At 43.8% G+C, this 144,179-nt stretch overlaps 2 protein-coding genes across 3 annotated transcripts; both read left to right on the top strand.

Annotated features, from left to right (window-relative positions):
- The first annotated feature begins 28,399 nt into the window (after positions 1 to 28,399).
- On the top strand, positions 28,400 to 64,671 carry DNAI2 (dynein axonemal intermediate chain 2). 2 transcript variants are annotated; one of them, XM_063453438.1, is made up of 14 exons: positions 28,400 to 28,468; positions 36,236 to 36,423; positions 38,005 to 38,166; positions 39,117 to 39,238; positions 40,171 to 40,313; positions 40,754 to 40,867; positions 43,220 to 43,359; positions 45,036 to 45,158; positions 47,920 to 48,143; positions 48,523 to 48,658; positions 60,410 to 60,556; positions 61,450 to 61,686; positions 63,465 to 63,502; positions 64,578 to 64,671. In XM_063453438.1, exons 2-13 carry the CDS (start codon positions 36,241 to 36,243, stop codon positions 63,492 to 63,494), a joined length of 1,761 nt encoding a protein of 586 aa, XP_063309508.1. In that variant the 5' UTR covers positions 28,400 to 28,468; positions 36,236 to 36,240; the 3' UTR covers positions 63,495 to 63,502; positions 64,578 to 64,671. The 2 variants fall into 2 exon arrangements, with proteins under 2 accessions (XP_063309508.1, XP_063309509.1); XM_063453439.1 differs by having other exon boundaries at positions 61,450 to 61,683; positions 64,578 to 64,670.
- A 19,156-nt stretch (positions 64,672 to 83,827) lies between these two features.
- On the top strand, positions 83,828 to 124,768 carry KIF19 (kinesin family member 19). Its single transcript, XM_063456334.1, has 20 exons — positions 83,828 to 84,419; positions 86,667 to 86,747; positions 98,214 to 98,324; positions 102,637 to 102,724; positions 109,710 to 109,846; positions 111,982 to 112,107; positions 112,618 to 112,812; positions 113,978 to 114,124; positions 115,464 to 115,586; positions 116,175 to 116,331; positions 117,341 to 117,515; positions 119,010 to 119,208; positions 120,127 to 120,397; positions 120,873 to 120,994; positions 121,142 to 121,305; positions 121,631 to 121,736; positions 122,055 to 122,118; positions 123,223 to 123,617; positions 123,767 to 123,917; positions 124,222 to 124,768. Exons 1-20 carry the CDS (start codon positions 84,381 to 84,383, stop codon positions 124,383 to 124,385), a joined length of 3,015 nt encoding a protein of 1,004 aa, XP_063312404.1. The 5' UTR covers positions 83,828 to 84,380; the 3' UTR covers positions 124,386 to 124,768.
- Positions 124,769 to 144,179: the final 19,411 nt, after the last annotated feature.

Raw genomic sequence — 144,179 nt, 5'->3', positions numbered from 1 at the left:
CAGCCTTGATCATAACTTGTAGAATTAACAGAGATGATGGGGGACATTTACAAAAGTGGTCAGTTTTAGGAAATGGTGCAAAAATGTAAGAGGAGAGGAGTCACCAATGGGAATGAGCCTGCTGATCCCACTGGGTCCCATGGTGATTCCCCACTTTTACTGCTTGAGACCAATTTTTAGAACCAATCACCTTGATAAATCTTCCCCAATAACCGTCATGTCTGGACGGTTACTGATATATGCTCACAATCTGCATTACTACCCTTATTAATGTTAACATTTAGTGTATTTGTATGTATACTTTGCACAAGGCAGGTGTATCCAACCTTAGCCCCAGCTATCACTGGACTACAGGTCCCAGAATTCTAAGCCAGCTGGTTCAGCTGTTAAGTCACACCTCTTACTTGTGGATTTGTTGGCAGGCCTGTGGCTTTACGCAGAACTACAACTCCCATGAGCCTCAGCTGGCTATTCTGCTGATGTGATGGACTGGCTGCACCACTTATACCATGACCTACAACTCCCAGTCTACATAGTCTGACTTAATCTTGTAGCTAATTTATTTCTTCCCTTAATGAAGTCCTTCATCCTGAGCTGTATTTCACATCATTTTCTGTGATATAACACGTTAATGAAGTAACTTGCCAACATACACCTCGAAAAAACCAAATCAGAATTTCTGTTGAATTGTCTATAATGTTCTTTCTATAATACATGCTTTAAAAGTGATTTTGTCACCTAAATGCTCTGTATTAGAGATGTTCACGTTTTTTCTATGAGGTTACAGATGTCTCAAATAATCCTGAAATGATTTGTGGCTCCTTAATCAGATGACCTATAAGTGAAAAGTGGGCTCCTATGATCAGAGTGATGCCAACACCTGCCACATGCCCACACTAGGCTGCCAACACCTGCCACATGCCCACACTAGGCTGCCAACACCTGCCACATGCCCACACTAGGCTGCCCACAGAGTGACATGCACACAAAACAATGTATTGATTATCAAAAGAACTCCAATCCTGCTTTGGAACTCGCTCTAATCGGGGCACTTAGACCTGAAATTTGGATACTACTAACTAGAGCAGTGCGCGTACTGAGTTAGTAGCTAGTTATCTTGCTAGTTATCTAGCAGTGAATGCAAGCTCCAATTATGTAATGCTGATTTTCTTCCATTCACTCATGTGTAAACTAAAGTGAAGGGACAGGACAAGAGGATGCTGGGTGTTGACGGCAGGACTAACGTGTCCATCTAGTCTATTGTGAGATCTGGGCAATCCTTCTGCACTCCCACTGCGAACCATCTGTGGCAGGCCGGACACTGGTTATTGCTCCTAAAATGCAATAATGCCAATTCAGTAGTAGTGGTGCCACGTTGACATTGGGAACAGGGAGATTTGTAATAATGCATATTTCAGAACTGTAATGAATAATGTGAAATTTGAAGAACATTGTATAATGTGATTTATAAAGGTGACCTTAAGTACCCTACAAGGTATGAAAGCACACATTATAAAAAAAATATATTCCAATTGGAAATGTAATTAATGAGCTGATCTGCAATCATTTTGGTGCCGAGCCTTTTCTGAAGGGGCTTCTTCTCCATAATTGCAGGATTATATGAGAGAGACAAGCATGGAGCCTGATTAAACCAAATGAATCCAGCTTTAATGGCACCTTGTGACAGTTAAACACGTCACACCGTTTACATCCAGAGATGTAGCACAGGGTGTGACGTTCTACAACCTGGAGGCTGAAATGCCACGTAACGTATAGATCATGGCTTAAAATGTTTACCTGGAAAAGTGCAACGGTGTGTATGCGCTACCCATGATTAAAAATCACACAGGTGTAGTGAGAGAGTATTCCCCAACACTCAAAGTATACAATAAAACACAAATACTACACCAGACAACAGAGGTAGATGTATAAAACTGGAACAATCTAAAAAAAAAAAATACAAGACATAGTGCAGACTGTATAACAGAAAAGGTTTTAAAAGTTACCCATCAGTGCAAGTCACAGATGAGGGTAAATTGCTACTCGTCTGGGATACATTTTCACTCGCCAATAACTAGTTATGAGTGGAAATTTTTAGCACTGGTGTATATATACCTGGATCTAGCCAGGCAACTGTACTTACTGTATGTGGATTTTGCATACGATGTTTTACATTCTTTATTACATTTTGTTGACATAACTGGGAACATTTATTCCCAAAATAGCAAGTCCTTTACAAATATCCTAACGCTGGGTATCGTGCAATTATTTTTGACCATTTTTACAATTTTGTCTGTTTGGCAAAAATAGATTTTATACTTCTACGCCTTTGTTTCTGAATCTGTGTGAAATTTAGCAAGATAAGGGGGGTGTAACCTCTATTCATTAAAAGCAACAGTAAAGGGGTTAGGCTTTCTATTTGTTTTTGCACATTTAATACTTGTATATGCTGAGTACCATAGAAATACAGCACTGGAATATGGATTTTTAATAAACATTCCTGATAACAATGGCGAAGAGGCATCCTAGGGGCTGGAATCAAACCATATCTTCCACTACAATGTCCATAAGCTCGCTCCCAACCATGACATGCATTGAGTACACTGTGTGTCTATAAGTAGGTAGACAATGTGTGTACTTACCTCTGCACTGGTAAAGGAGTGTGGGGGGGGGGGGGGGGGGTTATGGCTTTATATGTTTTTTTTCCTGTACAATTATGTGAATTTACAATAAATTTTGCATATAATATTTGAACGCATTTGTTATTTATTTTTTGCAGCAAGCACATCTCTTAACACATTATAAACTGAAGATACTTAAGCTTCCCATTTGCTATAGAGAGAATTTGCCAGATTTAAAAAAATAATTTAATATTTTTAAAAATAAATAAAAATAAAACACTATAGGGTCAGAAATACATGTTTGTTTTCCTGTTAAAATCACAATCTGCCCCTCCTCCCCCCCCTTGATCCTTTAAATATAGTAAAATCTTACCTTTATTCAAGTCTACTACTGCTGGCTTTGCCCCTAATCTGACTCCTTGGCTGACATAATCAGAAGTGATGATCTCAGCCAATCACAATGCTTTCCCATAGGAAAGCATTGAGTTGGCTGAGATTGCCAAAGAGGTGGGGCAGGGGGTGGAGCCAAACACAGGCTTGGCCAATCTGCATCTCCTCATAGAGGTATATTGAATGAGTGCATCTCTATGAGAAAAGTTCAGTGTCTGCATGCAGAGCGTGGAGACACTGAATTTCAGTCACACTGTGCAGCACTGCCCCAGGAAGCACCTCTAGCAGCCATCTGAGGAGTGGCCAGTGGAGGTATCCCTAGGCTGTAATATAAACACTGCATTTTATCTGAAAAGACAATAATTACAGCAAAAAGCCTAAAGGGAATGATTCTACTCACCAGAACAAATTCAATAAGCTGTATACTATATAATAAGCTGTGTACTATACATTAAGCTGTAATTGTTCCAGTGACTACAGTGTCCCTTTAAGACCAAAATAACCAAACTAGGAAAAAATATGCCAGTCAGTCATGCTTGCAGTTTGACTACTTTGGCCTTAAGTTTGAAATTTGCTTTGATTTCCTGCCAATTCTCCCTTTAGTGAATGCCCAGAAAGTGGAGTGTGGTGAAGTTGAACACACTGAATTCTGACAGCACACCTTGCAGGTTAAAAATGGGATTTGTTGATTTCTCCACATCTGTACAAACTCTTTAATGGAATCGGTAAACATATTCCCACGAGAAATGCTCCAGACACTCATAACACCGATCCTAAAAACAGAGAAAGATTCTAAATGTCAGCAACTATCAACCTATTGCCCTTAGAAATACTGACATCAAATTATTTTCTACCATTTTAGCAGAAAGAATAAAGAAGGTGATACCAAATCTGATCCACCCAGATCAATCAGGATTTGTTGTGGACAAATTCCGGAGTGCTAATGTTCGCAAACTCTTACATTTTATATAAGCAGTAACCAGTGGCTCAGATCCCACGGTATCCGTGGCCTTAGATGCAAAAAAGTACAAAAGGGAGTACAAGTGGGGCACTTCCAAAAAGTAGCGTTCAGTATGTAGAAGGGTGAAATAGGTGTTTCCCCCACACCTTAATAAAATACAACACAACACAACACCTACAACAAAGTGTAAACAATCACACCAAGTAGAGGTGAACCCTTCAGACTGAATACAGTTGTACAAAATAAATATACTTATGTATATAAATGGTGAGGAAATCTTCACAATATCTGAAAGATGATAATATAAAATATAGTGTGTACTGTTTATATAAAGAAATTGAAAAGGAGGAAATAGAAGAACAAGCCGTGCCAGGCTCTGTGTATTAAGCTCAAAGGCCTGGCCTACCTTATACAAGCTACAGAGGACGTGGCACGGCCTGGTGCAGCTGCCGGACAGGAGAAGCGGACGCTTTCCTGCCCTGCTGGATGCTGGACTATCGTCAAATCCAACTGCTTCCCCGTTTCCCCCCCTTTGGACCGGTGGGTGTGATCCCAGTCCTAATCCCAGAAGCCCACTTGCAAGCCGCTGCGGTGGTAACATTAAGCTTACTAAAATCCGGAACTCTCTGGTAATGGTGAACACCATGTGCGCTAAAGCTCCCAACCATGACCCTGCCGATACCCTCACTAAGCTGGAGCATGCTGAGCGAGCGGATACAATCATCTACACACCATGTGCTGACAAGCGGTTCCATTAGGTGTCCGCCACCCAGCGCCATGAGGAAGAGAGCAATAGTGATCCTTGCAAGAGCCAGGATCAAACGGATGAAGAATCGCTACCTGCCTGTCACGGTTCTTGCCGTGACATCCAGTCTGCCAGACGAGGTCACCCCAGGAGTGCCCAGCAGGGTATTTGAACCCTGGACTTTGGCTTTGTGAATCCTGCTCTTTTGCCACTGCGCTATCCAGCCATTCAGAATATTGCTTTAATAGGTGTTCTTGCCTTGTTTCCAGCACTGGGAGCTGAACTTACCTGTGGCTGCTCTAGCACACCTGTATCTTATATTAATTGGCTGGATATAAAAGCCTGCCTCACCCTGGGAGGGGTGTCAGTTCATTGACTCTGGTTCCCTTGTTTGGTTCCTGTCTCTCCGTAGCAGCGTTCCAGTGTTTCCTGTCTGATTCCGGCTTCTGACCTTGGCTTTCCTCCTGGACTACTCTGATCTCTGGCTTCCCTGATTTTGGCTTCCCTTGACTACGCTTCTGCTATCCCTACTGTACTGCATTTTGGAGCACTTTTCCTGGAAAGCCCTCGTGCACAGACTCACAGGTCAGGTGGTGTCTTACCTGGTCACCCTGATCTGTGTCTACTTTGCAAGGGTGAGCGTATAACTCTGCGAGCTGGACTCCCTATCAGGTAAGACTCATTACACTGCCACATGGCAAGAAAGCATCCAAACGTGCCTCAGACCTGGGCCCAAAGGCTCTACACCCGGCACTATGCGCAACAACAAGCAATCAACCACAGCTTTCAGTACCTCAAGGCTTAACCATTCTCCTCGCCGCAACAATGCCGCAGCAGCTCCTCAGGGGAAGCAGTGGACTGTGTCTCAGGTTTCAGTGAGTGCACAAACTGCCCTTGATGGGAATAGGCGGAGAGGGACTATCCTGCGTTCACTCTTCATCACGGCAAGATGACCAGTTGCAACAGCTCACTACGTTTATTTGACTTATTCTGTTATTGTTTCCCACCTTTTATTAATATGCCTCAATGATTATGTATGCATCTTTCAATAAGCTCTGTGGTAGACCGCCACTTCCCTGACACAGGGCCTCCCGGGTAGGCACAAGTACACGTATCTACACCGATATGCATGTATGTTAAAGGCTTGTGCTACTTAATCACTCATAGTCCTGGGCAACACAGCTCACTTACCAGTCTCCCCGTCTTCACACTTATCTGCCTCAGGACTTACCTTAAAAAAAAATCCAAATCAAATTGTCATATTGTATTGCAACGATCTGGGATTAAAAACAACCTCTCCCCTGCGACCCCTATAGAGTTATTGTCAGTATATCAAACTGACGTAAGCATACCTAAATGGAAAGATATTGGCATTAATTTTGTAGGAGACCTCCCTAACGAGAATAAAATATTAACGTTTCCCGAACTACAAGAAGCCGATTGCTCCACTAAAAAGGAATTTTTAACATATCTAAAAATAAAATATTTGCTCAGAAATAAAATAGTGAGTACAAGCATTCTAGATTCTATTTATACGTTTGAGGGAAATGATAATCATATCCAGTATTAATACAATTTTATACTCCTATAAATAGGAAGGGATATTGAACAGTATTATTAAATGGGAACATGAAGTGGCGGTTAAATTCTCGGAGGAGTCGGCTAGGGCATTTGCACTTATAAAAAAAAAAAAAAATCATAATAAAAATGTATGCGAAAACTATATTAAGATACTACAGAGATGGTATCTGATACCCACTTTAGCTTCCAAATTTCAGTCTAATGTGCAAAATGGTTGCTGGAAATGCACTCTAAAATTGGTGGGTCTGTCCAAAACTGTTGCCTCTGAAAACCGAACTCTGTAAAAGAAATGGGAATACCCATACATTTAACTCTACCGAGGTTTCTATTTTACCTAAATCTACCTAAATTAGATAAACCTTGTTAAATGTTAATACATATTCTGATGGCTATGAAAATTTGCATGGTTAGATTTTGGAAGAAAACGAAAACAACTTGCTGGACTGAGATTCAAGTTCAGGTTAATTTTCTTTAATGCACGGATGAACATACAGGCTTGTAGTGCCACAACAACAGAACAAGCAGTTTGTGAATTTACATGCAATTACAGTGTCATGGCATGTGCAAGATTTGCACTATTTTTATGTTAATAAACAGACTAAGTTATAGGTTGAAACCTAAGACTGGCAGGTTATAGCAAATAAAGTTAGGTTAGATTAAGAGCAGACATGTCCAACCACTATTCCAACAGGACCTTAGGCATAACATATTAATCGTCGCTGGTCGCTGGTGCCCTTTACATGAACATCACTACTGGTGAAAGAGTGAAACTGGTGAAAGAGCAATTCAGTGCGAGGCATTGAGTCTAGTGCTTAACAAAACATTAGCGTTATATAAACATTAATTTTATAGAAACAGTAGCAGTAAGGCTTAGGGGTATCCCAGTAAGATGGGTCGGTTAGAATTAGGTGCTTTAGCGTTTTGCCACATGTACTATTGATACCGGAGAAACTGACGGAAGCCAAGCACAGAGAGATGGACACAGGTTTCTTCAGGAAGGAAGAGATTCTTTATTGGATCACCGATCGGGACTCAGAGGGACTAATGTCACCAAAATACAGCAAGTTCTGAGCCCCGGACAATAGTGCAGGCTCCTTCTATAGGCACATAACTCCTCCCATATTAAGCTCCACCCGCACATTCTCTTGACCAATCAATACAAATAAGAATTAACTTCCTGCTTGACCGCATGGCCTGTCCAGCACAATGGAGGAGGGGAATACTACATCCTGTATTCTTGCACATGCTCCGTACACTACTGATCGTATCTTGCCTCGTGCAACCAACTGATCGATACGTCAGCATATGCACGTACACATGCCACGTGGTAATCTCGGCCTACTAAATTTATTTTTACCGAGATTCCACCACATTCCCCCCTTTGATGCCTCTTGATATTTCACAATTACTTGAGGCATCACTTAACCTTAGTTTGCATACACCGCAAGTTACCTTGAACCAGACCAGACTTATCTTATGATGTGAATCTTCAACACTCATCTTCCTGCATTGGTTCTCCCTGATCTAGAGCCTTATATTTATAAATTGCCATTATCTGTGCAGCAGCCTTCCTCTCTGCTATATTTTCTATCAGGCTTTGCACAGACCTAACTACTAAGGGTATAAGACACGGCAGGAGTAGACACAACATTAAAATCAATAGGACTCCACCTACCACTGCCTTAAGCCCTCCAAACCACTCATACCAGCTACCAAACCAACTGCTTTGATTATACCCTTTCCATACCTGAGTAGGCACATGCGCTAGTTTAACCATATGGCTAGTAAGCTCAGCTATTGCTTGCCCTTCGTCATCTATTTGAAGACAGCAATTGCTCAGGTTAAACTTCCCACATACACCTCCCTCTACTGCCAAAAGGCAATCCAAGGCTAATCTATTTTGGTATACTGCTGTCCTCATCCTAGTATTATGCTTCGCTAGAAGATTGAGCGCTTGTGATGTCTCGTTAGTAATGATCTCAACCACCGCCTGTAATCGTATAATACGGTTGAGCATATAAATAGGGGTTCTATAACCAAAAGTACCATCTTCTGCCCACGTGGCTGGCCCATAATAATCTATAATACGCTGGGGAGGCCATTCATTATCTTCCCAGGTGCCTATCTCTATGGGTCCCCTTTTCTTCTTATGATTCACATCATACACTTTAACACCTAAAGTCTCACCTGTTTCAATAGGTAACAAGAAGAAGGATGGTTTGAGCATACCCAACACACATGCCCCTTCCCAGTCCTGTGGCAACTCCGAATAGGCTTTCTTACCACAGATCCACTACAAATTTGCTGGGGCTCTCCAGGTAGATGTGATGGATAGATCAAACCACACATCCTTTAAATTGGCGTGTCTAGCAAACGGGTTAGATGGTTCTGAGACATTTGAAGCCGACCACCAAGTTGTATTCTTTGTATCATCATCATAAGCTTTTTGCCCTAGACAAGTTAATTCTCCTACAGAAGTATTATACATCATTCCTTTCCTTGCTATGCAAACACAACCTATGATGGAGGTCTTTAATCTCCACTCAGATTTACCTCTAACACTCATATGATAATCGGCTTGTGTAGATATTAATTGGTCAACTGCCTCAGAACCGGACATTACCTCCTTTGCTTCCCAAGGCCATTGGTCTCCCATGTTAGTACCTCCACACACATAGCAGTTGGTAACATTAAGACTACCGGCAATACTTTCAGCTAAATCAATAAACAGGTTTTTAGCATTATGGGGGATCTTATTATCTATGCTCATCTCTTCATAGAAGGAATGATATACTTGATGAGTTTGGGAGGTTACCGTATCAGTCTCTATCCCTATAAACAATATTGTCCCAGGATCTAAACCCGTCCCATATATTTGAAACCCAAATAAATTACCATATTTATCTAAGAACTTGTCGGGGTTATTTATAAGTATATGGGGGGCGTGGCCTGGAAGCCGAGGAAGATGGCGGCGTGAACCCGGAGCTCCCCGCAAGGCTCATAACAAATCCTCGCCAGTAGCACCCAATTGCCCCGAAAATGGGCAAATCACAGAAGGCAACACAAGCCTCGAAGCCCGCAGACACCCCGAGGGGAACATCGAACCCCTCCATGCGACGATTCCTGACAAATCAAGCCGATGGAGAAACACAGGCCTCCACTGACCCGTTGGTTACGGGAGAGGCCCTCCCGACACCGATATGGAGTGGGGATGACACACAAGTAGAGAAACCACTGCATCACCCCTCAGAACCGAACCCGGAATGGCTATCCATCCTCCGCAACTTACCTACCAAGGCAGACCTGACAGAGGCAAACAATAGCCTCCGGGCATCCATCACTGCGGAACTACAGGCCATGCGGGAGGAGTTTTGCGGCCTAAGTCAAAGGGTCTCCCAGATTGAAGCGGACTGCGACCACATGCAGGCGGCGCAGTCTGCCAACACGGACGCAATACAACTCTCCACCCAGCGACTCCAGCAGATGGCACATCATTTGGAGGACCTCGATAACCGAGGTAGACGACAGAACATTAGAATCAGGGGGATCCCTGAAGAAGCCGATGAAGCTGCCCCAATACAGGAAACCCTTCTGGGTCTCTTTAACGATATACTGGGCCGCGCCCAGCAGGAACCTATCCACATGGTGAGAGCACATCGGGCACTGAGACCTAAAGGCCCTCCCGGGAGCCTGCCAAGAGACGCCATCTGCTGCCTCACGGACTATCACTTAAAAGAGGAAATTTTACGCAAAGCCAGGGAATCCGACAGAATACTATTGGGCAACACAGAGGTCCAACTATACCCGGATCTCTCTCCAACCACCCTTGCCTATCGTAGAGCTTTACGTCCGTTTACTAGACAACTACAGGCCAATAGGATCAAATACCGCTGGTGCTTCCCGACCGGATTACAGGTTCACACGCATAGAGGCCCATACATGATAAAGGACTATGCCGATATAGAGGAACTGGGGAGAGAACTCCAGATCACACCAGCCCCTCTACAATGGCCAGATCCCTTAGTCCTCTATACACCCACCCAGGGCCCGAAACCACGAACGGCAAGTAACCAACCCCCAAGGATCACTCGACAACAAGCGACCGGCCCACGTGGCCTCTGAAAAGGGGTACAACCAGCCACTATCAGGACTTAAATCGACTCGACACCCCCTACTGGGAACAAACTCCACCTTGCTGAACTCCATCCCTCCCCGCCGACAGACTCGCACAGACCGAGAAGAACTTCAACATGACCCACACAGACAGGGGGTAACCCGTCACACGGGAGAGCACCTTTTACATGCTGACAAGTGGCCCACTCTCGCAAGTCACAGACCCAAGGACTATGGCGCAAAGACATTTTGCTATGGGCACCATGACTCACACCTCTAATCGCAAGTATCACACTTTATTGGCCGACAGGCCTGAGAGACTTTTACTGCTCATGTGTAACCCTGCTTACAAACTGCTAACTACCATATGAATGTCATAACGGGGGGACAGGGGAGGAGGATGGGAGGGACGGATAACAAGGGCTCGAAGATAATCAGGGGCCAGCTATAGGGGAGACGAGGAGGGAGGGAAGACCGGGATGGGCAACCGTCCCCCCCCCACGAAGGCCTTGTGATGACCTGGACAGGAGCAGGCTGGAGGGACGGGGGCCCACCTCGCTCAGACCCCTGGCACATGCACACAGTTTGAATTGGGCTCCATGCAGGGTACGATCTCTAAATAGGACACGAGTCGAGGGACTGCTTCATTGTGGTGAGAGGGGAGGGGGTGAGAGGGAAACAGCCACCCAAGGGCTCAAAGATAAGATGGTTACACGGGAGCTGGGAGGTACTTTTATATGACTGAATCTCAACAGATATAACGGGGAACTGATGGGTAGGGACGGGGGGAAATGGGAATCCCAGGGGGTGGGGGACGGGTCGACAAGCAACACATAGATGCCTCCATAAGTGATCGGAGGAATTAGAATGCAGATGACAACCTAGGAGGGCATAAGACTAATAACCGACAATGCATGCTGTTATTTACACTGTTACTGTTTTCCATTATGTTAATTGTTATGTTATATGATATACGTTGCTACTGTCACATTTGTACACTGGCGAGGACACGAGAAACATACACGATCGTACAGAGCCACAAAGGGGACACCTAGGGACTAGGTGAGGGACACTAGGTCACACCAGAGGGAGACTCGCGGAGCGAGCGACTAAGACACTTTCATACACACGTTGAGGCCTAGGCCTTCCAGCCACACCCACGAGGGACAGGCGTCACTCACAAGGGGTCGAAGTTTAACACCTAGGGGCGGCTGCGAGCCCCCACGACCACCGAGACGCTAACACCCTAACGCCGAACAGACGGCGGACACCCCACACTGTACATTCACACACATCTCAAACACTACACACACTCAATTTAGTTTCCGGCCTGAGACTGCCGGGTCCGAGGACCGGATAGACATAGCGCAAAATGTCATTGACCCCGGCTAACCTCACACTTATAACCGTAAATGCAAGAGGCCTGAATAAACCTGAAAAGAGGTCAACAGCCCTAAAAGATTTTCACGCCGCTAGGGCATCCATAGTATTTATCCAAGAGACGCACTTCAAAGAGGGGACAAGACCAAAGCTACATAATCACCATTATCCCACAGGCTACTATAGCGACTATCACGGGGGGAAGGCCAGGGGAACAGCAATCTTGATACACAGAGGCATCCCGTTTCAGGAACTGGGCCTACAGACGGACAGGGAGGGGAGATATGTTCTCCTCAAGGGAACGATAGCGGGTCAGACATATACCTTCGCCAACATATATGCCCCCAACCAGAGGCATCACAAATTCCTGGCAGGAATACTCCGCAAGATACAGGGGTTTGCGGAGGGTACACTGATCGTAGGAGGGGACTTCAACATTGCCCTAGACCCTAAATGGGACACGTCCACGGGCACATCCCACATACCCGTACAACACCTGAACACGCTCAAGCGCCTCATATCCAAATACACACTAGTAGACAGTTGGAGAGCACACCACCCAGACGAGAGGGACTATACGTTCTATTCCCACCCACACAATTCGTATACCAGAATAGATTATTTCTTTATGACCCAATACCATCTCCCACTCGCCCTACGAGTAGAACACGGCACGGCCACCTGGTCGGACCATGCCCCCGTGACACTCACGATAAAATCACCACTCTACAGACCCAAAGTCTCTAAGTGGCGACTCAACGAACACTTGCTCTCCGTACCGGAGGTAAAGGCGGAAATCGACACGGCTCTCCGTGACTATTTTGCCACAAACACCCCATCCCAAACATCCCCGACGATCATGTGGGAAGCACACAAGAGTGTGATCCGGGGCCACTTTATTCAAAAAAGCGCTAAACTAAAGAGACAAAGGGAGGCAGCCATGGCAGACACTCTGACAAAAATTAGGGAGATCGATAACCTGAACAAAGTCAACCAGACGCCCGAATCGCAAAGTCAACTACTCACACTACGCAGGGACCTGACCAAGATGATCCAGACAAAATATCACAGAGATGCGCTGCGACATACCGCCTTTTTCGCACTACATGGCAACAAAAGTGGTAGGTTACTGGCACGGATGTTAGCCAAACGCAGACAACAGACGTACATTGACCGCATACGGGATGATAAGAACACATTACACAGACTACCTTGCAAGATACAGGAAACAATCAGGGCATACTACGCTAACCTATACGCATTACACGGGCCACACACACACCAGGCAGACACAAGATTGACGGATTCCATCGATGCATACCTGACACTCCACTCGACGCCTAAGATAGACAGGGATACGGCTGACTTACTAGACAGGGAAATAACATTAGACGAACTGACCACAGCAGTGAAACAGACGAAAACGGGCAAAAGCCCGGGCCCAGATGGCTTACCTCTATGCTATTACAAGACGTACGCTGACATACTATATGCCCCACTCATATTGACGTTTAACGCCATAAAAGAGGATCACCCACTCCCCAAGCAATCCCTGGCAGCGCACATCACTATTATCCCAAAGGAAGGAAAGGATAGGGAACACTGCGGAAGCTACCGCCCTATTTCCCTAATAAACAGCGACCTCAAACTCTTGACTAAGATACTAGCGAATAGACTACAATCACACATACCCACTCTGATACACCCGGACCAGGTGGGGTTTGTACATGGGAGGGAGGCGCGAGAAAACACCATGCGCACCCTCACATTGATGCATACAGGCGCGCGCACTGCCGGTGGCCTTCTCCTGCTATCCACGGACGCGGAGAAGGCCTTCGACAGGGTGGGCTGGAAATACTTATTCCGGACCCTCGCCCACATAGGCCTGGGAACGGGCATCAGGGGCTGGATAGAAGCTCTGTATGCGCAACCATCCGCGCAAGTGATTGTAAATGGAGCCCCTTCGGAACCATTCGACATATTAAATGGTACGCGCCAGGGATGCCCCCTGTCACCGATCCTCTTCGTCCTAGCCCTGGAACCACTACTGGTGGCCATTAGAAACAATCCGGACATAACGGGGATGAGGACAGGACCGATCCACCACAAGGTTGCGGCATATGCCGACGACCTACTATTCTACGTGACTAATCCCGAAATTTCACTCCCAAATATACTCAAAACATTGCAGGAATACGGGCGACTTTCTAATCTAAAAATCAATCTGAACAAATCATTCATACTAAACGTAAGCATCCCTGACCGACGGGCGGAAGCCCTGCGCCAACACCACTCGATCCAATGGGCGACTCAGAAGCTAAAATACTTAGGAGTTTGGTTGACTAGGAAGGCAGGGGATCTATTTAAAGTAAACTTTACTGACTTACTAACGAAAATGAGCACAGAGATGCAGGAATGGGCGCACCCCCATATATCATGGTTAGGCCGCATTCAGGTGGTAAAGATGAATTTCCTACCGCGCCTGCTCTACCTGTTCCAAGCAATCCCAATACAGATCCCACGCACATACTTCGCCACACTACGCACAGCCATAATTCAATACGTGTGGAATGGGAAAAAACCTAGGGTCAACCATGCCCTCCTAACGCAGCCAAAGGACAGAGGTGGGCTGGCATTGCCGGACTTCACCCTGTACTACAGGGCTTGCCACTTTCTACGGATAGTAGAATGGACCAAGACAGGTACACAAAAATTATGGAAACAGGTGGAGGAACATGAGGCGGGAATCCCGATCGCAGTGCTGCCGTGGCTGCCACCTGACATATCGACAGGGCACACAACACACTCCCCATACACAAAAGCGACTCTATGGGAATGGAACCATGCCAAAGGGAAACACGGTCTCACTACCTATCCCACCCCCCTACTACCTCTCACTTATAACCCCGACTTCCCCCCCGGAACAGACCCAAGAGCGTTCAAGGACTTAATCCAAGATCCTCTACCCAGACTCATACACGTACTTACACCTAGAGGCCCCAAGACCATAGATGACTTACGGGGACAGTTGGAACACACCTTCTTGACACACCTCAAATACAGACAAATAAGGAGCTACATAACCTCCCTCCCTCAGGGTCCCATACTTACAAGGGCAACCACCACTTTTGAGAATCTCTGCATGGACCCCCACCCATTGACACATGGAATATCTGTCTTATACACCCTGCTACTAACACATACGCCAGTAGAACAACCACGATTTATGGGGAAATGGGAGGCAACACTAGGCCACACAATAGATAAAGATGACTGGGAAAAAATTTGCTACCTCACACACCACTGTTCAAGCTTTAGCAAAACACAGGAAACGGCGTACAAGCTATTGACCCACTGGTACTACACTCCCGCAACACTACACACACGAATCCCGACACAATCCCCACTATGCTGGAGATGCGAAAAAGAACAGGGCACCCTCCTGCATGTATGGTGGGAATGCGAAAAGATTACCTCTTACTGGAAAACCATACACCAAATCATCTGCCAATACACAGACGACCCGCCACCTTTCACCCCGGCAGCAATGCTGCTACATCACACACAGATCGCTAAGAACGCATACAAAAGATCGCTCACTATCCGCATTCTAAATGTAGCCAAGGCACTGATACCTCAGTTCTGGAAGCAACCAGTCACTCCTCCCCTCAGGATATGGTTCACACGAATGGAGGAACTCAGATCCCTTGAGGAACTCCATAACACAGCAAATGACACCTTCCAAAAATACCTCAATACATGGACACACTGGATACTAAAATCTACCACACCAGATTTCCAAGAGATGATTATATCTCTACCAGACTCTTAACATGTAACGGCCGTACGAATACTGACCGCAGGAGGGAAAGAATCCCCAACACAGGGATACCCTACCACTACCCCAAAACGCCGAGACCGGGACCCCGACCCCCGCCTAGATAGAAGGGTGAGAACCCAAATACATAATGACCCTACACATAATACCAAAGAAAGGATTAAACTTGGGACGTCCTCAAGTCAGAAGGGATACACAGTAAGGAGGGGATAGGACACACATACGGCAGGTAAATCAGACCTCTGCCATAGCAGAGAATAGGAGACACATAACTCCAACCTAGGAAGAGAAACGAAACACGTAAGAAACGAATACCAAAAATCAGGGCCTCGGAACGGAGGAAACTTGGACACCGGCAGTCTCAGGATCCGCCACACGCTACATTTCAGATAAGGACCAACCAACACAGATACACACACACACACACGGACACAACACATAGGACAGGAGATACACCGACTAATAAGGGTAAATGCGTTAATCGATTTAAGAAACGGAGACAAATCAGGGGTGAGAATTCGGAGCATACACACTCTAAAGCTCTAAAGTGAACCAAATGTTGTAAAAGTTAATATGTATTTCATAAAGGGTCCTGCGAGTCCCTATTACACAGAGGCGCATGTGCCCTTGAAATATTCTGAATTTATGCAACCGTTGATACTGCCTATTGAAAATCTTTTTGGAGACCTGCGAGTCTCGACACGCAACTTAATATATGCTGAAAAATTATTCGAAAATAATAAAAATCATATTTACAAAAAAAAAAAAATTTATAAGTATATGGACTGGATTGCATTCCATAGACTTACAATATGGGCTGGTAGGCAACTTAGTCACAATCATGTCCTTGTCTACTGTCTGTCCCCAAGTTGCCCACCCCACACAAGACCAATATGGGCAAAAGTTATAATCTCTATTTGGGCATCTAGGACTCACATATTTATTTTTACTACTGGGACAAATATATTTATCGTTAGACCCATACGTCCTCTCCCATCTAAGATCCCCACATACATTCCACGGCTTTCTACCACTTGATATCGCCTTACACGCATCAAATAGCAGAACACCTGAAGAATATACGAATTCTAATACCGTCTTATTAATTAGGGTCCCCTGAGGATCTCCATTCCTGAGAGTCAACCAAATTGTACGGGGTTGATACTCTGGACTGAAGCACTTAGGTTCTCCTACTCCTAAATGGCACACACTATATTCTATATTTAGGTATCTACATCTTGATACATCTCCTTTACACTCGTATTGTGAATGCCAAATTAGGGTTTGGGAGATATGGTTACCTGTTCTTGTAGTCTTTTTTTTTTTTTTTAAATACTTTATTTTTGCATCCTGTCGGACAAAGAGAAATGAAAACAGTGCACAGGCTTACGCAGAAGCCATAAAATATATATAGACTTGTAGGAATAACAGCCATGAATTACTGTACATAAACTTCAAATAAGAAAATGTCACTTGCGGCTTGATGTCATCACTGTCTCAGTCCACCAGGGGTTTTTTTCTTTTCCGCAAGCTATCGTGGTGATGATACCATTTGAAGACAGAAACAACCGTGTAACACAACAGATTATACATAACTTCATGCATTGTAACCAAATAGGGTTGCCTCATCCCTTAGTAGAGGGGGTTAGTCTCAAGCTATCGTGGTGATGATACCATTTGAAGACAGAAACAACCGTGTAACACAACAGATTATACATAACTTCATGCATTGTAACCAAATAGGGTTGCCTCATCCCTTAGTAGAGGGGGTTTACCCTAGTGCACCTTGCCTTGCGCCTATCTTGTAGTGCGATTTATGTTTAAAGTGCGATTAGGGTCATGTTGCGTGGTAATACATCGTTGCTGTGTATTGGAAGTATAAAAAACTAAATGAGATTAAGAGTGTAGAGAGAAGAAAAAAGGGAAAGAGAAGAAAATGAAGGAGAGGGAGGGAAGGGGGTACAGGGTAGATGGGGAAAGTCGTATGCGACGTCTCAGAGCTGCTTGGCCATGATCGTATTTTTTATCGTTATGTGGTGTTTTAGGCGGTGACCGGGAGTACATAGCCGTGCCATGGTTCCCATACTCTGTCAAATTTCGGTGTGGTGCCTTTCAATCTGGCCGTCAGACTATCCATTAGGTGTACCTCTTTTATGTTGCCTATTACTCTCTGGGTGGTTGGTAAGTCTGTTTGGAGCCACGTTTGTGCCATCGATCTCCTGGCTGCCAGTGTAATTTTATGCAGTAATGTTTGTTCAACTCTTGTCCAATTGTCTACTGGTCTGTTCAGGAGGTATGTCCAAGGATTGAGGTCTGGTGCCTTATGGAATATTCCATTGACTAAATGATGGATTTTAGTCCAGAACGTCTGAGCTTTGGGGCAATCCCACCACATGTGGAGGTATGTACCCTTGTGTCCGCAATCCCTCCAACAGTCGTCAGTGGGTGTCTGGCCCATGCGGTGTAGTGTGACTGGGGTGGTGTACCACCTGAACATTGTTTTGTAGGATTGCTCCTGCAGTGTGACACTTATAGATACTTTATGGTTGGCTTCCCATATGTCCCTCCATTCCTCTCCCTCTAGTACCTCTCCCAGGTCTCTTTCCCATGCCTCCGTATATGTCAGTGGTCCCCACTCTTTTGATTCCGAGCATATGTGTGCATACATGGTGGTAATTAAGCCTTTTCGTGTATGCTCCTTCAGACACATTCTTTCATAGAATGTTAGAGGGGTGGTCGCCGCCTGTCGAATGTCAGTCCGTTGGACGTAGTCTCTGATCTGTAAATAACGGAAGAAGTCTGCTGGGGTGAGGTGTGTTCGCTGTTGAAGTGTGTCAAAGGGGACTAGTTTCTTATGTTCATACATATGGCAGATTCTCTGTATACCTGCCGTCTCTATGTTAGCGAAATCCCTAGCCGCTATGCCTGGGGGGAAGTACCTGTTCTTGTAGTCTTAATGCATACCTCACAGCTAGGAGTGTCGGTACCTCTACCTTCCTGAATATAAAAATACACATAAATAAACATTATCATAAACACATCTTTCGTCGTCATCCTCAGTCTTCGTCCGTGCGAAGGCACCTCAGCTTCCAGGCTGTAAGGGCTGCAGGGAATGGAGTTCTGCTCGTCTTCACAGGAGTCCCTTCGAGACTTTTCCTGGCTTATATACTATACGTCGGTGAGCGGACAGGCTTTATTATGGCCGTCTAAACACTCACTTTACCAAATCTCTGAAACAATAAAATTTGTAATCCACAAGGTTCCTCGTCACTCCGACTGAGTCGTGCGCTTTAACCGGATCTTGCAGGGATTCTCTGGATCTGCTGTAACTTGCCAAGAATCGACTGCTGCTGATTTAACCCTGGAGTGATGTATCCACGGAGTCACTTCGGCTACTTTTATCGCTGTAGGGGTAGACAAAAGAACAACATAAGGACCTCTCCACTTGGGCCCTAACGGTACATTATTCCACTCTTTAATCCACACTTGGTCTCCTGGTTGGTAACTATGAACTGGGGGATAAATATTCACAGGTAATCTATCTTGTACCCATTTCTGTACCTCCTCCATAGTCTTACCCAACTCTACAACCTGCTGCCGGGTAATTCCTTCTCCCAACTGACTCAAATCCCCCCTTAAGTTACCAAGTACGGGAGGTGGTCGCCCATACATGATTTCAAAAGGAGAGAGGCCCATCCTTCTGGTAGGTGTACTGCGGATTCGCAATAGAGCTATGGGCAAGAGAACGTTCCACTTAAGTTGGGTTTCCTGACACATTTTAGCCAACTGATTCTTAATAGTTCTATTCATTCTCTCTACCTTACCAGAACTCTGGGGTCTATATGCCGTATGAAGCCTCCACTTTATACCAAGCATATGAGTCAGTTGTTGTAGGCACTGATGAACAAAAGCTGGACCATTGTCCGATCCTATAGAGCAGGGTAGTCCATATCGGGGTATTATTTCTCGTAGCAGGAATCTCACAACTTCTCCTGCTTTCTCTGTACGAGTAGGACATGCTTCTACCCAGCCTGAATAGGTGCACACAACCACCAGCAGGTAGCGATGTCCACCCGATTTAGGCATCACTGTATAGTCAATTTGTAAATCGGACATGGGGAGTCCCCCCATAAACTGGACTCCTGGTGGCTTTACTGGTCCTTGTCTTGCATTATTTTTAGCACACGTTACACATCTTCGTACAATGGCCTGAGTCAAGTTGGACAATCTTGGTATGTAGAAATGTTTTCTGAGAGATTCTTCTGTGCTGTCTCTCCCAGAATGTGTCCCGTTGTGATAGTTTTGGACAATTTCTACCGCTAGTGATGCTGGAATGACTATTCTTCCATCTTCCAACTGATCCCATTTGTTCTCCAAATACTTTCCAGGTTCAGTCTTTAACCACTCCTCTTCTTGAGCTGTATAAACTGGAGTCCATTGAGACAGTGGAGTTGGTATAAGAGCAGCTATATGCCCCACATACTCCTGTCTTCCCGATTCAGCGGCACGCTTAGCTGCACTATCTGCCATCCGATTTCCTTTGGTCACATCACCATCTCCTCTCAGATGCGCTCGACAATGAATAATACCGACTTCTTTCGGCTCCCACACTGCTTCCAATAGTTGTAGGATTTCAGCTGCATACTTGATTTCTTTGCCTTCTGAATTCAATAGTCCTCTTTCTTTATACAAAGCTCCGTGGGCATGAGTGGTTAAAAACGCATACTTGGAGTCCGTATAGATGTTCACTCTTAAACCTTCAGCCAATTGTAACGCTCGTGTCAGTGCTATCAATTCTGCCTTTTGTGCTGATGTTCCATTCGCCAGTGGCCGAGCTTCTATCACCTTGTCTATTGTTGTTACTGCATATCCTGCATAGCGGATCCCTTCTTTCACATAACTACTGCCGTCGGTGTAATATTGAACATCGGGGTTCTGGATGGGAAAATCACGAAGATCTGGTCTACTTGAAAATACTTCATCCATTACTTCCAAACAATCATGTTGACTTTCAGTAGGTTGTGGCAAAAGGGTAGCTGGATTTAAGGTATTTACAGTCTCTAAATGCACTCTTGGGTTTTCACACAACATTGCTTGATACTTGGTCATACGGCTATTACTAAACCAATGATTTCCTTTGTAATCCAACAACGTCTGTACTGCATGTGGGACTCGTACATAAAGTTCTTGACCTAGAGTGAGTTTATCGGCTTCAGCTACCAGCAGGGCGGCTGCAGCTACGGCTCTTAGACAAGGTGGAAGTCCGCTGGCCACTGCATCCAGTTGCTTAGACATGTAGGCAACAGGTCTTTGCCATGATCCCAAGTACTGTGTCAATACTCCCACAGCCATTCTTCTTTGCTCATGTACATACAGGTAGAATGGTCGTGTGTGATCAGGTAGACCTAATGCTGGGGCACTCATCAAAGCCTTTTTCACATCTTCAAATGCCGTTTGCTGTTCTTGAGTCCATAAGAAGGGGTCGTGCTCTGTACCTTTGATAGCTGCATACAGAGGTTTTGCCAGTATCGCGTAGCTGGGAATCCATATCCTACAGAAGCCTGCTGCCCCCAAGAATTCTCGCACTTGTCTTCTATTCTTGGGTATCGGTATTTGGCACACAGCTTCTTTTCTCTCTGGCCCCATAATTCTTTGACCTTCAGAGATATGGAATCCCAGATATTTGACTGTTGGCAAACACAACTGAGCCTTCTTTCTAGACACCGTGTATCCTGCCTTCCAGAGAATGTGTAGTAGATCGTGCGTTGCTTGCTGACATATTTCTTTTGTAACTGCTGCTATCAACAAGTCATCTACATATTGTAACAATACACACTCTCCTGGGATGGACTCGAAATCCAATAAATCTTGACTTAGAGCTGAACCAAATAGGGTAGGTGAATTTTTAAACCCTTGGGGCAGTCTTGTCCAAGTCATTTGGCGTTTTGAGCCCGTCACAGCGTTTTCCCATTGGAAAGCGAAGATACATTGGCTTTCTGCAGCAATTCGGAGGCAAAAGAAGGCATCTTTGAGATCTAGGACTGTAAAGTAAGTAGCCCCGCCCGGAATTAAAGCAAGCAGGTTATATGGATTGGGTACAACTGGATGTATACTAACAACCGCATCATTGACTGCTCTCAAGTCCTGTACAGGTCGATACTCATCTGTACCGGGCTTTTGAACAGGCAGCAATGGGGTGTTCCAGGGGGAAGTACAGAATTTTAGGATACCATACCGTATGAACTTATCCAGATAAGATTGGATGTTCTTCTTAGCCTTCTGCGGGATGTGATATTGTCGTAGGCTCACTGGATAAACCCCAAGTTTTAGTTCGATTTTAATAGGTGGAATATTGCGGGCCAGTCCTGGTGGGTTGTTCTCTGCCCAAACTCCTGGTATGTTGAATAAGGATTCATCACTCCTAGGGTTTTTGCTAGTCAACGCTGTATAAAGTCGCCACTCTTCTTCCTTTGGTACGGATAATGTCATAATACCTGAAGGTCCATTAAACTTTAAGGATGTTGTTCCATTTGGTAGGAACGTAATCTGCGCTTGAAACTTAGATAGCATATCACGTCCTAGCAATTGGACTGGACATTCAGGCATATAAAGGAATTGATGTTTTACTACGTGGCCTCCCAATGTACAGAGTCGACTTTTAAGAACCGGTTTTTCAGCACTTCTTCCAGTTGCTCCTATTACAGTAATAGTTCTTCCAGATGGAGGAGCAACTAGATTAGTCACCACCGAATGTTCAGCACCAGTGTCGATCATGAACGCACTCCGTTTTCCCCCTATTGATACATCGACCATAGGCTCCGCTCGACCAAGGGGGATGGAGCCCGGTCGGTATCAATAGTCATCCATGACCGTGTCAGCCAATCCTACAAAGTCCCTACCTTCTCTATCGCGGGACCTTTGCGCTGCTGGAAAATACCTATCTTCCCTAACACTTCCTCTGTTCCCATTGCTCCCTCTATTACCATTACTCCCTCCGGGGCCTCCTCTACCTCTCGCTCTGCCTCTAAAGTTTCTGTAACCTGCCCTGGGTTGGTCTCTCTCGTACTGCTCTCTTTGTGGACACTCGTTCCTCCAATGCCCTTCTTCCTTGCAATACGCGCACTGATTCCTACTCAAAGGTTCCCTATTCCATCTACTATCGCCTCTATCTGGGCCCCGTCTATCTACGCCTGCGATCGCGACCGCTAGCATATCTGCCTTTTTACGCATCTTGCGCTCTTCCTCTTTCTTACTTTCTGTTTCCCTATTCATGTATACCTTATTCGCTACCTCCATTAATTGGGTGATAGACATTCCTGCAAACCCTTCTAACTTCTGTAGCTTGCGCTTAATATCTCCGTAAGCTTGGCTGACAAAGGCGGAGTTCACCATTCGGGAATTATCTGCGTCTTCCGGATTAAAGGGGGTATACAAGCGGTATGCCTCCAATAATCGGTCATAAAAGACACTGGGCGCTTCATCACTTTTCTGAATCACCTCAACTGTCTTCGACATATTAATGGCTTTCTTCCCTCCGGCTTTCATGCCAGCAATTATAGCGTCTCTATAGGCTCTGAGTTGAACCATATCAGCACCATTTACATTCCAGTCGGGATCAGTATTAGGGTAATGTGTTGCGGCCCATGCTGCTGGATTGGCTTGATTCAAAGCACGGGCTCTATCCTCTAGCGCTTTAATGGCCGCTTGATTAATCCTTGTCCTTTCCTCATTATTGAACAAAGTCATTAATAACTGCTGGCAATCAGCCCATGTCGGGTTATGTGTCTGAACTATCAAGGTGAACAGATCGGTCATAGCTTGTGGTTTCTCAGTGTACGAGGAATTGTGGGTCTTCCAATTCAAGAGATCGGTAGTCGTGAATGGGACATATACGAAGACTGGGTCAGCATGTGCCATTTGACCTGCGGCATCGATATAGGCTGACCCGGGATTCAGACGAAGAGGCATCTGATAATGTTTTAATTGTTGGGTACCGGTCAGTTGTCGGGTTAGTATGGGGCTACGTGGAGGGGCGTCAGTTAGAGGTTCCGGTCGGGGGGTAATAAAGCATGAGGATGTGGGAGCTTGGTTTTGGGAAAAGTTAGTAAATAGAACACTTCGAGTCGAGCTAGAAGAAGCTTGACCGGAAGTCTGAAGTGGCGCCAAATCAGGATATTCAGATCTAATGGGGGTTGGTTCTGGTTCCGGAAGGGGAGATTTAGTACGAGAGGGGGTGGATTCTGTACTGGAGGAGGAAGCGGAAGTGGATGGGGGCAATGGGGGAAGGGGTGCAGGACTTCATGCATTCGCGTCACTTCCTCTTAAAGGAAAGTAAGGGGGCGGCAAAGGGATCTCGGACTCAGGGGGCGTGTCCAAAATGGGCCTAACACCAGTCCTAGTGGACAAACAAGTCCTAGCCACCATGAGGCGACATTGCTCCTCGTGGCATGTCTGAATCCATTTTGGCGAGTCATTTACGGCCTGTCTCCAACAATCAATATAAGGAAACTGCCCGTAAAGTTCAGGCCTACCCGACACAGCCACGTGTACGCGCTGTGTTGGATCCAAACTGCCACGTGGCGGCCATGCCGCAACCAAAGTAGGCCACTCCCTAGTACACAAAGTGACCAAACGTACAGGAGACATTTTAACCCCAAAATCACATGTTTTGAATCCCTTTTTAAAATTCTTCACCATACAACCTAAGGGATCCGGAATCGTTGACTCCGACGCGCCCATACTTATCAATGGAACGTCGTTGACAACGAATACTATGCACACGTACTTTTCAACAGTCACACCCGTTTCCTCTGGCAACAGCACCACGTGGTACGGTTACCAAGTGAAACGTACACAATAACACAATAAACACTCAGGGAATTCCCGTACACACACAGCTGTTCCACCAGTCACTAGATAATCAATATTATGCCCTTTGGCGAAACTATACAGTCACCCACGCTATAATTCTCTATATATGAATTACCCGTCTATAACACACCCCAGTAACATCGTCTTTTACAAATAGCGGTTACAGTACGGTTAGCATAGGTCAAAGCACAATTTAAGGTCACAATACAATTATTAGTGGTTATGGTGTTAAACATGCAATAGACGACAATGATTAGTACTTATATACAGTGTCAGTAAATATACAGGGTTATGGTACCGTGCACTATGATACAGCAACACACTATTAACACTCTCGCTAGACGGCTGAGCTCGCGCTACCTAACAAGATATACACTTTACTAAACAATCTTTAACACATTTACAATCCCAACTAAACTATTGGCCAGTACCTTGAATGGACTACCTAAAACTATATACACCCGTTTTGGTTAGCCACACTGCCCAAGCACCACATATAGCGAGCTAGAGGACCGAATTTACACAGGCGCCTCTTAGTCGATTACTATCAAAAATCTAGTGGGTTCCAAATTTACACGCCTTCCCACTTAGCCAAGATAGGTTGAGAGCTAGCGAACCGAATTTACACAGGCGCCGCTTAGTCTCCCGGTCCCTCCGACCTAGCGAACGTAATATACACCCTAGAAGGCTAGTCTAGACAAGACACCGGTGTCCGGCTAGGGCTATTTACACAGGACCCCGCCTGACTAACCAAATCAAACGGTCTGACTAAAGAGCGTTCGATTGAGCGGTGCGCCTTCGCTCCTTCCCTCCGACAGAGGGGACAGATTCCATACACAAATAACCCCTTATGGGCCTACCGCACAATCGGTATACCCCTAGTGGGTCTGCCGTCTAAAACAGCAGTTTCACACTCACACTCATCGACGGGGACACCCCAGCACTTCTTACGTAGAGGCCGATGATCTCCTGGACAAAAGACCAGTGGCGCCGAGACGAAGGGAGGTCCACGCAGAAGTTCAGGGGTGCAGCCGTAGAGAACGTGGGCAAAGATAGACCGTCTCACGCCTCTGCCTCTCAGCTACCGTTGAACGATGAGTTTCCCGGCCAATGCACCAAATGATACCGGAGAAACTGACGGAAGCCAAGCACAGAGAGATGGACACAGGTTTCTTCAGGAAGGAAGAGATTCTTTATTGGATCACCGATCGGGACTCAGAGGGACTAATGTCACCAAAATACAGCAAGTTCTGAGCCCCGGACAATAGTGCAGGCTCCTTATATAGGCACATAACTCCTCCCATATTAAGCTCCACCCGCACATTCTCTTGACCAATCAATACAAATAAGAATTAACTTCCTGCTTGACCGCATGGCCTGTCCAGCACAATGGAGGTGGGGAATACTACATCCTGTATTCTTGCACATGCTCCGTACACTACTGATCATATCTTGCCTCGTGCAACCAACTGATCGATACGTCAGCATATGCACGTACACATGCCACGTGGTAATCTCGGCCTACTAAATTTATTTTTACCGAGATTCCACCACAGTATAAATCATTGTAGGGCACTAGCAGGCTAGTCCGACACTATGACTTGCTTCATTTATACACAGAGGTAAAGGTATGCCCTCGACATGTTGGGTATTGTATGTATGGAGAAGTGTTAGACATCTCTCTAACTGGAGTCGCTTACAATGTACCCCTGGAAACATTATCAGTATGGTACTTTATCACATCAGTAGTAGGTCTTATAATGTAGAGATAGATAAAAGCAGGGAAATGGGAATCATAAGACATAAAAGAAAACTTAATGCATATTGTTTAATACACTTAAAATCAGGTGTTATCGAAGAGAGGATATACTCAGATGGCAGTCCCAAGAGCGATTTCAGCCTATTCCTCTGAGTGGCAAAGCTGCTGCTTCGCTTGGGAAAGTGTTACTCTGGAACAGGGTACCTCCTCGGCCCCAGGCCTGCATGAGGGCCGGCATCTCTTGACTTGGGTTCGTCGAGGGACCAAGTCTATCCCCTTCAGAGGGAGGGTGGAGGAGTTGAGTGGTGGTCACCGCTGATCATGGATGTTCTTCCGCCCGCGTGGGCGATGCCTGGAGGTCTTTCCTCGGGTGGCCCCCAGCCTTGGTGAGCGGTCATGTGGTTGTGTCCGCTTTGTTTGAGGACTTGCGCTCTGAGGAGACTTTACCCTGCGTGGCTGCTCCTTTCTCCGGTTTCCTTTCCGCAGCTCAAACTTTAGCGTTGTGGTGTCTGTTCTACGTGCTTGAATCGTCCGCCAGAAGTTCTGGAATATCTGATCTAGCAGCCACAGGAAGTAGGCAGTGGAGTAGCTAAATGCCCCCTTGGTGGTATTCGTGCCTTGTGAATTTGTGCACACAGTGTCCGCCATCTTGGGGCGTCATTGTGCGATTCGATGACGCCCCTGTTTTATGTGAAAAGCAGAACTGGTGTAGCCTACTGCTTTCCAGAAGGGACCGGGATATCCCCGGTCCGGTCCAGGGGGGTGGGATAGGAGAGTCTTGTCTAGAGTGGTTGGATTCAGAGGGAAGATTGCGGTTGTCTCTCCTCCACTCTGACTCCAGTAGGCCGCAACCTGCCGCCGCAGTTCTCGGAGCCTCCGGGCGTCGATTAAGGTGTCCACAGGTAGAGCAAGGTACCCCCAGCATGGGATTCACCTTGGGTAGAGGTCTCCACTTCTGTAGCTCGGATCCAAGCTTCACCCCCTGTATGCATTTTAATAACCTCGGTTTGTATTATAAGTTATGGAACCACTGGGTGATAAAAATTAGAACATCGGCGGTCTAGCTAGCTCCGCCCAAAGTTTATCCCTCCTGCAGTGGCGTCCCAAGGAATGAATGATGATTGTATAAATGATGGTGTGGCTGGGGTCCTACTCTCAATAAAGCGAAATTAGACTATAAAGCTTTGCAAGGAAACGTCTGGATAATGTGATTACAAATAATACTGTATACACAGAGCACTTTTCTCAATTTTATATTTTTTCTGAGAGAGAGATGTGAGTGCTCTATGAACGAATAGACAACAAACATCAGTAATAAAGAAGTTCGATAACAACATATGACGATCTTGGTATTGGCCTTAGAGTGCTGAATGGTTGTGACGCATTGAATGCCAACTTCTGATGTTAAAAAATAAATAAAAAGGTTAACACGTTTTGGGAGAATAGATGGTTCGATGTCCCTCAGTGAAGAATAGCCGTCTCTATTGGGATTGAAATGAGCTACTTTACCCAAAGTTGTTAATTTCACTACAGTTCACTGATATAGTGAGGAAATCCCATTGTCAGATCTCTATAGTGAAGTGTGTGTTGCCATGGTAACAGTGGATGAAACATGCCAGAAGCGTATGAATTCTGCGTACTGTTGAGCATGGCTTGCAAGTGCTCCCCTGGAGTATGTAGCATTCATGTGCTCATGGTGTGAAGTTAAAAAAAAATACCCCCAGCCAGGCTCCCACAGAAGGAGCCATAATAAAGCATTAACACATTGAAGCACATGAATGCCACATACAGCTGGTCAGCACTCTGAAACCATGCTTTCACAGAAAAACATGGCGATCTGCACACACAGGGAGAGATACTGAAAGCTGAGTTTCTCTTTATCTGAATTGTAATATTATTTTGTTATATAAATAATTTTAATATGTGTTATCACAGCAGGGAACACATGAAGCAGAGTTGATCTGTAATGATAAAGCTTGGGATATTATCTCACTGTTAGTGGTTTAATTATTAATTATTATTGATAATAACATGTTCAGAGATAAGATGCCACAAGCAAGATGGCGGCACTGGGAAGCCGGAAGCGTCCCTTCCTCGAGGTCTTCCCGGCACGCACCTCGCCCTCACTTAGTTCCGGCCTGTTGCCTGGTTACGGTAAACTAAACGTTCTGGATCCCGAGTGTGAAATCCCGGTGCCAGCTCGCTCGAGGTAACGGAGCTTCGTACATCGCTTTCAATCTCTCCCGGCCCCCCTGCGGCCCGCCTGAACCGGCATTAGGATTAATGTTATTATTATTATTACCCCCCTGCACCCCATTATTATTACCCCCCTGCACCCCATTATTATTACCCCCCTGCACCCCATTATTATTACCCCCTGCACCCCATTATTATTATTATCATTAACCCACTGCACCCCATTAATATTATTATCATTAACCCCTGCACCCCATTATTATCATTAACCCCCTGCACCCCTTTTTTATTATTATTATTATTATTAATAACCCCCTGTACCCTATTATTATTATTAAGCCTCTGCACCCCATTATTATCATTAACCTCATTATTATTATCATTAACCCCTGCACTGCCAGTATTATTAACCCCCTGCACCCCATTATTATTATTAACCCCTCCACTGCCATTATTTTTATTATTAACCCCCTGCACTTTATTATTATTATCATTAACCCCCTGCACCCCATTATTATTATCATTAACCCCTGCACTGCCAGTATTATTATTATTATTAACCCCCTGCACCCCATTATTATTAACCCCCCCACTGCCATTATTATTATCATTAACCCCCTGCACCCCATTATTATCATTAACCCCTGTACCCCATTATTATTATCATTAACCCCTGCACTGCCAGTGTTAGCATTAACCCCCTGCACCCCATTAATATTATTAACCCCCTGCACCCCATTAGTATTATTATTAACCCCACCACTGCCATTATTATTATTAACCCCCTGCGCCCCATTATTATTATTATTAACCCCTGCACCCATTAATATTTTTAACCCCTCCACTGCCATTATTATTAACCCCCTGTACCCCATTATTATTATCCCTTCCACTGCCATTATTATTATTAACCCCTGCACTGCCATTATTATTAACCCCTCCACTGCCAGTATTATTAGTATTATTAACCCCTCCACTGCCATTATTATTAGTATTAACCCCTCCACTGCCAGTATTATTAGTATTAAGCCCTGCACTGCCATTATTATTATTATTATTAATAAACATTTCACTGCCAGGGTCTCCACCGGTTAAACCCACGGTCTGTTAACCCTTGCACTGCCAGGGCCGCCAAGTCCCATAGTGAGGGCTTTCCATGATCAGGACAGCACTTTACATGCATCGCCAGACAGTGATTTATATCAGCCACTAATTAACCCTCAGTGACCGGTGTCAGAACAGCCACTATTTAACCCTTCAGTGACCGGTGTCAGAACAGCCACTATTTAACCCTTCAGTGACCGGTGTCAGAACAGCCACTATTTAACCCTTCAGTGACCGGTGTCAGAACAGCCACTATTTAACCCTTCAGTGACCGGTGTCAGAACAGCCACTATTTAACCCTTCAGTGACCGGTGTCAGAACAGCCACTATTTAACCCTTCAGTGACCGGTGTCAACAGCCACTATTTAACCCTTCAGTGATCGGTGTCAGAACAGCCACTAATTAACCCTTCAGTGAACAGTGTCAGGGAGAACTGCCACTATTTAACCCTTCAGTGACCAGTGTCAGGCAGCACAGCCACTAATTAACCCTTCAATGACCGGTGTCGGAACAGCCACTAATTAACCCTTCTGTGACCAGTGTCAGAACAGCCACTAATTAACCCTTTAGTGACCGGTGACAGAACAGCTACTAATTAACCCTTCAGTCAGGGAGCACAGCCACAAATTAACCCTTCAGTGACCGGTGTCAGGGAGCACAGCCACTAATCAACCCTTTCAGTCAGGGAGAACAGCCACTAATTAACCCTTCAGTGACTGGTGTCAGGGAGCACAGCCACAAATGAACCCTCCAGTGACCGGTGTCAGGGAGAACAGCCACTAATTAACCCTTCAGTGACCGATGTCAGAACAGCCACTAATTAACCCTTCAGTGACTGGTGTCAGGGAGACCTGCCACTATTTAACCCTTCAGTGACTGGTGTCAGGGAGACCTGCCACTATTTAACCCTTCAGTGACTGGTGTCAACAGCCACTATTTAACCCTTCAGTGGTCGGTGTCAGAACAGCCACTAATTAAACCTTCAGTCAGGGAGCACAGCCACAAATTAACCCTTCAGTGACCGGTGTCAGGGAGCACAGCCACTAATTAACCCTTCAGTCAGGGAGAAAAGCCACTAATTAACCCTTCAGTGACCGGTGTCAGGGAGCACAGCCACAAATTAACCCTTCAGTGACCGGTGTTAGCGAGAACAGCCACTAATTAACCCTTCAGTGAACAGTGTCAGAACAGCCACTAATTAACCCTTCAGTGACTGGTGTCAGGGAGACCTGCCACTAATTAACCCTTCAGTGACCGGTTTCAGGGAGACCTGCCAGTAATTAACCCTTGAGTGATGGGTGTCTGGGAGAACATGGTGGATTTATCAGCCCATAATTAAACCCTACATAAACATTGTCACCATGGATGGAATATAGGGGTGGGGAGTCTTTTTTTTTTTAAAATAATTTTTATTCACAGAATTTTCTTAAAATATGTTACATCGATAAGAGAGAAAAACAGGAAAGACACTGTTTTGTATTAACATATACATAGTTACATAGTTACATAGTTAAATAGGCTGAAAAGAGACATGTGTCCATCAAGTTCAGCCTTCCTCACATTTGTTTTTTGCTGTTGATCCAAACGAGGCAAAAACCCCAGTCTGAAGCGCTTCCAATTTTGCAACAAACTAGGAAAAAATTCCTTCTTGACCCCAAATAGCAGTCAGATGTCTCCTTGGATCAAGCAGCTATTAGCCCACTAATTAGAAATGATATCCCTGTATGTTATATTATATATATATTATACAAGGTTGGTCAAGCAGAACCCGATCACTTCTGAGACTCGCAGGTCTCCAATTTTCTAGAAGTAGGTTACGTCAACATGAAACATCAGTCAGTAAATGCAGCCAAGCAAAGATTTCGATTTCACAACTGCAACATACTTAATGCCGATGAGATTGCTGAGGTCAATGTGCAGTGGTAAGAAGAGGTGGATGGTGATTGCCCAGGAAATCCTCTATCCCAATTCTTGTCAATCTGGTTATTTTGTTTTCCTGGCACTAGAGTGCCCTGAGGGTGCCCCCACCCTCAGGGACCCCCTCCCGCCCGGCTCTGGAAAAGGGAAAGTGTTTAAAACTTACCTTTTTCCAGCGGTGGGCGGAGAGCTCTCCTCCTCCGATCCGCCTCTTCTCCTCCCCGTCGGCTGAATGCGCACACACGGCACGAGCTGCGCGCGCATTCAGCCGGTCACATAGGAAAGCATTCATAATGCTTTCCTATGGACGCTTGCGTGCTCTCACTGTGATTTTCACAGTGAGAATCACGCAAGCGCCTCTAACGGCTGTCAGTGAGACAGCCACTAGAGGAAATAGGGGAAGGCTTAACCCATTCACAAACATAGCAGTTTCTCTGAAACTGCTATGTTTATGAAAAAATGGGTTAACCCTAGCTGGACCTGGCACCCAGACCACCTCATTAAGCTGAAGTGGTCTGGGTGCCTAGAGTGGTCCTTTAACCCCTTAAGGACCAAACTTATGGAATAAAAGGGAATCATGACATGTCACACATGTCATGTGTCCTTAAGGGGTTAAGCATATAGATGTCATATTAAGAATTGCAAGATTTGTTTGCGTTTGTCTTCATATCCTGCACACTTGAAGATTGTCCTCTGAAAGTAACTAAAATCCGTTTAATATTCACTAAGGGGATTATTCACCTAACACTACATTGTAGTGAATTGTAAATTGATAGCTGAGCGGGGATTTTTTTGTAATGGAGTAATGGAGAATTGATAAAAGGATTACAAATTGAGTTATTTCATGTTATTCTCCACCAATCCCAGTTAAAGGAAAACTAAACACTCAGCCAGGGTTATTCAAACAGTGTTAATTGCTGGAATTCACAGCGGATTTCAGAGTAAAATAGCCAAACTGGCTACCGTGGTCTAAAAACGTACTTCCAGTTACTTCCGATTCACCGTGAATACCCTGCACCGCCAGAATGAGCTTACACACAGAAAGGGGGCACAATGGCACAGCCGTGTCAGATTACAGCTAGTGTGGCAATAATGGAGTTGCTGCTGTCACTAAACAGCAGACTGCAGCGGATTCAAATCCAAACGGCAAAAACAGCTGTGGCAGAATTTTTCCAGATCATCTGTTTTTGCCTAAATTTTGCCATTCCAGTTTATATCAAGCATTCCCAAGACATTTAATATGAAAATAAAATATAATAAAGTTCAATGATCTAATGTAGGGGTATACTGAGATATCCCTACACCCCCAGGTTCTGAGCCACAGGCCAGCTCGTAACCTACCATATTAACTTGTCTGAATGATCCAATGTAGGGGTATACTGAGATATCCCTACACCCCCAGGTTCTGAGCCACAGGCCAGCTCGAAACCTAATATACCAACTTGTCTGAATGATCCAGTGTAGGGGTTATATCTAGATACCACTATACCCCCAAGTTCTGAACCAAAGGCCAGCTCAAAACCAACCATGCCATCTTGTCTGAATGATCCAATGTAAGGGTATACTGAGATACCCTTACACCCCCAGATTCTGAGCCACTGGCCAGCCCAAAATCTAATATACCATCTTGTCCGAATGATCCAATGTAGGGGTATACCGAGATACCCCTACACACCCAGGTTCTGAGCCACAGGCCAGCTTGAAAACCTACCATACCAATGATCCAATGTTGGGGTATACTGAGATACCCCTACACCCGCAGATTCTGAGCCAAAAGCCAGCTTGAAACCTACCATACCAACTTTTAAAAACACATTCAATCCCTTAAGCAACCCGTTCCACCCCCCCAATTTACCTATCCAGCCCCCTGCTGCTGTCACCAGACGGAGGATAACTCCAAACCTAACACAAAATCACGGAGGGTGGGAGGGACAACAACAAGGTCAGTGAGAAAGCATTAGAATGGGAACATTTTAAGATGATTGCCCTATATATATCCGCCTGCCCATCCCAGGTAACTAGCCAATCCAAACACACTAACTCTGAAAGTCCGCCTCCTAGCTCTGTCACGGCCCATCCCAGGTAACCAGCCAATCCAAACACACCAATTCTGAATGCCCACCTCCTAGCTCTCTGAAGGCCCATCCCAGGTAACTAGCCAATCCAAACACACTAACTCTGAATGCCCGCCTCCTAGCTCTGTCACGGCTCATCCCAGATAACTAACCAATCCAAACACACTAACTCTGAAAGTCCGCCTCCTAGCTCTGTCACGGCCCATCCCAGGTAACTAGCCAATCCAAACACACCAATTCTGAATGCCCACCTCCTAGCTCTCTGAAGGCCCATCCCAGGTAACTAGCCAATCTAAACACACTAACTCTGAATGCCCGCCTCCTAGCTCTGTCACGGCCCATCCCAGGTAACTAGCCAATCCAAACACACCAACTCTGAATGCCCACCTCCTAGCTCTCTGAAGGCCCATCCCAGGTAACTAGCCAATCTAAACACACTAACTCTGAATGCCCGCCTCCTAGCTTTGTCATGGCTCATCCCAGATAACTAACCAATCCAAACACACTAGCACTGAAAGCCCACCTCCTAGCTCTGTCGGCACATCCCTGGTAACTAGCCAATCCAAAGACTCTAACTCTGAATGCTCGCCTCCTAGGTCTGTGAAGACCCTATTCCACTAAGTTATGCTGATCCATGGGCTACATTTTTTGTCATTGTTGAGCTGGACATGACTCTGAGCTCTTTTGATGAATAGATACATATAGCAATATTGCATAGCTACATACCAACATTGGCAGGTAACAATGGGAATGGGGTGGTGGGCTCTGGCATCACCCAGTGATGGTCTGCCCAGAAAAGGGTCAGTTCTGCCAAATGAAGAGTCGTGACTGCCTGTCAGGTTGGCCCTTACTGAAAAAAAAACATGCAGGGAGGCTGCTAAAGCACTCTACACATGGTCCACAAGCATGTCCAAGGATGTGCTCAGGTTGTGCTACCCGGGGACAGTTCTCTGGTTTCCCGGGTGTAACGGACCGTTTCAGCATATGAGGGGTTAAAATCCGTTTAGGCGATAATCCCCTTTCCAGATGCACAGGCAGCTACTGCAAACACCATTCTCCCGACTGGAGACACACGAACACTGGATCCGAGAAACCTTTTAAATTCTCCCAAGCATATGAATGCTGTAGACCATTGAATAGGAACCATACGAATAGGCTTGTACTCCTAGCAGTCAACTGGAACAGCATGCAATAAATCCTTCCCCCCAATAATGAGACGACACATCACTTTGAGGGTAAAACAGGAACTCTGGACTGGCTCATCCAGCCTGGCTTTTATTTCCAACTCACACATACAGGCCACACCCAGGGGGAGGCATAAAAGAACCAATGACATAGATGTTACCTCCCACACATCCCCTCCCCTTAGTGTGACACATAATCCCATTATGCATACAGTGTAAAATATACTTTTACACAACTTTCATAACTTAAAACCATACATCACATTCACATAAAAATACACATCCACAATCAATCCATTCAGGGGAACAACATATTAAAAAATGGCATGAATCCGACCAGGGGTTCAAAAGTTACTAAAAGTATCTTTTGTCCCTCCTGTCTGGCAGAAAAACATCCCCACAATGCACCCTGGTTTCCTCCCTTCTGCCCTGTAGTTAATTGGAGAAGTAATCCAATTATCCAGGACTAGAGGCAGACTCCATTAACCACATGGTTGCAAAACGACATAAAACACTTTAAAATACATAAAGTCACATTTATACATAACACACAGACATTTCACTGGGATCTGCGCGCACAAAACTACCGAATAGCGCGCAGATCCTACTCACACAGTACAATTGCCATGGAGCTAAAGTCTTTCCCATAGTCTTTCATTATATGAATAGGCTCCATGGTATGGCTATCTGGGGTATCACATGTCCATAGTCCAAAGGCAAGAGGCGGGCAATCAGCCCCCTCCAAGGACACGTGGCGAGGTCGGTTTCGCCACACCGGGATACAACAGAACTAATGTGGGATGGTGGGACAGGACCCCAAGGCATGAAATTGGAGCATTACAGAGGAAAGCTACTAATGCATCCTAATATATGGGATTTATAACTGTGGCAGTGTATAAGGGGTGTGGACCATCGTCACGTCTAATCCACATATATGGTTAAGAATAGTCATTTTCTAGCTCACACTATTCCTGGGCAGAAAAGGTTTAACGCAAACGCTTACAACCAGTAGCCTTTGGTCAGGACATATGGCCACAGCAACACCTCCTGGCACAACACACTGAGACAGGTGTCTGTCAGTGAAAAGACTATCCCACCATTTCATCCATCCTCAACGCCCCCCCAACTCTTAATGAAATCACAATGACTTCTGTCACCATTGCAAAAACAATTCCCGAGGACAGTTTAGATATGTTTCTGTAAGCACAGAATATGGCGATGGCACAGTTCATAACAGGATGATATATTTAGCGCTCAGAGTTTCATAGTGTCTCTTTAAACGTTGGCTGGTAGTAGATTGAAAACTACATTTTCAAATCAGCTATTCTTCTCTAAATTTTGCAATTCAATTTTCAGTACAATACAATTTCCACACATTTCCATCTGTGGCTCCCACATACCTATCAGATTTACGTGTGTTTGTATTCTTTGTATAAATGTAAAGGTCTCAGCCGATTGGAATGGAAGAACTAAAAATGCTTCCCATGATATTTACTTTAGACAAAATGGAGATTGTGTACGTATACACGAGGAAACGGAGCGAATTTGGGCGTCAGTGCAACTTCTCAGATCGTCCAGCGGAGCTTCACGTGGACATCTTGCCTGACCCTACCCAGGCCTTGAATTTTATAGAAAGGAATCCATGCGACACTGCCATTCAATGCGCCCACAACATGTCCGAACATGAGGTAAGTAACTATTCTACATTTACACCACACTGCACGTGGTCTGTTTGGGAAAGGCTAGAGCAATCTGCCCAGCACAATGTATAGATTAATGGGATTCCTTATAAAGTAGCATGAGGTCATGTTTTATTAAATCATCCTGTGTAGCAATAGCAAATTCATGTGTTGGATTATTCTGTATTTTAGCAAATGGCTCTTTCCTAGCAGAGAATGAATCTATATTTTAGTCGTAGTTTTTCTGTTGTGCAGATATTTACCAATCCAGTTGACTTTCCCTAATCTTAATAGCAGACAGACAGGCATTAATTAACCTTTTAATTACTGATGGGACCTGCGTTTATAATGTTGAAATACAAAAAGACAGATCTTACTCACGCCAAAACGCATGTAATAGAATGCAAATGGCAATTATAGCGAATGCTAATTAGTGTTTGTTAATCAGTAAATCATATCCCAGTCTCTGAGTGCTAACTGCTAATTATCCTAGGGAGAACTGAAGAGCCTTTGCCAGAAATCTCACAGTAATAGCTGTCACATTCATGGTGGCTGCTGAGGCTGGGCATGTGTGTGGCTGTAAATCAACACCCTGTTCCTGCAAATCTGAGCAATATGGGGTGTAAAAGGCCAGTGTTGATTTTGAATAAATTTTAAGTTATCTGCGCAGTGTTCCAAGCATAAGGGAACACTTCAATGAAAGTTAGTAAACAGACACCATGTGGAATGGGTATGTTTCAATGAAGAAAGGTCTGTGTCGACTTTCTGCTTGTATTGGAAAATCACTAGATCTCCAGATCAGAGCTGCTATGGTTGACGGTGATAAGGGAATCTTTTAAGCAAACAAAGAAGTTTGAATGACTATCTGTTCCTGTCCAAATTAGAGATGTTTAAATTGCGTATACGCAGAAGTAAATTCACACTGACACAGGGTTCAGATTAGATGAAAGAACTTCAGGAAATTTATTGGCTTCTGTTGAAAAGCGGGCTTGCAAGCCCTTTTAAAGGCGAAATTACATCATTGTAAAAATCAAGATATAAGCAAGAAAACATTGTCAATTGGCTAAATTATAAAGTGGTTAGTTAAATGCCCTCCCTGTTGGGTGTTACGTCTTTTGTCATAACTGACGTCATGACGGTCTCCTCCAGGTTTCAGCGCCATCTTGCTGGGCACGAGGGAGCTTACAGCTTACTTGATGGGAGGGGGGCTTGGCAGCTATCCATAATGAGTAGCTGGTACGTTAGTCTTTCAAGGTTAGCATCTTACGGTCTCTTTAGCGATTATACACTCTATCAAGACTATCTGCTACAGTGTTTTATTTAACCAGAAGATTCTAGCATTTTCTGCTGACATGCTGTTTCTACGAACAAAGGAATCTTGTAAAGCTTAAACTATGAGGCCTGAGAGCTGAATATGAGAATATAGTATTAAAGGGGCCCAGTAAGGATTATATAGTGTATAAGGGGCCTAATAATTCTACAACAACGGGACACAAATGGGGTTAGATGGCATAACCACCTGGGTATCATACAGGGATATTCACACTCACAATTGCTTTGACCAGTTATGTCTTTTCTAATGCTTTTTAGGTCAACACAGAAAGGTTTGAAATGGAAGTGCGTGGTATAAACCACGTGGAAGGTGGATGGCCCAAAGATATTAATCCTCAAGAGATGGAACAGACCATTCGCTACCGGAAAAAAGTAGAGAAGGATGACCACTACATAACCACAATCACACAACTGGGCAGCGTAAGTGCTGGGAAATTGTCTCGTTCAGGGTTTGTACCACTGATACCACAAAAAAAGGGGAAAATCCAGGAAGTGCACACACAATGTCCACAGCAGAAAGGAATTCCTTCCACAAGCTGCTGATTGGTGTCTTAACTGTGGGAAACACATACCACGATTAATGCCACCAAACATTGTGGAAGTGATAGATCTCAAACATGACTTTTTGGAACCTTCAAGGAGAGAGAGCTATTCATGGTTAGGCTATATAGGGCAGCGTTCTTTGGGCTTTCATTCTTTAAAACATATAACCCAACAGTAGATGGAGGCTGGTGCCGGTTACACTTAAAGATCACACTGTCTTTATTTTCTGGCCAAAGTAATTTCTTCATTCCAGAGTACTAGACACGTTCCCTTTGCGGCGAGTTAAATGAAATATCACGGGGCCTATACATATCTAACAGGTAGAGAAGCGTGTCGGGTATTTTCATTTGTACCCAACAGGTCATCTCGGGGAACAATTAAATCATATTTGGGAGTTTCAGACACTCCCGAAGTCGATGCCGAGATGCCGCCACACCGAATGTGCAAGATATTTCTTTAAAACAGGAATATATTTGACTGCATTGGCAATTCTTAGATTTACTAAAGCCTAATGCGGTCATAATTCGGTCGGTCCAACCAATTCTGTAACATTAGTTTGGATGGATTTGGAAAATCAGTTATTTTCACATCTGAACCAATTTACAGTACCGGAATCTGAGATTTATCAACACCCGAATGACTGCCAAAGATAAACTGAATACATCCGGGGGCAGGTATTGTTATTATCTGGGCCTCCACCCATACCAGCAGGTGGGAGCCCTAATATTAGTAACAAAAGAAGGGTCGACCTCTGTTATCATACTGGCTGACTGAGCTCTGTATCAGTGATATAATAACAATGTGTGACTGTCCTGTTGTTATACTAGGTGATGGAGCACTGTATCAAACAGAATAATGCTATCAATATCTACGAGGAATATTTTGAAGAGGAAGAAGAATTGGAAGGGATAGATGAAGCACCGTCAGCAAAGACGATAAATATCTTCAGGTAATACACACAGGACATTGGCTGAATTGCGTTACACGTCACCGTATTAGTGACATCTGCTGGCTTATCTCCAGTAGACATACTGGCATTATGGCGATATAGGAACATGCTTCATAGCTAGACATTTACCTGGAGCTTTCCAATTACGGACATTATTACTAATGAAGTTTATATTTTAAAAGCATCTAATCCATTTTTATGCACTGACTGTGGTTTTACATCTTTTACCCAAAGGGAGTACTTTCCCAGTTGTATATTTTATTATTTATTAATTATGTATTTCCAACATGTGTCGATTTCATATAGTTAGTCATCAGTTTTTAATGGAACAGTCTGGGCACCATAACAACTTTATTCCATAGGGGTTAAACCATTTACAAATGATTTAACCACAAAGTCTGGAATCCAGCACAGTTTAGCCCAGCCCCTGTTCTGCTTCTCTCTGATTCATGAAACAAGAAGTTTGGGACAGCCTCGGACAGGGGCTCTGCTGATTGCCCTACATATGTTTCTTAGGCCATTTTTATGAATGGAGAGATACTGACTAATCCAATCAGCAGCGCCCCTGTTTCAAGCCACGGACAGAGGCAGTAGGACGGGGCAGAGCTAAACTGCACTGGATTCCAGCCTTTGGGTAACAACCTAATTCCGATGAAGTTTGTTCGGTGCCCGAAGGTTCCCTTAATTTTTTATCATATTACTCATTTTTCAACTGCAGAGCTCACAGCTTAGCACATTAATAACTAGCCTCGGCTTCTCAGACATTTGAAAATTATTTTTCCCACGAATCTTAGTTTCTCATCAGTGCTGAGAAACATCTATGGGTAAAATATTAACCAGCCTCAGTCTTGGAGGTGGTTGTGGTCTATAAATATGAAAATAGAGGTGATAACTTTGCGTCATTCAGTCATTTTTATACTGTTTTTCCACAGAGATCCAAATGAAATTAAGCGTACCGCCACGCACCTCTCATGGCATCCAGATGGTGGCAGGAAACTAGCTGTGGCCTATTCGTCCCTCGAGTTCCAGCAAGCTTCTAAGGACATGAGCTATGACTCGTACATCTGGGACATCGGTGAGGACAATTTCTTCCTTTTTCTGTTAGCTGATCAGAAATTAGAAGCTGATTCAAGGTGTTATTGAGTCTGTACTTTTCTGGCATTTAGCAACTATACTGTGAAGTGTCCCAGTGATGAGTCCAGTGATCTGATCTTTGGATTTTAATTTAGTTTAGTGAGTAAACCAGGTAATGAGGATTCTGCAGCTTTAGTAGTAGTTCTAATTTAATGACTTCAAAGTCAAATTCCATTTATATCTAGAGTTTTCTCCAGTGTGTGCACCCCTCCTCCCTTTTAACAGGACAGTAGACAGGTAATTGGTGTTTGCTCTATAACTGTACAGGGACAAGTCATCTGGTCATTAAATAGTCTTTCCTAGATGGGGTGGCAGTGGACACAATGCTGTGTAACATGTTACAAGTCCACAATTAATACCACTATTCTCTTCCTTTCCTAGAAAGTCCAAACAAGCCAGAATTGATCTTGAAGCCTGTCTCTCCTCTCGTCAGTCTGGAATACAACCCTAAAGACTCACATATCCTGGTTGGGGGCTGCTATAATGGACAGATCAGTAAGTGGGGGCCCTCCTTCATCACGAAAAAGTTCCACCATCTAGCTACCTCTTACTCTGGTCTGTGGAGTGTGATCTTAACCATAGAACCCCAGTTACCTCTTGAACAAGGGTTTTGGGACATGTCGTTTATTTCACAGCCGTGGTTCCATTAATCACACAGGATGAGCCATATTGCTGCCTACAATCAATATATACACAGAGTCGCAGTGATTGACATTGGGGGAGAAAGAGAATGTTTTAATCGGTCTGTTTTAAATATCTTTCTCAGATTGCAGTTATTTACGTTAGAGATCAATTGACACATTTAATAACTTGACCCCTTACGAGCCGCTATGTGTTCTCAGGGATGGCAATCGGGATGAGATGTCAGTCTCATCCAGCAACATTTTTTTTTTTATTGCTCCTGATTATGGGAGCTTAACTTGTTAAAGGGCTAAAAATACCATGATCCTTTGCCAGCCCTGGGCTATAAAGTCTGGTGAAGGGCTATGGGAATTTTAATTCTTTGTGATCACTCTGCCGATATATCCAGTAGACAAATACAGCAATCAAAACTACAATGAGTTCCAGTAACATCACTAAACGGGCAGACTAAGAAATTCCTAAAAGGGAAATAATTTGCTGTAAATTGTATTTTCTTTGTCAGATAAGTTGATTCTGTTTTATGAAGTATTCCTTCCCATATTATAAACCAAGGGAGTCAAGTTACCCTCCAACACTTACATAATATCCCTTAACAATGAGCCAAGGGGTCTTGCTAATCTCTGACATGTACGTAATATCCCTGGACAATGAACCAAGGGGTCTTTCTATTCTCCGACATGTACATAATATCCCTTAACAATGAACCAACTGGTCTTGCTAATCTCTGACATGTACGTAATATCCCTGGACAATGAACCAAGGGGTCTTTCTATTCTCCGACATGTACATAATATCCCTGGACAATGAACCAAGGGGTCTTGCTATCCTCCGACATGTATGTAATATCCCTTGACAATGAACAAAGGGGTCTTGCTAATCTGACATGTACGTAATAGCCCTGGACAATGTCACAAGGGGTCTTGCTAATCTCCAACATGTATGTAAAATTCCTTGACAATGTACCAAGGGGTCTTGCTAATCTTCGACATGTACATAATATTCCTGGACAATGTACCAAGGGGTCTTGCTATTCTCCGACATGTATGTAAAATCCCTGGACAATGTACCAAGGGGCCTTGCTAATCTCTGACATGTACGTAATATCCCTGGACAATGTCCCAAGGGGTCTTGCTAATTTCCGACATGTGCTTAATATCCCTGGACAATGAACCAAGGGGTCTTGCTAATCTCCGACATGTACATAATATACCTGGACAATGTACCAAGGGGCCTTGCTAATCTCTGACATGTGCGTAATATCCCTGGACAATGTACCAAGGGGTCTTGCTAATCTCTGACATGTACATAATATACCTGGACAATGTACCAAGGGGCCTTGCTAATCTCTGACATGTGCGTAATATCCCTGGACAATGTACCAAGGGGTCTTGCTAATCTCTGACATGTACATAATATCCCTGGACAATGAACCAAGGGGCCTTGCTAATCTTCGACATGTACATAATATCCCTGGACAATGAACCAAGGGGTTTTGCTAATCTCCGACATGTACATAATATACCTGGACAATGTACCAAGGGGCCTTGCTAATCTCCGACATGTACATCATATACCTGGACAATGTACCAAGGGGCCTTGCTAATCTCTGACATGTACGTAATATCCCTGGACAATGAACCAAGGGGTCTTGCTATTCTCCGACATGTACATAAAATACCTGGACAATGTACCAAGGGGTTTTGCTATTCTCCGACATGTACATAATATACCTGGACAATGTACCAAGGGGCCTTGCTAATCTCCGACATGTACATCATATACCTGGACAATGTACCAAGGGGCCTTGCTAATCTCTGACATGTACGTAATATCCCTGGACAATGAACCAAGGGGTCTTGCTATTCTCCGACATGTACATAAAATACCTGGACAATGTACCAAGGGGTTTTGCTATTCTCCGACATGTACATAATATACCTGGACAATGTACCAAGGGGCCTTGCTAATCTCCGACATGTACATCATATACCTGGACAATGTACCAAGGGGCCTTGCTAATCTCTGACATGTACGTAATATCCCTGGACAATGAACCAAGGGGTCTTGCTATTCTCCGACATGTACATAAAATACCTGGACAATGTACCAAGGGGTTTTGCTATTCTCCGCCATGTACAAAACAGCCCTAATCCCTGCCTAAATCCTTCTGAAACACCACTTGATTTCTTCTGCTTTTTTTTTTAGCATATTGGGACACGCGGAAAGGGGGACATCCTGTGGAGCTGTCTGTCATCGAGCACAGCCACCGAGACCCGGTCTACAAAGTCATCTGGCTCCAATCAAAAACTGGCACTGAGTGTTTCTCGGCTTCAACGGATGGCCAGGTGAACCATGGGGATTCTGTATGATTTGGTGGCCTTTTCTGGTTGTGATCTCCTGGACGTCACATTCACTCTTGTAGACATTTGGTACATACAGCTTAGTTGGGTCATTAGACTTCATGTATCTTCAATGTCATTAAATTCTGCTAACCAACACAGGTAAATGGTCTGGTGACTCTCTTACAATGATGTGCCCTGTGAGTGGCCAAGTGATACCATCATATCCCTTTACTTACGGTGTAGTCCATGTTTTAGAAAGCATTATTATAAGCCAGGTAGCATAAACACAGGCAGTGCAGGATAAAGCTAAGTTAATAGCATTTTCTTAATAAGTCTCTTATTATGTTTAGTGTCTTGATGTCCACTTTACGGTTTTATACCAAATGTGTGCACTCTACATATAAACACATAAAACAAATGATTTTGCACTTCCTTGACTCCAGCACAATACAGACAGATGGACAGGTATATAATTAAAGGGACACTATAGTCACCTGAACAACTTTAGCTTAATGAAGCAGTTTTGGTGTATAGAACATGCCCCTGCAGCCTCACTGCTCAATCCTCTGCCATTTAGGAGTTAAATCCCTTTGTTTATGAACCCTAGTCACACCTCCCTGCATGTGACTTGCACAGCCTTCCATAAACACTTCCTGTAAAGAGACCCCTATTTAGGCTTTCTTTATTGCAAGTTCTGTTTAATTAAGATTTTCTTATCCCCTGCTATGTTAATAGCTTGTTAGACCCTGCAAGAGCCTCCTGTATGTGATTAAAGTTCAATTTAGAGATTGAGATACAGTTATTTAAGGTAAATTACATCTGTTTGAAAGTGCAAACAGTTTTTTTTTTTCATGCAGGCTCTGTCAATCATAGCCAGGGGAGGTGTGGCTAGGGCTGCATAAACAGAAACAAAGTGATTTAACTCCTAAATGACAGTGAATTGAGCAGTAAAATTGCAGGGGAATGATCTATACACTAAAACTGCTTTATTTAGCTAAAGTAATTTAGGTGACTATAGTGTTCCTTTAACCCCTTAAGGACACATGACATGTGTGACATGTCATGATTCCCTTTTATTCCAGAAGTTTGGTCCTTAAGGGGTTAAATATGTTTGAATTTATTTTGTACAATGAATTGTGCATGTGCTTAAAACATCTTTCTTTTTCACACTTTTACTGAATCATACAAACCATAACCTGCCACCCTTAGCATTCTGCATGACGTCAATGGCCAAAATAGTCACCGATTTTTAATACATTACATACATTAAAATGATAATTAAACAAAACAAACTTAAAAGTTACCTTCAAAAACAGTTAAGAGCATAGAGGATCTGACTGCAACCTCACACAGACTCCGCCCTTACCTGGAAGAGGCTCCACCTATAAGGATAATTCTGGTCTATTGGGTCTGATCTTATTCTATTTATATGATAGATCGTAAATACTCCGCCTGCAGTTTCAATCATTGTATAGGATGAGTGGAACTGCTTTGTAAACTGATAGCCAGTAATGCAAAGTTGTTATGGTGCTTCAACTTAAATGTAAAACCGTTAAAGGTGTGTACAGTACCAATCACTGCCCTTTGTTTGGTTATAGTTTGAATATACATGGAAATCGGGTATCCATGATCCTTGTTTTTTCAATAAATAATTCTAACCTTCGGTGGTTAATTGACAGGTCTTGTGGTGGGATATCCGAAAAATGAGTGAACCCACGGAGCGCCTAGTCCTGGACATCACAAAGAAAGGCAACCTGGACATTGCACTGGGAGCGATTTCACTGGAGTTTGAACCCACCATAGTGAGTCTTTACATCAATATTTATTGCAAATAAAGAAACCACAGCCACAACATGATGGCAAATGTATAGAATCCAGAATATAAAACACAATCGTGATAAACAAACTGTAATACACTGCAATAAAGATAATGTACAGCTTAAAGGATCGCTATAGTGTCAGGAAAACAAACCCGTTTTCTTGACACTATGTCATCCTTGGGGGACCCTCACCCTCAGGGCCCCCCTCCCTTGGCGCTGAAGAGGTTAATACCCCATTCAGCAGCTTACCTTAATTCAGCACCGGGTTCCCTCTGCGCTGGTGACCTCTCCTCTCCGTCCGACGTCAGCTCCACAGTGGAGCGGAATGCTCATGCACGGCCAGAGCCGCGCGCATTCACACAGTCCATAGGAAAGCATTGAGAAATTTCGCATCCAGCGTTGCAGAAACGCCTCTAGCGGCTGTCAGGAAGACAGCCACTAGAGGTTGAATTAACCCTGCAATGTAAACATAGCCGTTTCTCTTCCCTGCGGGAAGGGGTGCATCCACCTGTCCCTGCGGGAGGGGGTGCATCCACCTGTCCCTGCGGGAGGGGGTGCATCCACCTGTCCCTGCGGGAGGGGGTGCATCCACCTGTCCCTGCGGGAGGGGGTGCATCCACCTGTCCCTGCGGGAGGGGGTGCATCCACCTGTCCCTGCGGGAGGGGGTGCATCCACCTGTCCCTGCGGGAGGGGGTGCATCCACCTGTCCCTGCGGGAGGGGGTGCATCCACCTGTCCCTGCGGGAGGGGGTGCATCCACCTGTCCCTGCGGGAGGGGGTGCATCCACCTGTCCCTGCGGGAGGGGGTGCATCCACCTGTCCCTGCGGGAGGGGGTGCATCCACCTGTCCCTGCGGGAGGGGGTGCATCCACCTGTCCCTGCGGGAGGGGGTGCATCCACCTGTCCCTGCGGGAGGGGGTGCATCCACCTGTCCCTGCGGGAGGGGGTGCATCCACCTGTCCCTGCGGGAGGGGGTGCATCCACCTGTCCCTGCGGGAGGGGGTGCATCCACCTGTCCCTGCGGGAGGGGGTGCATCCACCTGTCCCTGCGGGAGGGGGTGCATCCACCTGTCCCTGCGGGAGGGGGTGCATCCACCTGTCCCTGCGGGAGGGGGTGCATCCACCTGTCTCTGCGGGAGGGGGTGCATCCACCTGTCTCTGCGGGAGGGGGTGCATCCACCTGTCTCTGCGGGAGGGGGTGCATCCACCTGTCCCTGCGGGAGGGGGTGCATCCACCTGTCCCTGCGGGAGGGGGTGCATCCACCTGTCCCTGCGGGAGGGGGTGCATCCACCTGCCCCTGCGGGAGGGGGTGCATCCACCTGTCCCTGCGGGAGGGGGTGCATCCACCTGTCCCTGCGGGAGGGGGTGCATCCACCTGCCCCTGCGGGAGGGGGTGCAGTCACCTGCCCCTGCGGGAGGGGGTGCATCCACCTGTCCCTGCGGGAGGGGGTGCATCCACCTGTCCCTGCGGGAGGGGGTGCATCCACCTGTCTCTGCGGGAGGGGGTGCATCCACCTGTCTCTGCGGGAGGGGGTGCATCCACCTGTCCCTGCGGGAGGGGGTGCATCCACCTGTCCCTGCGGGAGGGGGTGCATCCACCTGTCCCTGCGGGAGGGGGTGCATCCACCTGCCCCTGCGGGAGGGGGTGCATCCACCTGTCCCTGCGGGAGGGGGTGCATCCACCTGCCCCTGCGGGAGGGGGTGCAGTCACCTGCCCCTGCGGGAGGGGGTGCAGTCACCTGCCCCTGCGGGAGGGGGTGCAGTCACCTGCCCCTGCGGGAGGGGGTGCAGTCACCTGCCCCTGCGGGAGGGGGTGCAGTCACCTGCCCCTGCGGGAGGGGGTGCAGTCACCTGCCCCTGCGGGAGGGGGTGCAGTCACCTGCCCCTGCGGGAGGGGGTGCAGTCACCTGCCCCTGCGGGAGGGGGTGCAGTCACCTGCCCCTGCGGGAGGGGGTGCAGTCACCTGCCCCTGCGGGAGGGGGTGCAGTCACCTGCCCCTGCGGGAGGGGGTGCAGTCACCTGCCCCTGCGGGAGGGGGTGCAGTCACCTGCCCCTGCGGGAGGGGGTGCAGTCACCTGCCCCTGCGGGAGGGGGTGCAGTCACCTGTCCCTGCTGGGGTGTGCAGTCACCTGTCCCTGCGGGAGGGGGTGCAGTCACCTGTCCCTGCTGGGGTGTGCAGTCACCTGTCCCTGCGGGAGGTGGTGCTGCTGTTTGCTCCTGTGGGTGCTCAGGCATCCATACTTTGCATACCATATTGTAAGATAATCTTTTTAGAAAAGGTAATGCACTGTTATCAGTCTGCACACATAGAGAAACTAGTTAAAAAACAAGGTTCAGATAGTGACAAAGTTTGCTCCAGTTACGATGTAGTTTATGTCCAAGGGTCCATATCACCACCCAGTGGCCATTTCATGGAATACTCTGTAAATATACCCCCAGGTGGCATGAAGCTCCTGATATCTTTAAATTTATTAACCCCAGATGTGGTAGGTCACAGGTAAGTGAGTTTTTATTGTTATTTGTTCCCTGGTACGGTGAGGGCATGTAGCTTGGTTGGATACTTTGAGTGATACGATAGCGGCCGCAATTCATGCATTTAGACACATTGAGTTCTGTTAACTTGTTTAGCTTCCACCTTGATGGTTTAGCAAATGAAATCTAATTCAAATAATGTAATGCATAATTTGAGCTCGCCGTTACATTCACACTTTATTAAATCATTTTGTCCCTTTCCTTGTACAGCCAACAAAGTTCATGGTTGGCACAGAGCAGGGAATGGTCATTTCATGCAATCGAAAGGCCAAGACGCCAGCCGAAAAGATTGTGTGCACGTACAGCGGTCATCACGGTCCTATATACTCTGTGCAGAGAAATCCCTTCTTCCCAAAAAACTTCCTAACTGTTGGAGATTGGACAGCTCGAATCTGGTCTGAAGACTCTAGAGAATCCTCGATTATGTGGACGAAGTAAGAGACGCATCATGTGATGTAGAAATAAAAATGAGCTTACACTTTAACCCCTTAAGGACACATGACATGTGTGACATGTCATGATTCCATTTTATTCCAGAAGTTTGGTCCTTAAGGGGTTAAAGGCATTTGTAGTGATACCAAAAATCTGTTATTTCAGTGTGCATCAGGATATGGATAGTGAGCTGGTAACGGTTTTACTTTGTAAAAAAACTATTGTAGTTAAACCAAGACTTGGCCTACTTGTTGCTGGATGGTGCACATGCCTGTGTGTACACGTTCTGCACGAAAAACATTGTAGTGTAGGTTGATTCCATTTGATGTCGTATAATCCCCCCGCCCCCCTTACTACAGATCAATCTCTTTTCACCCACAGGTATCACATGAGTTATTTGACAGATGGAGCCTGGAGCCCAACGCGCCCGACCGTCTTCCTGACGACAAAAATGGATGGCACCCTGGATGTATGGGATTACCTGTTTAAACAGAACAACCCTTCTCTTAGTCTAAAGGTCAGTGAGGGACACCAACGCACCAAATCTTCTAAACCCCATCAGAACAGATGCAATGTGCCTGTATACGTGTAATATACTAGTCGCGAAAAAGGGGCGTGGTGGTGTTTGGTAGAGAATGAAACTAAATATGTGGTTTGTGGGATTGAGCCACGGGTCACGCCTAAAAGATATCTTCTGGAAACTAGTATATGATTTAACCTTCTGGAACTAGTATATGATTTAACCTCTGGAACTAGCATATGATTTAACCTTCTGGAACTAGTATATGATTTAACCTTCTGGAACTAGTATATGATTTAACCTTCTGGAACTAGTATATGATTTAACCTTCTGGAACTAGTATATGATTTAACCTTCTGGAACTAGCATATGATTTAACCTTCTGGAACTAGTATATGATTTAACCTTCTGGAACTAGTATATGATTTAACCTTCTGGAACTAGTATATGATTTAACCTTCTGGAACTAGTATATGATTTAACCTTCTGGAACTAGTATATGATTTAACCTTCTGGAACTAGCATATGATTTAACCTTCTGGGACTAGTATATGATTTAACCTTCTGGAACTAGTATATGATTTAACCTTCTGGAACTAGTATATGATTTAACCTCTGAAACTAGTATATGATTTAACCTTCTGGAACTAGTATATGATTTAACCTTCTGGAACTAGTATATGATTTAACCCTCTGGGACTAGCATATGAATTAACCTTCTGGAACTAGTATATGATTTAACCTTCTGGAACTAGTATATGATTTAACCCTCTGGGACTAGCATATGAATTAACCTTCTGGAACTAGTATATGGTTTAACCTTCTGGAACTAGTATATGATTTAACCTTCTGGAACTAGTATATGATTTAACCTTCTGGAACTAGTATATGATTTAACCTTCTGGAACTAGTATATGATTTAACCTTCTGGAACTAGCATATGATTTAACCTTCTGGAACTAGTATATGATTTAACCTTCTGGAACTAGTATATGATTTAACCTTCTGGAACTAGTATATGATTTAACCTTCTGGAACTAGTATATGATTTAACCTTCTGGAACTAGTATATGATTTAACCTTCTGGAACTAGTATATGATTTAACCTTCTGGAACTAGTATATGATTTAACCTTCTGGAACTAGCATATGATTTAACCTTCTGGAACTAGTATATGATTTAACCTTCTGGGACTAGTATATGGTTTAACCTTCTGGGACTAGTATATGATTTAACCTCTGAAACTAGCATATGATTTAACCTTCTGGAACTAGTATATGATTTAACCTTCTGGAACTAGTATATGATTTAACCTTCTGGAACTAGTATATGATTTAACCTTCTGGAACTAGCATATGATTTAACCTTCTGGAACTAGCATATGATTTAACCTTCTGGGACTAGTATATGATTTAACCTTCTGGAACTAGCATATGATTTGACCTTCTGGAACTAGTATATGATTTAACCTTCTGGAACTAGTATATGATTTAACCTTCTGGAACTAGCATATGATTTAACCTTCTGGAACTAGTATATGATTTAACCTTCTGGAACTAGCATATGATTTAACCTTCTGGAACTAGTATATGATTTAACCTTCTGGAACTAGTATATGATTTAACCTTCTGGAACTAGTATATAATTTAACCTTCTGGAACTAGTATATGATTTAACCTTCTGGGACTAGTATATAGTTTAACCTTCTGGAACTAGCATATGATTTAACCTTCTGGAACTAGCATATGATTTAACCTTCTGGAACTAGCATATGATTTAACCTTCTGGAACTAGTATATAATTTAACCTTCTGGAACTAGTATATGATTTAACCTTCTGGAACTAGTATATGATTTAACCTTCTGGAAGTCGTATATGATTTAACCTTCTGGAACTAGTATATGATTTAACCTTCTGGGACTAGCATATGATTTAACCTTCTGGAACTAGCATATGATTTAACCTTCTGGAACTAGCATATGATTTAACCTTCTGGGACTAGCATATGATTTAACCTTCTGGACCTAGCATATGATTTAACCTTCTGGAACTAGTATATGATTTAACCTTCTGGAACTAGCATATGATTTAACCTTCTGGAACTAGTATATGATTTAACCTTCTGGAACTAGTATATGATTTAACCTTCTGGAACTAGTATATGATTTAACCTTCTGGAACTAGTATATGATTTAACCTTCTGGAACTAGTATATGATTTAACCTTCTGGAACTAGCATATGATTTAACCTTCTGGAACTAGTATATGATTTAACCTTCTGGAACTAGTATATGATTTAACCTTCTGGAACTAGTATATAATTTAACCTTCTGGAACTAGTATATGATTTAACCTTCTGGGACTAGTATATAGTTTAACCTTCTGGAACTAGCATATGATTTAACCTTCTGGAACTAGTATATGATTTAACCTTCTGGAAGTCGTATATGATTTAACCTTCTGGATCTAGTATATGATTTAACCTTCTGGAAGTCGTATATGATTTAACCTTCTGGATCTAGTATATGATTTAACCTTCTGGGACTAGCATATGATTTAACCTTCTGGAACTAGCATATGATTTAACCTTCTGGGACTAGTATATGATTTAACCCTCTGGGACTAGTATATGATTTAACCTTCTGGGACTAGTATATGATTTAACCTTCTGGGACTAGCATATGATTTAACCTTCTGGAACTAGCATATGATTTAACCTTCTGGAACTAGCATATGATTTAACCCTCTGGAACTAGTATATGATTTAACCTTCTGGAACTAGTATATGATTTAACCTTCTGGGACTAGTATATAGTTTAACCTTCTGGAACTAGCATATGGTTTAACCTTCTGGAACTAGTATATAATTTAACCTTCTGGAACTAGTATATGATTTAACCTTCTGGAACTAGTATATGATTTAACCTTCTGGAAGTCGTATATGATTTAACCTTCTGGATCTAGTATATGATTTAACCTTCTGGGACTAGCATATGATTTAACCTTCTGGAACTAGCATATGATTTAACCTTCTGGGACTAGTATATGATTTAACCCTCTGGGACTAGTATATGATTTAACCTTCTGGGACTAGTATATGATTTAACCTTCTGGGACTAGCATATGATTTAACCTTCTGGAACTAGCATATGATTTAACCTTCTGGAACTAGTATATGATTTAACCCTCTGGAAATAGTATATGATTTAACCTTCTGGAACTAGCATATGATTTAACCTTCTGGGACTAGCATATGATTTAACCTTCTGGGACTAGTATATGATTTAACCCTCTGGGACTAGTATATGATTTAACCTTCTGGGACTAGTATATGATTTAACCTTCTGGGACTAGCATATGATTTAACCTTCTGGAACTAGCATATGATTTAACCTTCTGGAACTAGTATATGATTTAACCCTCTGGAACTAGTATATGATTTAACCTTCTGGAACTAGCATATGATTTAACCTTCTGGGACTAGTATATGATTTAACCTTCTGGAAGTAGTATATGATTTAACCTTCTGGAACTAGCATATGATTTAACCTTCTGGAACTAGCATATGATTTAACCTTCTGGAACTAGTATATGATTTAACCTTCTGGAACTAGCATATGATTTAACCTTCTGGGACTAGCATATGATTTAACCTTCTGGAAGTAGTATATGATTTAACCTTCTGGAACTAGCATATGATTTAACCTTCTGGAACTAGTATATGATTTAACCTTCTGGAACTAGTATATGATTTAACCTTCTGGAACTAGTATATGATTTAACCTTCTGGAACTAGTATATGATTTAACCTTCTGGAACTAGTATATGATTTAACCTTCTGGAACTAGTATATGATTTAACCTTCTGGAACTAGCATATGATTTAACCTTCTGGGACTAGTATATGATTTAACCTTCTGGAACTAGCATATGATTTAACCTTCTGGAACTAGTATATGATTTAACCTTCTGGAACTAGTATATGATTTAACCTTCTGGAACTAGTATATAATTTAACCTTCTGGAACTAGTATATGATTTAACCTTCTGGGACTAGTATATAGTTTAACCTTCTGGAACTAGCATATGATTTAACCTTCTGGAACTAGCATATGATTTAACCTTCTGGAACTAGCATATGATTTAACCTTCTGGAACTAGTATATAATTTAACCTTCTGGAACTAGTATATGATTTAACCTTCTGGAACTAGTATATGATTTAACCTTCTGGAAGTCGTATATGATTTAACCTTCTGGAACTAGTATATGATTTAACCTTCTGGGACTAGCATATGATTTAACCTTCTGGAACTAGCATATGATTTAACCTTCTGGAACTAGTATATGATTTAACCTTCTGGGACTAGCATATGATTTAACCTTCTGGACCTAGCATATGATTTAACCTTCTGGAACTAGTATATGATTTAACCTTCTGGAACTAGCATATGATTTAACCTTCTGGAACTAGTATATGATTTAACCTTCTGGAACTAGTATATGATTTAACCTTCTGGAACTAGTATATGATTTAACCTTCTGGAACTAGTATATGATTTAACCTTCTGGAACTAGTATATGATTTAACCTTCTGGAACTAGCATATGATTTAACCTTCTGGAACTAGTATATGATTTAACCTTCTGGAACTAGTATATGATTTAACCTTCTGGAACTAGTATATAATTTAACCTTCTGGAACTAGTATATGATTTAACCTTCTGGGACTAGTATATAGTTTAACCTTCTGGAACTAGCATATGATTTAACCTTCTGGAACTAGTATATAATTTAACCTTCTGGAACTAGTATATGATTTAACCTTCTGGAACTAGTATATGATTTAACCTTCTGGAAGTCGTATATGATTTAACCTTCTGGATCTAGTATATGATTTAACCTTCTGGGACTAGCATATGATTTAACCTTCTGGAACTAGCATATGATTTAACCTTCTGGGACTAGTATATGATTTAACCCTCTGGGACTAGTATATGATTTAACCTTCTGGGACTAGTATATGATTTAACCTTCTGGGACTAGCATATGATTTAACCTTCTGGAACTAGCATATGATTTAACCTTCTGGAACTAGTATATGATTTAACCCTCTGGAACTAGTATATGATTTAACCTTCTGGAACTAGCATATGATTTAACCTTCTGGGACTAGTATATGATTTAACCTTCTGGAAGTAGTATATGATTTAACCTTCTGGAACTAGCATATGATTTAACCTTCTGGAACTAGTATATGATTTAACCTTCTGGAACTAGTATATGATTTAACCTTCTGGAACTAGTATATGATTTAACCTTCTGGAACTAGTATATGATTTAACCTTCTGGAACTAGTATATGATTTAACCTTCTGGAACTAGTATATGATTTAACCTTCTGGAACTAGTATATGATTTAACCTTCTGGAACTAGCATATGATTTAACCTTCTGGAACTAGTATATGGTTTAACCTTCTGGGACTAGTATATGATTTAACCTTCTGGAACTAGCATATGATTTAACCTTCTGGGACTAGTATATGATTTAACCCTCTGGGACTAGTATATGATTTAACCTTCTGGGACTAGTATATGATTTAACCTTCTGGGACTAGCATATGATTTAACCTTCTGGAACTAGCATATGATTTAACCTTCTGGAACTAGTATATGATTTAACCCTCTGGAACTAGTATATGATTTAACCTTCTGGAACTAGCATATGATTTAACCTTCTGGGACTAGTATATGATTTAACCTTCTGGAAGTAGTATATGATTTAACCTTCTGGAACTAGCATATGATTTAACCTTCTGGAACTAGTATATGATTTAACCTTCTGGAACTAGTATATGATTTAACCTCCTGGAACTAGTATATGATTTAACCTTCTGGAACTAGTATATGATTTAACCTTCTGGAACTAGTATATAGTTTAACCTTCTGGAACTAGTATATGATTTAACCTTCTGGAACTAGTATATGATTTAACCTTCTGGAACTAGCATATGATTTAACCTTCTGGAACTAGTATATGATTTAACCTTCTGGAACTAGTATATGATTTAACCCTCTGGGACTAGCATATGAATTAACCTTCTGGAACTAGTATATGGTTTAACCTTCTGGAACTAGTATATGATTTAACCTTCTGGAACTAGTATATGATTTAACCTTCTGGAACTAGTATATGATTTAACCTTCTGGAACTAGTATATGATTTAACCTTCTGGAACTAGCATATGATTTAACCTTCTGGAACTAGTATATGATTTAACCTTCTGGAACTAGTATATGATTTAACCTTCTGGAACTAGTATATGATTTAACCTTCTGGAACTAGTATATGATTTAACCTTCTGGAACTAGTATATGATTTAACCTTCTGGAACTAGTATATGATTTAACCTTCTGGAACTAGTATATGATTTAACCTTCTGGAACTAGCATATGATTTAACCTTCTGGAACTAGTATATGATTTAACCTTCTGGGACTAGTATATGGTTTAACCTTCTGGGACTAGTATATGATTTAACCTCTGAAACTAGCATATGATTTAACCTTCTGGAACTAGTATATGATTTAACCTTCTGGAACTAGTATATGATTTAACCTTCTGGAACTAGTATATGATTTAACCTTCTGGAACTAGCATATGATTTAACCTTCTGGAACTAGCATATGATTTAACCTTCTGGGACTAGTATATGATTTAACCTTCTGGAACTAGCATATGATTTGACCTTCTGGAACTAGTATATGATTTAACCTTCTGGAACTAGTATATGATTTAACCTTCTGGAACTAGCATATGATTTAACCTTCTGGAACTAGTATATGATTTAACCTTCTGGAACTAGCATATGATTTAACCTTCTGGAACTAGTATATGATTTAACCTTCTGGAACTAGTATATGATTTAACCTTCTGGAACTAGTATATAATTTAACCTTCTGGAACTAGTATATGATTTAACCTTCTGGGACTAGTATATAGTTTAACCTTCTGGAACTAGCATATGATTTAACCTTCTGGAACTAGCATATGATTTAACCTTCTGGAACTAGTATATAATTTAACCTTCTGGAACTAGTATATGATTTAACCTTCTGGAACTAGTATATGATTTAACCTTCTGGAAGTCGTATATGATTTAACCTTCTGGAACTAGTATATGATTTAACCTTCTGGGACTAGCATATGATTTAACCTTCTGGAACTAGCATATGATTTAACCTTCTGGAACTAGTATATGATTTAACCTTCTGGGACTAGCATATGATTTAACCTTCTGGACCTAGCATATGATTTAACCTTCTGGAACTAGTATATGATTTAACCTTCTGGAACTAGCATATGATTTAACCTTCTGGAACTAGTATATGATTTAACCTTCTGGAACTAGTATATGATTTAACCTTCTGGAACTAGTATATGATTTAACCTTCTGGAACTAGTATATGATTTAACCTTCTGGAACTAGTATATGATTTAACCTTCTGGAACTAGCATATGATTTAACCTTCTGGAACTAGTATATGATTTAACCTTCTGGAACTAGTATATGATTTAACCTTCTGGAACTAGTATATAATTTAACCTTCTGGAACTAGTATATGATTTAACCTTCTGGGACTAGTATATAGTTTAACCTTCTGGAACTAGCATATGATTTAACCTTCTGGAACTAGTATATAATTTAACCTTCTGGAACTAGTATATGATTTAACCTTCTGGAACTAGTATATGATTTAACCTTCTGGAAGTCGTATATGATTTAACCTTCTGGATCTAGTATATGATTTAACCTTCTGGGACTAGCATATGATTTAACCTTCTGGAACTAGCATATGATTTAACCTTCTGGGACTAGTATATGATTTAACCCTCTGGGACTAGTATATGATTTAACCTTCTGGGACTAGTATATGATTTAACCTTCTGGGACTAGCATATGATTTAACCTTCTGGAACTAGCATATGATTTAACCTTCTGGAACTAGTATATGATTTAACCCTCTGGAACTAGTATATGATTTAACCTTCTGGAACTAGTATATGATTTAACCTTCTGGGACTAGTATATAGTTTAACCTTCTGGAACTAGCATATGGTTTAACCTTCTGGAACTAGTATATAATTTAACCTTCTGGAACTAGTATATGATTTAACCTTCTGGAACTAGTATATGATTTAACCTTCTGGAAGTCGTATATGATTTAACCTTCTGGATCTAGTATATGATTTAACCTTCTGGGACTAGCATATGATTTAACCTTCTGGAACTAGCATATGATTTAACCTTCTGGGACTAGTATATGATTTAACCCTCTGGGACTAGTATATGATTTAACCTTCTGGGACTAGTATATGATTTAACCTTCTGGGACTAGCATATGATTTAACCTTCTGGAACTAGCATATGATTTAACCTTCTGGAACTAGTATATGATTTAACCCTCTGGAACTAGTATATGATTTAACCTTCTGGAACTAGCATATGATTTAACCTTCTGGGACTAGTATATGATTTAACCTTCTGGAAGTAGTATATGATTTAACCTTCTGGAACTAGCATATGATTTAACCTTCTGGAACTAGCATATGATTTAACCTTCTGGAACTAGTATATGATTTAACCTTCTGGAACTAGCATATGATTTAACCTTCTGGGACTAGCATATGATTTAACCTTCTGGAAGTAGTATATGATTTAACCTTCTGGAACTAGCATACTATTTAACCTTCTGGAACTAGTATATGATTTAACCTTCTGGAACTAGTATATGATTTAACCTTCTGGAACTAGTATATGATTTAACCTTCTGGAACTAGTATATGATTTAACCTTCTGGAACTAGTATATGATTTAACCTTCTGGAACTAGCATATGATTTAACCTTCTGGGACTAGTATATGATTTAACCTTCTGGAACTAGCATATGATTTAACCTTCTGGAACTAGTATATGATTTAACCTTCTGGAACTAGTATATGATTTAACCTTCTGGAACTAGTATATAATTTAACCTTCTGGAACTAGTATATGATTTAACCTTCTGGGACTAGTATATAGTTTAACCTTCTGGAACTAGCATATGATTTAACCTTCTGGAACTAGCATATGATTTAACCTTCTGGAACTAGCATATGATTTAACCTTCTGGAACTAGTATATAATTTAACCTTCTGGAACTAGTATATGATTTAACCTTCTGGAACTAGTATATGATTTAACCTTCTGGAAGTCGTATATGATTTAACCTTCTGGAACTAGTATATGATTTAACCTTCTGGGACTAGCATATGATTTAACCTTCTGGAACTAGCATATGATTTAACCTTCTGGAACTAGTATATGATTTAACCTTCTGGGACTAGCATATGATTTAACCTTCTGGACCTAGCATATGATTTAACCTTCTGGAACTAGTATATGATTTAACCTTCTGGAACTAGCATATGATTTAACCTTCTGGAACTAGTATATGATTTAACCTTCTGGAACTAGTATATGATTTAACCTTCTGGAACTAGTATATGATTTAACCTTCTGGAACTAGTATATGATTTAACCTTCTGGAACTAGTATATGATTTAACCTTCTGGAACTAGCATATGATTTAACCTTCTGGAACTAGTATATGATTTAACCTTCTGGAACTAGTATATGATTTAACCTTCTGGAACTAGTATATAATTTAACCTTCTGGAACTAGTATATGATTTAACCTTCTGGGACTAGTATATAGTTTAACCTTCTGGAACTAGCATATGATTTAACCTTCTGGAACTAGTATATAATTTAACCTTCTGGAACTAGTATATGATTTAACCTTCTGGAACTAGTATATGATTTAACCTTCTGGAAGTCGTATATGATTTAACCTTCTGGATCTAGTATATGATTTAACCTTCTGGGACTAGCATATGATTTAACCTTCTGGAACTAGCATATGATTTAACCTTCTGGGACTAGTATATGATTTAACCCTCTGGGACTAGTATATGATTTAACCTTCTGGGACTAGTATATGATTTAACCTTCTGGGACTAGCATATGATTTAACCTTCTGGAACTAGCATATGATTTAACCTTCTGGAACTAGTATATGATTTAACCCTCTGGAACTAGTATATGATTTAACCTTCTGGAACTAGCATATGATTTAACCTTCTGGGACTAGTATATGATTTAACCTTCTGGAAGTAGTATATGATTTAACCTTCTGGAACTAGCATATGATTTAACCTTCTGGAACTAGTATATGATTTAACCTTCTGGAACTAGTATATGATTTAACCTTCTGGAACTAGTATATGATTTAACCTTCTGGAACTAGTATATGATTTAACCTTCTGGAACTAGTATATGATTTAACCTTCTGGAACTAGTATATGATTTAACCTTCTGGAACTAGTATATGATTTAACCTTCTGGAACTAGCATATGATTTAACCTTCTGGAACTAGTATATGGTTTAACCTTCTGGGACTAGTATATGATTTAACCTTCTGGAACTAGCATATGATTTAACCTTCTGGGACTAGTATATGATTTAACCCTCTGGGACTAGTATATGATTTAACCTTCTGGGACTAGTATATGATTTAACCTTCTGGGACTAGCATATGATTTAACCTTCTGGAACTAGCATATGATTTAACCTTCTGGAACTAGTATATGATTTAACCCTCTGGAACTAGTATATGATTTAACCTTCTGGAACTAGCATATGATTTAACCTTCTGGGACTAGTATATGATTTAACCTTCTGGAAGTAGTATATGATTTAACCTTCTGGAACTAGCATATGATTTAACCTTCTGGAACTAGTATATGATTTAACCTTCTGGAACTAGTATATGATTTAACCTCCTGGAACTAGTATATGATTTAACCTTCTGGAACTAGTATATGATTTAACCTTCTGGAACTAGCATATGATTTAACCTTCTGGAACTAGTATATGATTTAACCTTCTGGAACTAGTATATGATTTAACCTTCTGGAACTAGTATATGATTTAACCTTCTGGAACTAGTATATGATTTAACCTTCTGGAACTAGTATATGATTTAACCTTCTGGGACTAGCATATGATTTGCTGGGGATTTTATTCACTCTTATTGCTAATGACAGGCCTACTTTAAATAGTAACTATGAGAGTAAAAAGTCACCAGTTCTGAACCAACATACCAGACTATGCAGACAGCTTAAATAACTTTATTATTATTTTCCGATAAGCTTTTCAAATGATTTAATATTTTTGTGTGAATTAAAAAAAAATTCAACTTATTCAAATCTAAAAATCTAAAATGTTATTCAAATTATTAAAAGTTTATACAAAAATATTAAATAATTTGAAAAGATTATTCAAAAACATTACATTGAGGCCAAATATTTCCACATGTCCTGCACTAGCCATCACTTTGTCCCCCCAAAGATGGACCACAGGCTGTAAGTGTGAACTACAATATAATGCTGTGGCAAGATATTAGAGTGTAAAAAGTCAAGCATTGCCCAAAACATGTAAGATTAATATAATGATCTTTATGGTATATGTAGCCCTAACCTAACATTAAGTATCTTACTAGTATTTTGTACCCTGTACTTGTCATTCACACAGACTGAGAGTAGGACAAGGAGTTCCAAATTGCTCTACGCTGCGGTGTTATTTGAATTTAAGATTTATTCCACGTGGTTTTGCAAAATGACTGTATATATGTTCTCTAATTTGCAGGTGTGTGATGAGCCTTTGTACAGCCTCCGAATTCAAGATAATGGACGCTTTGTTGCCTGTGGTTCAAAGAATGGTCTGACCACTCTTCTAGAACTCTCACCAGGGCTTTACACAATGCAGCGGAACGAGAAAAATATTGCCACTGCAGTAAGTCTCTATCCGAATGTGTGAATATCTTAATAAGGTACAGGGTGTAATGAGACATAACCTGCTGAGTGAATCTATACCCCCATTACCCTCTCTGAAACTCTACAAATTGCTGTGCTCAGTATAATTTGTGGTACGGGAAAGGATACGTGCCTAGCAACTCTTGTTTCTTTTTTGTGAAAATGTTTGGATTTATCCTAGTCCTGTCTCAATAAGTGATCAAATATATTATACCCACATAATAAGCCCTAGCACCGCTGCCATACAGAATTTAGAATACTACATACCACCAACCATCGAGTCCATTTGGGATTAACCTTTGCATGGTTAGTGATCCAGCTCGTCCTAGAGAGATCTTGGACCAGGAAAGACTAACACCCGCTAGAATCTGCACCCTGTAACATTTTAGCTTCCATCCCGACATGTGGGACGTCTCTTGGAAGATTTGTGGTAACCGAATCCCTAGATCAGGCGTACACAATCCATGATAAGTGTGAGCTTGATATGCTGATACTGGCAGCATTGCCCACTGCAGGACTTCCTGTCCATGTGGATTGGGGGCAATTATATCAAAATCCGGACATTTGCCATCTGTGTATTGTAGTGTCACCTTGGAGCCTATGATCCAATAAAATATACGTGAGCATCGCAGTCATTTTATTCTTCTTTTTTTTTTCTCTTAACATTATGTTCATTGTACGACTTCAGATTTCACCTTAATTTGGCGATCCCTTTTTGTTACGTCCTTTTTTTGCGCCCTCAATGGTTTTTTTCCCCTCTTCATGAAGAGAATATAATTTGTACTCTCCAAGTATATTTTCTGGTGCTCTCACACATTACACAGAGGGATTTGAAAGCCATGAATAATTTCTAACATTTCCCTCCTTTTTCAGATGTTTGAGCGTGAAACAAAGCGAGAGAAGATCCTGGAGGCGCGGCACCGCGAGATGCGCCTGAAGGAACGCAGTAAGGCTGAGCCAAGCAAGGATGAGGATACCAGAGAAGAGAATCCAGAGGAAAATACAGACGAGCTAATTGCCAAGGCGGAGAAAGAGTTCTTTGAGATTATCGAGGCAGAACGCAAACGCCTGGAGAAAGAGGATAATAAAGAGAAGGAAGAGGGAGAGGTGGTACTAACGTATATTAACTCTTTATTGACTAGAAAACATAACTAACTGCATGCCACACTGCTAGAGATAGCAATATATTTACTTTGCCGCATTGTCTGGATATAGTTATTCCACCTCAACAAGACGACCTGGCAACGTTTTGACCTTAGTGATCTCTCAGCAGAGTGAAAGGAGCACTATAGTGTTAGGAATAAAAATGTGTATTCCATACGCTATTCTGTCCTAGTCACCGTTTAGGTGATCGCCCCTTTCCCTCGTAAGGTCTAAATAATAAACAGGTTATTTACATTTTCTCCCACTGCACGATGCTGTCTCCATAGGAAAGTATTGTGAGACGAGTGCTCATGGCGTCTCTGAGATCATCTGATTGAAATAGATGAGTTATACCCAGTTATATTGTCGGAAGCGCCTCTAGTGGCCGTCGGTGTGATTTTTATCCCTGCAATGAAATCTGCTAGTCCTGAAGAACGTTGATGTTTTACTCTGCAGGGTTATAACAATGGACCATGGCACACAGACTCAATTGAGATGGATTGGTCTGGGTGCCGATAGTGTCCCTTCAATTAATATTTTATTTCTCCATTTTTTTCTTTGCAACGGTCTGTATATCCGGTTAGAGGTGCTAAGTGTGCGATGTGTGCCAGAAATACTGCCAAATAGCCAGGAATGTGAGTGGTTTTCTATAAAATGCCGTGCGTTCATGAATGAAATGTTCATAGAATGAATGAGAAAGTATCATTAAATGAGTGCACCTCTACTAAGGCTCAGTTTAATAATGGGGTGCATCGTTACAGGTCAGAGTACATTAAGGGTACCCCATCCTTCATTCTAAGAGTGCTGGGGGTACATCACTGTACCCCCTGACCACAGTGGCCTTAGGAGATGCTGAGGAGTCCAGTTCATCACTCCTAGTTTGCCAAAGTAACCCCAGCCCTAAGCTTTTTTTTTCCATTCCATCTAACCTTAGCGGTGACATTTTTAGCTCAATTCCTGCATTGATCAATTTTTCTCATCACTCTTAGCCAGTCTCATCCAGATGGGATAGTGTAAATTCCACATTATCAATGTGCTTGAGATGGGGGCAGTCACTTGACACCAGAAGGAGCCCCTATTTGTGACAAACTGGCAAATGGTTGTGGCTTGATTGCTTAATGTGTCCCTTTTAATGGGGGATTTATGAAATAATGTTTAACCCTTACAATGCCATCGTGCTAGTTAGGATTTGTGTATCTGTCTGAAACGCCGTAGTTTCTCAATGCCCTGGGCTTCCACAATGCTCACTCACATGCATTCATTGCCGGATTTTGGTTGTGACTGCCACGATTCTTTTACCCCTATTTTTCTTGTTGTGTATCTCTGAATGGAATATCACCCAGTCCCTATGTCATAATCCAATCTACAGATGTCCGTAACGATCTTGATATATTAATGTAACGGAGTGAGAGCTCATTTTAAAAGGAATCATGCTTCTTCTAGAGCTCTTATATCTGATTTACAGATTGCTGCCAATAAATACATTGATAAATAAACCGTTATTATGCCATAACCATAATGGTCCTTTATAATATAACAAAGTGGAGAAGCTGCATTATCAGAATTGCATGTTCTACATTCTACTTTGCATGGTTTGTGTTTCATTAACTTCCATTTGTTAAAAAAAAAAAATAGAAGAAAAATGGCGGATTCTATAACCAATTGTAGAGGCCAAAATGTGTGCTTACCACTTTTTTTTTTTCTCTCTCTTTAGTAAACATTTCAATGGCTTTTGTCTTCAACAGGAGAAAGAAGTTTCAGAGGAGAAGATCTAATTTCAAAGGTAACACCATAATATATTCCTCCACAATGAGATATGCTAGCGGCAGGATATGTGGATAATTTGTAATATTCTGGAAAGGAAGTCTCAGAAATGTGATCTGCATCCAAGGACCGCTACAAGTGCACAATTTGATGAGATAGTTTAGTTGGTTAATGCATCAACTGTAGTATCTGCTTGATGTTTAGGGATGATGGTTTGATTCTTGGGACTATCAGCCTGACTTTTCATTCCTCAGAGGTTAAAGGACCACTATAGTCACCCAGACCACTTCAGCTCAATGAAGTGGTCTGGGTGCCAGGTCCCCTTGGTTTTAACCCTGCAGCTTTAAACATAGCAGTTTTTACATTACAGGGTTAATCCAGCCTCTAGTGGCTGTCTCCCTGAGAGCCACTAGAGGCGCTTCCCCGATACTCAGTGCGAAGATTTATCATACTGATATTGGTAGATATAGAATGTTCACTCAATCCCTCGTTAGCTGCAAATATCAGCAGGTTTGTTAGAATAAATCCGTTATTTTCTGTGAAAGCTTTAATAGGTTGAATGATCGCATTACTTTTGTAATGACAAAGGGCCTGTGCTGTTAAATACAAAAATACAATGAGTCTTGAATTTCCATGTGCAACGTTCCCTAATAAAAGTTCCATTTTCCATTGGTGGTGTCCGGCTGCCGGTATGGGTGCCTTAGAGAGTACTTGCTTTCAAAGGGATCATTTCCTGCCACTATGAGGCTATATCTGCCATTCCACTGGCAGTAATAAGGATTTTGAGATTTAGTTTTCACTCGGACTGACCGTAAATATGTGTGTGCCCTACAATACACAGCATCGGTGACAGACACATTGGCTTCAGATTACTAGAAATTCACCAGCCCGAATTAGGCCAGCTGGGAACTGCCAACTTGGAGAACCTCTCCAGTTTGACTAGCTTGGCCTTATATTTGTAATTCAGTGGTGGGTATTGTGACAGCTCACACGGTAAATGTATCTATAGGTTTAGTATGGCTGCTGGAAGCAGGAAACTAAATCATTTTAATTAGACAAAATCCTTGTTTTATTAATTGTTTGTTTTCTTCCAGGTACAAGAAACAGGCCGCATAACAAGCTACGCAATAATTTATTTTTTCTACATTTGTATATTTGTAAAGTCAAAATAGAAAGAAATATTTTATTGCAAAATAATAAAAATTTGACATTGTGTGCCTTTTTTATTTATAAAATTTAACATTTGTGTTATGTGTAACTTTATTTCTTTTCTTGTCATACGAAGAAGACGTTCTCGTTGTGGATTAAGATTTCTGATAGTCTGTTACTGTCTTGCGCAAACATCTCTAAAATGCTAGAGTTTCAAATTTCAGAAGGATGCCAAACAATACTTCATTATAAGAGAAAGGATAACGCCCACACTGCTGGGTTTGAAAATGGCGTTGTGCTAGACCAGGGGTAGGCAACCTATGGCACACGGGGTGCCTATGCACGGCACTCGAGACTTCTGGAGCTAAATAGGCTCTGGCCTATCAGGAGTACCAGCAGAACTTCAGATATCTGTTGGTGCAAAAAGGTGGTGAGGGACAATCCTCAATTTATGCATTACAGCACTTAAAGGAATGGTCTGAGATCACTTCCTCCCAGCAATTTTGAACTGGAAACCACACTGGAGTAGAGCTGCCCGCAGCAGCTATTGCAGCTCCTGCCCCCGACCTGTGCCTGGCCAGTCTAGTCCCCACTGGATCCCAAGGAAGCTACCCACACTGCTAGATATACACTGAGCTGCAGAATAAGCCTCCCCTCTTACAAATAATAACATCAAACCCCATACATACACACCCACAGGCACACCACTGACAACCCACATACATGCACACAACTCCACAAGCAGCCTTTACTGATAGGCCAGAGCCTATTTGCAATACCACAAGCAGCCACACACATACACCAAACACACTATGTGGCATATCATCCACACACAATTCCACAAGCAGCCACCATACACACCCCACATTCATGGTATCATACACAATGCCACAAACTACTCGTAAATATATACAATATAATAGCCCAGATACAAAGCAACTACACACAGCTCTCATAAATTAAACAAGCACAATACGGCAACATACATACCTCAATTTAAAGAAAATAGGACCGGACACCAAGGGCCTTCCAAGATCGTATTTTGGCACAGTACTACTAAAAGGTTGCCTACCCCTGTGCTAGACAGTTGGTTTTAATAGAAATTACACCATCTAACACATGGGTCTAGAAACTCCGGCCACCCAGATGTTGCTGAACTACAACTCCCATGATTCTTTGAATTACATAGATAGCCAGAGAATCATGGGAGTTGTAGTTCAGCAACATCTGAGGGGGGGGGGCAGAGTTTGAGGACCTATGATCTAACACATAACAAGCTCTTTAAAACATATTTATTTATTTTTTTAGTACTTTATTTTTGTGTAAAAGTCTTGTTACAATAACAGCATACCATGGTTGGTGTACATTAGGTATAAGACATATTCAATTACATCACTCCAGACGTATTGTCGGTAGTTCTTTGTCTGCTCTTAGTATCAAGCATGTTATATAACAATGACATTTCACATTTTATGATATACACAAAACTTGGATATCCAACTATCGGTGTTCCTGGATCGATAAACTATCTACGCTATTGTGATCCTTTTAACCAAATTAAATCCTGAATTTCGGTAGTGGTTTGTGTCACCTTTCCCTCTTGGTGCTATCCTGGTCCAGCCAGGTTGTGTTGCCTATGTTGCTTAGGGATTTGGCACTAAACCCTCTTCCGAGATTGGGATAAGAAGGAGTTAAGTAGTGAAAGAGACGAGAAGAGAGAATAGAAAAGGGGGGGGAGGAGGAGTAGTATAGGAAGAGTGGAGATGAAGGGGAGGTGTGCGTCAGGTCGGTGGGAGCCGGGAGTGTCCGATGCCTCTCCTTTTATGCTTATCTATTGAAGGTGTCTCTTTTAAGTGCATGCCTCACCTAAAAGGTCGTGAAATGATGCGTCATAGGTTACGTCATTCGCGGAAAAGTTCGCTACTTGTCCATGGTTCCCAGATCTTTTCGAATCTAGCCATGGAACCACGCACCTTGGTTGTCAAATTATCCATGAGATATACTTCCTTCAAATTGGATATCACCTTCCGAATGGAAGGTAATTTTACCTGTAGCCATGACTGTGCTAGTGTTCTTCGTGCTGGCAGTGTTACTTTATGTACTAATTTTTGTTGCCTGTTAGTCCAGTCATCTAGGGATCTATTTAGCAGGTACGTCCAGGGGTTCAGCTCGGGCGCCCTGTGGAAGATCTGTCTAAGCAAGTCGTATATTTTCGACCAGTAAGTTTGTACCTGAGGGCAATCCCACCACATGTGGAGATATGTGCCCCTGTGGCCACATCCCCGCCAGCAGTCGTCGGATGGTGTTTGGTGCATATGAAATAGTTTTACCGGGGTGGTGTACCACCGAAACATGGTTTTAAAGGATTGTTCCTGGAGGGATACACATATTTAAAACATATTTTAAGATCCTGACAGGAGAAATCAGGATAGTCGAACAAACAACCCATGGTCCACCCAAAATAAGGAAACATAGAACACACCCACTCTCAGACTATAGAGACCATTACAGGGCACAGGAGTCCTGGGTTGACAAAGTTTAAAAAGCTCTAGTGTAAAAGTATGTGAGCAACACCAAAACGTAACATTATTGACTATAAATCTGGTGTCAGCGGCGTGTTTGACGCTAAGTTACGATGATTTGCATCAATGTTGACGATTGATAGAAGCACAGCGAGCCCTGGAATGAAGCAGAGAATTACTAAGCAACCTGACAAAGTCCTAATTAGCTAAATGTAGGCCTTGCTAACCAATCTGTGAATAGAAAGGGGATGATGAATTTTTAAAGCTGCTCATAACATTGCAAACTCTTCTTTCAACTGAGCACAATTAATTGACTGAATAAGCACCTATGGGTAGCAGGATATATACACTGATCAGCCGCAACATTAAAACCACCTACCTAATAATGTATAGGTCTCCTTTGTGCTGCCAGCTCTGATATATTGAGCCATGGACTCCACAAGACCTCTGAACGTGTCCTCTGGTATCTGGCACAAAGACATTTGCAGCAGATCCGTTAAGTCCAGCAAGTTGCGAGGTGGGGCCTCCATAGATCGGATTTGTTGTTCCAGCGTATCCCACAGATGCTCAGTTGGATTGAGATCTGGGTAATTTGGAGGCCACAGCAGCACCTTGAACTCATTGTTATGTTCCTCAAACCATTCCTGAGCTGTTTTGGCAGTGTGCATTATCCTGCTGATAGAGACCATTGCCATCAGAGAACACCATTGGATCCGTGTCATCATGGGCACTCTGACTGGTCTACCCCATATGCAGCAAACTGCAATACACTGTGTGTTCTGACACCTTTAAATAATGGCCGCATTAAATTTTTCAGCAATTTCAGCTACCATAGCTCTTCAGTATGATCGGACCAGACGGACTAGCGTTCACTCCTCACATGCATCAACGAGCCTTGGGCACCCGAACCCTGATGCTGGTTCACTGGTTGCTGTTCATTGCACCACTTTTGGTAGGTACCAACCACTACATACCTGGAACACCCCACAAGACTTGCCATTTTGGTGGTATTCTCTGAAATTGAGAGATTTAGAATCTCAGATTTAGATTGATTAATTTTAAAATTAGACATTTTTTTCTGAAGATTGAAAGCTATTTTATTATGTTCGGTAAAGAGATTTGAGGGTTGGTTAGAAAAAAATAGAAAGTCATCTGCAAAAGCAGATATCTTGTGTAGCGGACCCAGGGTAACCGGACTAGTTACCTTCGTTAATTCCCTTCCTTCAGCCGGTCAGGAACCATGTAAAGGACAAATAGACCCATTTCCCCCCAGTAAACGGACGACACACAGTTCTGGAGGTACAACATACTTTTATATACCACCGGGACTGATCCTTATATTAACCGTAAAATGCTACGAGCTTCATGCCAGTGAAAATAAACAACAGGTGAAAATGAAACAAAAACAGTTGGACAAGATGGCATTCATAGAACGAGTCCCCTTTCACCCGATTTCAGAAGTCATCAAACCACTATGATTCGCAGGTGAATAACAGGTATCATCTGTAGGACCGGAGTTAGGTAGGACTTCCTTTCTGCCCCAGGCTGGTGTGTTGGCCAGCATCGCAATGCCACGAACTCGGACCCTTACAAAGTCCAGGTCCTCCTCCCGCAATGGAGAGCAGTCAGTAACTCGAATTGTACTCCGAACAGACCTCTGCTGATGTGGGCGATGCTGAGGAGCCAAACCCCCAGAGGCCTGGGTGTGCAAATGGCTGGCCGGACAGGCACTGGCTTAGATGTGGTACCTAATGGGAGCTCTCCCGCTCTTTGCCAAACACTCCTCCGATCCCCAGCCTTAATTTCTGGTGGTGCCTTTAAATACTCCAAGGTGGCCCTGAAAATAACTTGCAGTTTCAAGAGGGTGTGCTCTATGGAGCTTGGTTGAGTCATCTCTTACAGCTTCAAGCCTTCCCTGGTGGGAGCAAAAGCATCCGCCATCTTGTTCGTGCAGGAGTTATGATGGAGCTGATGGGATGAAATGCTGAGTGGTAAGAGACCGTGTATAGAACAGTCCAGTTGGGGCCGGGATAACCAGCTGTGGACCGTGGAAGAGTTCCGTAAGGGTTAATGCCACATGGACTAAGGAGAGACATCATTTGAACCTACTGCCCTAATGATGATTCTTTGTATCTTCCTTGTTTTTAGCTCTTTCTTCCTCTATTACTTTCTCTGTTTTTCCGGAGAACATGAAAATAATTCAGACTCCAAAAACCTTTCTGGAGATTAACAACACATTATTACTTACCAACACATAAACAAAGACAAAGTTTTAAAATTATTATTTGCCGTTAAGACCCTCTCGCTCCATCCTTTGGAGATCTATAGATTTTCTTATATAAGTACCTATATAATCCACATCCCCCCTTTCCTCCCTCCCCACCTATACCCTATCTCTGTCCTTTTTGCTGTTCTTCTTCTTGGTTCAATTAGTAGAAGTCTTCTGCAAAGGATATTAGTTTGGTGAATAAATCTAATGAATTAATGCAAACCACGCTGGCTGGCCCTGTAAGAGCCTCAATCAGAGCTCAAATAAATTCTTGAATGATTTATTTGCCGGATATCCCGAATGAGTTACTGTCTGCAGTCTGCGCATGCATCAAGTGGGCACATAGTTAGAAGGAAATGCAGTGAGGATCATACACAGAGTGAGAAGTATCATCATGTAAACATTCAGCACGGTTTGTGGAATTTACCCCAGATTTACTTATAGTCAATATCAGATCTGCAGCGATAAAATAGGTTTTAAAATATTGTAACCATTTATTGCAAAACATATCCAGCGTTTTATAATTTTATAATTGAGATATTTATGGTAATTAGATTGAGCATGGATCAAATAACAGATAGACAGGGACTTTAAAGGTTTTATATAAAACTGTTCAGGGAGAATTTTTTTTTTTTTTTTGGGGGGGGGGGGGGGGGGAGGGCTATATCCCATTTATTTAATCACAAGAGAAGCATCCCTAAAATCGCGGCTGGATAATTTGGCAATAGGATGGGTTGTGGCATTATGTATGTAATGTATAGATAATATGTAGATTCTATTAACATAGCTCTTGGTGTATATTTTCTGTTATTGTTCCTAGAAAAGAAGAGAGGTGTCCACCCCCCACCCCCAATAAAAAGACTGAGTGCAGTTAGTGGACACATCACTGGCGTCCTGCGCCCATTCGGCAGTAAATCTCTCTGTAACAGTGTCACCCTGATAGCGATGGCTGCGTTGGATGTAAGAAGGAATTTTCAGCCGCCAATGTCCTCTCCAGCAATCTGCTTCCAGCCCACGAGCGAGGATGATATCACAGCTCCATCTGGCGTAACACGCGGCTCTGATCTGCATTCCTGTAATTACAATCATATCTTATTTTTTTGCTATTTGCAGATCTCCTTTGTGAATATTGCTAGTCTTTGATCTAAATTCATTTCTATTTTCTCTACGCACTATGGACCCTGCATTGCCGAGAATGGTACATCTGGCCGGTCAATGTCTAGGTCACCTAAACTGCTGGTGCTGGGCCTAATACAATCCCCTTCTTCCTAATCTGTCAATCCGATTTTACTATACTACATTAAATGGGCGGGCTCAGTTATGGTGCTACAAGGCTCTGCCCCCAAGAAGATGCCGCTAGGGAGAGCCCTAGGCAAGTTACTAGTTTTGCCCCTTCATTTTTCACATAGGGCTGGTTAATGGAGCCAAGCAAACTTATAGTTTTAGGACCCCTATCTAACCACTGGTTAGCTGCCCTCAGTCCAGCTCTGCTGCCCCCATTATTGACAAACTCTGTGACTCTCCAAGTCACCCATAGCCAGCCCCTATGCAGCCTCAATCATAATGAAGAGGCTAAACTTCCTTCTTAGCACATGTGAATTCGTACAACCTTGGATAGTAGTGATAGGCTGAGAGATCTGGGGGAGGGGTTAGCACAGTGTTCTTAGCCTATCATTGCTGTCCAAGATAGTACAGATTGGGGATTGATCATTTCGGAGCAGCAGGAGGGAGGGGGGATTAACTGGCTGCACATTGTGTGCCAAGTGCTTTCTCTACAGCTAAATATAACTTACCTGAATTTAATCCTTTTACACCCTAATTTTTTTTATTGTGGGCAATTCAATATTGCAGCCACAGTCCAGCTGGCGATCACAAAACCTGAAAACCAAACTGCAAAATTCAGGCTGAAATAGCTAAGCTGTGATTAAAGCTGAGCTGGAGAATAATTCTAAATCCATTACTTTGGCTTTTCAGTTCAGTATAATTGGTATTATGTAAATTATTGCAAAACGTACAGCTTTACAATTCCCATAATGCACTGCAAAGCATTTTCTTGTTCGACCGAAAGAATTGGCTATAAGCAGCATCTCATCCGCTCGAACGAAATGAGTGAAAATGACATCGGAAGTCCGTTACCGTGCTGGAGGTCATCACCGGCTTTTCCAATAAATTAGATGGTTCTTCACACTTGTCCTTTACATTTACTGACATTTTCTGTTTTAATACAGCTGATTTCTTCACCTTTTAGTGGTATGCACACAGTATAAGTGTGTAATAAACTCTCCGCACCCAGCAGAGCCCATTAGCAAACCCAGTGTGCTTGACTGAAGAACTCACAGTTAGGCGGAGCTGGGTGATTAAACCTCATAGTGATTAAACCTTGCAGTGATTAAACCTCGCAGTAAATAAATCTCGCAGTGAATTAACCCCGCAGTAAATAAACCCCGCAGTGAATTATTATTATTATTATTATTTATATAGCGCCAACAAGTTCCATAGCGCTGTACAATAGTTGGACTAACAGACACGTAATTGTAACCAGACGAGTTGGACGCACAGAAACATTCAGTTTCAGGGTCTGTAGTCAGTTTCAGTGTCTGACGTCAGTTTCAGAGTCTGTAGTCACAGTTTCAGGGTCTGTAGTCACAGTTTCAGTGTCTGTAGTCAGTTGCAGGGTCTATAGTCACAGTTTCGGGGTCTGTAGCCAGTTTCAGGGTCTGTAGTCACAGTTTCAGGGTCTGTAGTCACAGTTTCAGGGTCTGTAGTCAGTTTCAGAGTCTGTAGTCAGTTTCAGGGTCTGTAGTCAGTTTCAGGGTCTATAGTCAGTTTCAGGGTCTGTAGTCAGTTTCAGGGTCTGTAGTCAGTTTCAGGGTCTGTAGTCAGTTTCGGGGTCTGTAGTCAGTTTCAGTGTCTGTAGTCACAGTTTCAGGGTCTGTAGTCAGTTTCAGGGTCTGTAGTCACAGTTTCAGGGTCTGTAGTCAGTTTCAGGGTCTGTAGTCACAGTTTCAGGGTCTGTAGTCAGTTTCAGGGTCTGTAGTCACAGTTTCAGGGTCTATAGTCACAGTTTCAGGGTCTGTAGTCAGTTTCAGTGTCTGTAGTCAGTTTCAAGGTCTGTAGTCGGTTTCAGGGTCTGTAGTCAGTTTCAGGGTCTGTAGTCACAGTTTCAGGGTCTGTAGTCAGTTTCAGTGTCTGTAGTCAGTTTCAAGGTCTGTAGTCGGTTTCAGGGTCTGTAGTCAGTTTCAGGGTCTGTAGTCACAGTTTCAGAGTCTATAGTCAGTTTCAGGGTCTGTAGTCACAGTTTCAGGGTCTGTAGTCAGTTTCAGGGTCTGTAGTCACAGTTTCAGGGTCTGTAGTCAGTTTCAGGGTCTGTAGTCATAGTTTCAGGGTCTGTAGTCAGTTTCAGGGTCTGTAGTCACAGTTTCAGAGTCTGTAGTCAGTTTCAGGGTCTATAGTCACAGTTTCAGAGTCTATAGTCAGTTTCAGGGTCTGTAGTCACAGTTTCAGGGTCTGTAGTCACAGTTTCAGAGTCTATAGTCAGTTTCAGGGTCTGTAGTCACAGTTTCAGAGTCTATAGTCAGTTTCAGGGTATGTAGTCACAGTTTCAGGGTCTGTAGTCAGTTTCAGGGTCTGTAGTCACAGTTTCAGGGTCTGTAGTCAGTTTCAGGGTCTGTAGTCACAGTTTCAGGGTCTGTAGTCACAGTTTCAGGGTCTGTAGTCAGTTTCAGGGTCTGTAGTCACAGTTTCAGGGTCTGTAGTCAGTTTCAGGGTCTATAGTCAGTTTCAGGGTCTGTAGTCAGTTTCAGGGTCTATAGTCACAGTTTCAGGGTCTGTAGTCAGTTTCAGGGTCTGTAGTCACAGTTTCAGGGTCTGTAGTCAGTTTCAGGGTCTGTAGTCAGTTTCAGGGTCTTTAGCCAGTTTCAGGGTCTGTAGTCACAGTTTCAGGGTCTGTAGTCACAGTTTCAGTGTCTGTAGTCAGTTGCAGGGTCTATAGTCACAGTTTCGGGGTCTGTAGCCAGTTTCAGGGTCTGTAGTCACAGTTTCAGGGTCTGTAGTCACAGTTTCAGGGTCTGTAGTCAGTTTCAGAGTCTGTAGTCAGTTTCAGGGTCTGTAGTCAGTTTCAGGGTCTGTAGTCAGTTTCGGGGTCTGTAGTCAGTTTCAGTGTCTGTAGTCACAGTTTCAGGGTCTGTAGTCAGTTTCAGGGTCTGTAGTCACAGTTTCAGGGTCTGTAGTCAGTTTCAGGGTCTGTAGTCACAGTTTAAGGGTCTGTAGTCAGTTTCAGGGTCTGTAGTCACAGTTTCAGGGTCTATAGTCACAGTTTCAGGGTCTGTAGTCAGTTTCAGTGTCTGTAGTCAGTTTCAAGGTCTGTAGTCGGTTTCAGGGTTTGTAGTCAGTTTCAGGGTCTGTAGTCACAGTTTCAGGGTCTATAGTCACAGTTTCAGGGTCTGTAGTCAGTTTCAGTGTCTGTAGTCAGTTTCAGGGTCTGAAGTCAGTTTCAGTGTCTGTAGTCAGTTTCAAGGTCTGTAGTCGGTTTCAGGGTCTGTAGTCAGTTTCAGGGTCTGTAGTCACAGTTTCAGAGTCTATAGTCAGTTTCAGGGTCTGTAGTCACAGTTTCAGGGTCTGTAGTCAGTTTCGGGGTCTGTAGTCACAGTTTCAGAGTCTATAGTCAGTTTCAGGGTCTGTAGTCACAGTTTCAGGGTCTGTAGTCAGTTTCAGGGTCTGTAGTCACAGTTTCAGGGTCTGTAGTCAGTTTCAGGGTCTGTAGTCACAGTTTCAGGGTCTGTAGTCACAGTTTCAGGGTCTGTAGTCAGTTTCAGGGTCTGTAGTCAGTTTCAGGGTCTGTAGTCAGTTTCAGGGTCTATAGTCACAGTTTCAGGGTCTGTAGTCAGTTTCAGGGTCTGTAGTCACAGTTTCAGGGTCTGTAGTCAGTTTCAGGGTCTGTAGCCAGTTTCAGGGTCTGTAGTCACAGTTTCAGGGTCTGTAGTCACAGTTTCAGTGTCTGTAGTCAGTTTCAGGGTCTATAGTCACAGTTTCAGGGTCTGTAGTCAGTTTCAGGGTCTGTAGTCACAGTTTCAGGGTCTGTAGTCACAGTTTCAGGGTCTGTAGTCAGTTTCAGGGTCTGTAGTCAGTTTCAGGGTCTGTAGTCAGTTTCAGGGTCTGTAGTCAGTTTCAGGGTCTGTAGTCAGTTTCAGGGTCTGTAGTCACAGTTTCAGGGTCTGTAGTCAGTTTCAGGGTCTGTAGTCACAGTTTCAGGGTCTGTAGTCAGTTTCAGGGTCTGTAGTCACAGTTTCAGGGTCTGTAGTCAGTTTCAGGGTCTGTAGTCACAGTTTCAGGGTCTATAGTCACAGTTTCAGGGTCTGTAGTCAGTTTCAGTGTCTGTAGTCAGTTTCAAGGTCTGTAGTCGGTTTCAGGGTTTGTAGTCAGTTTCAGGGTCTGTAGTCACAGTTTCAGGGTCTATAGTCACAGTTTCAGGGTCTGTAGTCAGTTTCAGTGTCTGTAGTCAGTTTCAGGGTCTGAAGTCAGTTTCAGTGTCTGTAGTCAGTTTCAAGGTCTGTAGTCGGTTTCAGGGTCTGTAGTCAGTTTCAGGGTCTGTAGTCACAGTTTCAGAGTCTATAGTCAGTTTCAGGGTCTGTAGTCACAGTTTCAGGGTCTGTAGTCAGTTTCGGGGTCTGTAGTCACAGTTTCAGGGTCTGTAGTCAGTTTCAGGGTCTGTAGTCACAGTTTCAGGGTCTGTAGTCAGTTTCAGGGTCTGTAGTCACAGTTTCAGAGTCTGTAGTCAGTTTCAGGGTCTATAGTCACAGTTTCAGAGTCTATAGTCAGTTTCAGGGTCTGTAGTCACAGTTTCAGAGTCTGTAGTCACAGTTTCAGAGTCTATAGTCAGTTTCAGGGTCTGTAGTCACAGTTTCAGAGTCTATAGTCAGTTTCAGGGTCTGTAGTCACAGTTTCAGGGTCTGTAGTCAGTTTCAGGGTCTGTAGTCACAGTTTCAGGGTCTGTAGTCAGTTTCAGGGTCTGTAGTCACAGTTTCAGGGTCTGTAGTCACAGTTTCAGGGTCTGTAGTCAGTTTCAGGGTCTGTAGTCAGTTTCAGGGTCTGTAGTCACAGTTTCAGAGTCTGTAGTCAGTTTCAGGGTCTATAGTCAGTTTCAGGGTCTATAGTCAGTTTCAGGGTCTGTAGTCAGTTTCAGGGTCTGTAGTCAGTTTCAGGGTCTATAGTCAGTTTCAGGGTCTGTAGTCACAGTTTCAGGGTCTATAGTCACAGTTTCAGGGTCTGTAGTCAGTTTCAGGGTCTGTAGTCAGTTTCAGGGTCTGTAGTCACAGTTTCAGGGTCTGTAGTCAGTTTCAGGGTCTGTAGTCAGTTTCACGGTCTGTAGTCAGTTTCAGGGTCTGTAGTCACAGTTTCAGGGTCTGTAGTGAGTTTCAGGGTCTGTAGTCAGTTTCAGGGTCTGTAGTCAGTTTCAGTGTCTATAGTCAGTTTCAGGGTCTGTAGTCACAGTTTCAGGGTCTGTAGTCAGTTTCAGGGTCTATAGTCACAGTTTCAGGGTCTGTAGTCAGTTTCAGGGTCTGTAGTCACAGTTTCAGGGTCTGTAGTCAGTTTCAGGGTCTGTAGTCAGTTTCACGGTCTGTAGTCAGTTTCAGGGTCTGTAGTCACAGTTTCAGGGTCTGTAGTCAGTTTCAGGGTCTGTAGTCAGTTTCAGGGTCTGTAGTCAGTTTCAGTGTCTGACGTCAGTTTCAGGGTCTGTAGTCACAGTTTCAGGGTCTGTAGTCACAGTTTCAGGGTCTGTAGTCAGTTTCAGGGTCTGTAGTCAGTTTCGGGGTCTGTAGTCAGTTTCAGTGTCTGTAGTCACAGTTTCAGGGTCTGTAGTCAGTTTCAGGGTCTGTAGTCACAGTTTCAGGGTCTGTAGTCAGTTTCAGGGTCTGTAGTCACAGTTTCAGGGTCTGTAGTCAGTTTCAGGGTCTGTAGTCACAGTTTCAGGGTCTATAGTCACAGTTTCAGGGTCTGTAGTCAGTTTCAGTGTCTGTAGTCAGTTTCAAGGTCTGTAGTCGGTTTCAGGGTCTGTAGTCAGTTTCAGGGTCTGTAGTCACAGTTTCAGGGTCTGTAGTCAGTTTCAGTGTCTGTAGTCAGTTTCAAGGTCTGTAGTCGGTTTCAGGGTCTGTAGTCAGTTTCAGGGTCTGTAGTCACAGTTTCAGAGTCTATAGTCAGTTTCAGGGTCTGTAGTCACAGTTTCAGGGTCTGTAGTCAGTTTCAGGGTCTGTAGTCACAGTTTCAGGGTCTGTAGTCAGTTTCAGGGTCTGTAGTCATAGTTTCAGGGTCTGTAGTCAGTTTCAGGGTCTGTAGTCACAGTTTCAGAGTCTGTAGTCAGTTTCAGGGTCTATAGTCACAGTTTCAGAGTCTATAGTCAGTTTCAGGGTCTGTAGTCACAGTTTCAGGGTCTGTAGTCACAGTTTCAGAGTCTATAGTCAGTTTCAGGGTCTGTAGTCACAGTTTCAGAGTCTATAGTCAGTTTCAGGGTCTGTAGTCACAGTTTCAGGGTCTGTAGTCAGTTTCAGGGTCTGTAGTCACAGTTTCAGGGTCTGTAGTCAGTTTCAGGGTCTGTAGTCACAGTTTCAGCGTCTGTAGTCACAGTTTCAGGGTCTGTAGTCAGTTTCAGGGTCTGTAGTCAGTTTCAGGGTCTGTAGTCACAGTTTCAGGGTCTGTAGTCAGTTTCAGGGTCTATAGTCAGTTTCAGGGTCTGTAGTCAGTTTCAGGGTCTATAGTCACAGTTTCAGGGTCTGTAGTCAGTTTCAGGGTCTGTAGTCACAGTTTCAGGGTCTGTAGTCAGTTTCAGGGTCTGTAGTCAGTTTCAGGGTCTGTAGCCAGTTTCAGGGTCTGTAGTCACAGTTTCAGGGTCTGTAGTCACAGTTTCAGTGTCTGTAGTCAGTTGCAGGGTCTATAGTCACAGTTTCGGGGTCTGTAGCCAGTTTCAGGGTCTGTAGTCACAGTTTCAGGGTCTGTAGTCACAGTTTCAGGGTCTGTAGTCAGTTTCAGAGTCTGTAGTCAGTTTCAGGGTCTGTAGTCAGTTTCAGGGTCTGTAGTCAGTTTCGGGGTCTGTAGTCAGTTTCAGTGTCTGTAGTCACAGTTTCAGGGTCTGTAGTCAGTTTCAGGGTCTGTAGTCACAGTTTCAGGGTCTGTAGTCAGTTTCAGGGTCTGTAGTCACAGTTTCAGGGTCTGTAGTCAGTTTCAGGGTCTGTAGTCACAGTTTCAGGGTCTATAGTCACAGTTTCAGGGTCTGTAGTCAGTTTCAGTGTCTGTAGTCAGTTTCAAGGTCTGTAGTCAGTTTCAGGGTTTGTAGTCAGTTTCAGGGTCTGTAGTCACAGTTTCAGGGTCTATAGTCACAGTTTCAGGGTCTGTAGTCAGTTTCAGTGTCTGTAGTCAGTTTCAGGGTCTGAAGTCAGTTTCAGTGTCTGTAGTCAGTTTCAAGGTCTGTAGTCGGTTTCAGGGTCTGTAGTCAGTTTCAGGGTCTGTAGTCACAGTTTCAGAGTCTATAGTCAGTTTCAGGGTCTGTAGTCACAGTTTCAGGGTCTGTAGTCAGTTTCGGGGTCTGTAGTCACAGTTTCAGAGTCTATAGTCAGTTTCAGGGTCTGTAGTCACAGTTTCAGGGTCTGTAGTCAGTTTCAGGGTCTGTAGTCACAGTTTCAGGGTCTGTAGTCAGTTTCAGGGTCTGTAGTCACAGTTTCAGGGTCTGTAGTCACAGTTTCAGGGTCTGTAGTCAGTTTCAGGGTCTGTAGTCAGTTTCAGGGTCTGTAGTCAGTTTCAGGGTCTATAGTCACAGTTTCAGGGTCTGTAGTCAGTTTCAGGGTCTGTAGTCACAGTTTCAGGGTCTGTAGTCAGTTTCAGGGTCTGTAGCCAGTTTCAGGGTCTGTAGTCACAGTTTCAGGGTCTGTAGTCACAGTTTCAGTGTCTGTAGTCAGTTGCAGGGTCTATAGTCACAGTTTCAGGGTCTGTAGCCAGTTTCAGGGTCTGTAGTCACAGTTTCAGGGTCTGTAGTCACAGTTTCAGGGTCTGTAGTCAGTTTCAGAGTCTGTAGTCAGTTTCAGGGTCTGTAGTCAGTTTCAGGGTCTGTAGTCAGTTTCGGGGTCTGTAGTCAGTTTCAGTGTCTGTAGTCACAGTTTCAGGGTCTGTAGTCAGTTTCAGGGTCTGTAGTAACACTTTCAGGGTCTGTAGTCAGTTTCAGGGTCTGTAGTCACAGTTTCAGGGTCTGTAGTCAGTTTCAGGGTCTGTAGTCACAGTTTCAGGGTCTATAGTCACAGTTTCAGGGTCTGTAGTCAGTTTCAGTGTCTGTAGTCAGTTTCAAGGTCTGTAGTCGGTTTCAGGGTTTGTAGTCAGTTTCAGGGTCTGTAGTCACAGTTTCAGGGTCTATAGTCACAGTTTCAGGGTCTGTAGTCAGTTTCAGTGTCTGTAGTCAGTTTCAGGGTCTGAAGTCAGTTTCAGTGTCTGTAGTCAGTTTCAGGGTCTGTAGTCAGTTTCAGGGTCTGTAGTCACAGTTTCAGAGTCTATAGTCAGTTTCAGGGTCTGTAGTCACAGTTTCAGGGTCTGTAGTCAGTTTCGGGGTCTGTAGTCACAGTTTCAGGGTCTGTAGTCAGTTTCAGGGTCTGTAGTCACAGTTTCAGGGTCTGTAGTCAGTTTCAGGGTCTGTAGTCACAGTTTCAGAGTCTGTAGTCAGTTTCAGGGTCTATAGTCACAGTTTCAGAGTCTATAGTCAGTTTCAGGGTCTGTAGTCACAGTTTCAGAGTCTGTAGTCACAGTTTCAGAGTCTATAGTCAGTTTCAGGGTCTGTAGTCACAGTTTCAGAGTCTATAGTCAGTTTCAGGGTCTGTAGTCACAGTTTCAGGGTCTGTAGTCAGTTTCAGGGTCTGTAGTCACAGTTTCAGGGTCTGTAGTCAGTTTCAGGGTCTGTAGTCACAGTTTCAGGGTCTGTAGTCACAGTTTCAGGGTCTGTAGTCAGTTTCAGGGTCTGTAGTCAGTTTCAGGGTCTGTAGTCACAGTTTCAGAGTCTGTAGTCAGTTTCAGGGTCTATAGTCAGTTTCAGGGTCTATAGTCAGTTTCAGGGTCTGTAGTCAGTTTCAGGGTCTGTAGTCAGTTTCAGGGTCTATAGTCAGTTTCAGGGTCTGTAGTCACAGTTTCAGGGTCTGTAGTCAGTTTCAGGGTCTATAGTCACAGTTTCAGGGTCTGTAGTCAGTTTCAGGGTCTGTAGTCACAGTTTCAGGGTCTGTAGTCAGTTTCAGGGTCTGTAGTCAGTTTCACGGTCTGTAGTCAGTTTCAGGGTCTGTAGTCACAGTTTCAGGGTCTGTAGTCAGTTTCAGGGTCTGTAGTCAGTTTCAGGGTCTGTAGTCAGTTTCAGTGTCTGACGTCAGTTTCAGAGTCTGTAGTCACAGTTTCAGGGTCTGTAGTCAGTTTCAGGGTCTGTAGTCAGTTTCAGGGTCTGTAGTCACAGTTTCAGGGTCTGTAGTCAGTTTCAGGGTCTGTAGTCAGTTTCAGGGTCTGTAGTCAGTTTCAGGGTCTATAGTCACAGTTTCAGGGTCTGTAGTCACAGTCTGTAGTCAGTTTCAGGGTCTGTAGTCAGTTTCAGTGTCTATAGTCAGTTTCAGGGTCTGTAGTCACAGTCTGTAGTCAGTTTCAGGGTCTGTAGTCACAGTTTCAAGGTCTGTAGTCAGTTTCAGGGTCTATAGTCAGTTTCAGGGTCTGTAGTCAGTTTCAGGATCTATAGTCACAGTTTCAGGGTCTGTAGTCAGTTTCAGGGTCTGTAGTCACAGTTTCAGAGTCTGTAGTCAGTTTCAGTGTCTATAGTCAGTTTCAGGGTCTGTAGTCAGTTTCAGGGTCTATAGTCAGTTTCAGGGTCTGTAGTCAGTTTCAGGGTCTGTAGTCACAGTTTCAGGGTCTGTAGTCAGTTTCAGGGTCTGTAGTCAGTTTCAGGGTCTATAGTCACAGTTTCAGGGTCTGTAGTCAGTTTCAGGGTCTGTAGTCACAGTTTCAGAGTCTGTAGTCAGTTTCAGTGTCTATAGTCAGTTTCAGGGTCTGTAGTCAGTTTCAGGGTCTATAGTCACAGTTTCAGGGTCTGTAGTCAGTTTCAGGGTCTGTAGTCACAGTTTCAGAGTCTGTAGTCAGTTTCAGTGTCTATAGTCAGTTTCAGGGTCTGTAGTCAGTTTCAGGGTCTATAGTCAGTTTCAGGGTCTGTAGTCAGTTTCAGGGTCTGTAGTCACAGTTTCAGGGTCTGTAGTCAGTTTCAGGGTCTGTAGTCAGTTTCAGGGTCTATAGTCAGTTTCAGGGTCTGAAGTCAGTTTCAGGGTCTGTAGTCACAGTTTCAAGGTCTGTAGTCAGTTTCAGGGTCTATAGTCAGTTTCAGGGTCTGTAGTCAGTTTCAGGATCTATAGTCACAGTTTCAGGGTCTGTAGTCAGTTTCAGGGTCTGTAGTCACAGTTTCAGAGTCTGTAGTCAGTTTCAGTGTCTATAGTCAGTTTCAGGGTCTGTAGTCAGTTTCAGGGTCTATAGTCAGTTTCAGGGTCTGTAGTCAGTTTCAGGGTCTGTAGTCACAGTTTCAGGGTCTGTAGTCAGTTTCAGGGTCTGTAGTCACAGTTTCAGGGTCTGTAGTCAGTTTCAGGGTCTGTAGTCAGTTTCAGGGTCTATAGTCACAGTTTCAGGGTCTGTAGTCAGTTTCAGGGTCTGTAGTCACAGTTTCAGAGTCTGTAGTCAGTTTCAGTGTCTATAGTCAGTTTCAGGGTCTGTAGTCAGTTTCAGGGTCTATAGTCACAGTTTCAGGGTCTGTAGTCAGTTTCAGGGTCTGTAGTCACAGTTTCAGAGTCTGTAGTCAGTTTCAGTGTCTATAGTCAGTTTCAGGGTCTGTAGTCAGTTTCAGGGTCTATAGTCAGTTTCAGGGTCTGTAGTCAGTTTCAGGGTCTGTAGTCACAGTTTCAGGGTCTGTAGTCAGTTTCAGGGTCTGTAGTCAGTTTCAGGGTCTATAGTCAGTTTCAGGGTCTGAAGTCAGTTTCAGGGTCTGTAGTCACAGTTTCAAGGTCTGTAGTCAGTTTCAGGGTCTATAGTCAGTTTCAGGGTCTGTAGTCAGTTTCAGGATCTATAGTCACAGTTTCAGGGTCTGTAGTCAGTTTCAGGGTCTGTAGTCACAGTTTCAGAGTCTGTAGTCAGTTTCAGTGTCTATAGTCAGTTTCAGGGTCTGTAGTCAGTTTCAGGGTCTATAGTCAGTTTCAGGGTCTGTAGTCAGTTTCAGGGTCTATAGTCAGTTTCAGGGTCTGTAGTCAGTTTCAGGATCTATAGTCACAGTTTCAGGGTCTGTAGTCAGTTTCAGGGTCTGTAGTCACAGTTTCAGAGTCTGTAGTCAGTTTCAGTGTCTATAGTCAGTTTCAGGGTCTGTAGTCAGTTTCAGGGTCTATAGTCAGTTTCAGGGTCTGTAGTCAGTTTCAGGGTCTGTAGTCACAGTTTCAGGGTCTGTAGTCAGTTTCAGGGTCTGTAGTCACAGTTTCAGGGTCTGTAGTCAGTTTCAGGGTCTGTAGTCAGTTTCAGGGTCTATAGTCACAGTTTCAGGGTCTGTAGTCAGTTTCAGGGTCTGTAGTCACAGTTTCAGAGTCTGTAGTCAGTTTCAGTGTCTATAGTCAGTTTCAGGGTCTGTAGTCAGTTTCAGGGTCTATAGTCACAGTTTCAGGGTCTGTAGTCAGTTTCAGGGTCTGTAGTCACAGTTTCAGAGTCTGTAGTCAGTTTCAGTGTCTATAGTCAGTTTCAGGGTCTGTAGTCAGTTTCAGGGTCTATAGTCAGTTTCAGGGTCTGTAGTCAGTTTCAGGGTCTGTAGTCACAGTTTCAGGGTCTGTAGTCAGTTTCAGGGTCTGTAGTCAGTTTCAGGGTCTATAGTCAGTTTCAGGGTCTGAAGTCAGTTTCAGGGTCTGTAGTCACAGTTTCAAGGTCTGTAGTCAGTTTCAGGGTCTATAGTCAGTTTCAGGGTCTGTAGTCAGTTTCAGGATCTATAGTCACAGTTTCAGGGTCTGTAGTCAGTTTCAGGGTCTGTAGTCACAGTTTCAGAGTCTGTAGTCAGTTTCAGTGTCTATAGTCAGTTTCAGGGTCTGTAGTCAGTTTCAGGGTCTATAGTCAGTTTCAGGGTCTGTAGTCAGTTTCAGGGTCTGTAGTCACAGTTTCAGGGTCTGTAGTCAGTTTCAGGGTCTGTAGTCAGTTTCAGGGTCTATAGTCACAGTTTCAGGGTCTGTAGTCAGTTTCAGGGTCTGTAGTCACAGTTTCAGAGTCTGTAGTCAGTTTCAGTGTCTATAGTCAGTTTCAGGGTCTGTAGTCAGTTTCAGGGTCTATAGTCACAGTTTCAGGGTCTGTAGTCAGTTTCAGGGTCTGTAGTCACAGTTTCAGAGTCTGTAGTCAGTTTCAGTGTCTATAGTCAGTTTCAGGGTCTGTAGTCAGTTTCAGGGTCTATAGTCAGTTTCAGGGTCTGTAGTCAGTTTCAGGGTCTGTAGTCACAGTTTCAGGGTCTGTAGTCAGTTTCAGGGTCTATAGTCAGTTTCAGGGTCTGTAGTCAGTTTCAGGGTCTGTAGTAACAGTTTCAAGGTCTGTAGTCAGTTTCAGGGTCTATAGTCAGTTTCAGGGTCTGTAGTCAGTTTCAGGATCTATAGTCACAGTTTCAGGGTCTGTAGTCAGTTTCAGGGTCTGTAGTCACAGTTTCAGAGTCTGTAGTCAGTTTCAGTGTCTATAGTCAGTTTCAGGGTCTGTAGTCAGTTTCAGGGTCTATAGTCAGTTTCAGGGTCTGTAGTCAGTTTCAGGGTCTGTAGTCAGTTTCAGGGTCTGTAGTCAGTTTCAGGGTCTATAGTCACAGTTTCAGGGTCTGTAGTCAGTTTCAGGGTCTGTAGTCACAGTTTCAGAGTCTGTAGTCAGTTTCAGTGTCTATAGTCAGTTTCAGGGTCTGTAGTCAGTTTCAGGGTCTATAGTCACAGTTTCAGGGTCTGTAGTCAGTTTCAGGGTCTGTAGTCACAGTTTCAGAGTCTGTAGTCAGTTTCAGTGTCTATAGTCAGTTTCAGGGTCTGTAGTCAGTTTCAGAGTCTGTAGTCACAGTTTCAGGGTCTGTAGTCACAGTTTCAGGGTCTGTAGTCAGTTTCAGGGTCTGTAGTCACAGTTTCAGGGTCTGTAGTCACAGTTTAACTATTTCAGCTCTAATTTTAAATAATGTTTTTCTTTTAATAAACTCTATTTTTATCCCAGCTGATTTTCCCAGTTCTGTGAGATTTTATACCTACCAATCCTGAATTATTGGTTAAATTCCCAGTAATTAATTCCCATTGCAGCATCACACAGCCCGCAGTACCGCGAGCGGCCACCAGAGGGGGCGTGCTGAGCTGCAGTGACAGTTGGGCTGGTTTGTTGTGTTGGGTTTTCAGATCTCCAGGGAATCCATGAGACACAGAGAGACAGAGACAGACAGCAGAGACAGACAGACAGACAGGGACAGACACAGCATGCCCTTCATGCAACCTTATAGGAATCAGGAGAGTCTGATCACGGCCTCAGTGTGTGAGATCCTGGCTGCACCAAGGGGCATGTAACCTGCTAGCCAACCAGCTATCCAGCTAGCCACCCACATAGCCAGCCAGCTAGCCACCCACCTAGCCAGGCAGCCAGCTAGCTGGCCTAATACCAGCCTCAGTGTGTGAGACCCTGACTGCAGCTGGAGGCATGTGACATGCCCTGCTAGCCACTTAACCATCCTCCTAGCCACTTAACCATCCTGCTAGCCACTCAGCCAGCTTACCGTCAGCCTCAGTGTGTGGGATCCTGGCTGTACCAAGGGACATGTAACCTGCTAGCCACCCATCCTCCTAGCTAGCCTTGCTTTTATCAGCCTCAGTGTGTGGGATCCTGGCTGTACCAAGGGACATGTAACGTGCCCAGCTAGCCAACCAGCTAGCCATCCTGGATATCCAGCCATGAAAGACGGGGGGGAATCCAAAGATCAGCAGCTCACGGTAAGGGTACAGGATCTCCTTCTTATATTATAATATTACAGTATAGATAGTATAGAATATTCTGTGCATATTATAGTAACATTGTTGCACATTTATATTATTATTATTATTATTATTATTACTTTATTGTTATTATTGTCATCATGTTAGTAAACTTTTTATGATTATCATGTTTGATTCCAGTAATATTATTATTATTATCAACATTATATTATTCTTACTTTTTAATATAATAAATTTACATGTATTAATATTTATTATTATTTCATCTTAATCTTATTCCTGAAATTATAATTTTTATGCATTTTACAATAATTAAACATTATTACAATTATTATATTTATTCCTTCCCCGCTACTAGGGTTACATTAATTCAATGTGCACATATTGGCTCAGTGTTTGAAAACTTTGGGGACATTAGCCATCATCATTATATCTTTACTGCATTCCACATTTTACAGGTTTACAAATCTGTCTGTATAAAGACTTATTATTGTACCCTGACCATTTCCAGAACCCCCCAATATTAATAAATCTCTGTGAGCAGTTTGCTGGCCCCTGGCAGGGTGCAGGTTAATATTCAGTGATTTTTGTTTGTGTTGGGACATTGTTGGACAAGTGTTCTGTTCACACTGCACTGCACAGTAATTGTATGTTTGTGCTTTGTAATCCCTCGCTGGGGGTCCCTACTGAAGGATTAAGACAGACTAATTGTGGCCTGCAATTAATTGTTATTAAGATAGCTTTCAGATTAACCCTCTCCTCACCCACAGAGAGAATCACAGAAGTACCACACTGTTTGGTGAATTGTAGGTCTTCATTTTTTCACGGATTGCAGATTGGAAGCAGTCGTATTTGCTGGTACACTTTGTATTCTGGGCTGGATTGATATTTCGAACCATGTGGGCACACAATTAGTAGATGCCCCTCTACCCCTTCCTTAAAACGCCTGTACCTTATTGTGTGCTCCGTGATTTGGCACTTACCCACCCGCCACAAATAAAGAATGCATCTATTATGTAATAGAATGAATTATTGTAACAAAATAAATCTGCATTCATGGGAGGGCTACCTATAGGCAGCGACCTACCTCGCCTAGGCTAGTGGTAAATCTGTCCCTGTTTGTACACCTTGCACCTTTATGCATAGAATTAATCCTTATGGTATTTCTTAGACTTGTGCACAAGTTCTGTTCAGCTGCATTGAACGAATGAAATGCCTCTCAATCTATGGACGAACACAACGATACCTCCATCCATACACTGACAGGCGTATGATTCGTTGACACATGTTAACACAGTGAAGGAGTTTAAGCATGCGTGGGATAGGCTATTAACCAAAAACGAACAGTTAGTTATACGTTTATTAAAGGCGGCGGGACTTTGCTTTAAATGCAAACTGTTGCTGGCACAGCCTGGCATCTGATGCAAATTTAAAATGTGCCTTGTTTACTGCAAGCAGCTCATTACTGTACGAACGTGTGCAGCGGTCACGGGAAGATTTTATTTCAGATTAACTCCTTAAGGACACATGACATGTGTGACATGTCATGATTCCCTTTTATTCCAGAAGTTTGGTCCTTAAGCGGTTAATCTATTATTTACTTATTATATGTGTTATTATTCATTTTATTAAGTCTGTTATAATAAAATAAATTCTCCATGGGGCGCGATATTTGGGGGAGTTTGACCCATCCTTTGTGCTCACACTTCCCCTGAGGTTCCATATGGTGAAGTAATTACTCTGTGGACTGTCAATCCTTTAAATAGATGACTTTGGGAAAAAACGAACCCGCAGTTTGCTAGGATTGTGTCTGTGTGTTTTATTATGTGAGGTCAAAGTTTAATCAGCATTGGGGAGTGTAACGAGCAGTGCCCCGGTGTACCCTAATACAGGGCCAAATACAGTATATCTCCAAGTCTGCCATTTAGATCCCTACCTGCCTGTGCTTCTATTTAAATTCACTCATTATCTGTTATTGAGTAAGATCGTGAAAATATTGTACAATTTGTTATAACTGCAGTAAATACAAATTGTTCATTTGTACCTAATATTTTTACCTTTTAAAAAACATTTTATTATAATTTTCCAAAATCTTAAGATTAAAAAGTTAATTACAGTCCGTTGACTATAAACAAATATTGGCACGCCTGGGTACTCAATAAATATTTGCTTCTTGTTAAAGAAAGATGTGTCCAGCCTTGGATAGTGTAACTGTGTCTAATCTCCCTCCTGTTTCCTACACAGGTCGCTCTCCGTGTCCGGCCTATCAATGAGACCGAACTGGTGGAAGGGGCAACTATCATTGCCCACAAAGTGGATGAGCAGGTACTGTCTGCAATGTAACCATTCTGATGTTACAGGCACTCTCTGGGATAGTATGACACACCCTTTTTTTGTGTATGTTTTACTGTTTCATGTTAATTTTACTGAGCAATAATTCTTTGTTTTACTACAAAATGTCAATTGCTTTTTTGATTAGCAGCTCCTTGGCTGCTAGTGTGTCATTTCTCGTTGATATCCAATCATTACTTTAGAGCTGAGCAGGGCAGTGCAGTGAGCCAGTGAGTCACTGTTCCATGAAAGCTGAAATGCTTTGGGGGTCTGGAGTGTTGTGCTGGTGACCAGATTGTGCCTTTAATATCGTTTGGCATGTTGCATAGCTGTGTTTAATTCCTCCATATTTCCATGCAGCTCTGTATGTTATTATATGTTTTAGTTTGGAATGTGATATCGCTTAGTGTGTTGGGATTCAGTCCCGTCTTGTCATATAGCAGGGCGATAATTCTGCGTTATATTATGACTTGTTTTCAGTTCCATAAACACGTTCTGTGTGACATTATGTAACTCTTTGTGTTCTCATACAGTCCTGTATGACAGCGAATTATACTGTTCTCTATATTGTCCTATGACACGTGATACCTTATTACCCTGTGTTTGTATTCTATCCGTCCTGTGTATGTGACTCTGTGACTGCAATGCTCCATATTTCTGTGTATGACTGTATGATAAATATATTATTCTGTATAAATGATTATATTATGGCTGTGTGTTTGTATAATGCTGCTCTCCTCATATTACATCACCGTTAATCAGACGCAGACTCCTTTTATAAAGCATTGTGTGAGATTTTATCCGTCTGCTCATTATTTATATAACATTAGTACCCTGCGTGAAACAACGCTCGAGTTATTTTTCCTTCTGCGGGTTACAAAGTTCACGTTAATTCTGTCGGCTACTCATTAGCGCTAAGTGGATAATTCCTGTGTTTGATAGGTGCGTTCTGTATGTATAATGTAAACAGCAGACGTGTGTCTAAGTATCTGCGCTATTAATAGTGTCGGACCTTGGACTTATCCTGTCATTGGCGGCCATGTTTCTATGAACACGTTAATTATCTCGATGCTGAAAATGTCAGAGGTAGTTAATATACGTCTGCCATGGGTCATCGCCAGGTTAAGTCACCACAACACAGACCAACATGTAATATATTGTGAGGCGTTGTACGCCAAACACCGAAAGGTCATAGGTCAAGCGAATTCAGTACCATAGCACTAAGAGAGGTAAAAGCTCTGCGGAGCGTCTATTCTGCTGGTCCATGATGGAAATACATCTGATCAGTGATAAAAATACCACTCTTCCACCATTGTGTACCATGTGATATGTATAACATCTAAGGCAGCTTAGTGCTAAATGAAAAGCTTTGTCTTATACCCCCATCCAGATTAAATAGATAATTGCACAGGTTGGAAAAATGATTCATCTTCGTCGAATTAAATCTGTCGCAAACCCCCATTGTAGATATTTATCCAAAAATAAGACCCAGGTGACCAGGTTTAAGTGACTTTTTTCCTAATTCCATCTGGGGTCTGGAATGCTAATCGGATTCTCTCTCTGGATCAATAAGTCGTTGTTAACAGGATTCCAGTGATTTGTTACAGCCCTGTTCATCTCAATCAGACCTTGATGTAACGGCACTGGGTGTATGTAACAGAATAACCTCTCTGGGCGGAGAATTACCTACCTGCATACTGTGGGTGTGCCGGCTCTGTGGGATAAATAACACAAAGTGGTGACACTCAAAATGTCGCCATAATCACACACCTATTCCTCCACACATTTCTGGGCAGAGGGACGTGACACTAGGGGCCCCAAGCATTACAGAGCTGGTCGCCTCTACAAATCTAACAACCAATACAGTACCAGGCCAGGTTGGCGTCTTCTTTCCCAGCAAACCCATAGCTGTCCAACGGCAGCAGGGCACAGTCAGTCTGCCACCTGTCCCTGCTGTTACTAATATAAACTAGAACTGCTTCCCAGAATCTGACTTATCGGCGTCCTGCCACGGAAATACAGGATAAACGTTCACTACAATGAACCAACGGATATTATTTATTTTTATATTTCAAGGGAACCTTTAGGCACCATAACAACTTCATCAGGATAGTGTTATTTTAGTGCCAGGAGGTCCTTGTCCTCGACTTGGCTAATAGCAATTTATAGAACAAAAATGTTATTTAGGAGAACAATGTATCTTATTTACACAGACTGATTTGTAAACAATTATTTTAGCTTAAAGACACATTACTGGCAGTACTTTTGCTGTGGAGCTCTGTTATGACACATTACTGGGAGTATTATTGCTGTGGAGCTCTGTTATACACTCAGACACATTACTGGGAGTATTATTGCTATGGAGCTCTGTTATACACTCAGACACATTACTGGGAGTATTATTACTGTGGAGCTCTGTTATACACTCACACATTACTGGGAGTATTATTGCTGTGGAGCTCTTTATACACTCAGACACATTACTGGGAGTATTATTACTGTGGAGCTCTGTTATACACTCAGACACATTATTGGGAGTATTATTGCAGTGGAGCTCTGTTATACACTGAGACACATTACTGGGAGTATTATTACTGTGGAGCTCTGTTATACACTCAGACACATTATTGGGAGTATTATTGCAGTGGAGCTCTGTTATACACTGAGACACATTACTGGGAGTATTATTGCTGTGGAGCTCTGTTATACAATCAGACACATTACTGGGAGTATTATTGCTGGGGAGCTCTGTTATACACTCAGACACATTACTGGGAGTATTATTGCTGTGGAGCTCTGTTATACACCCAGACACATTACTGGGAGTATTATTGCTGTGGAGCTCTGTTATACACTCAGACACATTACTGGGAGTATTATTGCTGTGGAGCTCTGTTATACACTCAGACACATTACTGGGAGCATTATTGCTGTGGAGCTCCGTTATACACTCAGACACATTACTGGGAGTATTATTGCTGTGGAGCTCTGTTATACACTCAGACACATTGCTGGGAGTATTATTGCTGTGGAGCTCTGTTATACACTCAGACACATTGCTGGGAGTATTATTACTGGGGAGCTCTGTTATACTCTCAGACACACCAACAATATGGAGCTCCTAGAAAAGAGGGACATTAGGAGAGAAAGGAGAGACAGAGGGACTTGGGTCCAAACTAGGGACTGTCCTTGCTAAATAGGGACACTTGGGAGGTATGTCTCTAAAATACTTATGTGTTTGATATAAGGGATAAGTAAAGATAATATAAAACCCTGGGAAGTATCAGTTTTCCTTTAAGTGCTAGGACTGTAACAATTAATCCATTTGTAATCAATGTGGGACTTTGCTGTTAATTAGAGAAGGGAAGTACTGAAAAGAGACATTTCTTTGCAGACTCAGAGGATTAAGTGACACCTCCCTAGACAGGTAATCTGGTCCATTAAAACGGATCACAAAGAGTTAGACGGGAGAAGATTAAGGGACAGACAGAAGCCCAGATGGCATTTGATACATTGCATCAGTGGCTGACTCAGAACAGAGTTTCCATGGTAACAGCCCCAGGAGCCAGCTGGGAGATAGGGGTTTAATTAGATGAAATGATAGGGGTGTTCATTGCACAGAGCACATACCTGCACCAGGTGTAGCGTGTGTACAGCCTGCTGGGAATAAAACTGGGGATTATCTTTATGGAAAATAAATCTCACTTTATCCACAATTCACCGTTTACAGAATAACCCCGTCCGTGTTTACAGGAACTTTGCAAACTCACTAAAATGAGATTTGTCTGCAATTCGAAGTGAATTTCAATATTTTATATTCACGACACGAATAAAGTATCTGATTATTTTCAAATAAGAACGATGTGGTGATAATACTGTCTCTTAAAAATATAACTTTTATTGTAATTTATTAAAAAACAATGTGAATGTATACACGTATAAATAACAATAAGCTGATCTGTGTATATAAATTCAAATTGGTTTATAATAAATGACAATAAAAGTTATATCACTGCATCATTCTTATATCCTCGATTTAAGAGCTCGAACCCCTTGGCCATGTGGTTGGCCTCTTTAAATTGTCACATATTTAGTGTTAGACAGGAAATCGCACGCTCCTTTTCAAACTTGGCATTTCACTTTTATCATTTCATTGACTGACCGCCTAACGCAGGGCAGTCCACACTTATACAGCTAAGCGCAAGTGCGTTTTGTGATGTGCTTGCGCAGAGCTGACATCCAGGAACTAACAGATGATGGCGACACAGAATCTGAAATTCGGGATTGGGTCACTGAATCCCCGACAGTTGGGAGATAATTTGTCTCTGTCCAGATATCTGAGTGTGAAATTTCCCATGCCTTGTTGATTTCCTGAAATGTTAAATCATCGTTTATTTTAAAGCTTTAAATGATGGGAAGGATAGTTAAAGGGTTAAAGGGTCAATCTAAGCACCATAACAACTTTGCGACAAGATGAGAGCCTCCGATTGGTGGAGTCTCTTACTGGCCTTTGCATGTTATGCAGTATTGGGATATTAACGTTTTATTCTTTAATTATCAGTTATTTTATTTTTATCGGATTGTTTATAACAGTGAGTGTAGTGCGATTCGATGTTATAAAGGTTGCCTATTATATTCTTTTTAGCTATTCTTCATTAGACAGGGCTGTCCTACATTACAATAATGAAGTTAAGTCTGTCTGGGATTATATATCCGGAGCTGCATTCCCTGCTGTCAGCGTTGGCACGCTCTGATGGCCTTTGATAGAGACTCAGCATATGGCAGGTGAGAAGTCTTTAAGGTGCAGTAACCTGGAGAGGAGTACCCCGAAACCTCCTCCTAAACACCGATCAAATACACTCTGCTTCACAAATCGCCATCTCTTTCATTTCAATGAAATTATATCCCAGGAGAAGTATAACAGGGCGTAAAAGGGACACTGTAGGCACTATAACTATTTTGCTGTCCCTCCATTCAGTGTTAAAACTTTTTAATTTCATTGGAGTGGTTATAGTGCCTGGAGTCCCCTGGCACTGTCCCTCCATTCAGTGTTAAACCATTCCATCTCATTAAAGTGTTTATAATGCCTGGAGTCCCCTGGCGCTGTCCCTCCATTCAGCGTTTAACCATTCCATCTCATTGAAGTGGTTATGGTGCCTGGAGTCCCCTGGCGCTGTCCCTCCATTCAGTGTTAAACCATTCCATTTCATTGAAGTGGTTATGGTGCCTGGAGTCCCCTGGCACTGTCCCTCCATTCAGTGTTAAACCATTCCATTTCATTGAAGTGGTTATAGTGCCTGGAGTCCCTTGGCGCTGTCCCTCCATTCAGTGTTAAACCATTCAATTTCATTGAAGTGGTTATAGTGCCAGGAGGCCCTTGCGCTGTCCTTCCATTCAGTGTTAAACCATTCCATCAAATGGAAGTGGTTATAGTTCCTGAATGAGGGATCCATAGCTTTGCCCACACTGGAGGTGTGGCTAAGGCAGAGATTACACACTTCCTTCTAGCCATACCAATTCATACCAGCAATGGGCGCTGTAATAGGCTGAAAGCGGTCAGCTGACACTCAGCCAATCACAGCTACCCATCTTTCCTTATTAATCCAAGACGTACAGAGGGGGAGCTGCTGGGGACTCTTGTTTAGCGTTGAAAAACATTAAAAACAGTGAATGGAGGGATGGCACCAGAGGAATCCAAACACTATAACCACTTCTATTAGATTAAAGAGTTAAAGTGTCTCCAGTGTCCCTTTAATTCAGTGAGCTCTCACCGCTAAGGGCCCACATTGAGTGCTTTATTCACAGCCATGTGGATACACCCCTTCCGTGTTATTAAATGGACTCTTAGATAAGGCTAACCATAATTCATTATATTTGTACATTTATTAGCATTTAACTTTAAACCGTTTACATTTTGCATTTTAGTTTTCTTTGCAAAAAGCACCAGAGTTGAAATCTAATATCTCTGAAAGTACACATTTAATTAGCTGTGTGATTATCGAAGAGTATTGAGCAAATTATCCTCACCTCCTCACACTCCCTCTGCCCTAAAATCGCACTTACTGTGCACTGCAAAGCAGGTCCAGCCACGGGTATACTGTCATTATAGGGCCGCTACCCCTAAGGTGTGATATCTGTTCGATCATTATATGACGAGATCCATGCTCCCTGCAGCGCAGAGATGACATTTTATTTATTTTAATCAATTTTATATCACAAGATGACAATCACATACATTAAAAGATTTATGGTAAGAATAATATTTGGTTTTGCTGTAACCATATTTTGTTCTGTAAGAGCTGCAATATAAATGTTATTAAAACACAGGAAGATTGCAGCTGGGCATGTACCAATCGCTGGGTCCATCAGATAATAACCCGATCTATTCATTGGAATTTGCCGTACAGAGACGGGGACATTTCTAACCCAGCTTAATGATTGGTGTTGAGTTAAATTCCCGACTTTGTTCCAGATCAGAAGCTGGATAATGCCACCTGTGGACTCCAGGAGAACGTTGCCATTGTCTGTGAGCCCGTCCCAGTCGTGGTAACATTACAGAGTCCGTCTGTTCGGGTTGGCATTCTATCTGGGACAGCGTTGGCATTTATGAGAGGTTCAGGAATTCAGCCTCTGTAATGTACCCACATGTCTTCGCAGAGACCTCTCAATAATATCCGGCTTCTTTCTTCGTTATCGAAACCCTTTGCCAAAATGTGGGAGTGCCTCGCTTGTCGCTCTCATCGCCAAACTGAATTCGTAAATGAAAGAGGGAGTTAAAAAATGTTTAAAAATGGAAATCCCTTTTTGAACAGTGATCTACTTCTCCTAATGGTGTAAGAGAGAGGTTTTACACCGATGATAAGTTTATGAGTGCGTTAGTCCTCACAGTTTTACCAATTCCCCAATTAACACATCAATACCACACGTCATCAAGCAACGTTCGATGCGTTGAGCTGAAAACCCGGTTAGTATTCAAACCACAAAGATTTAATGTAAACTTATTGTATGAGTCGCTCAATGACCTTTTGATGCCAATAGGAGGTGGCTCCCAGTCCACGGTCTTTGTGATTTCCCCCCCCCCCTAATAAATAGGAGATTGTCAGAACCACACATCAGGAACTTTATCTTTGAGGTATAAACTTATCAAGGCACGGTTTTGTTTTTTAACCTAGATTTACCTAGTTATTTTTACTGCAATATAAATAATTAGCCCATTTTAAAATATTAATGAAAATACTGAGATTTTTCTCCCTTTATGTCACAAAAAAGTAACCATATGCTCATGCTAATCCCACCTACTTCAAAATCTTAGACCGTATGGATGCTTTGCCCGTATGATGTATTTTATTGTCCGTCAGGGTTATTCAATAAATTGAGAATTCAAAGTGACTTTTAAATTTAAGGTGAAAATTGCCCGACTGGAGAACCTCTATACGTCAGCTGGGCTTTCTAATATTTCAAATTCCTATTGAATTCCCACTATAGTAAATAACTCTGTATGTGTATGACAGAGAGCGCTAACTACAATTATACTGATATTAAAGGATCACTATAGGGTCAGGAACACAAACATGTATTCCTGACCCTTTAGTGTTAAAACCACCATCTAGCCCCCCTGGGCCCCTCATGCCTCCATAAATACAGCGACATCTTACTGTATGATTCAAACACAGCCCTGGCCAATCAGCATCTCCTCATAGAGATGAATTGAATCAATGAATCTCTATGAGGAAAGTTCAGTGTCTGCATGCAGAGGGAGGAGATACTGAATGTTTGGATGCATTTTAGGCAGCCGTGACCCAGGAAGGATCTCTAGCAGCCATCTGGGGAGTGGCCAGTGAAGGTATCCCTAGGCCAGTGATGGCGAACCTATGGCACGCGTGCCACAGGTGGCACGCCGGGCCCGCTCTGTTGGCACGCGGCCATAGGTCTTTTGTTTTGTATTTTTACCCCTACCACCCACAGCACCCCTTACCCCCACAGCACCCCTACCCCCACAGCACCCCTACCACCCATAGCACCCCTACCACCCACAGCACCCCTTACCCTCACCGCACCCCTACCCCCACAGCACCCCTACCACCCATAGCACCCCTACCCCCACAGCACTCCTTACCCCCACAGCACCCCTACCACCCACAGCACCCCTTACCCCCACAGCACCCCTTACCCCCACAGCACCCCTACCACCCATAGCACCCCTACCACCCACAGCACCCCTTACCCCCACAGCACCCCTTACCCCCACAGCACCCCTACCACCCATAGCACCCCTACCACCCACAGCACCCCTTACTCCTGCAGCACTCCTACCCCCACAGCACTCCTTACCCCTACAGCGCCCCTACCCCCCACAGCACCCGTACCCCCCACACAGCACCCGTACCCCCTACACAGAGCAACCGTACCCGCCCACACAGCACCCCCCACACACACACCACTCCACACCCTTACACATAAACACATACACTGCACCCCAATGCAGTATGTGTGTGTATTCAGCAGTCTGTCTGTATGTGTACTCAGCGGACTGTGTGTGTATTTTGCGGACTGTGTGTTTTTGTATTTAGCGGATGGTGAGTGTGTATTTAGCGGACGGTGTGTGTGTATGTATTTAGCGGACGGTGTGTGTGTATGTATTTAGCGGACGGTGTGTGTGTGTGTATGTGTTTAGCGGACGGTGTGTGTATGTGTTTAGCGGACGGTGTGTGTGTATGTATTTAGCGGACGGTGTCTGTATGTGTTTAGCGGATGGTGTGTATGTGTTTAGCGGACAGTGTGTGTATCTGTTTAGTGGATGGTGTGTGTATGTGTTTAGCGGACGGTGTGTGTGTATGTGTTTAGCGGACGGTGTGTGTGTGTGTATGTGTTTAGCGGACGGTGTGTGTATGTGTTTAGCGGACGGTGTGTGTATGTGTTTAGCGGGCGGAGTGTGTGTATGTATTTAGCGGACAGTGTCTGTATGTGTTTAGCGGATGGTGTGTATGTGTTTAGCGGACAGTGTGTGTATCTGTTTAGTGGATGGTGTGTGTATGTGTTTAGCGGACGGTGTGTGTGTATGTGTTTAGCGGACGGTGTGTGTGTATGTGTTTAGCGGACGGTGTGTGTGTGTGTTTAGCGGACGGTGTGTGTATGTGTTTAGCGGACGGTGTGTGTGTATGTATTTAGCGGACGGTGTCTGTATGTGTTTAGCGGATGGTGTGTATGTGTTTAGCGGACAGTGTGTGTATCTGTTTAGTGGATGGTGTGTGTATGTGTTTAGCGGACGGTGTGTGTGTATGTGTTTAGCGGACGGTGTGTGTATGTGTTTAGCGGACCGTTTGTGTATGTATTTAGCGGACGGTGTGTGTATGTGTTTAGCGGACGGTGTGTGTGTATGTGTTTAGCGGACGGTGTGTGTATGTGTTTAGCGGATGGTGTGTATGTGTTTAGCGGACAGTGTGTGTATCTGTTTAGTGGATGGTGTGTGTATGTGTTTAGCGGACGGTGTGTGTGTATGTGTTTAGCGGACGGTGTGTGTATGTATTTAGCGGACTGTGTCTGTATCTGTTTAGCGGACGGTGTGTGTATGTGTTTAGCGGACGGTGTGTGTGTATGTGTTTAGCGGACGGTGTGTGTATGTATTTAGCGGACGGTGTGTGTGTATGTGTTTAGCGGACGGTGTGTGTGTATGTGTTTAGCGGACGGTGTGTGTGTATGTATTTAGCGGACGGTGTGTGTATGTATTTAGCGGATGATGTGTGTGTATTTAGCGGATGGTGTGTGTATGTAGGGGACGGTGTGTGTATGTGTTTAGCGGACGGTGTGTGTATGTGTTTAGCGGACGGTGTGTGTATGTGTTTAGCGGACGGTGTGTGTATGTGTTTAGCGGACGGTGTGTGTATGTGTTTAGCGGACGGTGTGTGTATGTGTTTAGCGGACGGTGTGTGTATGTGTTCAGCAGTCTGTGTGTATGCATTGCATTTGTTGGAGATACTAATAAATATAAGCTTAATTTTATCTATTTATATCATTATTTAAAATTTGTATCATTGAACTCTCTGTTGTGTTCTTCTTTTAAAACAAAAGTTGTTAAAGGACCACTCTAGGCACCCAGACCACTTCAGCTTAATGAAGTGGTCTGGGTGCCAGGTCCAGCTAGGGTTAACTAATTGTTTTATAAACATAGCAGTTTCAGAGAAACTGCTATGTTTATCAATTAGTTAAGCCTTCCCCTATTTCCTCTAGTGGCTGTCTCACTGACAGCCGCTAGAGGCGCTTGCGTGATTCTCACTGTGAAAATCACAGTGAGAGCACGCAAGCGTCCATAGGAAAGCATTATGAATGCTTTCCTATGTGACCGGCTGAATGCGCGCGCAGCTCTTGCCGTGCGTGCGCATTCAGCCGACGGGGAGGAACGGAGAGGAGGAGGAGATCTCCCCGCCCAGCGCTGGAAAAAGGTAAGTTTTACCCCTTTTCCCCTTTCCAGAGCCGGGCGGGAGGGGGTCCCTGAGGGTGGGGGCACCCTCAGGGCACTCTAGTGCCAGGAAAACGAGTATGCTTTCCTGGCACTAGAGTGGTCCTTTAATTAGTTTGAACAACGGTACAAGTTGTTTTTTCTAAACTTAAATCTCAGTATTCAGGTTTAATTGCAGTGTTGGCACTTTGAGAAAAAAAAAGTTGGCATATATTGCGGTTTGGGCACTCGGGCTCAAAAAGGTTTGCCATCACTGCCCTAGGCTGTAATGTAAACACTGCATTTTCTCTGAAAAGACAGTGTTTACAGCAAAAAGCCTGAAGGGAATGATTCTACTCACCAGAACAAATTCAATAAGCTGTAGTTGTTCTGGTGACTATAGTGTCCCTTTAAATTATTGAATGTGACAAACCATTACACAATTTGACAGGAATGATAGGTTGTTGGGTACACGGCTTGTAAGAGCTTACAAATTAGAGCAGTTGGGGTGTAAACACACAGCAAGAAGGGCAGAGTGAGGAATCGGAACCAAGTGACAGGGTAGGAAGGTAACTCCACGGGTCTAGAAAATTTTGGAAACCAAGAGATCCTTTTCAGGAACCATTGTGTTTAGTTTTTTTAAAATCATTTGTATAGCGCCAACCTATTCTGCACCTTTTTTTATTGTAGAATTGTGAATTTAGAGGTGAAGGAGGCCCTGCTTTTACAAAGCTAGTGAAGAGACGGATCTCTTTATTTCAAAATAAAACTCTCTAGAAAGTTGGCTGAAGACTCTCGGTTTCTTAGTTTTTATGATAACCAGAATTTGGGCTGTGTCCTGGCCCAGAGAGCGTTCTATTTGAAGGGTTTTTTCTGATCAGTATGTGTCGCGGCTAAGTCTGTTTACATCACTGTTTGACCTTTTAATTTTATTATAGAGGATGATCTGTGAGATTTCAGCTCAGCTAAACAGGATCGAGTGTGAGTCTCCGCTCATGATGTGTTTGAAATCTGTCTTCTTGCAGATGGTGGTTCTTATGGACCCGATGGAGGACCCCGATGACATCCTGAGAGCCAATCGTTCCCGAGAGAAGTCCTATGTGTTCGATGTGGCGTTTGATTACACTGCGACGCAGGTACAATGCTGTTATGGGAGGTTTTAAACCTCCAACACATTCCTCATTGTTATACAATGGGTAAATAAAACCGTTAAAAAAACAATGACAAACACGATAAACGAGAGGTGGGAGAACACTGCGAAAACCTTTATAACCCTCCGTCTGGAATTGATAGAACAGGTATCCAGGTTTACATCACTGAATCCAGGAAAACACCCCAATATCACTACAGGCTCCCACGTGTTTGGGGCAAAATGTAGGGTTTCTGTTTTCTATAATTATTTTGTTCTCTAAGTCCACCTGTTCTGCCCTAACCCCCCACCCCACCTTGCTGTGTTTCCATTTTTTCTCCAATAATAACAATGCTGATGTCATGAATCCGCACTATTACCTCCAGCTCGTTGCTCTCCGAAATCACTGCTTAAATTAGCAACATAACTGGGTGAGGAATCAATTCCTCATTTGGTAAAAAATGCCCGAAGCGGCAAAGACTGGAGATTCTCAGCAAATTCAGGAAACATCAAATATATCCATTCTTATTATTTTAGATTCATCGTTTTTGCATACAGTATATAGATTCTAGCGGATTATAGTAGATTCTAATGGTTTAGTGCATTAATATTAGAATTGCTATTAATAAACTGCTAAAAATACCCTGACGATCTGTGAATTTTATTTATAAATCAATCAATAAATAGTTTGCAAATATTTAAAGGGACACCCCACTGCCCAAATAAAAATACTGTTTAGAAGATATACTCAAATAAAAACTTGCATGCATTTAATTCTGTATTTTTTCACTCAGTGTATATCTAAAAACCGCTTGCAGAAGCTTCAGATCTCTTGTCTGCAGTCTTTGCAAGCCCTCCCCTTCTAACCCCGCCCAGCCTTTCTGTGGCTGTCCAATCACAGACTGCCCAATGCAGCTTAATGAGAAGTCTGTACAAGGCAGGTGCTCTGTTTGACAGCCGGGGAGTGTAACCCGGTTAATTTATAAATATGCCAATTTCCAGTGAAATTTGTACCTTAGTAAAATACAAAAAGAGAACATACTCATAAAACATGAAGCTTTTCAGCAAGCTAAACTGCTTTATTGGTCTGGAGTGTCCCTTTAAATTGTTGTGTGAATAAAGTCATGACTACGAAAATGTTGCCAGTCTTATAAACTCTGGTGAAAGGGATAATGCAGGTATGCTCTAATACAAAGCTGCACAGAATGACCCAACGTCCAAATAAAAGGAAATATATAAATAATTAAACAAGTTCCAAATTCTAGAACTGCCTTAAAGGGTTACGCCAACCACCATAACCAGTTCTGCTTTTTGAAGTTGTGATGGTGGTAGGAGTCAGAGTCATTACCACTCGTGGGCTGGGGACAGGTTTCCCCCTCCCCCACCCCACCAAGCACATGTGACTTAGGTGTCCTGGAACACTTATATGTTCTGCGCTGCCTACTGTCAGTACAATGCCATAAAATACGCCTATCCGCAGCGTGCACGGAACTGCTTATTCCTTGCAGGCTCTTTTTTTTTTTAAAGTACCCGCCCTCCCCACGTTAACTCACTTTCCCCCCCCCTTTCCCGGCTCATAGGATGTGCATGCGCCATGAGCCAGTTATATGGTCCAATGAAAGGCTTTGTTTTAGCCTCAGTGCGGCTCCCGTGATGTCAGACAGGAGCCAGGAGCTTTGCCCAGCTCTGGATTAAGGTAAGTAAACTTAATTAGAAAAGCACTTTGAGCGTTTTTGTAATGGGGAACTGATAGAATATTGCCAATGCGGCATTATTCTATCATCAGTGGGGAAGGGCTGGAGAAACCCTTTAATACGGTGTGTCATTTAATTAACGCTCCGTACAGTTACAATCCATAATATGTCTGTTTGCAGATTCTGTCCGTGTTCTACTCCGCGTAGCGTGCTCAATACTGAGACATAATACAGAGTGCTCAGCTGCTATATACGCGTCTCCTGGGTGGCAGCAACATCAAAGCACAATATTTTCCAGGAATCGGTGTCTCTGATGATCATTCCCTGGTGCAGTCCTCGCTAATTATATTTAACCCTTTGGTGGCAAAGTAGAAACTTAAAGAAATTAGCGTTTATTTCGAGGCAGCGCCCGGATGATAGTGGGTCAAAATGTAGCTTTAAAAAAATGAGTGAATTAATATTAATTGGATTTGCCGACGTGGGCGTCAATTTAATATTGTTGGGTACGCTTTTCAAATGATTTAATATTTTTGGGAAAACCTTTAAAATGATTTCCTCAAAATATAAAAAAAAATATTTTTTTTTCATAATATGAAATAATTTCATAATAAGTTTATCCAAAAACCTTAAATCATTTGGAAATCCTACCCAGCAATATAAAATGGAGGCCTCGGATGGAGGATTAGGGGTGACTATGGTTTGTCTGCATACAGAGAGTTAATTGGAGCCATGTGAGTTCGAGTTTGCAAAGAGTTGGGCTCCGAAGGCCGAGTCCTGAGGGAACAGAGTTGCAAGTTGCAATGAGGTTTCACCTAGGAATGAGACACAACAGATGTGGTTCGATATTGTTAAACAAAGAGAGCGCTGTAATTCAGGGTCCCTGTAAAGGGGGTCGTAGAGAGAGGTGTGTTGTAAACGGTATCACGGGTTAATGGTAGAATACTGGTAGTGGAACCGTGAGATGTTGAGCTTTTGGTAAGAGGAATCACTAGCCAGTGATATTTGTATTGAAGGCGTGGAACGGAATCAGATTATCTGAAGATCCAACATGGTCCGTTCACGGTGATAGAATCACTGGGAGAAGAAGCAATCTTGGTGTGAGGACCTAGACGAGTGGTTTTTGTTTTTTTATTCTTTCTTTAAGTTTGGCATTCAGATACATTACAAGATTTTTTCCAAATAAGATTAGAATACACAAAATATTTATGTAGAAAGGTAAAACGGTTAAGAAAAAACAAGGTTAAAGATAATAGACAATTGTTTTGTGTACCTATGGCGGCCGTTATGGACCTCAAATACCACAACGCTTAGCCAGTTAATTTGTTCACAGTATTTCAGGATTCCCAATCGGTAGCGGCTCCATTGGATCCTATTCGCTGGCTGAGCGGTCAGCCTGAGCTCCCAGAGAGCTGTAACAGGGAACATATATTAAGATAGATTAGAGGTATTCCTACATAATAAAGCGATTTCTATTAACCCTTTATTGCCTTACACGGAACCATAAGGAACCTGAATGACTTTGTGTCGAGAGACATTATGTACAAACACCCGAGCAATGCAGAAAGGTTTCCGATATATAATAAATGGTAGAATTCATGTGATGGTGGGTTCACATGTGACAGATCTGCCGTAATCGGTTTCAGTTAATAAACTGAATAACTGCCTGTTCCGTGCCCGCTCTGATTTTCCCTGTCCTGACTAATGTTTCCACCTTGGCTCTCAGATTGCGGATCTCGTTGCTGTTTGTTTTAGTTTATTCTAAGCTTCACTCTCACTTTCCGTCTGTCTTTGTGAGGCCATCTTTGCCCTTGGCTGAGACCCTGTGAGCTCAGAAAGTGGAGCGAGTAACACACGGCAGATAAAGTTACCTCCTCGGAGAGATCGCATTGCGTCTTTGTGCTCTGGATCCTGTTACCCCTTTACTTGTATTAACCTGCTGGACTCTGCCTCTCCTGTGTCGGCCTTATTGCCCCGTCACTGGGGAATGGTGAACACAAGAACTGGTTAGATGAGAATTATATGAACCCTGTTATTCTTCCAGGAACTGGCACAATGAATAGAAATTCTCTCTTCTTTTACTAGCTATCCGCACACAGAGTCAGAAAGACATCACAGCGGGAGAGTCCTGCTCGAGCGAATGAAAAGACCTGACAATGCGTGACTCTGGCTTTCAATGGATTACAATAAACTGCATTCTATAATGTCAATCCCTGCGTGAAAAAACAAAACGTTCCTCTCGCAGATAGAGAATAAACTTTCCTGCAGATCTTTAAAAACACGATTCCACGAAATATGGATTTCATTTAAAAGCCCAAACTCTGTAACATACATGTAGTGTGTGAGCCAACGTTTCCTACTAATGTAATAATGGAATCGTGTACCTTCCTGTCATCCCATTAAATAAAGTGTATAAACCTGGTTTACCTTTCCTTGCGGGATTAAATAAATCAACATTAAAAACGAATGTCCATCAGTTTGTGGTGTGATTAGATCTGCTTTGAACAATGAAAACTTTGATAATTAACCCAAATACATTTTTAAATAAAAGTTAATGTCTGTTGGATGTATTTTAACCCCTTGTGTTCAGGTTTCACACTAATAACTCCAGCTGTTTCCAACTTGCAGGAAACTGTGTATCGGCTCACCACCAAAGGCCTAATCGAAGGCGTCATCTCCGGATACAATGCCACCGTATTCGCCTACGGTCCTACAGGTGAGAAGATAGGAAAATATATTATTACCCCTCCTCCGGCTCGTCTGGCTATTGGGGAAAATGGGCAAATGCTTTGTGGGCCATGATCATCTCAAGGTGAGGCTGGCTAGGGAGATCAGTGGTCCTGTCTGATCTTACATCTATCTCTGGTGCTCACCAAGTGTCTAGGACCAGAGGGTTTTGTGTTAGAAGCAGGGACAGCCACTGATAGTGAGAGGCCACTAGCCACTGTTGGACAGAGACAACCAGCCACTGATAGAGAAAGACCACCAGCCACTGTTAGAGAGAGGCCACCTATCTCCCCGGTCTCGGAATTTAATGAGAGTGTTCTGAATATTTTTAAAGCCTGGACTTTGATATCATACTGGGTGATATCAGTGATGTCAATGCAGAGAATGCTCCAGTTAGTGGCCCTGCCTTGTGGCAATGTGTGACCCAGCAGAATGTAAAGCTGCACGGTAAGGTGGCCGCAGTGGATTGGCAGAGAGGGTGGTGGCAGCAATGGATTGGCAGAGAGGGTGGTGGCAGCAATGGATTGGCAGAGAGGGTGGTGGCAGCAGTGGATTGGCAGAGAGGGTGGTGGCAGCAATAGATTGGCAGAGAGGGTGGTGGCGCAGTGGATTGGCAGAGAGGGTGGTGGCAGCAATGGATTGGCAGAGAGGGTGGTGGCGCAGTGGATTGGCAGAGAGGGTGGTGGCAGCAATGGATTGGCAGAGAAGGTGGTGGCAGCAATGGATTGGCAGAGAGGGTGGTGGCAGCAGTGGATTGGCAGAGAGGGTGGTGGTGCAGTGGATTGGCAGAGAGGGTGGTGGCGCAGTGGATTGGCAGAGAGGGTGGTGGCAGCAATGGATTGGCAGAGAGGGTGGTGGCAGCAGTGGATTGGCAGAGAGGGTGGTGGCGCAGTGGATTGGCAGAGAGGGTGGTGGCGCAGTGGATTGGCAGAGAGGGTGGTGGCAGCAGTGGATTGGCAGAGAGGGTGGTGGTGCAGTGGATTGGCAGAGAGGGTGGTGGCAGCAATGGATTGGCAGAGAGGGTGGTGGCAGCAATGGATTGGCAGAGAGGGTGGTGGCAGCAGTGGATTGGCAGAGAGGGTGGTGGCAGCAATGGATTGGCAGAGAGGGTGGTGGCAGCAGTGGATTGGCAGAGAGGGTGGTGGCAGCAGTGGATTGGCAGAGAGGGTGGTGGCAGCAGTGGATTGGCAGAGAGGGTGGTGGCGCAGTGGATTGGCAGAGAGGGTGGTGGCGCAGGGGATTGGCAGAGAGGGTGGTGGCGCAGTGGATTGGCAGAGAGGGTGGTGGCAGCAATGGATTGGCAGAGAGGGTGGTGGCGCAGGGGATTGGCAGAGAGGGTGGTGGCGCAATGGATTGGCAGAGAGGGTGGTGGCAGCAGTGGATTGGCAGAGAGGGTGGTGGTGCAGTGGATTGGCAGAGAGGGTGGTGGCAGCAATGGATTGGCAGAGTGGGTGGTGGCGCAGTGGATTGGCAGAGAGGGTGGTGGCGCAGTGGATTGGCAGAGAGGGTGGTGGCAGCAATGGATTGGCAGAGAGGGTGGTGGCGCAGTGGATTGGCAGAGAGGGTGGTGGCGCAGTGGATTGGCAGAGAGGGTGGTGGCAGCAATGGATTGGCAGAGAGGGTGGTGGCAGCAATGGATTGGCAGAGAGGGTGGTGGCAGCAGTGGATTGGCAGAGAGGGTGGTGGCAGCAATGGATTGGCAGAGAGGGTGGTGGCGCAGTGGATTGGCAGAGAGGGTGGTGGCGCAGTGGATTGGCAGAGAGGGTGGTGGCAGCAATGGATTGGCAGAGAGGGTGGTGGCAGCAATGGATTGGCAGAGAGGGTGGTGGCAGCAGTGGATTGGCAGAGAGGGTGGTGGCGCAGTGGATTGGCAGAGAGGGTGGTGGCAGCAATGGATTGGCAGAGAGGGTGGTGGCAGCAGTGGATTGGCAGAGAGGGTGGTGGCAGCAATGGATTGGCAGAGAGGGTGGTGGCGCAGTGGATTGGCAGAGAGGGTGGTGGCAGCAATGGATTGGCAGAGAGGGTGGTGGCGCAGTGGATTGGCATAGAGGGTGGTGGCGCAGTGGATTGGCAGAGAGGGTGGTGGCAGCAATGGATTGGCAGAGAGGGTGGTGGCAGCAATGGATTGACAGAGAGTGTGGTGGCAGCAATGGATTGGCAGAGAGGGTGGTGGCAGCAATGGATTGGCAGAGAGGGTGGTGGCGCAGTGGATTGGCAGAGAGGGTGGTGGCAGCAATGGATTGGCAGAGAGGGTGGTGGCAGCAGTGGATTGGCAGAGAGGGTGGTGGCGCAGGGGATTGGCAGAGAGGGTGGTGGCGCAGTGGATTGGCAGAGAGGGTGGTGGCAGCAATGGATTGGCAGAGAGGGTGGTGGCGCAGTGGATTGGCAGAGAGGGTGGTGGCAGCAGTGGATTGGCAGAGAGGGTGGTGGCAGCAGTGGATTGGCAGAGAGGGTGGTGGCAGCAATGGATTGGCAGAGAGGGTGGTGGCAGCAGTGGATTGGCAGAGAGGGTGGTGGCGCAGTGGATTGTCAGAGAGGATGGTGGCAGCAGTGGACTGGCAGAGAGGGTGGTGGCGCAGTGGATTGGCAGAGAGGGTGGTGGCAGCAGTGGATTGGCAGAGAGGGTGGTGGCAGCAGTGGATTGGCAGAGAGGGTGGTGGCAGCAATGGATTGGCAGAGAGGGTGGTGGCAGCAGTGGATTGGCAGAGAGGGTGGTGGCAGCAGTGGATTGGCAGAGAGGGTGGTGGCGCAGTGGATTGGCAGAGAGGGTGGTGGCAGCAGTGGATTGGCAGAGAGGGTGGTGGCAGCAGTGGATTGGCAGAGAGGGTGGTGGCGCAGTGGATTGGCAGAGAGGGTGGTGGCAGCAGTGGTTTGGCAGAGAGGGTGGTGGCGCAGTGGATTGGCAGAGAGGGTGGTGGCAGCAGTGGATTGGCAGAGAGGGTGGTGGCAGCAATGGATTGGCAGAGAGGGTGGTGGCGCAGTGGATTGGCAGAGAGGGTGGTGGCAGCAGTGGATTGGCCGAGAGGGTGGTGGCGCAGTGGATTGGCAGAGAGGGTGGTGGCAGCAATGGATTGGCAGAGAGGGTGGTGGCGCAGTGGATTGGCAGAGAGGGTGGTGGCGCAGTGGATTGGCAGAGAGGGTGGTGGCAGCAATGGATTGGCAGAGAGGGTGGTGGCGCAGTGGATTGGCAGAGAGGGTGGTGGCAGCAATGGATTGGCAGAGAGGGTGGTGGCAGCAGTGGATTGGCAGAGAGGGTGGTGGTGCAGTGGATTGGCAGAGAGGGTGGTGGCAGCAATGGATTGGCAGAGAGGGTGGTGGCAGCAATGGATTGGCAGAGAGGGTGGTGGCGCAGTGGATTGGCAGAGAGGGTGGTGGCAGCAATGGATTGGCAGAGAGGGTGGTGGCGCAGTGGATTGGCAGAGAGGGTGGTGGCAGCAATGGATTGGCAGAGAGGGTGGTGGCGCAGTGGATTGGCAGAGAGGGTGGTGGCAGCAATGGATTGGCAGAGAGTGTGGTGGCAGCAGTGGATTGGCAGAGAGGGTGGTGGCAGCAATGGATTGGCAGAGAGGGTGGTGGCGCAGTGGATTGGCAGAGAGGGTGGTGGCGCAGTGGATTGGCAGAGAGGGTGGTGGCAGCAGTGGATTGGCAGAGAGGGTGGTGGCAACAGTGGATTGGCAGAGAGGGTGGTGGCAGCAATGGATTGGCAGAGAGGGTGGTGGTGCAGTGGATTGGCAGAGAGGGTGGTGGCAGCAATGGATTGGCAGAGAGGGTGGTGGCGCAGTGGATTGGCAGAGAGGGTGGTGGCAGCAATGGATTGGCAGAGAGGGTGGTGGCGCAGTGGATTGGCAGAGAGGGTGGTGACAGCAGTGGATTGGCAGAGAGGGTGGTGGCGCAGTGGATTGGCAGAGAGGGTGGTGGCAGCAATGGATTGGCAGAGAGGGTGGTGGCAGCAATGGATTGGCAGAGAGGGTGGTGGCGCAGGGGATTGGCAGAGAGGGTGGTGGCGCAGTGGATTGGCAGAGAGGGTGGTGGCAGCAGTGGATTGGCAGAGAGGGTGGTGGCAGCAGTGGATTGGCAGAGAGGGTGGTGGCAGCAATGGATTGGCAGAGAGGGTGGTGGCAGCAGTGGATTGGCAGAGAGGGTGGTGGCAGCAGTGGATTGGCAGAGAGGGTGGTGGCAGCAGTGGATTGGCAGAGAGGGTGGTGGCAGCAATGGATTGGCAGAGAGGGTGGTGGCAGCAGTGGATTGGCAGAGAGGGTGGTGGCGCAGTGGATTGGCAGAGAGGGTGGTGGCAGCAGTGGATTGGCAGAGAGGGTGGTGGTGCAGTGGATTGGCAGAGAGGGTGGTGGCAGCAATGGATTGGCAGAGAGGGTGGTGGCAGCAGTGGATTGGCAGAGAGGGTGGTGGCGCAGTGGATTGGCAGAGAGGGTGGTGGCAGCAATGGATTGGCAGAGAGGGTGGTGGCGCAGTGGATTGGCAGAGAGGGTGGTGGCAGCAGTGGATTGGCAGAGAGGGTGGTGGCAGCAGTGGATTGGCAGAGAGGGTGGTGGCAGCAATGGATTGGCAGAGAGGGTGGTGGCGCAGTGGATTGGCAGAGAGGGTGGTGGCAGCAATGGATTGGCAGAGAGGGTGGTGGCGCAGTGGATTGGCAGAGAGGGTGGTGGCGCAGGGGATTGGCAGAGAGGGTGGTGGCGCAGTGGATTAGCAGAGAGGGTGGTGGCAGCAATGGATTGGCATAGAGGGTGGTGGCGCAGTGGATTGGCAGAGAGGGTGGTGGCAGCAGTGGATTGGCAGAGAGGGTGGTGGCAGCAGTGGATTGGCAGAGAGGGTGGTGGCAGCAATGGATTGGCAGAGAGGGTGGTGGCAGCAGTGGATTGGCAGAGAGGGTGGTGGCGCAGTGGATTGTCAGAGAGGGTGGTGGCAGCAGTGGACTGGCAGAGAGGGTGGTGGCGCAGTGGACTGGCAGAGAGGGTGGTGGCAGCAGTGGATTGGCAGAGAGGGTGGTGGCAGCAATGGATTGGCAGAGAGGGTGGTGGTGCAGTGGATTGTCAGAGAGGGTGGTGGCAGCAGTGGATTGGCAGAGAGGGTGGTGGCGCAGTGGATTGGCAGAGAGGGTGGTGGCAGCAGTGGATTGGCAGAGAGGGTGGTGGCAGCAGTGGATTGGCAGAGAGGGTGGTGGCGCAGTGGATTGGCAGAGAGGGTGGTGGCAGCAGTGGATTGGCAGAGAGGGTGGTGGCAGCAATGGATTGGCAGAGAGGGTGGTGGCGCAGTGGATTGGCAGAGAGGGTGGTGGCAGCAGTGGATTGGCAGAGAGGGTGGTGGCGCAGTGGATTGGCAGAGAGGGTGGTGGCAGCAGTGGATTGGCAGAGAGGGTGGTGGCAGCAATGGATTGGCAGAGAGGGTGGTGGCGCAGTGGATTGGCAGAGAGGGTGGTGGCAGCAGTGGATTGGCAGAGAGGGTGGTGGCGCAGTGGATTGGCAGAGAGGGTGGTGGCAGCAATGGATTGGCAGAGGGTGGTGGCGCAGTGGATTGGCAGAGAGGGTGGTGGCGCAGTGGATTGGCAGAGAGGGTGGTGGCAACAATGGATTGGCAGAGAGGGTGGTGGCGCAGTGGATTGGCAGAGAGGGTGGTGGCGCAGTGGATTGGCAGAGAGGGTGGTGGCAGCAATGGATTGGCAGAGAGGGTGGTGGCAGCAGTGGATTGGCAGAGAGGGTGGTGGTGCAGTGGATTGGCAGAGAGGGTGGTGGCAGCAATGGATTGGCAGAGAGGGTGTTGGTGCAGTGGATTGGCAGAGAGGGTGGTGGCGCAGTGGATTGGCAGAGAGGGTGGTGGCAGCAATGGATTGGCAGAGAGGGTGGTGGCGCAGTGGATTGGCAGAGAGGGTGGTGGCAGCAATGGATTGGCAGAGAGGGTGGTGGCGCAGTGGATTGGCAGAGAGGGTGGTGGCAGCAGTGGATTGGCAGAGAGGGTGGGTGGTGGCGCAGTGGATTGGCAGAGAGGGTGGTGGCAGCAATGGATTGGCAGAGAGGGTGGTGGCAGCAGTGGATTGGCAGAGAGGGTGGTGGCAGCAATGGATTGGCAGAGAGGGTGGTGGCGCAGTGGATTGGCAGAGAGGGTGGTGGCGCAGTGGATTGGCAGAGAGGGTGGTGGCAGCAGTGGATTGGCAGAGAGGGTGGTGGCAGCAGTGGATTGGCAGAGAGGGTGGTGGCAGCAATGGATTGGCAGAGAGGGTGGTGGCGCAGTGGATTGGCAGAGAGGGTGGTGGCAGCAATGGATTGGCAGAGAGGGTGGTGGCGCAGTGGATTGGCAGAGAGGGTGGTGGCAGCAATGGATTGGCAGAGAGGGTGGTGGCGCAGTGGATTGGCAGAGAGGGTGGTGACAGCAGTGGATTGGCAGAGAGGGTGGTGGCGCAGTGGATTGGCAGAGAGGGTGGTGGCGCAGTGGATTGGCAGAGAGGGTGGTGGCGCAGTGGATTGGCAGAGAGGGTGGTGGCAGCAATGGATTGGCAGAGAGGGTGGTGGCGCAGTGGATTGGCAGAGAGGGTGGTGGCAGCAATGGATTGGCAGAGAGGGTGGTGGCAGCAATGGATTGGCAGAGAGGGTGGTGGCGCAGTGGATTGTCAGAGATGGTGGTGGCGCAATGGATTGGCAGAGAGGGTGGTGGCAGCAGTGGATTGGCAGAGAGGGTGGTGGCCACTACAGCAGCCTCCTTTAATTGACCATGAGTGAGCCTTGATGATCTCTCAGCATTTTACTGCCCAGGAAATGGAAATGTATGTGTGACTGGCAAGAAGATATGAATGTCCAGAGTACGTACTGCTTAAATTTGAATTTAGAATTCGGTTTTAATATTAAAAAGTGTTATTTATATTAAAGAAAAAAATGCTAAATTATCGGCAAGTTTGGATTGATTTTAAACTGGGTTAAATTGAGGGTCTCTGTATGATGTTTTCTCACCTTCTTGTCTTATCGCAGGGTGCGGGAAGACGTACACCATGCTGGGAACAGACCGAGAGCCTGGAATATACATACGGACCCTTAATGACCTCTTCAAAGCCATTGAAGAGACAAGTGACGACATGGAGTATGAGGTTTCTATGTGTTATATGGAGGTAAGATCCGTGTGAGGACAATATTTTAATTCACCATGGCAACTCAAAACAAAATGGTCACCAAGCCTCATGGCCTCAGCGGAAGCGGATCGGCTGCTGAGAAGAGGCGGTCTCAAACCTGTATTGCAGGTAAATAGCAGGTTATTTAATAACAGGGGGGCATGCTGAAATCTAAACAGCCCAACTAACACTAGGGTCCAACAATTACAGACTGCGCCCCCCCCCCCCTCCCCTATACCCCCATATTGTTTCTTTAAACTCCACTCAGGAAAAGAAAAGAAGAATGCTGTTATAGAACAATGTGTACGAAGCAAAATTTAGTCTTCGGTTTTCCAACTGTTTAAACCACAGACATAATCCGACACGTTAAGTTTTATCTCAAAGGGACATGAAGAGGAAATATGTGTCAACAAGCCTGTATCCGCCACACGCTAGCAACAGGGAGTTTGCATGATGTCCACACACTGATAACACGATACACCTTCTGGGTTTTATGAAAGAACATTGTGTGCACTCGGGATGAGATTAACTTGATAAACACAGATTTCCATAGTTTGTAAACCTCCTCACATCTCATCTGCTTGCTTTCTGCACCGAACGCTGATAGCGGTTATGACTTGTCTAGCGCCGTCCTTTGTGCAGGGAAGATAATTCCCATAGTGATGGATAAGAGGCTCCGGATGCAGTTTCTTTAAATGGATTTGGTGGCAACGGGCCGGCTTTACGTTCTATGCAATATTTACATAAAGTGACAGGTGGTGAAACCAGGTAGTCATACACAGAGCTGGGAACCGGGGAGAAATCAATGTCCGACAAAGCAGGGCACACCATCACCACATTACTGGTCAGACAGAGACATTCATATGGGATATGAAACAGTCTGAGTTAGTCTAGCACTGGATGTCGTATTAATTAAAATATGAAATTACTGTGTAAATATATGACGTGAATTTCCAAGGGATTATTTTTACATTTTGTAATCAGCCGCCGCGCTCCGACAACGCATAGAAAGGACTTTTTTTTCCCTTTGCTGCGTCAGTTTTGTCTGCCTGCAACTACGGGTACTTTGAAATTGAATAGATTTATTTTATTTAAACTTTTTGCATATTTTTAAGTGCATTATCTATAGCATTATCTTTATAATAAAAAATGGAGAACCTTGATCCAGTTTTACAAACTCTGGAGACCCTGAGGACGAGATCCTTGTCCTCTCCTTTTCCCCATGGAACCCTTACCCCCTTTCGCCTTTCTCTCCACCCCTCCCTCTCTTCCCTTTGATACTTGTGTTTAATAATGAAAATTCATTGGAGTTTTCACATTATTCTCCATAATTAGAGTTCCCCCTTTGTGGCCTCTTTTCTGATACCTCCTGATTTAATTTGTGTGACTTCACTCTGTGTGTTTTCATTGTTTAGTGTTTGCTATCTTGTCAGTGAAATTGTAAATAAATAAATAAATGAATATGGAATATTGGCTATTTCCCTTTTAAATAAAACTTTGTGTTGGATTCTGTTAGTGACCGAAGTGATTATATCTCTGACAATTAAATAACAATTCACCCGTCAATGCCAATCAGGGAACCCAACTGAAGACGCTGGTTCATCTCCCACTTCAAACTCATTATAACCCCCCGTAGAGCAGCTTGTGTCAGCTTGTCACTAGTCTCTAACTAAACGCTAGTTAGGTTTGTACGCTGACAGCTAGAATGTTTGATATAATGAGTAAGTCCACCCTGCTAGACTACTTACTGTCACGTGGCCACTAGGGGGAATGTCAGCTCGGTTTAATAAAAACCTGTAGATATTTCATTGTAACTGATGATGTTGACTTACGATATATCGAGGAATTATTCACTAGCTGCTGAAGGCTAGCTGGGGCCCTCAGGACACAATAAATTCCCAGTTTGCGCATTTGTGAGATGATTCCCATTTTATTTCGGGGGGTTCTGCTCAGAGAAGCTGGTTATTTTTTGATGAAGCTTGACTTGTCTCTGATTTGTTGAGACATGGACAATGAACATTATTACTGTATCTTTAGTAATTATTTCTCCTTTTACTAAGACTCTCTGTACAATGCAATTGGTTCTCCCCAGCCTCTAGCAACATATAACGTAATGCCTTGTGTTTTCCTGTTAGATCTACAACGAAATGATCCGAGATCTGCTAAATCCATCGCTGGGATTCCTGGACCTTCGGGAAGATTCCAAGGGAATAATACAAGTAGCCGGCATCACTGAGGTGTCAACAATCAATGCAAAAGAGGTGAATCGTGATGATAAAAATGATCTCCTATTTACTATTAGAAGAGAGAATCGTTAGACTCTACATGTATCATCGTTTACGCGTCATCTGATAAATAATATTAAAACTATTTAATGATTCCATAAAATACAAAGAAATGTGTTGATTTTATTGATTTATATCGTTAAACTCCTTCAACTAGCACCCAAAGCGCTCAGACAATATGTGGTTATCAGTAACCCGCACATGGCTGCCTGGATGTTACATGCGTTTTATCTCGATGGGGCAAAATATTATAATAATCGTGTAAATTGGCGATAAAACTCGTTTTTCTTCTTTTGTTTTTTAATAGTAATATTCTTAGCTGCTCTCTATTATTACCACAAAAGTTGTAAAGATTTTTTTTTACAAACTTCCAGTGAATTTCTCACTGATAAACTGTGAATATTTTTTAGTTTCTTTGAAAGGTGTGTTGGTGGACCCCCCTATAAGACAATAAGACTTAGAGCGTCTCTCTGCCTTTACCCTCAGATCATGCAGCTGCTAATGAAAGGGAACAAGCAAAGGACGCAGGAACCCACAGCAGCCAATAAAACCTCCTCACGGTCGCACGCCATCTTACAGGTCACCGTTAGACAGAAGAGCCGTGTGAAGAACATTACGCAGGAAGTCCGTGTTGGACGGCTCTTTATGATAGACTTGGCTGGATCCGAAAGGGCCTCTCAGGTACATGTAGGACCGATAAGTTGAGGTTGCATTGGGCTGTCCTCCTTACATAGATCTCTATAGGTTATGTAGGTTTCTGCCCATGACAAGCATCCAATAAGCCAACTGGGACAAAAAAAACATGATCAAGATCCAGGGGTTTTCACCTGGTGACAAGATAGGCCATGTTCATTCAGTAACACCCTATTATACAGCTCTGACGTGGACATTATTCAGCCATTCCAGATACTCAGTCGTGCCCAGTCATGGAGTGGCCCTGAGTGGCCAAAGGAATTTATGTCTGGCTAGTAGCAGTGGCTAATGAGGTGTCATCTTTACTAGGGTCCCAAATGCCTCCACTCAATAAACTTGCTACATACATAGGAAAGGGGCATTTAATAGATTAGTAAGGCAGGCATGAGGGCATCAATGGTCATTTAGAAATGTGTAGCCAGTACTTGATGCATATTTGTAAGTTTGTGTATCGATTTTGTGTGGATGTATGTGCCCACCCTTTAGAATCTGTAATAGAATCTTGCAGTGTTCCTCCCAAGTTTGGGAACTGGATCCCCCCCCCCACCAGCACCACCACCACCACCCTGGTCATGCCAACCCCACACTCCTCAGAGCATGGCAAGGCCACTGACTATAATCACAGAGTGTGTTCATGCTGCGCCAGTCCAGAGCACCAGGAGGAGACTGCTCTGTGTTTGTTCCAACCAAGGCCCTCGCTCTGAACCTGCTGTTTTATTTGAAACCTGATGCAAAGTTAAAGACAAAGGGTCTGGCTGGCAAGCTTCGATACTGTGCAATGAAAGTACTGATGGTGTACTGGTGGGGTAACAGTGCCATCTAGTGGGATGTGTGATAAAATATGTGAGTTTAACAAAGTCCTTTCTTGCTTATTACAACACATAGTTTTATCGTTGTATCTGTGTCTGAAATATCCTAAATGTGACTCTCTACACTCTTGAAATTAAAAAAATAATAAGATAAATAATTAAAAATTAGATGAGTCATAAAACCCTAGCCAAATTCATTATTCCAGAGAGAAGTGACCATTCTGTGCACTAAAAGGGCCCCTTTAATTCAGATTTGGACTAGTTCGGTGGTGACGGCTATTGTTGCTCAGCGAATGTGATATAAATAACTTTTAATGCCTCTTCTCCTCTGATAATTCTTGCAGACCCAGAATCGGGGTCAGCGGATGAAGGAAGGAGCCCACATTAACCGCTCTCTGCTGGCCCTCGGTAACTGCATCAACGCTCTGAGTGAACGAGGGGGTAACAAATATGTCAACTACCGAGACAGCAAACTGACCAGACTGTTAAAGGTACCTTTAAAAATTGTAGCTTCACCCATTGCCATACCGGTGGCGGGCACAAACCGTCACTATTCCAGCGCACATTCACTTCTGCATTAGCCATCCAAGCTGGGGGCTGGTAAGCCAACCAATGTTGGACAGACTACTGGAGAGCTCCAGCAGAGGGGCCATGGTGTATGTACTAACAAAACCCTATATTTTGACCGACAGCTCAAAAACTGTTTGATACAGAGATGAGACTGACACCCAAACACTGTTTGCACCATAACCACTACAATGAGCCACAGTGGTTATGGCCCTTTTTTCACGTGAAGTTTATTTGTGACTTGCTATTTCAATTAATTATGAAACGATAGATCCTACATTTTTAAATTTAATGAATCGTTTTTTTGTTTCGATCTTAAAATCACTGCAAGCCGACTTGGGGGTCTACCCAACATCCTTTCTAGCTGTTATTGAAATTTGTGGCCTCTCTGTTATTAACGGATTTCTGGATTTCCTTATAACCCAGAATCTGTTCCCAAAAGAATCGCAGGAACTGACGTGGGAATTTCACATCTTGAGATATTGCTCAGTGAAAAGACAGGTGTAGATAAAAATGATAAAATATAATAAAAAATGGCAAAGTGTCTCTCTCCTCCCCCCCCCCCCCCCCCCGAATAGTCACTGCGCATGTGAAGCAGTCAGGTTGGGGCGGGGCTTAAGCAGCGTTCATATTTCAGGTGCCAATCAGATTTACCCACAATCCATCTGTAGAATTAAACCCACAGAAGTTCAAACTGCAGACATCATGGACAGAGAATAACAAATGGCGGCACCCAGATAATGACAAGGCCGCTTTAAATACCGACACGATACTTAAGACCCTTTCCCCCCTTAATTATAGTAAGTTACAACAAGCCCATAACTATGTAGACATGGGGGAATCTTCATATATAAAAATAAAATACCTGTAAAATAACTAATTTAATATTCAGTTACCATCGCTGGCCGCGGCTGCCTCGCTGTCTCTCTACGTAACAATGAGAAATGATTGGCTGAAATATCTGAGCCCAATCCTACAATGGGAATATATCCAGCTGGACACATCAGAGTTTCTTTATTTAAATTTAAAAAAAAATTTAAACTTTTTTAAAACAATTATTTTAAAACTTGCACCTGGATTTATTTTCTAGATTTTTATATTTATTGTCTGTTTACATAAAACAAACAATGAGAACCCAAACAGTTTTTTGTTAGAAATGGATGAAGTTCGATGTGTCTATAACCCCAGAATTGGTAATTATCTTCTTATTATGCTATTATGTTGCACTGTCTTCACACTCAGCTGTTCTGCTTCCGTTCTCAGGACTCATTGGGCGGTAATAGTCGCACAGTAATGATTGCTCACATCAGTCCAGCCAGCAGTGCCTTCGAGGAGTCTCGGAACACACTCTCCTACGCCGATCGTGCCAAAAACATCAAGACACGGGTATATACATGAACTCACTCCGGCCTGCAACGCAACCAGTGTATACACTAAGAACACAATAACACAACCAATGTATACATTAACACAATAACACAACCAGTGTATACACTAAGAACACAATAACACAACCAGTGTATACACTAACACAATAACACAACCAGTGTATACACTAAGAACACAATAACACAACCAGTGTATACACTAAGAACACAATAACACAACCAATATATACACTAAGAATGCAGTAAAAGTGTGTATACTAAGAATAAATCTGTAAAGCTATCTCCTGAAACATCATGCCACCATGTTTAGAGCCAGAGTGTGAGCGGAACGCAAGCTAAATACCTGCAGCAGGACACAACCAATGCGTTTATTCCATTACGAACACGAGCAAATTACTCAATGTTTCAGACCTCCCAAGGTCCTTTCTAAAATGTGTGTATCTTGTCACAAACACTCACTGCTCGCATAATGTGTATATTTAACGCCTCTGTTTGGGAGGCTTTGCATGTAGTGTATTATTGAATGTGTTAATGTAAACGTATGTTACTGTCAACCTCAACCTCTCACATTAATGTGACTTTCTAGGTCAAGAGGAACCTTCTTAACGTCTCTTACCACATCGCCCAGTACACGAGCATCATAGCCGACCTGCGGAATGAGATCCACAGGCTCAAGGAGAAGATTGACGAGCAAGGCTTAATGCAGATGAGGACCGAGAAGAGTGACATTCGCAACATCCAAGGTAACCCTGACCTGTCAGGAATATATATTGTAAATCTGTTCTAAGTTCCCGAGTCCTGCTTATTTAGTTGTAGGTTTTATAAACTCCATGTTTGGAATACTCCCATTACATTCCATTGATGGATACTCTGGTTAGAATGTGCTAATGAAATAGTTCATTTGGTTAACATCAAATATATAACGTGATATTGGTAGGGCCAACTCAACCGTGCATCCATCTTAGGTGGAAGAAACTAGCACTATCGAGCTTGGTAATAGCAGCAGCATCTAATATTCCACTGCTTCAATTGTTAGAGTCCTGAGCTCCATTTGGAGACAAACGTTCTGTATGAGAAGAAGATTATCATTAACTCCCATGCTGCACACACAGAACCATTTGTGTATCTGTAAATGAGTGGTGGCTGAGTAAGGAAGACTGTCTGGTGTATGTATGCACAGGGGATCTATATTATTTCATGTTCTAGGAGTATATTTATAGTATTGTGGAGATTTTATTCCATTGTACATATGTAAGGGTGACTAGACTATATTGGGAGCGGGACGCACTCAATCCATCACTGTCAGGAACAAATATCCTACACTTCATTGCTTTTCTCCAGTCTTTCCTGAACTACACAACCTCGATTTCACTCTCAACAATGTTCTCTATCTGCTCCAGTTACTGTAGTAAACCTCCATCTCTTATCCAGTCAATCAGTTCTCTTTGTATATTTTTGAAGACTCCTGAAAACCCACCTATTGACAAATGCTTTCCTCGTTGTTTTTCTCCTCAGTCCCACCAAGCTGTTATTTAACTTTATTTTATTACCGGTGTACTCATCATGAGGACATCTTATTGAGAATATTAACATCTCCTGCTTTCAGCTTACTCGGTTGTTAATTTGCATGTATTTACATTTTACACGTATTGTGGCCATATGTGGTGGTAATCTGACGTTTTTGTTTTTTCCTATTTCTGTCTTAAAAGTGCATGATCTTACTAACACCCCTGTATTTGTTTGACCATCCAGCTGAGGTCCAGCTCCACACCTTACCTTATGACCGATATGAGATGGATCAGCTGAGGGAGCAACTTATTAGAGCATTCCGAGAGCAAATGGACATCCGGAGACAACTAATGGAGCTAGAGAGTAATCACATGGAAATTCAGATGGAAACATCACGTCACTTCCTCATCATTGCCGAGTAGGTGGAGTGATTGATAACCTCCATCTGAAGGCCGACCTAGCTCTACACTCATTGAGATACACTCTGATTCCAGCTTGTTTGTTTAGACACGGTTACACGTTGAACCTATATAGCAATGGGTCTGATGCAGTTACGGTTATACACTCCATGTGGAGCGGGGACCACCGAAGGGCAGGCTATTTCAGCCGATCTCAGTATTCTCTTGTGTCCTGTTTTTTGCTCTACACTCCATGTGTGCTCGGTATCGCTTTATATTAATAAAAGTGCAAGTCTTAGGGTAGCTGTGGGGTCAGAACGTCTACAGCAAACCCACAATGAGCAATATAGAGAACCCTGCTCACTGTAAACAATTACAATTATTTATATACCACCAACATATTTCACAGCACCGTACAATAGGTCATCGAGGCAAACAGTTCTAAAACATGTTTGACATACAGGAACAGTGGGTGAAGAGAGCCTTGTTCAAACAAGCTTACAATCTAAAAGGATGAGGGACAAATACGGAGTTAATGAGGGATTTAAATCACCCAGATATACAGGATGGTAGGTGTAACAGAGCTCCAGTACTCCGACCGAGTACCTCCACCAAGTCTGCGACCTCTTAGTTATCAGGGACCTTGGAGCACTTCATATCCAGTCACCGAGGCTTGTCTGGGATCACTGAGGGCCTTTTCCACCCTGGACTAGGTTAATGTGCTTATAGCCCTGGACACCCTTTCCATCAGCACCCTTTTCCCAAATGCCCGACGACAAATGGTTCTGGGTGTCAACTGACTTTACTAGACATAGCACACATATTTTAAGCCCCCAACAGACTAATTTACATACAATAGGTTACATAGAGCACTATAGTACAAGGAAGGGTGAGGTCAGACAATAGCAAGGGCTGATGGGAGATTGAGGAGGGACAAAGCAGCCAGTTTAAACTGGTCTGGCAGTGTCCCTGGGACAACGCCTTGCAGGAGAAACAATAGGGCAGGAAAAAGAGGGAGGGGGAGAGGCACAGACAATTATTACATTGAACATGACCGGCACCAATAATGGACACAGGGTGACAAAACACAAATGGAATCTGTGGACCCACACATAGTTGGTTCGCTAAACGAACGGGGTGTGTACGGACAGCCAAACAAAATTTAATAAAAGTGTAGCTAGAGCATCCATCCTGCTACAGTAAGTGTTTGGGAGAAGAGAGGGCAGTAGATGGGAGACGGCAGAGAAAGGTTGTAAGGGGTGAAAAGTTAAAGGGCGAGTTGATGGACTTCAATAAAGAAGTGTATTCCATGAAGAGGGTGCAACCCTGGAGATGTCCTGCAGACGAGAGTCTAAAAGTTCTGAAATAAAACCATAACAAAATGCACTGAATATACTACACTATATATGTTTTATTGTTCTTGTTATAGCATGTGATTGGATTGGTAATGTCTGTGTGTTATTATATGTACCAGGAAAGGTCTGTAAATATACTCTCCTGTGTTATACTTGTAGTTGGGAACAGGAGAAAAATCGTCGTATCCGCAAGTGGAGAGATGAACTCAGGAGAGAAAGCTATGGAAAGGAGGACAGTGAGAAAGACTCGGACACCGGCGATGATCAGTCAGACATCGTGGAACCTCCAGAGGTGGCATTGGCTCGAGAGAACATCTATGCACTGGTGGGAGATCAGAGCAGACTGCGCCGGCAAAAGGTAATTATCAAAGTATAAAGCACGGCGCTGTAAAGCAAATTCAGGCAAATATTATCTTTCCATCTGTTTGTTTACTACACCAATAATGTTTTTCAAATTCATGAGATCTGCACTTCACCGGTGTGAAGACTGGTTATGACAGAGATGTACTAATGTTTGTCAGTGATATCCATGTGTTACTCTAGTCAGTCTCAAAAATGAAATCTGAGTTCCATCATTCATATATTTTAGTTAGAATTTATGGTAAACTGACATTAACAGCACCGTTTTTTCCATTGTTTTTCAAATTTGAATGTTTTACATGGAATTTAAGACTCTACGACGAAAGTTCTGACTTTCATCACTGCTAATAAATGGAATTCTTTTGGTGGATCTCGTGTCTAGCACGATATGGGAAATCCCTAAATTCATGGTTTGCCAAGTGTGTAAGAATTAAACTGAGTCAAGTTCCCACTAATATCACTGGTTTAGGTTGAGAAAATCTCAGTGAGGTCTATTCACTAAACCAGGAATTGTCAAACAAATTGACAAGGTTATTGTAAGTTTTAAATCAAATATCTGAACTGGCAAGAGATTACTTCACAAAGTACCAGTTGTTTTCAGGCAGCACATGACTATCCAGAGTTATAGTTTGTATTGTAACCTGTCTTAAAACTCAGAGCTTATTGAATAAACCTCTTAACGTTAAATGGGCAGGATATAGACTAGAAGCAAAAAATGTAAAGCAATTACGTGATTTATAGAGCTTTCGCATCTATGATGGAATTATGATCGGGATAGAGATCGGGAAAAAGTTTAAAATAACACAAAATTACAAATATACAAAACCTAAAATGTTTACAGAACCCTGATTAGGAGATGTACCATCTGCTTCGTCTTGGTGTATTGTGTCACATCTAAACCCAGTTCTTGCTGCAGATGGAATTAGAGAAGAGGTGCAAAGATGTCCGGCATCAAGCTCGTAGACTTGAGGAAATTCTGCCCAAGCGAATCAGTTCAGAGGAGCAGAAAGAGGTGCTGAGCCTCTTGTGCAAAGTCCACGAGCTGGAACTCGAAAACACAGAGCTACAGTCTCGAGCCATGCTGAAGGACAACCTGATACGGCACAAGAACTACATTGTGCACCGGTTTGAACAGCACCGATCTCTGTGTGACGAGATCATTCAGCAACAAAGACAAATCATTAATGGTACGAAAATGTTGGGACAGCTGAAACGGAAGATACCAAGCAATAAAAGGGTCTGAATGTAAAACAGATATAGCTTAAAACTGAATGACAGTTCAGCTGTTTTGTGGTTTGAATGTGTGAGAATGAGTATGTTGAGGCTACAAAGTAAGCTCCAGGTGGAGTTAAGGTTGAAGGATTAGATTTAGAAGGTAGATTCAGTATTTTGACGATTTTGGACCAAGAAGGAAGAGGTTTGATTAGGTTTTACAGTAAAAAGGTCACCAGGAATGTAGAGTAAGGGAGGATAGAAATAAATTAATTCATATTGAACAAGACAGTAAGTTGACCTTCTACTAGAGAGTTCTGAGTGGCTCATGTGAGGAGAAAAACCATATGGCAACGTATTGTTTGCATTCTACAAAATATTGTAATTTTCTCTGTGACTCAATTTGTAAAAAATTATCGTGAATGTTCACTATATTTAATGGCTTTACAGATCATAACATCTCTGTTCCTCATCGCCTGGACGATCTATATGAGCGTTACCTTCGAGAGCAAGAAGACGGCCACTTGGACCGTTTCACCATTATTGATAAAGTTGCAGTAATGGCAATAAAGGTAAGTGCATGGTCTTCTGATAACCAGATCTTGGTTGTTGGTCTATTAGAAAAGCAGTCTCGTGAAAGAACGATGCTTTCAAAACTCCTCTGTATCACAAGCCATCTATGCTCTGGTTGAAATCCTTAATGGACCTCATCTCCACAGGATGGCCGGAACTCCCTGCCAAAGATTTCACAGGCTACTCCAGAAGAAAATTCACAGGATTCAGACCAAGAAAGTGTAAGGACATTTGGATCAGACAACCGGAATCTTAGTCACATGGATTTGTACAGGAAAAATTTTCCAAGACTTTTATCTGAGGCAGAGAGGTGAGAAAAACTGGGTAGTAACAAATGAAGAAGCATTTTCTTTCCAAATATTCACTCTAACAAAGCTTATATATTTTCTTTCTGGATACTTTATAGTATAAAAACACTTGTAACATAATCTGTATGAAATGCTCAGTGTTTTTGTAAAGGTATTATTTTTTTTTTAAATGCTATGATAAAAGTCTCAGGGGAAAAGTTGTCGTCATTGAAGATAATCATAGCTCAAGTTTATGAGTTCTATCATTTTTGAAGACTATTTTGGAGTTTTTGTAGATATCTAGAAATAAAAGTGAAATTTTACAGTATCTGTTTGTTTTCCAACCAGTGATACAAACAAAGTGTTTAAGACCAGCCCACGCGCCCGTCACTTTAAGACTTCTTTGGTAGTGACTCCACCTCCAATCCACCTGAATGGAACGGTCAACAAGGAGGTAGGTGGGTGGAATCTTTAAACTGGTAAAACGCATTCTATGTGGTATAAACTACAAGTCATTATAAGAGTGTACCTCACCTATTGGGGTCTAGGGGTTAGATTAATTCTCGGTTTCCCATTTAATTGACAATTTCCTATAAATGTGATAAGTGTTATCAGAATTACGTCATTTCTGCTATGGTCTGCAATGTATATTGGGTGGCTGAGCAGTGTGATGGTAGTAGTCCACAGTGGCCAGGTTTAATCTGCACTTTGCTTGTGGTGTAATTCGTGGCAGTAACTGCACTGAGATGACACGTGATTGTCCTATTTACAGTACCCGAGTCATAATAATCTGGCGAGTGTGAGCAGTCTCATGAATTCGTCTCCTGACAGTAAAGGTAAGATACCCCCCAAACCGGCTAGATCGGTGTAAGACTTTTTTAATGAGTTATGTTGATGGACAGTGAGGATTAGAGAGTAGCCCAGTACTCAACAAGAAAGAAAATGGAAAATATTATTATTGATTTACTTGGTAAAATCTTCTGTTTTTAAAAAATATAGCACTAAATATCAATAATACGTATTGGTTATAGTATTTGTTTCCCTGTAAAGTTGTGCCAAGGATCCTTTGAACATCACAGCCGTGGACCAACGAATGGGCATTGGGATAATATTTTTTTTTCTCTTTTTGCCCTTTAACCTTTACGATAAAGTTGGAGTAAGATAATGCATTGCATTGGTATTGCTCATAATGTGAATGTACTTCAATAATTAATTAATACATTCGTCAAATATTTTGTCAATTAGATCCCCACCGTGTTATCAATGCAAACAGATGTCCTGGTAATGGAATGACATTAACTTTGTATAGATGGGCAGCACTACGTTAGGAAAAGGGTTTCTGAGAGATTGCACTGACTGTAAATTAAGGAGTCATAATGGGTTGGTGCAGCCTTGAACCAATTAAATGTCAAATTGATGCACAGCATGAAATGGGACAAAATACAAGCTTTCCCTGCACACAACCCCCGGTTTGGAAATGGTTCAAACACCACAATCTATTCTCCGTTCGATTAAAATCGCACTTTATCAGATTGTTTGAATAGATTTTAAAAAAGTTGCCTCGTTTGAAAAATAGAATATTCAAGGATGTAATCGTTAACGTATGAGGGGAATAAATCTTATTGTAATTTTGGATTAAAAAGGATTGTTTTTTTCTTTTTGTGGCACAAATGGAAATTTCATCAAGTCGGATTTTTATTTTTGGGGGATCGTCAGCAGAACCAGATATGTGAAAGGCTGAACGTGTTTTACTTGGAATCTTGTTTGGTACCTGGATTACTTTGTAACTCTGAGGAAGTGATCTAGGTAGAATTAACAGCTTGCACCCTAGTACCACTCTATAGATAGCGTGCGCAGTGCTGCGGCTTCCTATGGACAGACTGTCTTTCTCCTGCCTGTGAAATGACATTTTGACACTGTGTAACATGACTTTCTTACAGAGAAAAAAGAGATCCTGAGCAGCATTAAGAGCATTGCGGTGAAGGCGGCCCGACGCAGATCTCGGGTTATAGAAGGTGACCGACGGCAGCTGCTACGTCCGATGAAAGAGAGAAGTAACCTGTCTGTTCACTCACTGAGTGAGAGTGAGGACATGCCGTACAGAGTCCCAGGATTGCCGAGCTCTCCCTTCCCCCACGCGGTTAGCGATGACAATCTGTCCAGCAGCACTGGAGAAATGGCGACCGCGCCGACAATGGGCAAAAACCGCAACATTTCCCCCAACCTCTGGCAGCGGGAACAAAAAAAAGGGAAACAAAAACTGAAGAGAGAAGAGTCTATAGAGGTGAAACGCAGAAAGAAAAGGTCAAGGTCATTTGAGGTCACCGGTCAAGGGGTAAGAAACACAAAGTCTTTCATGTTAGACCCCGTGGCAGTCTAATATAACCTGTTTTGAAGGACAAATCACTGCCAGCTTTATAGTTTCCAGTGTCGTTTGACAGAGAAAGAATCTGTATTGCTAACATTTCATATTTGTTCCTGCAGCTTGTCCGTCCAAAGAATCATTCCAAACTGACTCTGGAGAGTAGTTCTGACCACAAACTTCTGACTGTTGTCCCCCAAACCCTCAGCAACCGTCTACCAGGGAAAGTGATACTTCCAATAGCCCAGGTCAAGCTTCCGCAGAACCAGACCGGTTAGTGTGCCGAATTCTATGTCACAGCATGTACGACCCATACTTAGCTCAAAGATGTAGCCAATGTTAATTATGTATCTACATATTATACTGATGTGTTGGAAGCCCTATATTTGCATCAGTAGATAAACAATTGCCATAATTCACCACCCACCAGGAAGGCAACCTCTTGATCAAGACTTGGTAAAAGTTTCAGGAGAACCAGAACATTGAATTCTTTTGGTTGTCCCATTAGCTATCCTTTCTCTAGGCCGACAAAGTTTGTAGGTTGAATCCCTTATTGAGGTTTTCTTTTTTTTTTTAGGCACCATGATTAATATGGCTGACCAGCAGGGAGCCGGACATCCCACCAGCCAGACCGGAAACACCAAAAAGCCGATGCCCACCAACCAGCGGCCACGTTTTAGCTATGTAAATACAAACTCTTCCAGTGTTTACGGGAAAGAAAGCAAGGCTCGGAAACACTAAGTTCAAGTGTAAAACTGTTGCTAATGCAAGAGTTTCGGGATTTTCATTTATATGTCGTGGAATGGATGGAATCGTGGGCACAAGAAATGCTAAAAAAAAAAAATCACTATTTTTAAATCCGTATGAATAAAATGTACATGAATTTTGATTCCTAACTGGTATTCTCCTATTTCTACAAACTATGATGTGGGAATAGAATGGCTGTCCTCCTTTTTTTCGGATGCAGAGTTTACAAGAGACCCTTTCTTCCATTGTTGGCCTCCGTGTCTCCAGGGATTTCATTCAAAGTATAATTATTCACACTACCTGCAATGTATTTTTTACATTTATCAACAAGTATTTTCTTTTTAATAATGAAATAAAGGTGTTATGTACCTTAATTAGGTGACACAACTGGACCACTATTCCTACGTCTATCAGATAAATGTTTGGGAGAAGATTGACAGAGTAATGGGTGGTGTTATATCTACTGAATATATCATCACTAATGGAAGGTACTTAACCCCTTAAGGACACGTGACGTGTGACATGTCATGATTCCCTTTAATTCCAGAAGTTTCACATCGGTCATTCCCCTCTGCCAAAATTACTCAGCGGAATTGGGAACACATCACTGGTAGCACAGGAGCAATCATGCTTGGGATTCTTCTACACTCGGAAACTAACTGAAAAGTAATGTTATATTTACTAAATATACCCCTCTGTACCTTCTATACCCACCCTCTCTATGGCTTCCCCTCTGTACCTTCTATACCCAACCTCTCGATGGGCCCCCTCTATACCTTCTATATCCACCCTCTCTATGGCTTCCCCTCTGTACCTTCTATACCCAACCTCTCAATGGCCCCCCTCTATACCTTCTATACCCACCCTCTCTTTGGCTTCCCCTCTGTATCTTCTATACATACCATCACCATGGCTACCCCTCTGTACCTTTTATATGCACCCTCACTACGGTTCCCCCTCTGGACCTTCTATACCCATCCTCTCTATGGCTTACCCTCTGTACCTTCTATACCCACCATCACTATGGCTCCCCCTCTGCACCTTCTATACCCACCATCACCATGGCTCCCCCTCTGTACCTTCTATACCCACCCTCTCTATGGCTCCCCCTCTGTACCTTCTATACCCACCCTCTCTATGGCTCCCCCTCTGTACCTTCTATACCCACCCTCTCTATTGCTTCCCCTCTGAACCTTCTATACCCACCCTCTCTTTTGCTTCCGCCCTGTGTCTTCTATATCCACCCTCTCTATGGCTTACCCTCTGTACCTTCTATACCCACCATCACTATGGCTCCCCCTCTGTACCTTCTATACCCACCCTCTCTATTGCTTCCGCCCTGTGTCTTCTATATCCACCCTCTCTATGGCTCCCCCTCTGTACCTTCTATACCCACCCTCTCTATTGCTTCCGCCCTGTGTCTTCTATATCCACCCTCTCTATGGCTCCCCCTCTGTACCTTCTATACCCACCCTCTCTATTGCTTCCGCCCTGTGTCTTCTATATCCACCCTCTCTATGGCTCCCCCTCTGTACCTTCTATACCCACCCTCTCTATTGCTTCCGCCCTGTGTCTTCTATATCCACCCTCTCTATGGCTCCCCCTCTGTACCTTCTATACCCACCCTCTCTATTGCTTCCGCCCTGTGTCTTCTCTATCCACCCTCTCTATGGCTTACCCTCTGTACCTTCTATACCCACCATCACTATGGCTCCCCCTCTGACATATTGTGCCTGCGCTGTGAACGCTGTGCTCCAACAATCAAACACTTCTGGCAGGCATTCATTGGATATACTCGGCATTATGCCATCTTAAAGAAAACCAAGTAATGTGGCCACAACCAGATAGAGGAAGGGTTACTGCAGGACCCAAATATCTAAATTTAAAAAATCTAATCACTCTGCATCCTATGGCTCAAACAGGGTCAAATCCAAACACACAAAATAAACCATTGCAGCACAACTAGATGCCAAATGTGCACAAGGAGTTTCAGTGCCTTGGTTTATGTATATTCTGTTAAGAAAACCGAGGGTGTTAAGGAGGCCGTGGCTCTAGTGGCCGTCTGTCAGCAAGATGTAAACATTGTCCTTTCTCAGGAACAGCCGGCAGCGTTTTACATTGTTCGGGATAATATCTGTGTGTTAAAATGGCTACTTTAAGATGTAGTGGTTTTAGTGCACAGCGTGTCCTTTATTGACAGCAATCATAGAATCGATAAAATATAAGAAAGAAGCCGACATCGGAGTCAGCGTTTATAGGGTAACTATGAAATGTGCAATATTTAAAATAAAGAAGGGGATCGGCTCATTACTTTTACTTTTTATTTATAGAGCAACAGCTGGCTCTACATGTGCCCTATACAGGCACATACAGGGTTAATCAGAATTCTAGAGCCAGCTAACTCGCTGTATAATCTGCACACTATGATTCACTAAAGTGAGAATTCAAAGTAAATTTCAAATTTAGGGCCAAAGTCTCCGCGCTGGTAGCATTACTGACTTAGAGAATTTTTGAAGTTCGGCTATTTTGATATTAAATTTGAAATTCACTCTGCATCCAATTCGAATTGTCACATTAGTAAATTACTATGTCAGAGTTCGATTGATATCATCAAAACCATTAATATGGTAGCTTAGGGCTATGGCAACACACCTCACATATACAAATAATGATCATAATGAGAATAATCTTACAATAACAAAGCTATTCACTATTCTAGGGATACAGCAAACATTAATCAGGAGAATTTAACATTTTATATAAAAAATAATTAAACAATCTCAATCTGTGACTATAAATGTCTGTTCTTCACAGACTGTGGGTTACTGAATAACCGCTGTCTTTTAATGCCACGGGAATAACATTTATTATACACATATAGGGTTATTTGCTAGAGTGAATTTCGAATCGAAGGATAAAATATCCAAACTGTACGCATAGCTGACTTTATTTCAGGTTTGGCTGTTTTTAAATTGAATTTGAAATCTCACTTTATTGAATAACCCGGATTTTTGCTATACAATCTTAGTATTTTTTGTTGTGATATTTTTTGGTATAAATTGTGTAACGCCTGTTTGTATTCATTGTAATAAATGTGTTACCTAATCTAGAAACTTATTTTATGGGGTGTTCCCGACATTGTGACCCCCAAAATGGAGGAAGACTAATCATTTTTATTTTATAGATTTTGGAGGTGTGTTAATGAATGGCCTTGTCACCAGGTCTGTAAAGGGCCTGTTTGTAAAATCTACACACACAACTAGCTAATCAAGGAAAATAAACTGTCTTGGCACAGTATGTCCGTCTGCAGTCCTCCTCGCCCTATTGTTCCTGTAACATTTTGTAACTGTCTCATTTATTATAACATTTTTCCCCTTTATAATATTGTAAAGCGCTGCGGAATACCTTGGCGCTATATAAATACCAGTAATAATAATAATAAGAAGAATATGCCTCTGGCATAATATGCAAATACATTTGTGAGAAGTTTATGGGAATGTATGACACCACTGAGAGGAAACTGCAAACATCACTCGACTGTTTCTGCGAGTTGGCCTGAAGTAAAAGACACACAAATTGTATAATCTGCTTTTACACCTCCTGACATTTCAAATAGCCAAGAAAGGACCCTTCTAGTAGGGGGTGTGACTGTATATGTGGCCAAGAGGCGGCTATGGGATATTTTAGATAACTTTGTTTCCTCTGCCAGTCCACACAAGGTGTACCCAGAACCTCATTCTCCTCTTCCACCTCCACCCCAGACACCTACGAATTCACACGCCATCTACAACATGGGCTTATACCCCTTTTGCTTTCTTTGACTGTTCAGACCTCTTTACTGTTTATCTAGTAACGGACCTTAGGTGGATCAACTGAGTGAGCCTTTTATTGGAGCCTTCCCGGAGGTAATTGTATGTAGAGGGAGATGAGGGAGTAACGAGTAATGTGGAAATTCAGATGGGACTTCATGGCCAGCCTTCAGTGCCCAGTGTCTCCACCTGAAAGTCTACTTAGACCAATATCTATGAAATCACACTCGAGGGCCACCTTGCTTTTCACTAATTAACTTACTTTCTGGACCAATATAGCCGTGGGTGAAATCTAGGAGATATTTTGCACAAATCTGTCAATGGGGCCCTTTAAATGGCCTAGATATCATGCAGCAGGAGAATGGTGCAGTTGAAACGTTGATTTATCTTCCTGAACTGAATTTCTAATTATCTTTTACATAGGGGGATGCAGTGAAACAGAGCCAGGCAGATTGCATCTCCAGCTGTCACTGGGACAGTCTCCTCACTGTTCCTCCCACTGCGATTCCTAAACCCTATGCTTCTTGTAGAGAAGCTTCGAGGAAATACTGCGCATGTACGACCATCACCGTTTCCCCCCAATCCAATGCTGGTCATAGCAATGCACTGAATTCAGTGTTTTTCTATGAGAATTTTGAGCCTTGCGTTCAGGTCCTGCAAAGTCCATTTCCAATAACCTCATACTTTCACCAGAACTAATCTCCATATACAGACCTAATACTGAAAATTCTGTATTACCTGCTCTGTTAGTCCTGACAGGAAGAGATCTAAACAAACAGTAAGGAACTCGGACGACTCATTGTTTCATGGAGACTCTACTTAAACCCTTTATGAAAAATATTTAAAGGGACCCTCCACTGCTCAAATACAAAATAAATAAAAATTAATGTTTACTAGATACATGCATTCATTTAATTCTGCATTTTTATATTCTATCTTAAAACAGCTTGCAATAGTTGCAGTTCTCTTGTCTGCAGCCTTTTTCAAGCCCTCCCCTTCTAACCCCGCCCAGACTTTCTGTGGCTGTCCAATCACAGACTTTCCAATACAGCTCTATGAGAAGTCTTTGTAAGGCACAGGGGCGGGCTGGGAAGTGGGGCAGGGAGGCAATTGCCCCCCAGGCCGCCCTAAACCCAGGGCTGCCCACACCCAGCAAAAAAAGGAAAAATCTGAATCTCCTGCCTCTGGCTGAGGACTCAGATTTCTCAACTTACCTCACTCTCCCTGAAGCCAGTGGAGTCGGCCGGGCTCTCCTGATGATGTCAGGAGGAGGGGGCGTGGCTTTCACTGCTCTTCTCACAGGACCGCTGGGGAGTCTGGGAGAAGAGCAGAGGAAGTCACCCCCCTCCTCCTGACATTATCAGGAGAGGACGACTTCACTGGCTGCTGCTGGTTGCTGCTGCCCACCCCTCCCTGGCCTAAGGTAAGACTCAGGGAGGGGGGAAATACACTTTAGTTTTATTTTTATTCCCCTCCTCAGCCCTGTCCCCTTAGTCAGCCCCTGTCCCCTACCTCAGCCCTGTCCCCCTTCCTCAGCCCCTGTCCCCTTAGTCTGTCCCCCTTCCTCAGCCCCTGTCCCCTTAGTCAGCCCCTGTCCCCTACCTCAGCCCTGTCCCCCCTCGTCAGCCCTGTCCCCTTAGTCAGCCCCTGTCATCCTTCCTCAGCCCTGTCCCCTACCTCAGCCCTGTCCCCCTTCCTCAGCCCCTGTCCCCTTAGTAAGCCCCTGTCATCCTTCCTCAGCCCTGTCCCCTACCTCAGCCCTGTCCCCCTTCCTCAGCCCCTGTCCCCTTAGTCAGCCCCTGTCCCCTTAGTCAGCCCCTGTCCCCTACCTCAGCCCCTGCCCCCCTTCCTCAGCCCCTGTCCCCTTAGTCAGCCCCTTTTCACCATTCCTCAGCCCTTGTCCCCTTAGTCAGCTCCTTTCACCCTTCCTCAGCCCTTGTCCCATTGCTCAGCCCCTGCCCCCCCTCCTCAGCCCTGTCCCCTTAGTCAGCCCCTTTCCCCCTCCTCAGCCCTGTCCCCTTAGTCAGCTTCTGTCTCCCCTCCTCAGCCCTGTCCCCTTAGTCAGCCTCTGTCCCCCCTCCTCAGCCCTGTCCCCTTAGTCAGTCCCTGTCCCCCCTCCTCAGCCCCTGTCCCCCCGCTCAACCTCTGTCCCCTTGCTAAGCCCCTGTCCCCCGTCGTCAGCCCTGTCCCCCGTCGTCAGCCCCTGTCATCCTTCCTCAGCCCTGTCCCCTTAGTCAGCCCCTGTCCCCTTAGTCAGCCCCTGTCCCCTACCTCAGCCCCTGCCCCCCTTCCTCAGCCCCTGTCCCCTTAGTCAGCCCCTTTCACCATTCCTCAGCCCTTGTCCCCTTAGTCAGCCCCTTTCACCCTTCCTCAGCCCTTGTCCCATTGCTCAGCCCCTGCCCCCCCCTCCTCAGCCCTGTCCCCTTAGTCAGCTTCTGTCCCCCCTCCTCAGCCCTGTCCCCTTAGTCAGCCTCTGTCCCCCCTCCTCAGCCCTGTCCCCTTAGTCAGTCCCTGTCCCCCCTCCTCAGCCCCTGTCCCCCCGCTCAACCTCTGTCCCCTTGCTAAGCCCCTGTCCCCCTCGTCAGCCCTGTCCCCTTAGTCAGCCCCTGTCATCCTTCCTCAGCCCTGTCCCCTTAGTCAGCCCCTGTCCCCCCTCCTTAGCCCTGTCCCCTTAGTCAGCCCCTGTCCCCTACCTCAGCCCCTGCCCCCCTTCCTCAGCCCCTGTCCCCTTAGTCAGCCCCTTTCACCATTCCTCAGCCCTTGTCCCCTTAGTCAGCCCCTTTCACCCTTCCTCAGCCCTTGTCCCATTGCTCAGCCCCTGCCCCCCCTCCTCAGCCCTGTCCCCCTAGTCAGCCCCTTTCCCCCTCCTCAGCCCTGTCCCCTTAGTCAGCCCCTGTCCCCTTAGTCAGCCCCTGCCCCCCTTCCTCAGCCCCTTTCACCATTCCTCAGCCCTTGTCCCCTTAGTCAGCCCCTTTCACCCTTCCTCAGCCCTTGTCCCATTGCTCAGCCCCTGCCCCCCTCCTCAGCCCTGTCCCCTTAGTCAGCCCCTTTCCCCCTCCTCAGCCCTGTCCCCTTAGTCAGCTTCTGTCCCCCCTCCTCAGCCCTGTCCCCTTAGTCATCCTCTGTCCCCCCTCCTCAGCCCTGTCCCCTTAGTCAGTCCCTGTCCCCCCTCCTCAGCCCCTGTCCCCCCGCTCAACCTCTGTCCCCTTGCTAAGCCCCTGTCCCCCCTCGTCAGCCCCTGTCATCCTTCCTCAGCCCTGTCCCCTTAGTCAGCCCCTGTCCCCCCTCCTCAGCCCTGTCCCCTTAGTCAGCCCCTGTCCCCTACCTCAGCCCCTGCCCCCCTTCCTCAGCCCCTGTCCCCTTAGTCAGCCCCTTTCACCATTCCTCAGCCCTTGTCCCCTTAGTCAGCCCCTTTCACCCTTCATCAGCCCTTGTCCCATTGCTCAGCCCCTGCCCCCCTTCTCAGCCCTGTCCCCTTAGTCAGCCCCTTTCCCCCTCCTCAGTCCTGTCCCCTTAGTCAGCCCCTGTCCCCTACCTCAGCCCCTGCCCCCCTTCCTCAGCCCCTGTCCCCTTAGTCAGCCCCTTTTACCATTCCTCAGCCCTTGTCCTCTTAGTCAGCTCCTTTCACCCTTCCTCAGCCCTTGTCCCATTGCTCAGCCCCTGCCCCCCCTCCTCAGCCCTGTCCCCTTAGTCAGCCCCTTTCCCCCTCCTCAGCCCTGTCCCCTTAGTCAGCTTCTGTCCCCCCTCCTCAGCCCTGTCCCCTTAGTCAGCCTCTGTCCCCCCTCCTCAGCCCTGTCCCCTTAGTCAGTCCCTGTCCCCCCTCCTCAGCCCCTGTCCTCCTTCCTCAACCCCTGTCTTCCTTCCTCAACCCCTGTCCTCTTTTGCCCAGCCCCTGTCCCTTTCCTCAGCCCCTATCCCCTTCCTCAACCCCTGTCCCCCCCTCTAAGCCCCTGTCCCACCCTTTCAGCCCCTGTCCCACCCTTTCCCTGCTCCTTTCACCTCTCTCAGCTCCTGCCCCCCTTCCTCAGCCCCATGACATCCCACTACAGCTCCTCTCCCCCAATTGCAACCCATATCACCCACACCACAGCCCCTTTCCCAAATTGTAGCCATCAACCTGCTTCAGCCCCTATCCCCCCTACATTTCCTAAACCCCCAATTGTAGCTTATACCCTCCACTACAGCCCCTGTCCCCCCCACTACAGCCCTGTCCCCTTACTCAGTCCCTGTCAACTGGTTTTAAAAGTGTAAAGTTTGGGTGTATGTCTGTGTGTGTCAGTATGTCTGTGTGTGTCAGTATGTCTGTGTGTGTGCGCCAGTATGTCTATCTGTGTGTGTGCCAGTATGTCTGTCTGTGTGTGTGCCAGTATGTCTGTGTGTGTGTGTGTGTGTCAGCCAGTATGCCTGTGTGTGTGTCAGTATGTCTGTCTATCTGAGTTGATATTTCTGTAACAGTGTGTCTTTCTGTGTGTGTCTGTGTGTTTTTTAGTGTGTGCCAAATCAGCAAGTGTGTATGTGTGCCTGCCATTGAGTGTCTGTTTAGGTGACTGCTCCTCCCCGCCCCCCCTCTTTAATCACATGGGAAAGTTGTTTTTACTCTCCTCTTGGTGCAATGGGCCACTTGACTGGATTTGCCCCCCAAGCCTAAGGCTGCCAACCCTCCCCTGGTAAGGCAGGTGCTCTGGGCAATAGCTGCCTCTTAAAGTTTATCTCCACCGAGCTAAATAAACCAGGAAGTAACAGGTCCTGTTGTCTGACAGTCAGAAGGGTGTATTAAGAATCATTTATAAAAGTGGCAATTTCTGTTGAAATCTGTGCTTTTTGTAAAATGAAAAAAACAAGGCTGTCTTCACACAAAGCTTTTCAGTGAAACAAAGTACTTTAGGTGTCTCTGTTGTCCCTTTAAGCAAAGGAAATTGTGTCATTATAGTCCTGGCACATCATTAACCCCTTAATGATGAATGACAGACCTGGTCCATCATCCAGGGGAGACCCTTAACGACGGGTGACGGACCAGGTCCGTCATGGGTTAAAATTAACCCCAGATTGCGGCGATGGCGGGGTTAACGGTGCTCCGGTCTGCCTCTGTATTAGAGGCAGACCAGGAGCACCCGATCACGCTGCCCCAGCAGCAGTGCTCGCTCTGACAGGCTGTCAGAGCGAGCACATGTGCTGCAGGGACTTACCATCCTCCTCCCTGCGCTTCCGGGTTCTGTGTGAAGTGCAGGGAGACGGATCAGTGATTATCTGCTTGTCCCTGCTTAAAAAAAATAAGGTTTAATTAAATTCCCACCCCCCTTTACCCATTTTAAATACAAATTAACCCTTTCCCTGCCAACTGATCACTGACTACAGTGATCAATTGGCAGGGATTACATTTTACTGTCATCTGATTTTTTTTTTTAACCCCTGAGGGTTCATTTTTTTTTTAACACTCAGGGGTTAAATTTATGTTATTAATTAAATATTTTAAAATTATTAATTTAGCTAGCTGGGGTGGGTGGAAGTTAGTGGGAAATTTGGGGATTTGGTGTTAGGCTAACTAGGGGTTAACGTTAAAAAAAGTTTTAAAATAAGCTTTAAAAAGTTAAAAATTACGTTTAAAAAAAAGTTTTTAAAAAGTTTAAAAAAACAATGTTATTTACGTAATAACATTTATGTAAAAAACCACAAAAAAACACCCCCCTTTACCCAGTCCAAATAAAAATGAACCCCTTCCCTGCCAGTCGATCACTGCCTACAGTGATCAAAATACAGATTACAGTATTATACTTTATAATTTTTTTTTTAACCCCTGAGGATTAACTTTTTTTTTTTTGCCATTTCCCATTATAATTCTTTATTTTACTGTGCAAAGAAATATCACAATATGCACGAGGTACCCCAACGGCATTCCTCACCCTGATTGTCAACAATTATAACAATGGGGTATACAGGGTTGCTTGCACATTTTTAGTTAATTAGTTTTAACGTAGCTTAACATGTCTGGGAACATCTTGACAGTATAGTAGCATAGATGAGCATATTTTTTTGTTAATTGTATTGCAGCGTAAGATTAAAACCACACAATTTCAGATTAAAGATTGCTCAGAAAACCGAAAGTGTTAGCGATCAGACATTAAATACAATAGCATGCTTCATACACTGAGAAGAATAGCTAAGTTATACTAAAACATAGGAAGCATCATAGTGTGTCTAATAGTTAGCATTATTCGGAGACTATGTCTATACACAAAGAGTATACGAGCAAGATTACCCTAGTGTGCTTCTGCTTGGTTGACTGGCTAAGAGGTGATATATCTCGTTTGTCTGCATAAGCGGTGGTTAAATGGTTGCATATCGTGTTAGCTATAAAGTGTGGGTAGCTTGAGCGTGTAAAGCAGAGCTGAACAGTAGTTTCAACATTGGTATCATGCTCAACTTGTTTAAAATTTCCACCCCATGTTGTCCCATATGCGCCGGGCGATGGTCCATGGCGGCATGTCGGGCGGTCCGTCTGTATGTAGGCCTGCTTGCCTCAACGGGACGAGAGGTTAGAGGACTCTGGTACTAGTTATAGTCCCGGTGGGTGTCCTTATAGTGAGGCGATGTTTCACTTTAGTGGGATTTGCTGTCCTCCCTGGTGCACGTTTCGGATGAGGGGAAAGTTCCAGCATGGTGGATTTAAGGTGTCAGTCCTTTTGTTTCTGCCCCCCGTGGGAGGCTGAGCGGCATGGTAGGGTATTCCAAGGCCTGAGTGCGTTATCCTGTTTTGGGGTCGGTACCCTCTGGCATTATGGGTGTTGGTGCTGCTCTTTTTTTGGCACTTGATCCTCGGGTCCTGCGGTATCAGGAGAGGAGGGTGCGTCCGGCTGCTCACGTGCCAGGTTTGTTCGCCATGCGGTCTCCGCCATTTTGGGAGTGGGCCTTCGCTGGTTTCGTGGCACTCCGGTGGGTCACAGGGTGGGGGCTGGGATCACCCCCGCCGGCCCAGAGGGGGGGGGGGGGGAACAGGGCCGGATCCCCTAGCTTCCCGGTTTTGCCGTACCGCTGGTGGGCAGGATAGCTGGGCAGCGGCCGTCCACCTCGCTCACCGCCCAAGCGGTCCCCATTATACGTTAAGGGGATCGCCCCGCCGAGGGACCAGAATCTCACGGCAAGTCTCTCCTCGGGACCAGGGTTGCTTCTTGCACCGGTGTACAGTTGCCCGTTGTCGGGTGAGAGTTTTGCCGGTTTTCAGGGGCTAAAATCGGGTAAACTTCCAGGAGCTCTTCCCCTGTGCGTCCGCTCAGCATGGCGGCCCGGCCCCGCCCCAACTTTTATTTATTTTTTTAACCCCCAGGGGTTCAATTTATCTAATTAATTATTTTAATATTTTATAATTATATATTTTGCTAGCTGGGGTGGGTGGGAGTTATGGGAAAGTGGGGAATTTACTGTTAGTGCTACATACTGCTAGTTAGAGGTTAACGATAAAAAAAAAAAGCTTATAGAAATGTTAAATCTGTAAAAAAAAAAAAAAAAGCTTTAAAAAAAGTTTAGGAAAGTTTAAAAAAAATAATAAGCAAAAATAATGTTTAAAAACTAATTTTAAAAAGTAAAAAAAGTTTAAAAAAAGTAAAAAAAACAAACATTTAAAAACGCTCATTACCACTATACCTGGAACAAACTAGAGAAAAAATTATCCCACGCTAAGGATCAAAATACGCCTTTTAAATTACCCCAGGGTGTATTCTTTAATAAATAGTGTGTGTTTGTGGGGAAGTTTCAATAACCAACCAGCTAAACTACTCCAAAATGGAACATGGACACAGCGTAAAACTGCAAAGTTAGAAACAAACTGAATGGCTGCGCCTCAAATGTGCCCCTTCAACATTCACATATACCTGGCAAAGGTACATACGGGGGTATTTTTGTACTCAGCAGACATAGCTGAGCAACATATGAAGTATTATACAGTGGTAGAACACATAAGGTTTGCAAAATATACTGTGCAAACTCACTTTGTGTATCAAAAAGGCAGAAAAAACACTTATTACCACTACACTTGGTATAAGCTAGCGGAAAAATGATCCCACGCTAAGGTTCAAAATATGCCTTTTGAATTGCCCTGGGATGTCTTCTTTAAGAAATGGTATGGCTTTATGTAGTTGTAGTTGTATTATGTAGCCTGTTCAAGTCTACTTTTACAAATGGAGTTTAAAGTCAATATTTGACGGGTGCCCGTCTTCTGGGGATGATAGTATAAACAGTGGTCTGGAACTGCACTCACGGTCTTTAAATAAAATCAAAATACTGTTAAAAACAATTAAATTCAGCGAGAGCTCTGTAGACCTAATTTGTTGAAACTACTATAGAAAAGAATGATATGTTAATCGTTCATTCAGGCCCTTCGGGTAAACTGTGTCCAGTATGAAAATCCAATGTGTTTCTTTGTTCAGTAGTAACTTTCCTCTGTCTCCTCCTCTGCGTGGTTCTGGGATGTGATCTATTGCTGTGAATTTGAGTGATGCCAAAGGATGTCCCTTTTCCAAGAAATGTTTAGCGACAGTTTTATCGCTGTATCCGTCCCTGTAGGCTGTTCGTATATTGGACCTGTGTCCTCTAATACGTTCACACAAGGGTGTTTCCGTTTTGCCTATATATGCTAGCCTGCAGGGGCAATTTAGCTTGTATATTACAAACGGTGTCTTGCAGGTAATGGTGTAATTGATTGAAATTTTTTTATTCGTATGAGGATGATTGAAGGTCCTTGCCGGGACCATGTGGCTACACGTAACGCATCCCAAACATCTAATGCTCCCCCTCTGTTGGGATTTACTGGTCCGTGCATAACTATGCACTGGGTCTGTCTTCACTAGCATGTCGTGAAGATTTCTGTTCCGTTTGTAACTGACCATTGGTTTTTGATGCAAAATGTTAGGTAGTGTTGTATCCTGTGCTAGCATGCTCCAATTTTTTCTAACAATGCTGGACAGCTTTGCTGATGCTTCATTATATGTCAATGGACAAATGAGCCGATTCTGTATTAAAGAAGGTATCCTCGGAGTATGTTGCCTTGCTTGTTGTAACGCCACATCTAATTGTTTGGTGTTATATCCTCGATTTAAGAATTTCATTTTCATCTGTTGCAATTGTTCATCTTTTATCTGCTCATCAGAATTGTTACGTATTGTTCTTAAGAACTGTGCCTTCGGTAGTGAAGATTTAAATTTTTCCGGATGTGCACTCTGTGCATGCAGGATTGTGTTACGATCGGTAGGTTTGGTGTACAATGAGTAATGTATATTTCTTTCTTTGATCCAGACTTGTAGGTCTAGGAAATGTACTTTATCCATACTGATCTCAGCTGTAAATTGAATCGGACTTTCCACCTTTAAATTCGTTACCATTTCCTGTGCTTCCTGTACAGTTCCTGTCCAAATTATGAACAAATCATCGATGAACCTAAAAAAACTTTAAGATTTTATCACCATAGTTTGGAAGGATATGCGCTGTTTCATAAATGTACATATACGCATTAGCGTACATGGGGGCCATAGCCGCCCCCATGGAAGTACCTGCTGTCTGCATAAACCAATCATCTTCAAACCTGAAGTAATTATTTGATAATGCCAAATCTAATAGTTGTAATGTATATTCGATTGGAGGACCATTGTATACTTTAGAGTGTGTTAGGACTTGCCTCATAGCTTCAATCCCATGATTGTGTGGTATCACCATGTAGAGGCTTTTCACATCCATGGTGATTAGCACTATTTGATGCTGACCCAATTGTACTGTTGATAATTCCTTTATTAATGATGGTGTGTCCTTAATGCATGTTTTCAGTTCAGCTACCAGTTGTTTAAATAGTATATCCAACCACTTTGCTATAGGTTCCAACACACCTCCCACTGCAGAGACGATAGGCCGTCCTGGGGGGTGTGTTGGATCCTTGTGCATTTTAGGGATGGTGTAGATGACTGGTGTCTTCTGAGTTTTATTCAATAAGTGCCCGGCCATTGAAGGTTCAATATATCCTGCGAGTACTCCTGTATTTAATATATCCTCAGTTTCCTTTGGATATCCTTGGTGGGATCTAGTTTCAATTTTCTATATGTGTATTGGCATTCCAATTGTTGTCTCAGTTCTTGTGCATACTTCTCATATTGCATGATCACAATACCAGCAGGGCGTATAACAATCTTAGGGTCTTCAGCTAGGTTTTGGATTAGTTTCCTTTGGATTTTTGTCAGATTTTGATATTTGGTCTTGTGCTTTTTAATCAGTTCCTTAGATTCGCTTAACACTGTATTCATGTATGTTTTCAACGAGGGATTGTTTGTTATAGGATCAAAAGACGATTTCGATTTTAGTTTGTGGATTGGAGGTTGCATCTTGTTTGTTAGACCTGACTTCTTCGCATAAAATTCTTTTAAACGTAAATTCCTTCCAAACTGGAACATTTCTATGTTCCATTTAAACAATTGAGGTTTAGCTGTGGGGATAAAGGTCAGTCCTTTGCTTAAGATCTGGATTTCCTCTGATGTTAATTGCCTCTCAGAAAGATTAAAGATAGGAATTAATTCTTGAGAGGGGGTTTTGTGCGACTGTTCATAGATCTTGCCCCCCTGTCCTCTCCTGATATGTGTTCTTCTTGGCTTTTTAGGCGACTGCGTGTTGTTATCGTTCCTCCCGTTGCTCCTAAAAAATTTCTTTGTCTCTGTATTTCATTGTCCGACACCGATTCTCCTGATGTTACTACATCTATCGTGGAGATCTTGGGCCGTTGTATGCGTCTTTTAGGTCGTCTTGGTCTTTGTTGTCCTCCAGAGAGCCATTTGTATACTGAATGCTCCCTATAATCTTGCTTTACTTTTTCCAGTTTTTGCTTCTTGAACTTAATCAGCTCATTTTGATATTTGGTTACTTCCTCTTTAAGGTTCTGTTGTAATTTCAACCCCTCTGTTGAATTTAATAATAGTGCATGTTGCAATTCTATTTCCATGATTTTCTGACGTGTTTCTGCTAAATATGACTTGACGTCCTTGATAATTATCAGCATTAGATCTAGTGATGCCCTATTGAGTATAAGTATATACATATATATCACTATATATATAAATAAAAATAATAAAAAAAATTATATATATACACATATATATATATATACACACATATATATATATAATAATTCTACGTATATATTTATGTAATAATTTTACATAATTAGGTCATTTTATTAATTACAATTTGCAGGACCTGCCTGACAGGAATTCAGGGACTTCAGGGAATTTAATTTCCTAGCACTATATTTAACCCTGTAACTTTCCAAGACACCATAAAACCTGTACATGGGGGGGGGGGGGTACTGTTTTACTCAGAAGACTTCGCTGAACACAAATATTAGTGTTTCAAAACAGTAAAATATATTACAACGACGATATCGTCAGTGACAGTTTTTTTTGCATTTTTCACGCAAATGGCACTTACACTGACGATATAATTGTTGTGATACGTTTTACTGTTTTGAAACACTAATATTTGTGTTCAGCAAAGTCTCCTGAGTATAACAGTACCCCTCATGTACAGGTTTTATGGTTATTTCAAAAGTTACAGAGTCAAATATAGGGCTTGCGTTTCAGTTTTTTCACATGAAAATTCGCCAGGTTGCCTTTGAAACCGTATGGTAGCCCAGGAATGAAAATTACCCCCATGATGGCATACGACTAATTATCGACTGGAGAAAATGTATTATTTAATTCTCAGTAGTTTCGTTTTTTTCCCCGAATCCTGAAGTGGCATCTCATCATCGATCCCTCTGGTAATGTATACTATGTATATTTCTGCTGATAAAGTATCTGATTTTATATTTTGGAAATCAGTCTTAGTCACAGATGCGTGAGTCAATCATGTCTTCTGATTCGGTCAGGAAATTAGAGATAGCCATATACCATTAATTCTTTCTATTTAGTTAATAATTTATCTCCTTCCTTATCATATCTCTAAGGAGAGACACTGCATTGCTATACTTGCCAAACAATATGAATTGATTAATCTTAATTAACCTTACGGTGTATATCTGGGTATATTAAGTGCACTGCCATCTGGAGTTTATAAACTGCATAGCCTTGTGATCATAATTCCGTAATACTTGTACTGCCATCTTGTGTATTTCAATGATATTGCATTTTAACCACTTAGTTTTAAAAGGACCACTATAGGCACCCAGACCACTTCAGCTCAATGAAGTGGTCTGGATGCCAGGTCCCTCTAGGGTTAACCCTGCAACTGTAAACATAGCAGTTTCAGAGAAACTGCTATGTTTACCTATGGGTTAATCCAGACTCTAGTGGCTGTCTCCCTGACAGCCGCTAGAGGCGCTTGCGTGCTTCTCGCTGTGAAAATCAGTGAGAAGACGCCAGTGTGCATAGGAAAGCATTGTGAATGCTTTCCTATGAGACTGGCTGGATGCGCGCGCGGCTCTTGCTGCGCATTTATTGGTGACGTCGGAAGAGGGAGGAGAGTTCCCCAGCGCTGAGGGAGCCCGGCGCTGGAGAAAGGTAAGAGTTTAACCCCTTCCTCCCCCTTCAGCCCGGCGAGAGTGGGACCCTGAGGGTGGGGGGGTGGCGGGGGAGACCTAAAGACCCTATTGTGCCATGAAAACGAGTTTGTTTTCCTGGCACTATAGTGGTCCTTTAATTTACATTTCAAGTTGTATCAAAATTAGCCTGTGCATTGTTTTTGGGCTACTTTTGTCGGATGCATACAGTGAATCACATACATTGTTCCTATTTTTGGTAATTTATAACTATAACCCATATTTATCAATTTACGGTTACATTATATCCGACAGTCTCTATGGGAAACATTCGACATCATTATACAGAGCATGTAGACTTTGAATGTTCGCCCAGCAAAGATAGCAGGACCGTAATACAAAGTGCGTCTAGTGGCTGACTGCGTGACTGGTGGATTGTCTGAGTGACAGCCACTAGAGGTGTCATTAGAGAGCAATGTAAATACAGCGTTTACAGAGCGGAGACTGCAGTGACTGTCTCTATGAACCAATGCCAACCAAGCTTAGCCACATTGAGCTGAAGTGGTCTGGGTGTCTATAATGTCCCTTTAAGCTGTAGTAGGTCTGGTGCTAGGGATTTCTCTTTAACACCGAACACAAAAAGTGACGTGTTACCTGCTCTTCTGTAGCCAGACCACTGGGTGGCAGTGCCGTGTTACTAGAATAAACTACCCGTATTCACTGAACTATGGCCATCCACCCAAACAGCGCTATAGAGACGCTCTCTGCGCTACCTTTACACTTTCACGCTGGCACAAGATTCCCTTTCAGTGGGCATGCTTGCACTTTGGGATGGCATGCCCCCTTTATGATAAGGGGGTCCCACTCCTACTGGCTTCACATACTCACCTTCCAATGTCAGCAGGTGGACAATTATTAAACTATTTTAAGGACGTACGAGACAGCACTACATTGTTCAGCAAAACACAGCAAAGGAAGAATACATTCAGATCTGTAAGGTGGGGGTGGAGGGTGGCGGGGGGGTCATTCCAGCATGCGTGTGCCCATTGCAGATGGGTGTCCTGGAAAGGCGACCAAACGGCATAAATGGGGGAAGGGGTACGGCGGGACTGCTCGTATATGTGAGGAAATGGAAGTGAGTGTGGTGATACATGTGCTTAACTACACTTTCTCTGAAGTAGGATAGCAATAATAAATCATAGGACAGAGGCCGTCCCGTCAGAGGTTTTAATGAGGAAAGTTCAGTGTCTCCATGCAGAGGGTGGAGACACTGAATGTTAGTCACACTGTGCAGCACTGCCACGGGAAGCACCTCAGGCAATCATCTAAGGAGTGGCCAGTGGAGGTATCCCTAGGCTGTAATATAAACACTGCATTTTATCTGAAAAGACAATAATTACAGCAAACAGCCTAAAGGGAATGATTCTACTCACCAAAACAAATACATTAAGTTAGTTGTTCTGGTGACCATAGTGTCCCTTTAATCAGTGAGTGTGAGTACGAATGCAGATTGTGTTTGTTAGGGAAGTCAGAAGTGAGTGTTTGTGTGAATGCCATGGTGTATTTTATGAATATCACTGTGTGTGAATGTATTAGAGTATTTGAGCAAATAGTGTGTTGCCTGAAGCCAATTATTAAAAGAACCGGGTACAGGTGGTTTTCTGCCCTCGTCTTTTTCTTGCCTTAACAGAAATTCCTTAGAGGATGGCAATAATGAAAGAATATCATATCTTTTCTTTTATGCAATTAGATATGTGATAACCAAGGGGTGAAGCTTCGCATGCCGAAGCTTCCTTCAAACAAGACTCATTAATAGGCGTACTGCTCCTGTCAGACCTATTAACTAAACTGACAGGTGCGGGTGAATTTGGTAACTTTAAACCATCTTGTAACCAAGCCATAGCTGGACTACCAGTGTTACAGGGGAAGTAACAGGAACAAACTGCAGAAGCTACACGTAGAAATATGGACACAGGTCTTCAGAAAGTAAAAGGCCTTTATTTACATACAGATCGGGTCTCAGATGAACTCCTGTTCCAAAAATATCTCAGAGACCAACACATGGTGTACATTCCTTATATAGCACTATAACTCCTCCCATCAATAGCTACACCCACATATACCTTTAACCAATCAATAAGCAGAATATAGACTTGTACATCTGGTCAGACCACACGGCTCATCCAAGACAAAGGAAATAAGTGCAATTTCAGTTCCTGCATTCCTGCACATGCTCAGTATACTGATGACTCATCCAACTGTTTGTAACCAGATACTAATTAGCCTATGCCATGTGGAGATTTCAGCCTATTAAAATTTAACCATGCTGGAATCCCATCACACTCCCCCCTTTGATGCTTCTGATATAACATTATTCCAGATGCATCACCAATCACAGGTTACCAATACCTCTCAAGTAGCCATTGAACCAGAGTAGACCTCGTAAGCATCTTAGCAAAAACTCCTTCAACATTCCTCATCCTGAATATGTTCTCTTTGAGCTAGGGATTCATACTTCCAGACAGCCATTACATGGGCAGCTGTCTTTCTTTCTATAGTACTGTCTATGATACTACATATAAATCTGACCAGTAATGGAATCAGGCAGGGCAGAAAGAGACATAAGAATATAATAAATACTACTCCTCCTACTAGTGCCTTAATCCCTCCAAACTGCTCATACCAACTTCCAAACCAACTACTTGGGTTATACCCATTCCAAATCTGAGTTGGTACATGCGCAAGTTTAACCATGTGGCTTGTAAGTTCAGCCACTGCCTGCCCTTCATCATCTATGTGCAGACAACAGTTACTTAGATTAAACCTCCCACATACACCTCCTTCTACTGCTAATAGGTAGTCCACAGCTAATCTATTTTGATAGATGGCTGATCTCATTCGAGTATTATGTTTAGCTAGGAGATTGAGCGCTTGCGATGTCTCATTGGTGATAATCTCAACCACCGCCTGTAGTCTTATAATACGGTTGAGCATATATATTGGGGTTCTATAACCATAAGTACCATCTTCCACCCAAGTAGCCGGTCCATAATAATTAATGATACGTTGGGGAGGCCACTCATCATCTTCCCAGCTACCTACATTCAAAGATGCTCGCTTCTTTTTATGATTCACATCATAAACCTTAACTTCCAAGGTCTCTCCTGTTTCAATTGGCAACAAGAAGAAGGATGGTTTGAGCATACCTAGTACATATGCCCCTTCCCAGTCTTGTGGTAACTCTGAATATGCCTTCTTACCACAGATCCAGTATAGATTTGCTGGGGCTTTCCAATTGGATGTAGCAGATAAATCAAACCATACCTCTTTCAAATTAGTGTAATTGGCAAACGGATTAGAAGGTTCCGAGACATTTGAAGCTGACCACCAAGTAGTATTTTTAGTATTGGCATTGTAGGCCTTCTGTCCCAAGCAAGTTAGCTCACCTACAGTCTACAGACGTGTTATACATTGTCC

The sequence above is a fragment of the Pelobates fuscus genome, chromosome 5, assembly GCF_036172605.1.
Source record: "Pelobates fuscus isolate aPelFus1 chromosome 5, aPelFus1.pri, whole genome shotgun sequence".
In the NCBI taxonomy this organism is placed as follows: Eukaryota; Metazoa; Chordata; class Amphibia; order Anura; family Pelobatidae; genus Pelobates; species Pelobates fuscus.
Note: the sequence above shows the minus strand (reverse complement) of the source record. Positions and strands in the feature narration are given on the sequence as shown.

Bases quoted from the DNA above. Each gene is read 5' to 3' on its own strand.
- DNAI2 (XM_063453438.1), top strand. From the start codon at position 36,241: ATGGAGATTGTGTACGTATACACGAGGAAACGGAGCGAATTTGGGCGT. The intron at 36,424-38,004 runs GTAAGTAACTAT...AATGCTTTTTAG, and splicing joins ACAACATGTCCGAACATGAG to GTCAACACAGAAAGGTTTGA. The intron at 39,239-40,170 runs GTAATACACACA...GTTTTTCCACAG, and splicing joins AAGACGATAAATATCTTCAG to AGATCCAAATGAAATTAAGC.
- KIF19 (XM_063456334.1), top strand. From the start codon at position 84,381: ATGAAAGACGGGGGGGAATCCAAAGATCAGCAGCTCACG. The intron at 102,725-109,709 runs GTGAGAAGATAG...GTCTTATCGCAG, and splicing joins ATTCGCCTACGGTCCTACAG to GGTGCGGGAAGACGTACACC. The intron at 123,618-123,766 runs GTAAGAAACACA...TTGTTCCTGCAG, and splicing joins TTGAGGTCACCGGTCAAGGG to CTTGTCCGTCCAAAGAATCA.